Raw genomic sequence first — 144,179 nt, 5'->3', positions numbered from 1 at the left:
AGATTACTTGGTAATTCTTTAGTAAAATCATATTGTGATTGCCCAGACCTTCTTCTTTCTCAAGTCTTCTCTCCTACTCTCTCATTTTAACCCTTTGTCTCAGCTAATGGCTTTAAAATCCATCAGGAGCGAGCCCCCATATTTCTCTTACTTCTAGCCCAACATACTTCTTTATCTACATCTATACTCATCTTTTCCCTCTGGACATAGAAAGATTCCACTTCTTGTCTAAAGCTACCTCACTTGCAGTAAATGCTGACTTTATTTCTTTTTTACTTCTTAAATAACTTGTGTTGTTACAATTCCTTCCATTTTCATTAGCAAACTTCCTTTTAGTATGCGGATATCTCCTCTAGCTTAATAACAAAAATTCAGCCCTTCATTTAACTGAAGGCTGCCCTGTCTAGTTACCTATCTTATTTCCAGATAAAATGTTTTAAATATGTAGGCAGGAGACCTTACTGGCCCTGGGCCAAAGATCTAAAGTTTGACAGATAAATGTAAGAACTTGTACATCAATACTATTATCTCTAAAGCTCAAGATATATTAAAATATGAAAAGACCACCCAACACCTTGTTCTATCTGCCATTTTTAACAATTGTTTGATTTGAGCCACGTTATTCATTTCAACTATTGCATTGTAAATTCTTTGAAAACATAAACCAAAATTTTCTTCTTTCTCTTTTTCTTCTTGTTGGTCTTTGTTCTTTGTTCTTCCTAACCGCCCTCATTCATAATAGGTATTATATAAATGTTCGCTAATACATTAATTAACATCTAAATGCCTTAAAATTTTTACTTAACAGGAGAGTGTGGCTGCTGATCAGGAGAAAACAACTCTCCCAGGAGCAAGATCTGAACCCTGCTCTGGCCAAATAGGAAGCTATCAGGTAAAGATATCCTGTTCTCCTGGGTGGCAGAAAGGACTTCTGCTCATCTATGAATAAATTGAAAAGCAAATAATCTAGTTGTGACTGAACCATGATGTCACAGTGAACCACTAAAACCATGCAATGCAGTTTAATTTCTCAGTAGGTGAAAGTCTTTGTTCATAAAAATGCAGTCCAATAAATATCATGACATTGTTTTATTACCCTTTTGTTTATCATTCACCGATTGTGGCTAGAACATGGGATTAGACTTAATATATAAGCACTCAATGTACACTTACAAAGACAAAAAAATACATGAAAGAAGATGAACAAATGATACTGGCTTGGTGCCAGTGCTCTGGGAGTTGATTATCAAAGTCAACAAATCAATTTTTTATCTAAGAATATGGATCATATTCAGGTTCACAGAGAGGTGCAACAAATAATATATCTTCCAAAGTGGGAAACTTTTGTGAATGAAAGTGACTCAAAACTGAACCTAAAACTTTTCTGGGAAAATTGCCATGCAACTTGGAGCTTTTCTGCTATAAAATGTAATGAACTGGGCAGACACTAAGAACATAGGAGTCTGTTGATACTTTTCTCATCTCTGCTTGCAAATTTAAAAGTAAAATATTCAAAACAAACACATAACAAGAAGAATTAAACCCCAGCACTTATCAGCCAGTTTCTAGCATTCAGTGAACCATACAACCCCTATTACTAGCTAAGTAACTTGGAATAGACTCCTTTTCTGGTCTGCCAACACAGGCCTTGTTGGTATGGCTATTCATAATTATGGGATAGATAATCTTTCATTCAATGTGTATTTTTAAATGTCTGCTTTTTGCCAAACACTGAGCTATGTCCTAGAGATATAGTCAAATAAGACAGGATTTATGCCCTTGTAAATTTACAATGGAGCAGAATATGAGATAGACCATTCTTTAGTTTCAGAATTAAACATTAATTTATAAAAACAGATTATTATAAAAGCAAATTTTTCTTTTGTTTCTGATTATCCATGTCGTCATTTCCTTCCATCAGTGCAGAAAGTTGATCAGAGATTGAGAAAGGGAAACATTAATTAGATGTAAAGCTAGATATTATTAGATATAATTTAAATCATTAATATGTAAATGTATCAACTTATTCATCACTTAAAATATCTGTCAGGAAACACCAAATCATGTATTATAAACAGTGGAATTACTCCACCTGTCACTCAAATGCACTCAAGTCAATGAGAAAATATGCCAATTGTCTCTCAATGTTCATCAATCAATCAGTCAGTCAATCAAATGAAAAGTATTTGTGAAGTGCAATGCAGGTACAACATTGACACTGTCTTTTTTCATTGGCATCGCTGGAGATATCTGAATTTTCCAAATGGAAAATTCCTGGAACTTAACCTTTTCTTGGAATATAAGCTATCATAAAACGAAAATTACAGAAGAGCTTGAAAGGCCACACTGCTACCATAATCTCAATATTTTAAAAGTAAAATAATCGTCTTTTCAGCATTAAATTATTACATTATATGATCTACACTCAGCAGATGCTAAATCAACAATAAAGTATTTCATATGTTCTGGGTTTTTGCTGAAAGCCTGTAACCACTAATGCCTGATCTATCTTGCCTTGAAAAAGTTAATTATAAAATTAGAGCTTAAGAAGCTATGCCTCTCTGCGTAGTCATTTGACATGACAATGTCACAAACCTGTAACTGAGCTTGGGTACTTATGACTCATACTACTAATTCATAATGAATCAAGCAGGCAGGGCTATTTCTAAGTCATTTAGTCCAAAGGTTTTTTTTTTTTTTTTTTTTTTTTTTACTTCATTGCTGAATGTTCCTGAAAAATATCTCATATATATTATACATAGTTCACATTAATGAAGTTCACGGTTTTAAAATTTATGTCCCTAAGAACAATCTTGTATTAATCAATGATTAATTGTATTTGAGAGTTTGTATTTTTCTTTTACATGCATACAGTAAGTGAAAGTAATACTAGTTGCAGAAAATCGATACCCCTTCCTTAAAACCGTGGATAACAATAAAAGTTAACTTGGTTTATAAGAAGATGTATAGGCTAATTTGAGTTAGAATGTGTCAGTTATGTGCTGGAAATACGTTATTCTGGAAGGTAAGGTCAATGGATCATTATAGGAAGCTCTGGAAAACTTAACACTTGGCAATGCTACTTCATTTAAGCATTCCATTGACCTCATACGCGGAGTAAAAGCCTATGTATAGACTTACTTATACCACCAGATTTAGATGTTATTTATTCTAAGAAACTGTCATGACCATAAAGATTACATTTAAGTTCTTGTAATTATGCTACCATGTTTCCCTGACCAGTTCTAATACCAATTTTTGTTCCAAAAGACACATGAGAGCTGATTGTCCAGCGAGGTCTTATTTTCGGGGAAACAGGGTGCCAGGTGCATATGTTTATATATAATGATTAAGATCAATATCTTCTACTCTGTCTTACTATACTAGGCATTGGAGAAGGAAGATTCTATCCTACTATATACATTTGCATAGGAAAGTGGGAAAGTTCCAACACTGAAACCAGCTCTACCCTTTGTACCTTCCTATAGCTTCTTCCAAGTCATCAGTGCTGCTGCCACATGCTCTGTCCTTTCTCTGCTGACTATCAGAAGTCATGAGACTTATTTTTTTTTTCCATTATTTTTTTCATTCATTGCAGTAGGACCCTTGGCAGGGGCTGAATGTGTTGTTTGATTTTAAGAGGGTTGAGAAGTCCTGCTGCCAGAAATACCTTCAAATGCCAGAAACGCTAACATTCAGGTTACCCCTTTGGATCAAGCATTCTCTCCAGCTGTCTTCCAACCCAATGCATGCCGGTTGCTACGGTGAGGGTGAGGGGTCTGGGGAAAGCACTCATTAGTACACATTTTGACCACAACTTTTAAAGAAGAACAGATCTCTGAGTGAACAGGACACAGAACTATGATTGGATGTCCGGGCATGTAGAATACCACTTGGGGAAGGCAAGACTGCCTGAAGCACAGTGGAGATGGGCCATAGACAAGCAGGTAGAGATTGGCCATAGGCAAGCAGGAGTGTAACCTTGCAACAGGCTGTTCAGAGAATAGAACCAAACCATTCAGAAAAGTCACTGGAAAGGCAATTCCTTACTAAATAGCCTGAGAATTATGGCCAACTCACACTCCACACATCTTTGTCAAAATCACACTTTCTTAAAGGTGTAGATCTCATCTACAATGGGAGGCACCCTTTGAATGGGATCAGGTATAAATTGACTTTGGGTAGCAAATGTCAGTATCCCTAGTGTTTTTTCAGGCTTTTAAAATAGTCTTGGCTTTTCTATCACTAAAGTTAATAAATAAGTACTATAATGAAGCTGATTTGCTCTAGATTCTTATTTTATAAGTTAAGTATAAACTGTATCACGTATAGTTAAATAATGATAAAACTCAGTGCATGATCCAGGACCAAACAGGTCATAGAAATAAGGTGGCGAGGTATTATAGTCAGGCAGACCAAAGATGAAATCCAATTCTATTCTTGACTAGCTTTGTTGCATTGAACAAGTTTGCTTAGCCTCTTTGATTTCAGTTTCCTCATCTGTAAAACATGTAAAATAAGAGCTACCCATCAGGGTTAAAGATATATATGAATTTCCTAGTAGACTGCTCAGTAAAATGGTAACTTTTACTGAACAATGATTATTATTGTTGTAGCTACTACAGCTGTCACTATAGACAAAAGAGGCAACAGATGTTTGAAGAAAGTATTAGGTTCTGTGAACCTGAGCACTCTGGGACAGTTTCTTGAAAAAGACAGTGTTTGTGTTGGTATTATATATAGTTCAGTAGATTATATTAAGGGAGAAAGGATTCTGTGAATGGGAAGAGGCTTTAGTCCATTGAAGGGGAAATGATGTAAGTGCTGTACAGACAGAACTATTCCTGACATGATTTAAAGAGAGAGTGAGTATAGTGGTCCAAAAAGGAATTCATTTTAGAGAAACATAGGGAATAAAGAAAGAAAGGTTAAATTGGGAACTGATTATAGATGATCTTGCGTATCTGCCAGCCCTTGGGATTTTTTCTGTGGATGATTGATGATAGGTTGGGTTATGATTAATGGACCAATGTCAACCAGAATAGAGATGTGTGGTGATAATCTGTAGGGCTTTTCTCATCTCTGACATTTTAAATGGGTTATCGAAGACCTAGTCTACAAAATTAGTCAGAGACTCACTCTGGAGCGAGAGAATTGAGAGTCCCATCTTATTCCTCACTGAGCTGACAGCACTTAAAGTAACGGGGCACATCCACAAAAGACTGAACATAATCATTAGGAAACTAAAAACCTTTGTTATTGAAAGATGGGAAGGTCTGGGCATTGTCAAAGAAAAATCTCAAAGACATTTTTTGATACCTAAGTGAAGGTTTTCTTTTCTTTTTCTTATGATCACATAAAATGCAAGGGAATCTAGCTTTGACAATAACTGGAGTCCCAAAATAAAAAGAAAAATAGTTAAAGTATTTATTCTATAATATATAGCATAAATATTATATTTTACATTTGCTATAGCTTAGAGTATAGTATGTTATAGTGTTTCTGTATTTATTCTTTAAAAAATATTTAAAGTAAAACATTCCAGTTGGATAATGCTTCAATCATTTTGATGTAGGCCAGACATTCCTTCTTTGATAACAAGAAAAAAGAATTTTCTGGTTTGTAGCGTGACCCAAAGCTATTTGCATCTGTTTCCTAACTATGAGTTTCAAGAATGCAAGATGTTTAAAATGTAAACTTTCTGTGCTATGCAATGTGACAAGCTCTATGTTCAACCAGGAATGGGTCAAACTAACAGCAAAACATGTTTTACTTTTTTAAAATTCCATGTTAGGAAATATTCGAGTAATTATGGTGTGTTGTGTGGAAAAGGATAAACTTATTCTTTGTAGTGTAGTACCAATTTTGTGGGTAATGGTACATAAAGGCCAATTTCAACTTTACATAAGCAGTATTTTGTAGACTTGTCTGAAAATAGCTTAACCCCTTTCATGACAATGGAAATATTCAAACCAAATGGGAATAATTAGCTGTTTGTGAGGCAAGAAGGAATGATTGATTAACAGTGATTTTCACCTATCTGCATGTGACCGTGACCTGAAGGTTTTTTAGAACTACACTAACATCAGAGCCCTACCTCAGGTCAATTTCTGAAAACGAGTAGTGGTAAAGCCTGTGGGCATTGATGATTTTATTAAGCAGCAGGGTTGTGAATTACTACATTAGTCAAGATAAGTCTAGCAAATACCCATCTATAACATTCATTAGGAGAGTGTCAGGAACAATCACTGTCAGTATGGTCAATCATGAGATGGCATGCAGAGTGGAACAAGGGCAATTCATTTTATTTTATTTTTTTATTTTATTATTTTTTAAATTAGTTTCAGGTATACAAAACAATGTAATAGTTAGACATTTACACCCCTCACAAATTGATAACCCCTCTCCCCCAATCTACTACCCCTCTGACATCGTATATAACTATTACAATGCCACTGACTCTGTGTCAACTATAATTAAATATATACATAGTCATGGGATGTAGAGTACAACAGAGGACAATCCATTTTAAAGGCAAGTGAGACAAGGAAGGGGCCAATGTGAGTCCAGCTGCCCGATGATGGAGACTTCTACAATGAATATGCATTGCTTTTATAATCAGGAAAGGAAATTGTTTTAAATTAGCAATAATATGGAAAAAATAAATGAAAACTTGAAAGAATTTTTCAGCCTCATTTTTAGTCCCTCCTGTGCCCAATCTCATACCCCCAACACAAGCATATAATACATTTGTTTGGCTACAATAAATTCCTCTTGTTTCAGAAAACATTTTAAGTAGTGACTGAGCTACATCATCTCCCATGATTGAGATCAATCTCCTAGAGTGATTTTCCTTCCTTCTCTGTTGGGTGAAACTATACTTACCTCCAAAATCTTGTTCAACCATCATATCTGCTGACAATTTCACAGGATTCCTTCAAATGAATTGTTTACTCTATTTTATAATATTTTGAACATAGCCCAAGGACTGTATTTGTGACATTGCATTTTTATTATTTTTATTTATGGTCACCTCCCTAGGTTTTCTGTTATTTCCGCTGAACAGCAAGGGGGGAAAATTAAAGAAAATTCAAGTTCTCTAGGGAACTATGGAATCTCAGATGCTAATTGAGGTTATTTTTAAGTCTGAAACAATGTTTGGGAGCTCATTTGAACATATCCTATAAGTATTTGAAATCCATTTCTGAAAGCTTTTGAGAGAAGCTATGGACAGAGATCTAGACTCAGGATTTGTGGTCAGAGAGAAAATAGTAAAAGTTAATTAATTTATTCATTCAACACTCATTGCCTTTCTTATGCAAAGGCACAGCACTAACTGCTAAGGATATAATGGAAAATATATGGCTGGATGGTTCTCTCATTTTGGAGCTAATACTCTAGTGAGAGTGGGTGAGACAGTGCAAATAAATTCTTTGAGGCAGAGAGTATGCATGGAGTAAACAGTAGATGGCTAATATATGGGCATTAGGAAATGCTCATTTCAATAAGCAGGAGGAGGAATATGAATTAGATAACAATAGAGAAAGCATAGAGGAATAACAGTAAGAGGAAGAGTCATAGAAGTTAAAAATGAAAATTATTAGAAAATATAAAACATAATTTCAAAGTAGTTCTTTTAGCTTAGAGATTATTAGAAATAGACTTTTCAAAGTAGGGATCCTTCTGTGCAATTTAGATATAATTACTATTTTTCTCATAATTCCTTCCTCCAATTTCTTTACTTTTCATTTCGATAGGGACATCAAATTTTCTTTGTTCTTACCTTTGGCTCTGTGGTAATTCCCTGAACCAACCTCTGTATGTGTCGGGAAAGGCTCCCTGTTCAGCTATTAGGCTTTCATGACCTTTGCAACTTTCCTACGGGAATCTCAGTTCTTCCTACAAATGCTTTAACTTTGGAAGCACTTGGTACTTTCCTGAACAAACAACTTAAAAGAGCTACTATCTCAAACTTGACACTGAATTCACTGCTGCTAGATAGAAAAGACTGGATACATAATTTATGGATTTTAGTGCAAAATGAAAATGTTGATGCACTTGTTCCAAAATAATTCAAACTTTAAGATGGTGACAGCAAGGCATTAAACGGATATTGACCTCTGTAGAAGTGCAAAGATCACATACTATGACTAGGTGTTTTCCAAAAACTCAGTTAAAAGCAATAATTTTTATAAAGGATCAGAAGGCCATTCAGTCCACAACTCATTCCTTCAATACTAACTTATTTCCCTGGATTAAACCTGGCCAACTGAGAACCTCATGCCAAGTAGAGTAACTAGATAAAACACAGCAAGCTCAGTTAACTTTTAACTTCAGATAAACAACAAATGATATTTTTAAGTATAAGTATGTGTTAAATAACATTTGGGGCAAGCTTATTCTAAACTTATTTGTTGTTTATGTGAAATTCATATTTAACTGGAAATTCTATATTATTATTTGCTAAATTTGCCAACCTTAATTCCAAGATCACTTCATTTGACTTTTTATAAACTATACTTAATACATTGTCCTATATTAAGACAACATATAAAAAAAGACACTAGTAAATTTGATACAGTAGTTTTGTAAGATCATTGTTGAAGCTATTATGCTTTCCATTATAAAATGTTGTCTTACGGGAATCCATAAAAGAAAATAGTCTTGAGTATATTTATGTCTCACCAGTGTGTTTGTATCTTTTAGACATTATAAATGAGATATCTGATACCACCTTTCTTTTTGCATTGGCTCCTCAGAAACTTAGACAAAATTGTGTAATGTACCTTTTACAGGAATATATATATATATATCTCCAAAAAATGTATATGAGTTCAGACAATTAAGTTCACAAACTCATCCTAGAAAAAGTGCTCCACATCTCATTGCTGAATATCACTATGGTCACCTTCGAAGTACTCCCCTTGGGAAGCTATGCACTGATGCCAGCACCTAGTTCACCTTTCAAAGCAATTTCGGAACTCTTTTTCTGGAATGGCTATCAGAGCTGTCATCCTATTACCCTTGAGGTTCTGAATGTCATCAAAATGTCTCTCTTGCAATATTTCTTTTATCTTCAGGTAAAGAGAGAAGTCATTGGGGGCCAGATCAGGTGAGTAGGGAGGATGTTCCAACATAGTTATTTATTTACTGGCTAAAACCTCCCTCACAGACAGTGCCGTGTGAGCTGGTGCATTGTCGTGATGCAAGAGCCATGAATTGTTGGTGAAAGTGCAGGTCCTCGAATTTTTTCATGCAGCCTTTTCAGCACTTCCAAATAGTAAACTTGGTTATCTGTTTGTCCAATTGGTACAAATTCATAATGAATAATCCCTCTGATATCAAAAGAGGTTAGCAACATTATTGCAACATGTTCTTGAACTTAATTGCCAACCCCATACACTTTTTAAGAAAGGAAAAAACTGTATTAAAATTGTAATACTCAATACATACTGATAAAAAGATGAATACAGTCATGTGTATTCATTTTTGGCATCCCTGGTATATATATATATCTATTTGGGCAACTTTATTCCTGATTTGATCTTATCTCCTCTATGCTCATTAATCCTGCTCAATATTCTGATTTTTAAAAATTTTATTTTATCATATATATGTGTATATATATATATCATATATTTTATCATATATATGGATATATTTTTGGATATATATATATATATATGATATATATCCATATATATGATAAAATATATGATATACATATATACACATATATATGATAAAATAAAATTTTATATCCATGTATCCATACATATATCCATATATATGATAAAATAAATTTATATATATTTGTATTTATATATATTATATATGTATTATGTATACATATATATGTATTATATATGTATATATATGTGTGTGTATATATATATATATATATATATATATATATATATATATATATATATGAAAGCAGCCTGTTTTTGGGAACAGCAGGTAGTGATTAACAAATTACACTATTAAACAAATAAAGAGACTTCCTGAAAGATTTACATGTTATTGGTAACATTAAATTTCTTACTAATTCTAATATTCCATTAACCTTTAATAATTTAACAGATGTCAGATATAAGTAAATAAAACTGTTGTTGATTTATCAAATTAGAATTTAAGAAAAATACTGATTACAATACCTCAGATGAACTTTATAAAAGCATTCACCAAAAGCAATTTCAAAGAATTAGAAAGTCACGCTGAACAATATTGTGTAATGGAAAGTATTAGCTTGAAGCCTGAATATCTAAATAAACTCAATATCTAAGTAAACTCATCAAAAGTACCCTTTAAGTACCCTTTAATAATAAATAACAAAGATTTATTATTAATTTTATTAGTAAAGGTTAAAGTCCATAAGGGTATCAACTATATTATGAAATTAATAGAAAGATACTCAATAATACAACTTTCTTGTTGATCATGTAGAATTGCCTAAACCTAAAAACATGGTGTTATTTATTTTGTAAAGTAAAACTAGCTGTTTATTCAAATGATTTATTTTCTTGCCCCAACAAGTCTGGCACAAATCATTAGGTTTTTAATGGAGCTTTTCGTTTAATTGACTTTCTATCCCCGCCAAATGTTATAAGTTATCCATACAAATTGACTCATTTACAACATATATTCACTGAATATATGCCAGCCAGATTTCTGTCACCGTTATTAATATATTATTTTTGTTAATTTCATCACTAAAGACTGTTACGATCTGAAAAGATTATGGTTGCAACCCTTCAAGTGTAAGATTAAATCTCTCCTATATTTTTACAATGAACAAATGGAACTTGAAATTAAAAACACAACACTATTTACATTAGCACCCCCAAAATGAAATAGGTACAAATCTAACAAAACATATGTAAGATCTATATAAGGAAAATTACAAAACTCTGGTAAATAAAACCAAAGAAGAAATAAATAAGTGGAGAAGTAGTTCATGATTGTGGATAGGAAGACCCAGTATGGTCAAGATGTCAGTTCTCAATTTGATCTGCTGTCAATGAAATCCCTGTCAAAATCCTAGTAAGTTATTTTATGGATATCAACAAATTGATTCTAAAGGTTATACGCAGAAGCAAAAGACCTAGAATAGCCAACATAGTATTGGAAGAGATGACAAAGAATAAATCTCCTATTCAAATGTACTAAAATAGAAAGAAAGATGGATTTCTGCATCTGCATCTCTTAATGTTAAGAGAACCTAAATGTTATATCTTTAATTATATGAATGACCACAATCTTTACCTAATAATATTTATTATAGTTACATGTTCTAGAAGCATCTATGTTTTAGAAGAGATTCTTTACACACAACAAGTGGGACTTTTTAAAAATGCCAATTCTTTAGACATTGTAATTCATTTGATCTGGGGGTGATGCCTAGGAACCTATATTTCAATAAGTACAAATCACTCAGCTTCTAGTCATTCTCCCAGTGAATTTCAGATCCACTTTGAGAAACAGAGTTCTACTAACATGAACTGTGTTTATAAAACACTTTCAGTACGGAAGTCAATATGCTTCTCTGTTTGTCAACTATATTTATAATATTCTTAAAGGTAATATTAATGAAGACATAATATTTCCAGTTTTATGTAATATTTGACTTCTTTAATTATTCTATGGCAATTTGTTTTTGTTTTTGTTTCTCTCCTACCTAACCAGGAAATGGACCATATTCATAATTTTGGGTGACAGACCTTTATAATTCAAATAAAATCCAGAAAGATAGATTGACTACTTGAGGATAAAGTAATTGAATGAGAATTTTTCACTCTTGTTGAGATGAAAGACCTGATTATTTTGATGCTAAAGGTGACTTTCTACTGTACCTGGAATTCATCAGATATATTTGACGACCCTTCCATCTCCATGGGGTAAAATTTAAAGGAAATGATCGATAACAATCCAAGTGAAAGCTCTGAACTGGGCCCAGAGAATGGCCTGTGTGTGAAGGCAAATAAGGTCCTGTGGGAAGAAAAAAAGTATTACCACAAAATAGCTTCCCAAAAGATCTGGAGTGGGACAATCAAAAGAACTACTACTCAAAGTGTTGTTAAAAGGCTGCTGGTGTAATGAGCTGAATGGTGCCTAACAGTCACTCCTAATTCCCACTTAAGGTGAACTCTATACAGATCAAATCTTGAATTTGTTATAAAGAATAATACAGCAAATCTTTCTGGACTCCATCTGAGTGCTTGGTCACCTAAGAGTGTTTTATTTGGATCATACAATTTGTCCATATATGTTGAGGAGTTAGTAAAGGGATAATAATCAGAAATATTGTCAGAAATATTTAGCTTTTTAATATAAGGTCACATAACAAAGATAGTAGTGGTAAATTGAATAATATTAAATACCTCTATGATAATACTATTTGGGGTAATAATTTTAAATTATTAATAATTTCTAATTAAGGATCTGCTATTTTATTTAACATTAAGTATACTATATTAAATCCAATTACATTTATATTAAGCATTTATGATTCCAGGCTAGAAGAGCATGTAATATGAGTCAAAAGTCCTAGATTCTAAACTAAATTCTGTACTCTTTGGCAGGTACTTAACATTTGAGATTTTTCCTCACGTGTGAAAGATATTATCTCTTTGCTGATTTTGCAGATATATTACAGATATGATACAAGATCATTTATGTGAAATGTTCTGTGAACTATAAAGAGCTCTACAAATGTTATTTCTATTATTATAATGAGCAATATAAATTATATTAAAATGTAGAATATTTTCGTACATATTGAAAACAGCTAGTTATTCCAAGAAAGGTTTGTTTATTTTTTAATATGAAAAAGAAAAAAGTTACCTTCTGATAAAAACCTAGAGGAGGTCAAACTCTTAATTATGGTTTTATTTGTTGGATTAACAGTTTACTTAGTAAGCAAATGCTTCATATACTGATTAGGTAACCTCTGAAAATAAGGGTCTAGTATCCTTAATCTAAAAACTCAGAATTTTGTTCTTTTTCTGGGCATACAAAATTAAAGACATTTTTGGAAAAGCAAGTTCTATTCCCATCTATTTCCCAATATAACTTTTACATTATTTTAAAATTATATTATTTGTTGTTTTTAAATAAGTTCCTAAGTTTTCCTACACACATTCCATTTCTAATATACTTTTGACCATTTCTGCTGGTTAAAAACTATAAATTTAATTAGTGTTATTTATTAAAAGACATGGTGTCAGCATGGGTGTCAATCACAGAGAATATCAACTATAGTCCACTATTTGTTTTCCAATTCTTACTTGATAATGAAATTCCTAATTTTTATTTGGGTCTTGGTCACCTGAAATACAGGCTACTTCTCTCAGGTTCTCTTCTAACTATGCGTCACCACGTAACTAAGTGCGGCCCTATGGATATAAGTAAGAATAATATGTGCAACTTTGGGGAAATGTACTTCCCTTCCACTTACTTTAATCTATCCTCCTGAATCTGGAAATAAAGATAGGGTCTGAGATTGTACATCACGTGGCATCGTACCAGCCTACAACTTCTTTTATGCATGTAAGAAACTTCCTTCTTCTTTAACACACTCTTCCTTTTGGAGACCTCGACAAGCACTAGTATTTCCTTCTCTGAACTGCAAAGTATTTACTTTTAATTTCATTTTTTAAAATTATAATGGTCAGTACTCATTTACCATTGGATCTCAGAGCTGAGATTATGCCTTGTTCATAAGTGCAACTACTTAGCCCAAGTTTTACCTATAAAAGTTGCTCAAGAGATATTTATCAAATGAGTTGGGGAAGTACAAGTAAGTTTTACAAAGGGACCCCTTGTATAGGAAAATATTTACAAACTATTCACAAGACGGATGTTGACAGATCATACACAAAATATATGAAACTTCTACAAAAGTAGCATTCATTAGGACAGACTCCATGAGAGATGCTGTTTACCTCGTTTGCACACTCTAGTGACCTGAATCTTGACTCAAGTCCGCAGATAAGATACATCCATTTTTCATACCCAAGTCTTTAACTTAGAACCTTAAAAACATCACAAAATGTTTCAGCGAAAATGAGCAGAACATGAGCAATTCCCTGGGACCACCCTGAGAACACTCATGAATATCCTGAAGAGACGTAAAAGGTGGAATTGAGATCCTGCTCTCATAACGGTGGGGGCTACAATATTTTGAAAGTAATACTGATGTGCCTTTATTCACTTCTACTGGTTAATAAGAAGAGGCTTGCATCCAGTAAATTCTGCTGAACATCGATTGGTTATGTCATCAATCTCTAGTACTTCTTTATAAACATCTTGCGAAAAAAGTCTCACCTAAAGTAATAGTCATATCCAGTTCCATTCTCCTTTCAGATGTGACATGTAATTCTTGTTCTACGCCACTTGGTCTTTTCAAGATATGTCAGTTCTTTCTTTTCAGACCTTTATGTCTACTTTTTAATGGACTTATTCATATTACCAGTGTTCATTAGCATGTTTCTTCTGAAGTCTTTCCATTTCCCAAAGTGATCTGACAGATAGTGGGCACAACTGTGTATGCTACAGATCTTTAGGTCTCTATCTTTGAGAAGAGGGCTCTCGGGTTGCATTCCTCAATGTAGGATAAGAAGGTTGCCATGTGGAAAGCGAGTTCAATCTCCTTTAACTTGCATGATTCACTTCCTCATAGAAACGATACCCGAAAAAAAGTGTGCCATGATACAAGACCAGGAAACAACAGACACTTTTAAGACTATTTGAACATAGTAATTTATTGAGAATTTAATAAATAACAAGTTCATGTAGTAACCCATTAAAAACATAAGCTTGGTTTTACTTTTCATTGCTGTGGACCCATAAGGAGGAAAGAGCTATTCTCCTCTACCTTCTCAAGAGTAAAGCCAATTCTCATTGTTAATGTTTAGATGCTCCTTTTTCACATGAAGATGTCAGGGAAAAAAGAAAATAAATAGTCTTTTTATGTTTCAGGGAAGAAGTTGCAAGTGGGGATTAAAACCATGATGATAGCTCTGTATAAATTTTAGAGCAAGTCAAGTATCCAGAAGGAGAGTTATGGCAACTTCGTATTTAGAATTGAAGTGTGTATGTGGGAAAGGACACAAGAAGAGGGGACACCCACCCAGGGGCAGGGAATTGTGCCAGGATTAAACATTGTGTAGGGGGTGGTACTGGGGCCTGAAAAAGTTTTAGCCCTGGGGATGGACTAAGAGCCAGCATGGTTTAAAGGCCTAAGCAAGGGGCCCCCATGGCAGAGCTTGGACCTGGATAAAAGTCACAAGTGGAGCTATCCAACTAAGTGCAATCCACTGGTTTGGGCAGGAAGCTGGCAAACATCTCACATTGAACAGAGACAACAGACCAGAGCTCACAATGATATTCTGCATCCATTAGAAACTGCAGTTGCTGTGAAATCTTTGCACCTCTTTTTTAAACCAAATAGGCACATGGGCCTTTATGGCTGTTTGCACAAACTCAGAGATGGAGAAAGCTGGAAAATGTTGATATACTTGTAGGTAGCTCCAGCAGCATTAAACTTGATTTGAGCAGTCCAAAAAAATGTGACATTTATTATTATAATTACTATTATTTTATTATTATTATTATTATTATTGCAAGAGTACTTAACATGAAATCTATGCACTTAACAAATTTTAAGTGTGATACAATATTATTAATTATAGACCAAATGCTGTATAGCAGGTCTTTAGTACATTTTTTTCCACTTTTTAGTGTTATTAGGTTGCAATAAAATATTATTGAAAGTAAAATAACATTTTACATTCATCAGATTGGAAAGAATAATATTCGTTATTGATGATGGTGAGGAAAAAATTGTATTTTTATACACTTATAAAAGTGATTTTAGGTAGAAATAATTTTATTGCAGGTTTTATATTTTGGGCTTCATTTGCATATCTGTTTCCATTTTGTGAAATTTACATAATTAACTGACATTTTCTGATGAGATTATTCATTATGAATTCTTTAAAAAATATTTTTTATTTATTTTGACAAATGTGAAAGATCTCTAGAACTTAGTCATCTTACATAACTGAAATTTTATATCTGTTGACTAGCAACTCCCCATTTCCCCTCCACTCAGCCATTTTTATCCACTATTCTACTTTCTTCTTCTATGCATTTGAGTATTTCATATATCTCATATATGTGGAATCATGCAGTAGTTGTCCTGTCACTGGCTAATTTTATTTAGTATGATGTCCTCAAGTTTTATCCATGTTGTTGCATATGGCAGTATTTCTTTCCTTTTTACAGCTAAATAATGCTTCATTGTACATTTATACCACATTTTCTTTATTCATTCATCTGTTTATGGACAAAATTGTTTCCACGTCTTGGCTATTGTAAATAATGCTACAATAAATATGAGAGTGAAAGTATCCTTTCAAGATTCTGATTTCAATTCTTTTGGATAGATACTCAGAAATGGGATTACTGGAAACTATACTGTACAGGCTGTACCATTTTCCATTCCCAACTACAGCATACAAGGGTTCCAATTTCTTCACATCCTCACCAACAATTATCTTTTGCTTTTTTGATAATAACCATCCTAAAAAATGTGAGATGATTTCTCATTGAGGATTTGATTTGTATTTCCCTGTTAATTAGTGATGTTGAGTATCTTTTCATAACCTGCTGGCCATTTATATATTTTCTTTAAATAAATGTCTGTTCAGGTCCTTTGCCCATTTATTAACTTTTTTTTTTTTTTATTGCTATTGAGTTGAAGGTATTATTTATATTTTATTTATATTTTTTGGATCTTAACCCTTTATATAATTAATGTACAAGATAATATACCAGTCATATTGCTTGCAAATATTTTCTCCTGTTTTGTAGGTTTTTATCACTCTTATTTTCTTTGCCGTGTAAAGCTTTTGAGTTTGATGTAGTCCCACTTGTCTATTTTGCTTTTGTTTTCTGTGATTTTTTGTGTTATAGCCAATAATCATTGTCAAGACCAAAGTCATCAAGTTTTTTCCAAACGATTTCTTCCAGGAGTTTTACAGTGTCAGATATTATAAGTCTTTAATCCATTTTGAGTTGCCTTTTGTGTATGAGTCTAATTTGATTCTTTTTCATGTGGCTATTCAGTTTTCCCAGCACCATTTTATGAAGAGGCTATCTTTTCTCCATTGTGTATTCTTATAACCTTTGTCAAAGATTGGTAGACGGTATATGCGTAGTTCTATTTGTGAACTCTCTACTCTTTTGGTTTACATGTCTGTCTTTATATCAGTCCAATGGCTCTTTTACTTACTGTAGTTTTGTAATATATTTTGAAATGAGGATGTGTGAGACCTCCAAGTTTGTTCTTCTTTCACATTATTGTTTTGGCTCTTTGGGAGTAATTCTGGTTCCATATATATTTTAGAATTTTTTTTTTCTATTTCTGTCAAAAATGCAATTGGATTTGGATAGGAATTGCACTGAACCTGTAAATTGTTTTTGGTAGTATGGACACTTTAATAATATCATCTTCTAATTCATGAACACAGCTTTGCTTTCCATTTTTTTTGTATTTCCTTTCATTTATTCATCAGTGTTTTATAGTTTTAAGTGTCCAAGTCTTTTGACTCCTTGGTAAGAATATTTCTAAATTCTTTATTCTTTTGATGCTATTGTAGATGAGATTTTTTTAAATTTCCTTTTCAGATAATTCATTGTTAGTATATAGAAACACAGCTGATTTGTGGATGCTGATTCTCTATCTTGCAACTTTACTGAATTCACTTATTAGTTCTAATTCTTTGGAGAAGTGTCTATGGGATTTTCAATATATAAGATTATGTCATCTAAAAACAGAGATAATTTCACTTCTTCCTTTCTGATTTGGATGCCTTGTATATTTTGCCTTGCCTAATTGTTCCAGCAAACTGAATTCAACAGCACATTGAAAGGTATCATACATCATGATCAAATGGCATTTATCTCCAATATGCAAGGACAGTTCAACCTGTAAAAATCAATGTCACACAGAACATGAACAGAATGATGGATAAAAACCAGATAATCAACTGAATAGATGCACAAAAAAAACATTTGACAAAGTTCAATACCCTTCCATAAAAAAAAAACAAAAAAAACTTTTAACAAACTAAAAATAGAAAGAAATCACCTTACCATAATAAAGGCTACATAAGCAAAGCCCACAAGTAATATCATACTAAATGGTGAAAAACTGAAAGCATTTTCTCTAAAATCAGGAAGAAGGCAAAGATACTCGCTTTCACCATTCCTATTCAACATAGTACTAGAAGTCCTAGCCAGAATAATTAGACAAGAAAAATAAATAAAATTGATACCACTTTTGTACCTTGAGCATGATATGATGGAGGAAATGACACCTACTACACTAAAAATATAGCCATATCAAAAATAATTCAAAATATATCTTTTAATTATTTTGCCCAATGATGAGTGGGTTAAACTTTTATTTTAAAGCTTGGGTCCTAGTGAATTTGATGTATATGCAAAATATCAATACAGATAACAATTATAATATGGAAATTTTGGCTATTCAGTTGGGCAATGAATTTATACCTGTTGTATTTATGAAATTGATTGGAATAGGGTCCCAGAGATTTTTTATATGTATGTTAGAAATATATTATTTAAGGTCAGATTGCATCAAGACTATTTTTATGACAATGCAGTAACTTATAATTCCCTTGTGTGAAAACATTTGGAGTGATTCGCAACACAATGGATAGGTAGAATGTATATGTGCCTCACTAAATAAATGTTTTAACTATTTATTTGCCAACTTTTATTAGTCTGGAAAGTTTTGTTATATTCTTTCACTTATTAGTCCTAATGTAATATAGTTATATTTCTCCCTTTACTCCATCAAAAATACTGCAAAAGATTCTCCTCATTAAAAATATATATATTTATATATATATATGTATTTGTATATATGATCACACACATATATATGTATGAGTATATGTACATACCTATATGTGTGTGTGTCTGTGTATATATATATGTATATATATACACACACACATATATATACATATACATACATATATACATATATACATACATATATATATATATTTGCGTCACATGTCTATGAAGTTAGACATCACTGGCTTCATCAGAAATTTGGCCCAGGAGCAACTTTTATGCAGTAGCCAAAATCTCTTAAATTAATTACCAGAGTATTTAGAAGGAGTTTCAATTGCTGTAAATAATCCATGCATTGTCTGTTCTAACAGTTCTCCACAATTTTACCAAAACTAATGTGACTAATGACACAATTATTAAAAGCTCCTTTCTCCTTATGATATGCTTAGGTCTGAGATCAATAATCCTAGAAACATTACACAGATAAGTAAGCCTTTCCACATCAGGTAAAACACAGGCTCGGCTCTCTTGAACATTTTTTATGTTTTAAGGTTTGTGATATTATTGATTCTATTGATAAAGCCTAGTAGTATAAAGTAGACATTAAAATTCTAATAAGCAGATAGAGGACAGCAAACAGCTCTGATAGTCTGCTGCCACTAGTGTAATATGGCTTTTTCAAAATGAATTAATCCTCTCTGCCTTTTTCTCCTTGTAAAATTGAGATAGTAATACTAATGTTTATAGACTGTGCTTTGTGAATGCCAATGAAAGATGTTATTAGATGTACAGCATATTTTAAAGATATAATCTAATTAATCATCACTTCAACTTCTTGATTTAAGTGTCTCTATTTCTTTGTGAGTGTGGAATCTAAGAAATTATGAGGTTAAGTGATGTGCTGAGAGTAATATTGTAAATCTGGGACAGTGATAGAGATATAGACTAATGATTATAAAACTTACTGGTGTAAATCTGAATAGAGTCAAAGAAATCCCCTGGCTATTTGTTTTACATAGAGTTTTATGACTGGCTTACTAAGTTTTAAAAGGAATAGCACTCTAATGTGATAAGCAAGAATATTATAAAACAATTTCTTCTAAAATTCTTATATTTGATATTCACTATTTTTATATCTGTGCCCAGATCTGTGAAAATTCTAGAGATAGAATGAGACAGTGATCTGAGAATATAATTAAAATGAAAATGTTACAGCTACTAATTTGAGCAGTGATTATAACATCTAACTTTAATTCTTTTTGGTAAAAATATTATAAATTCTTAATTAAAACATTTGTTTCCATCCTTTTCATTTTCTGAACTCCCTGAGAGTCCAAAACTCCTTTTCAAACTTTATTCTGTACATGTTTTGAAATACCTCTTTTAGGTGTTACATTAGTTTTCTATTGCTGCTGTAACAAATTACTGTAAACTTAGTGGTTTGAAAGAACACAGATTTGTTGCCTTATGGTACCAGAGCTCAGGAGTCCAAGATGGTTCTCAATGGCCTAAAATCAAGATGTTGACAAATCTGTCTTCCCTCCAAAGGCTCTAGGGGACAGTCTATTTTCTTGGCTTTTCCAGGTTTTAGAAGCCACCCATTTTCCTTGGTTCATGGTCTACTTCCATCTTCAAGTCTAGCAATGTCTAGTTTAGTCTTCTAACATTGCCTTCTATTTGTGTTTCCCTCTTTTGACTCCTTAAGCCTATAATAACCCTTGTGATTACATTCCCACTGCCACAATAATTTAGGATAATTTCTCTATCTCCAGGTCAGATGACTGGTACCCTTAAATCCTTCTTCTACTTTAATATTCCTTTGCCATGTAAGGTAACATATTCCCAGGCTCTGGAAATTAAGATGCAGGTCACTTTGGAGGGCAATTATTCTGCCTAGGACAGAGGATAAGGAATAAAGGCTCTCCAATGAATAGTAGATATAGGAAAATGTTGCCATAAATTAACCTTGTTAATCTCAAAAATTTTAATTTCTTTTAGTATATCTAAACATCATCTTAATTACTGACAATTTTTCTTTAAAAAATCAGAGCTTTTTAATTTTAAATTTTTTCTTATCATTAATGAAGATGAAGATATTTTGGGCTGATAATTATTTGAAAACATACAATAAATTAAATCATGTAATTATATGTCACCAGTACCAATATCAGCCGGTCAGGACAGTACATTTAATTTGTAAATCTGCATGGTAAGAAGAATAAAAGTTCAATTCCAGAGAAATGCTCTTGGGTATTTTGAAAGAGAAAACACAGCCCTAAAATAGCGGTGAGTAGTTCCTTTCTTATAAACTTTTATTTGAAAGTAATCACACACAGTTTATGCTCCTCCAGTACTTTGTTCTTCTAGTTTTCTAACTAATAAATCTCTGTATTCAAGTTAGAGGGAAACTTTATTACAGGCAATTATGGTATCATTTTAATTTTAAATATAATTCATATCATATGGTTATCCAAAAATATTGATTGAAATAAATATATTTCCAACGGAATTTGCCCTCCTCCCCTTTTAAAAATAAGGGTTCTTTCCAAATTTCCTCATTGCTGAGAACACCACTATTCTCCTAGTTACTCAGTGTTATCATTTACGCTTTTATTTTTTTAATCCAGATATCAAATTCTATTACTCTTCTTTTGAAATGGTAATCTCACAGTTGCCTACTATAAACCCCAGTCAATCCATACCAGGATTACTATAAGAACATATTTTAAGGGCTATTCTACATTGATTTTTTTTTTTTTAATTTGAAGACTAAGGAGAAAAAGTCAGTTCACACTTATTGAACAATTTACTGTATCCTAGACAGCTTTCTAAATTCTTTAAACTGTAAAACTCAGTTAGTTCTCACCTTAACACTATTAGTTAAGTACTATTTTAACCTTGTTTCCCAGATGAAAAAACTGAGACATAGGGAAGTTAAATAATTTGTCCAGGGTTGGGCAGATAGAAGTAGTAATGTCAAGATTCAAAATCAAATAGTCTGGGCTGAGAATTGCCACTAACCTGCTCACCGTGCTGCCTGGAAATTATGTGAGGCAGAGGAACTCCATTTGTGCCTTGGGGGGTTTGTATGACCCACCATTCTATTTCTAATATGTTCTCACTCTGACAGATTCCAGAGGGAATTGGAGGGCATACGTGATAGAGACCAGGAACCACTGGGTGTGAGGGCCTCCATTGCCAGAGGAAAGAGGATGAACAAGTTTTACACATCCTTGGACAGAAACAGGCAGAGTCCTGTTTTTTTAGTTCTGCCTTGTCATTCTTCTTTCAGCCTAACTAGACAATGCAGCCAGGTGCTCCGATAGCACATCTTGCATCATAATATTCTCCTACCCAAAACCTACAGTGCTTTACAGGAGCAAGTCCAAACTGCTCCACCTGGCACTGAAGGTTCTTTTCATTCAGCTCCCTTGTTACCTATCTAATCTTCCACTTCTTCCAAGCACTAGTTTCCTAATTCCCAAACCTGAGTCATCCTTGAATCCTCTCTTTCTCTAATATCTTACAGCCTATCAATCAGCAAATCCCACTGACACTAACTTTAAAATATATCCCAAATCTAATCATGTCTCAATACTGTCGCTGCCATCACCCTATACCATGTACCTATTGTAGCTTGTTTGGACCATTGACACAGCTGCCCAACTGCTCCAGCTTCTTCTGCCCTTACCTTTCTACAGAATCTTCCAAACACTGCAATCAAAACATTGCTTTACTATAAATTGCTCCTCTGCTAAAATCCCTCTAGTATCTCTCTGTATCACACTGAATAGACATGCAAAGGCCTTACCAGAGTGTGCAAGGCCTTGTGTAATCTACTGCCAGCAATCTCTCTGACTTTATCTCTTTCCGCTCTCGCATTTGATCACTTTGTACTAGACACATTGATACATAGTATTGTTAGTAGAAGTGTATTTAGGGGTAATTTATGAAAATACAGGATCACTACTTGGGGTATTAAGATAAAATAAGATAGAAACCTTTGGTTTTATATAAAAAATATTTGTTGACAACAATTATGAGAGTTGAAGTTGTAGTTTTTGAAGAAATACAGTTTGTTTTAAATACACTTCTGTATTTGAAAAGAAAATAACAACAACAAAAACAAGGATTAAAGGTCACCCTTAAATTATTTTATGAGTTTTGAAAAATTTCATGTTAGCTATGTATAATGCACCACTAATAAAGAACCTAATACCAGAGATGTTAACAAATTTACATTTTTAAAGGAGAAAATCTTATTAAAACAAAAATCTGATCCTGACTTATTTTTTAGTATGATTATTCAATTTGAATTTTGGTGCTATCTAGTAAAAAGTGAGCCTGAGGCATAGCTTCTCCTATCCCCTTCTTGAAGTAAAATCACTGTTAAAATTAATAAAAGCAAATTTTACTTTATCTTCTATTTAAATACATAATTCAAAAAAGTATCCATAATGATGTATTTTTGAGCATTTAAAAATAAATTCCATTTTAATGCTGAACAAGTTAGTATAAAATTTAATAAATGTCTTCCTACAAACTTCTCTTATTAATTGGCCTGGTTCTTGCAACTGACCAATGGATCTAATTTGAAATCTACAAAATGAGACTACAAAGCATTATATGATATAATGGGATATATTTTTTTAATTGTGATAAAATATACGTAATGTGATTTTTACCATTTAAGTGTATAATTCAGTGGAATTAAGTTCATTTGCATTGCAACCTATACCACTATCCATTTCCAAAAAAATTTAATCATCCTAAACCAAAACTTGTCCCCTAAACAATAGCTCCCCATTCCCCTCTTTCCACAGCCACTGACAAAGCACTATGCTACTTTTCGTCTCTATGAATTTATTCTAGGTATTGCATGGAAGCAGAATCATACAAATTTGTCCTTTGGTGGTGGTGTATTTCACTTAGCACAATGTTTTTAAGGTTCATCCATGTTGTATCATGTATCAGAATTTCATTCCTTTTAATGATGAATAATATTCCATATATTCCATATATGTATTTATATACATATATATTCACATATATGTATATATGTATATATACATTAGTTTCAGTTGTACAAAACAACATAATGATTAAACATTTCAACAAAGTGATAACTCCAACAAGTCTGCTACCCATCTGACACTGTACATAGCTATTATAATACTGTTCACTATATTTCCTGAGCTGTACTTTATATTCCGTGGCCATACATATATATATATATATATATATATACACACACACATATATATATACATATATATGTATATATGTATATATATACACACACACATATGTATATATGTATACATATATATGCTAAAGTTTACATTAAATATTATTTTATATTAGTTTCAGGTGTACAGCACAGTAATTAGGCATTTATATAATCTATGAAATGATCCCCCTGATAAATCCAGTACACATCTGACTGCCTACATAGTCTTTACAACATAAGAGTGGTTACCAGAGGCAGGCTAGAGGCTAAGATTGTTAGAGAGGAGATATTAAAAACCTAGTGACCAGAGTACATTGGAAATATAATTTCTGTGGATACTGCACTCACCAAGAATTAGAGAGCTCTCCAGGTGCTGGAATCATCAAGGAATTAGAGAGAGTGACTAAGAAATCATAGATGATCTCAACAAGAGACAATAGGTGGCCAAGATACTCACGCACTGCTTGAATTGAAGTATCTTAGCTTTGGGAATGCACTGGAAGCTTGAGATAATCCTATGTTTGATATAGTATTTTACCCATTTTTTTTCAAGTGCTCACATTGTAGAACATCAGTCTGATGGGGGGAGCACATAGAAATAAATGATGATGCAGAGAAAACACGTCCCAGCAATCTGTGGAACATTAGCAACAAGAAGTGATGATAGTGGTGAATTGCTGAAACGCAAATATACAAGTCATCCTGAATTCAGTTCAAAACTGGATCCACCTTTCTCTGATTTTCTAAAAGAAAATCTAGTAAGTCCTACATAAAAGTATACGACGTGCTGTGGAAGATACAGTGATATATCAGATTCAAATCCCGTCTTTATTGAATTATATTATGGTATGTCATGTCATAGGCGAGATTTCCCATGGTTAATTTTTTTCCTGACATTTTATTTTGACAGCCACATGAGTTCTGTTCAGCTAGGGGTAAAGTTGTTCTTTCATGTTATATCAAATTGTCTGAGTCTGGAAGTATTTGTTTAAAATTCAAAGCCAGAGCTTCAGCTCGGAAAACTATCAGGGGAAAACAAAATTGGATACTGAAGACAGAGTGCACTAAGTGTCATCTCTCTGAACATGTTCACAGGATTTTCTATGAGAACTTATAGTATCAGTGGGATATCAATTTTTTGTGTGTTTTTGTTTTTTTTTTTTGGAAGAAATATTAATATATGTCAAAATGACTCATAATGCCCCCTGATGGTTGGTATTTACCTTTTAATAACTATCATACCCTGCTGGCGAATAACCAACACCAAAAAGGAATTTTCCTTCTTCCTGGGATTATTACTCACCTTTTTGTTGAAAGTTTAATATAATGTCCAATAGTTTATTTAAAGAAATTCAATATTTATTAATTTTTAATTTATAAAAATAACTTGAATGATTTTTCCACTGAACATGTAACAATATATGTTAACATTAATTCATCATATTTAAATCGGGGATAATAATAGCAGATATCTTATGAGGTAATAGTGAAGATCAAACGATATATGTAAAGGTACAAAAATGTTCAATAAATGGTAATGAACATTATTATTACCATTGCCATACAGATTATTACAACTACACAGCTACACAGCTATTTTATTTTGAAACATATAACTGCAAATAAACAGAACCCAACTAGCAGTAGGGCAGAGACACAATGAAGCTTAATTGAATCTGCAGAGAAAGAGGAGTGACATAAGGGCTGGAATGGCATTGAGCTTCAGGAAACAATGGGATTAGGCCCAGGAGAACCATCAAAGTTCTCTCTCCATCTCTCTTGTTTACCTCTGCACATCTGCATCAGTTTGTTTCATCCTGACATAATGGCATTCTCTGCTTTTCATCTTTAGGGTAGAATCACATTGCCACAATCCCCAAGTTTACTTGTTGTAGTTCCAGCCATATGCCATGACTAAGTAGCTCACTTGCAAGACCATTTCTAAATAGGACAGAAAATGTGAGCAGTCCAACTTGGTTCACTAATCTCCTCCTGAGCTTGTTGGGAGCAAAGAGTTGATACAATTTAAAAACTGCTACCATCTCACTCTCCTCATGCTTGGGGCAGTGTCCAGAGGAAGGAGGATTAGTGTTAGCGTTGCACAGAAGACATACTATGTCCTACTCTTGTTTCTCAATACATATTTGTCTTTCTACATATCCAAAGATAGCATATCCATGATTCAACTCACTGATACATAACAACAAACATACTCAACTATTCCATAGATGGAGGAAACCTAACATAAAACTCATTACTTCACCTAGAGGTATGCCATAGAGCATATTTCGGGACTTGTGAAGGAGAGAAACAATTCAAAATAACTTAAAACTAAAAGGAAAATTTGCTAAATCATAAATTGGGAAGTCCAAATGTATTTCTAGATTTAGGCTCAACTACATTCCAGAGTTCAATTTTCTAATATGTGTATCTCTACTTCCACTGCTTTCCTCTGTATGTGACCCTAATATTCTTTGTTTCAGAGGGACTTTCTTCATGTGTCTGGGGGAGATGCATCACTATTACGTTCATGGTATACTGTCCCAGTTTTCTGTGCACTATCCAAATATACACTCCAGAGGGGGACTCCTGTGATTGATCTTGTTTTGGTCATGGGATTATTTATTCTATTTTAAAAATATGGAGTTCTAGCTATGGCCAGGCCTTTGTAATGTGATTATTCCTGAGGCTGGGCATATAGATGGAAGACAGGGATTTGCTCTGTGATTGACATCCCCTGTGAAAACTCATGAGTGGGGAAAGAATGGTTCCACAAAGGTAGAGATGCTGATAAAACATTTCCCAAGCAATTCCTGTATTATAACTATGGCTGCCTATCATCCATGTTGTGACCAATTATTAAATGTCTTCACCTAACATGCTATGATAGTTGCAAATGTCACTAAATATATACTCAGTCCCTCTTCACAGGGCAACAAATCAATATCATCTGCAGATGACACTTCTACTGATGCGTACTCTCCATTGATCAACTCTAGATATGTGGGTCTCCATGATGCATTTAACCACCCTAACACTTACGATCTACAATGGGGATGGGCGGGGGGGGGAAAGATAACGATAATAATCCTACTGTTTTTACAAAGGGAGAGAAGAAGAAATAACAGCTATCATTAGCTTTAGCATAAATCATATTCATAGGAAGAGATAGTAAGGAACTCCTCCTTGACCGCGTTTGGGTAAATTCAAGGTCACAGATCTGCCTCCCTTTGCTCTGACTGCTAGGAGGATTGCCAGGGTCCATTCTTCTCATTGGCTATGTCTGAAAGGAGTATATGGAAGGATTCCCTCTGCAGGACTGTAATTGCTTAACCCACCCACTTTCTGTGGATATGGTTATAATGACACGAGTATTGAATTAATGGTTCAGCAATAATAGATCCCTGTTTTCCAGGCTTGAGGATTCTCTGGCAATTAAATTTCCTAAAATCCCCATGCTTCAAATTGTTAATTTACTTCTGAAATCTCTACAGAATAATAAGCATCAGTAGAAATCTTGGATTAAGAGCACTGAACTTTAAACTCACTGGTGTTTCTTCCAATAATTTTCCTTAGTGCTCTGCAGATCTCCCGAAGCCTCTGCTAAATGGCAGCACTGAACCTCAGCTGGTAGTGATAAAGGTAAGCCCACTCTGCCTTGTCTTGCTGCATTCCAGTAGATTCTGCTTTACACTACCTACTAAACAGAGTGTTTTCTCTGTCTGTCTGGGAACAAACATTAGGAGCTGCTCTGAAGATGAGCCTATGACTTAAGCCACTCCTAGTTACCAATCTTATTGTTTCACCTACCTGCTTTTGCTTGTTCTAACTTTTTATTTGGGGGGACAACTAATTTGTTTTATAATTAACAAAGCACTGAGTTGATGGCTGTCAGCCATCTCAGATTCCTGTGCTGGGCTTTATTAACAAATCTAAACGTTGTTCCCTTTCTGTTCACAATAACTGGCTTAAGAATCTAAGCTTATGCCATTCTTGCAGAATCTTACTGGAGGCTACTAAAAGTGACCAATATTTTCTAACATTCTCATCTCTTTACTAGGTCCCCAAAAGTTCCACCTCAGGAAGGCAGGGATTGTGAGTTCTAGGGTACATCAGAGACTACACTTTCCAACTTCTTACACAAAGCCAGAGATCATTGCTGTGCACAGTGACATCTGGACTCAGACAATTTCCCATGTCAGGGCTTTGTTACCTATAGTATTACTTTTCAAGATACTAGTTGATATATGAGGACTCTCTGGAGGGCAAGGGACAAAATCCAACTTAAATCAGATTAAGTTTAAAATGGGAACTGGGTTGATGGTTTTATATTTGGCTGTATCCACCCTAGTAAATCATCTTAATAAAATTTCTTCCTTACCCCCACCCACTGTTTATGGCTTATTTTCCTTCATAAATTGGCTTAATTTCCTTCTCCTTCAGCATTCCTCTATGCAGTTAGGAAAGAAGGAGGCCAAAGCTCCAAACTCCATCATCTAAGATTAGTAATCTCAGCAGAAAGATGGCTTTTAAATTCTCTAATAGCATTTTGATACAAGGATGAAATTTTTAACTTTACAGGATAATCCTTTATGCCATTTAGGGATGCATACGTATATAAAGAAAAAAGTATCAGGACAGCATGAGAATGATAAACACTAAATTGGGAGAGTGATGACCTCTGTGACGTCACAGGGGAATGAGCTGGGATGGGGTACATAGGAACTCCAGCTATGCTAGTGATATTATTTCTTGTTATATATTTTTGTACATGTTAGTATGGCCATGATGTTTTATAACTTTAAAAAAGAAAAATAATTTTATTCACGTGGAGATTTTGATTCAAGAGGCCTTACCTGATAGGCCTTATTTGAATAACTTAAGTAGCCCGTTCCCTCACTTTTTTTTTCTTTTTTCAGTAAAACGTAGAAGATTAGGTTAAGTGCTTACCACTGTGGCTGCGGGTAAAAACAGGAGATACTGTGGTTCTTGGTACCATTAGATCCAAAAGGAACAGGGAAAATATAGTTTTGTTTTGTTTTGTTTTGTTTTTAAGAGGTGCTAGTTGGACAACAACTGAGGGACATTCTAATGGGTTAATTCTCCTTCATGAAACTCATTCCTTCTCTAGTTCATTTTCAATCTGTCTGGGTATAGATTCTCACCATTTTATATACTATCATCTGAAATTATACACACCTAGTAGACAATGGTGGGGGGGGAATGAGAGGAATCTTTAATAAAATAAGTCTTAATCTTTTCCTTGTGCCATGTCATTCAAGGCCAACCCTTAGAGGAGGATTGAGGAAGGTTTCTTTCTGTGTGGGTGTGTGCATGCACACACACGTAGGTATGCAAACACCACTTACTTCATACTGGTGCTTGAATTTGGATCTGAGGCTGACCCAAGTGGATTACACTCCCCACACTATTTGTTACCGTGGGTGACTGTTCCTCAGAGTTTCACACTGCCCTGAAACCTCCTGGATTGTCTTTTGATTTTATTGTGGGGGGACTCAATTTGTTAAAACAACAACAACAACAAAACCACTTCCACAAGACACTGCCTGTCAGGTTGTTCTCCAAACCCTGTTTTACCAGGAAAGCTCTCTTCCGGTGGTTATCAGCTGTCACCAGTGCTCAACCATCTGCATTTTTCTCTGCTGATTGATCCCAGCCACAGACCATGATGGGTAACAATGGGATAAGGAAGGAGCCTTTCTTCCCATGACCACATGCTGCTCCTTCCTCCTGACAATGCAGTGAGGAAGTGAAATGTGGAGATTATCACAGTTGGGAACAAATATTTGAAGACTGATTTAAAGACATAGGAGGGGATTGGTGGAATTTGATATATAAAGAACCAACATTTGAATTCTGCAGTTTGCTTTTTTTTTAAGTCTGTGCATCAATCTTATCCATAGTATCTGGTAAATCTACTCACTGCAGTTCATGTAATGTATGACTAGTTTCTTTTTTGTCTAGACCTCAATATTTTAAATCAGTGACCTAGTTTTTCTTTATATGCTTGAAGCTCAATGCAGGACTGAAGAATATCCTGGGCTAAAACTAAAAATTTCAAAGTACTCGTACAAACAACATACTCCCATGTATGCTGTTATTTGCCACTATTTACACTAATGTTTCATCATTACCACATAATTCATCATTAGGTAAGCACCCAGCCTAAGTCTCAAGAGCCAACAGATAATAGCTTAATCAAGTACTTCATGGTATAGACTACCGGTTTCTTCCTGTGGAGTGGGAAAACCCTCCCTGGACATGACCCTTTCCTGACTTGGGCCATTCCACATCCTCTTGGGGGCTGTTATTTTCAGCCTTTCACCTGATTCTAAAAAAAGTTCATTTGTTACAATTCTTTAGATCACAAGAAACTGGAACTAGCTTGTATTTACAAATGTAAGAACGGGACGATGGATGCCTATCTCCAGAACCCCAGGACAGGATTGCACGTAAATCCACACAGAATCTAGATTTAGGAAATGAAAAGCTATTAGGATTCAGATTCATCTTTTTGTGTCTACTTCACACTGTGTCTTTGTGTCCTTGTCCTCTTTGCAGAACAGTTTTCTTTGCTTTTTTGTCTACATGATTGAATATGGCTACTTCCCAGATTCTAGACACATGTGGACATTGTCTTTAAATTCCAAGAGAAAACCTAATTGGCTTAATTTAAGACAGATGCCTTCCCCTGGTCCATAGGTTATGCTATGTTAAACACTAATTTTGGGGGGTTATTTTGAAACATCAGATGATCTCTTTAGAACATAGTTACCCAAAGTGAACGATCAGCATGGAATTCCAAGACGTAGAGAATAAGACTGTGTTTCCGTCTTAATTCATTTTAGAGATTGTCTTGGCTTTGATGTTTGAAATAGGTGTGGAATGTTTGCAGTAATGATAAGCATAGTAATATTGGACTTTTGTACAATAATTGTAGGGTTTCGAAGCTAGCCAACATCTCTTTGAGGTTGGTCAGTATTACTATAATTACACCAGATTTAGGGATATGGATATGGAGACACAGGACTTTAAAATGACATGCTAAGGTCAAATGCAGGATTTGAATGCAAATTAACTGGCTCAACAACATGTGCTCAGTAAATTTAGGTCATTGGATTGGATTTCAATCTCTATTCCATATGGATTTCTATTTTCGTCTCATCACTTCTCATTCCAGATGCTCTAATGTCCCCACTGCTTTTTGTAGTAGAATTTTTATAATTATAAAAAACAAACAAACAACAACAACAAAAAAAACAAACTGTAAATGGGATCAAATATATGGTGATGGAGGAGAACTAACTCTCGGTGGTGAAAACACAATGCAATATATAGATGATGTATTATAGAATTGCACATTTGAAACCTGTACAAGTTTTCTAACCAATGTCACCCCAGTAAATTTAATAAATTTTTTTAAAAAACTGTTTTCTTTGTATAATAACAGATAGAAATGAAATCTGACATCTACAGCAATGGTATCCTATATGTTTTGAATATTTTTTTTTGTTAAACATTTTCCCTTAATTCCCTTTTTCCAACTAATAATCATAGTGATGGTGGATTTTATTTTGTCTATAAGAAGTGTTAGAGCCTTAGGGAACATCTGCTTAAATAAAATTTAGTGTATTTAAATTGAATTCCTGTTTAATTCCCACTGGAAAAATACAGTTTGAGTTGGAATATTGAGGGTGTCAAAGGCAGAAAAGGGCACTTAAAAAGTGTGCCTGTTTGTGTTTAAATATGAATAATTTTACTCTAATGATTGAAGCAGTGGTTAAGAGATAAATTTTAATATTGGAAGTTTGTTATTCAGGAATGCAGAAGTAAGATTTTTGAAGCTCATAGTCTCTTCTATTTATCCTTTTCAACACTATATAAATTCAATTCTCAGAAGAAAAAAGGATGTGTCAGCTGCAGGAATTGTTAAGAGACAAAAGGGAGAGTATGCAAGCATTATTTGGAAGAGTTGAAGAGAGGGTGCTCTCTTTATTAATTCACTCACGTCATTCATTCCCTCCTTCGTTCTTAATATCTTTACCGAGCCCCTACTGTATTGGTGTAAAATTAACCCCTGGTCATTCGCAGAATGTAAAACGAATTTATGAGACTCTACAAGAGTATCCAAAGAAAAGATTTATTGAAAGTTAAAAAGGGAGAAAGAGAGTGCTGTTTAGAACTGGCAGAAATTTTGCCAGGGCAGTTTGAGAGGGAGAGCTGCAGAGACAGAGGAGTAAGAGAGAGATACTAGCAGAAGTTTGCCATAGCAGTCTGATGGAGACAGCTGCAGAGAGAGGGGTAAGAAAGAGGTACTGGCAAATGGAGTTGTGCCACAATAGAGTCCAATGGGGGAAAGCTGCCCAGATGAGAAGGTGTGCTGGGGTTTTATATTTTTCCATGTAGGGTGCTTGTCAGCTTACAGGGGGGCTGCCGTTTCAATTGTCTTCTCCTAGGAATTGTTCCGTTCCCATCTATGAAATGGATGTCAGCTTGCAGGGGGTTGCTGTTGTGATTGGAAACTGTTCTGTTCCCATCTATGATGGGTGATTGTTAGTGTGCAGGGGGTTGCTACTGCGAATGGGAAATGTTCTGTTCTCACCTACGATGGCTGTAAGGTGCTCGTCAGCTTGCAGGTGCAGTGCTAGCCAGGGGAGTTAGAGCCAAATGGTTAGTGTTTAAGCTTATTCCTGTTAGCCCACAAGCTCGCTCTTGTTAACTGTTTACTTGTTTCATCACCTACTATGTATTAGGGATACAGTGGTGGACAGAAAGAGATGGGTGCTTATTCTCTGGGACCTAGAGGAGTTGGGTTTTTGCATAAATAAACCTAAAATTATAATTATGAGCATTTTTAGGAAGAAAAAGCACCAAAAAGTTTATAAACTTTGAACACATCTGGCCTGAGAAGCCAGGAAGGCTTTCCTATGGAAGGAAGGGATGTATTTACCTCTGAAGAAGTCTATAGATTTTTTTCTCAAATACATAAGGATAGTTAAATCAATATTGTGAAGAGTAGAGCAATATAATCTGGATATGAAATTCTAATCAATAGGGAAATGCCACATATGTAGATCCTCACAGAGGGATATTATGCACCCATTAAAAGGATCAAAGTTTTGCCTTTTGATGCAAAGGAATTTCCATTAAGTAATATGGAGTGAGGAAAGAAATGTGCATCAATCAATCAATCAATAAATAAATAAATTTCAAAAGCACGGGAATAATTCTAGAGAGTGGTTTCCTCAAGGGAAAAAGGGGACACAGAGTGAAGATGAGCTTTCCAGACGGAAGGACTACTAACATTTGCAAATGCCCTGAGTGAGAGAAGACAGCCTGGTGAAGCAGATAAACTGAAAGGAAGTTGATGGAGCCAAAGCTCAGGAAATGGAGTAGAGGGTGCGGAACAAGTGGAGGAAGGAAGGCCAAGTGAAGTAGAGAAGTAGACAGTCTAGACCATAAAGAATAAGCCATGTTAAGGATTTTGTTGTTGTCATTCAGTAAATGATTTATACCTTTGAACTATTTGTTCTTTCATCACTTAGAGATTGTATGCTATCACTGGGCTGGTGTTGCAGAGTCATAAGTATACATTAGAATCTAAGACACTGCTCGTATGCGTGGTACGAGGGAATACTCAATACATCGTAGCTCTCTACTTCACCTACTGCCCCCTTGCAGCCTGTTTCTCCCATGAAAGGGTATAATCTGGTTGTGTAGTTCTCAACTGTCAGACTCAATGTCCCTCGATTTTTGAACAAATAAGGTGAAGAAGAAGATTAATGTCCCCTTACTGTAGCAAAACAGAATAACATTTATTGGTAAAATAATTTAACCCACACACATATTTTTAAAAAGTAGTATCTTGTCTAATTGTAATATAAATTTATAAAAATACTATTTGTTTTAGTATGTAAATATTCACAGACAACTATGCCAGAAAACATGAAGTTATCAGACGTTTGATTTACAGATGTCAAGGGAGACAGATGGGTTTTATTGGTAAGTGATGCAGTTCTGTAAGTGCTGTGAGTTATAAAATAAAGAATAATTCTTAACAAGTGTCTAAATTAAGCAAAATGTTTTATAATTGGACTCCTGGAATTTGGTGTATATTAAAACTGAGCAAAAAAAAAATCTTGTATTTTTATATAAAACAGGAAGAAGTTCTAGGCTTCGGCATTTATTAATGGATTTTTTCACCCTCATTATATCCGACAGGAACTGTTCTTATTTACACAAGACATGGGGTAATTTTCCATCGTGCAGGACACATTACAAGATATATACCATTCCAGGTCCTGGCCTACCAAATTCCAGTACAGACTGGATGCCTCAATCATTATAGCATTTTCCAAATGTCTCCTATGGGCTGGTATCACTTGTATTGAGAACCATTAATCTGATTGGAAGACAAGGCACTGGGAAGGTTATATTATACCAGCTAACTGCCCAAAGTAATATAAAAAGGGATGTTATAAGGTCACATATTTTTGGTAGAGAAGTAGTAAAGGGATTAAGGATTATGCATTTTAAGGAACCCACACTAATCAAAACTAGAATTAGACCATGCAGGAAGAGAGATGGGTCTTGAGCAATGGCTGTCCTGCAAAGAAACAGAAAAGAGCAAGGAAGCACCACAGGCTGGCAATCCACTGAACAGAGGTGAGCAAAAGCATGAAATGCAAATAGACATGATATGTTTGAGAGACAGTAATACAGAAGTGCAGATATCTGCAAATTAGACCTCCCAGAAAAGGGAGTTGAAGTTGGAAATGCACTACCATCTTTCTCTCTGTCTCTGTCTCTGTGTCTCTCTCTGTCTCTCTCTCTCCTTTTTCTTTCTCCTCTCTCTCTCTCTCTCTCTCTCTCTCTCTCTCTCTCTCTCTCTCTCTCTCTCTCTCTCTCTCTCTCTCTCTCTCTCTCATTGTCTCTTTTTCTGTTAATTACAAAAGTACAAGTTATATCCGAGACCTCACTGATCTCTGTGAAATCCAGTCCAGGTAATGACTGAGTTTGAGGACACCTAGAATGATCACTATTAATGTATTTCTACCTAATTCGTACAACATAGAAAAACAATGGCTGTCTATAATTGTGTTAATAATGTTGGTGATAATGACTATCCCATACTGCCATGATAAAAGTATCTCTAAATATGGGTACTCATATTCATCCACAAAAATGATACATAGCTCATAACTTTTCAGAAGTTAGGTAAAGTATTTAAAAAGATGTTTAAACTGGATAATTTTCATATGTCTTAGCAAATACTGGTAACAAAAGACTAATGGATATATTTAAAATGGAATAATGACATTAATCAGTACTTTAATTCAAATATTTTATTAGCATCACTTCACATTTTGTTCCTCCACCTAACTGCATGATTATGCATTTTACCAATTAATACTGGCAAGATTTTTGTATTTATGTGTGTTATAAAAAATGTAAGCAACATAGTATTTTCATGTATTTGATCTGCAGAGGAGAAAGAGAAGAGGAAATGCATTCACGAGAGAGTAAAATCTAAGGAGCATAGCTACTTAAAAATAAAGGACCATGGTTTTTCTGTGGTTTTTATCATTTTATTTTCTTACCTTATTCCCTAAAATAATTTGTTACAATTATCTAATATTTTACAGATACTTACAGATTAAAAAGATGTATTACATCTTTTTACAGTATTCCACCATAATTTTGAAAGCATGGAGGAAGCACAAAGTATAATGTTTCTCATCCTTTTAAAGAAATTTAGTGATGTAAAAGGAAACCCAGGAAAACAATTAATCTACATATCTATCTAATTTGATTTAATTTACATTTGTTTCCACACCTCTTTTTATAAATACTTGTAATATCTTTTCAGACTTTAAACTGAATTTAAAATTTTCCATCTTTGCACATGTAGACTAGGATTCAGATAAGTGATTCCTAGTTATCTACTATAATTTACTAATCTTTCCATCCTCTGCCCCAATCAATGCTTGGCACAATGTCTTTCCTATACAAAACTCTCAATCAATATGTGTTGAGGTAATGACACTTACATAATACTTTATGTAACAATTTAAATGTGGCAGATATATGAAATGATTATGAAGTTCATTTCAATAATTTTCACAATAGTCTTACATGAAATGCCATAAGACTATTAAACTGATGATTCATCCACCAGTAGATTTTGCCAACACAAACAGGAATTTTCCTTCTTAACTTCCCTCAAAGTACTTGGGAAAAATGTTTTTGTTAAGCACATCTAGTATATATTTGTGTGTGTGTGTGTGTGTGTGGGGGGGTGTGTATGTATGTTTTTGTTGTTGTTAGGTATGACATTCTTTCTGTATCAAGGGTTTTGTCTGCCTGGAAGCTGTTGCTTTGAAGTGCATTAAAATATGACAATTTCAAAGCTCTTGAAAGGACTAGGAGTTTTATCTACAAATAATGACTGTGATATGAACACTCAATGAAATAGCTCATCAGATTTTTAAAGAATTTTTGAAGGAATACATGTTTGTTAAAAGCAGTATACACAAGTAGAAAAAAAATATGTCCAAGAATATGTCCTTCTTTAAAATAACTGCAATAAACTGCAGTATACACAAGTAGAAAAGCAGTATACACAAGTAGAAAAAAAATATGTCCAAGAATATGTCCTTTAAAATAACTCCCAATAAACTGCAGTTGCTTCCTGTCTTCTATGATATATGCACCTTTTATTTTTATCTGTATTTTCATGCATATGTATATTTCTCTCTGTATCATTTTATTTCATATATATTTTATGTTCTCAATTAAATTATAAGTACTTTTAGGGCAGGAAAAAAATACCTGATACTGCTTTTGAATCCCCCGGGGTACGTGCATTCAGTATGGGAGGTAAATCGAGATCTGTTGGATGTAATTTAAGTTGTCCACTATTTTGTTCTTGGACATCAGACTAAATTTTGTAGAATGAGATACAATGAAGATTGAGTTGTGTTTTATCAGTCAGTAGGTATTATCTTGGGAGAGTCTTAATCATGAGTACAATCTCACTTATCTAGTTAGTTATGTGTTAAGTATTAATTGTAAAATTCTAATTTTTATTCCTGTTTTTAATATAACCTGTCTGTTTTTAGAAAATAGAGTTGAGAATTTATTAGACTCAGTTTTCAAGTGGAAAGGTTGTCTCCCTGCCCACACGATCTGGACCTTGTTTCTTATCCACAATTCTTTCTGTCCTGTCCTGTTTCCTCTCCACATTCTGAGTGCCTATATACAGAGGTCCATAATATCTTAAAAATAACCTTTCACATGACCCATTTCCTGCCTCTTCCCACTTTTCACATATAGGACTATTTTACTCTTTCCTTCCCTTCATTGAGAACTTTTAATGGCTTGAAACTCCAGTTGTTTCTTAACTTCCACATCCAATCTGACCCCAAATCATACTGATTTTCAATCTCATTGGCTCTCAAATTGGTCCCCTCCTTTCCATTTTCACTACTCCCACCCTTGTCACCATTTTCATAACACAGCTGGGCCTAACTGCTCTTCCTGATTTTTTAGAATTTATACTGAAGGTCCCAACTGTTAGTTGAGTGATTATATCACCATCAGAAGATACAAGTTCATGCTCTATAGCTTGCAGTCACGGCTTTTCACAATCTGACCTCTGGTTTATTAATAGAGGCCACTTATTGTCGTCTTACTACATATATATATCAGGTGTTGTGAAAAGGGTTTTACATAAACTATTTCTAATTCTTAATTCTCATAACAACCTTAGATAGTAAATGATACTGACCACATTTTGTAGATGAGGAAATGATTCTAAACTTTATTCCTAAACTTACCTTCCATGCCATAAACTTACAGCCATGCCACGCCCATGGCCAAATCTGGCAATGGATTTGTATGGTCTTGGACCTTTCCCATGTCTAGCCTTTTTTCTGCTCTTTTAGCATCTAGTCATGTCAAGTTTACACATCAGTCAGGATCCAATTCAAATGCCAACAGTTCTGTGAAGTTCTGTCAGCATTCCCCAATTATCTAAGCAGTTAATAATTTCTTCCTCTTACCTCTTAAAGTATTTAAGCCTTTTCCACTTAAAGTTCTTTAAACTGGTTTGCACTATTAGCTCTCTTTCCTTGTTATATATCCTTTTTCTCACCTGGCTTGTATGTTCCTTAAGGGGTTAGGCCAATTCTGTATATTCTTCTATGCTACTAAGAATGGAAAGCCCTTAGCATAGTGCTTTTGATGAATTTTCTCTCTTCATTTACATTTTCTTTATTTGTTTTGAATAATTAACACTCTAGTAGATATCCTTTGAGATTTCACTTAATTTTTTACGAATGAATATCACAATAAAATTAGAGTTCCCATGAGCCCATTTTCATTTGAGTCGAAATATTCTTGCTTTTTTTTAAATAAGTGTATATTTATGAATGCAGTCTCAAAATGTTCATAAATATTGCTCCTTTAAGAAATGTCCAGAATTATTTTTGAACTATAAAAAGACCAGCAAATGAAGTACCACACAGAGAACATGAATTGAGTCAGACAACTGCATGTCAAAAATGAAGACCAAAATTGCAAAAATAATAAAAGGTGAGACATGGAAATTAGCAGGAAAAGAGGGAAAAAAAAGTCAAGTATGTAAAGCAAAAAAATTCTCTATATGCTGTCGAAGAAAAGAAACTATAGACCACGCATGACACAATGTGGAAGCTTAACTTTTGTACAGTCTTGGAACTTGCTTTTGCTGTTTGCTTTTGGCCTTTGATCTGTTTTGTCAATTTGAATATGTAAATTTCATTCTCCTGTCTCCTCATCAGTCAAGACCTAACTCAAATCCTAACAGTTTAGCATTTTCGCCAGTGTTTTATTCAGAGCGAAACAGCCATAAAAGTCATTTTTAAGGTCAATTCCATTTTATGATAATTTACATATCAGGCCGGAAGCTTAAAATACTCCTATTATTACCCTAAGTTTCATTCTTGCCTTACTACCGTGTTTCCCCCAAAATAAGACCTGATCTTATTTTAATGTAATATTGGGTTTAATATAATGTAATCTAATATAATATGATATAATATATAGGGTATAATATAATATAATATAATACAATACATACCGGGTCTTATATTAATTTTTGCTCCAAAAGACGCATTACAGCTGATGATCTGGCTAGGTCTTATTTTCAGGAAACAGAGTGGGCTGCATTTTTAACATTTGCTGCAAAAGACTGTATCTTGAGGACTACATGGTTATACAATTATTAGAAACACTAACAATAGATTTACTGATGGACACAAGGAAACAAAAATGATTTTTACTAATTGTTCGAATTATTTTATATTAAAAACAAACTATAAACTCTAATTCTATAACATTGCTCCATAATGTTGCTCCACAGCATCCCACCCAGAGTGACCTTCTTATCACGCCGGTATCCCTATTTGGAACAGTGTCTTTTCATTTCAAGTCAGTAACCAGGACAGTCCAAAGTCTGCACGAAATCTTTGAGGATAGTTCAAATTCTTCTTTCATATAAAAAGGTAAATGCACGAGCACTTTTTCCCCCACCTTTCGCCTTCCTGGTATTTTCCAAGCCTAGAAACACTGGCAGTTGGAGAGAGGTCGGTCTACATTGCTGGCTGCTGATTGAAATGATTCAGCTGTAGGCTGAATCTGCCCCACTTTCTTGAGCGTGGTACCAACCCTCGCCCTCACCCTGCGCCCCCTGGGCCTCCCTTCCGTGCATTCCAGAACCGAGGAAGGGCGGGGAATGGTGGCACAGCCTCGCTCCGCAGAGGTCCACCCTCTTCCCAGGTGAGCGCCAGCGTCTTCCCAGGTCTCTGGCTCGCCCAGGCCAGATGTGGGGACTTGTACTTGCTGGGAAGTCTCGAGGGCGGACAGGAAAGAAAAGCTTTCTACTTTGCCGGTACAGGACTGAGTTCTGAGTTCAGACAGGTTCCGAGACACTTTCTCGCTGCACGGGATTTGGTGTGACATGGCTTTGGACTTGTTGCTACTAGTCCTCACCCCCGCCCTCCCGCAGCTCTGCACTTAGCCCCAGGGGGGCGCGGTGCGGGCTGGAACTGGCTTCCCTCCACCGACCTGACGCTCGCCAGGTAACTCCTCTCCCCTGCCTCGTGCTCTCAGCTTCCTGGGAAGCAAACCTTCCTCTGCCTGCGCGGCCGTTTGCGGCTCAGAGTGCTCCTTGGACGTGAGTGAGGTCCCTGGCTCCCCTCTAGGTCTCGGCGGGCGGGAGATTGGCGGGTGCGAGAGTGGGGTGCGGCGGGGTCCCGGGACGGCGCCCACCTTGGGCCGGCCTGGCAGAGGGGAGGGAGTGGGGACCTCCTCTGGCGAGCGCGCCCGAGATCGGAAATTCACCAGGGTGCAGAGTTGGGTTTCCTCTGCCCTGTCTACTTTTCTTTCATTACCGTGTACGTGAGAGTGCGTTGGGAAGTTTGAAAAGTTAAGTTTCAGGCGGGGTGGGTATCATGTTTCCCCAGGGACGGGCGCCGCCCACCGTGGACGTTGTGTTGGTGTCCTCTTTCTTCCTGGAGTCCGCGGAGAAGTCGGGGAAAGGAAGCGGTAGAGAGGGGTGGGAAGGAGCCTTGTGGGAGGTAGTAAAGGGTGGAAGTGGAAGGGCCTGTGTATGTATGGAGGTGGGGTGGGAAATACCGGGGAAAGGTGAGAGCTCAGGCTGCGGAGGGGCGCGGGTGTTCTTTACATCTCCTTTGAGGAGCTGGAGTGGAAGAGGAAGAAAAAGTTTTCCTTGATAAAATCTCTCTCTCTCGTCCTCCTTTTATTTGTATCCAATCCCGCTTCTGCCCCCAGATTAGTGGAGACACTCTTTTCAAACTTGAGTTGACCTGAACCTGGGTGCTTGTCTTTGATTAGCTTGCCAGGTGATTCTGGTATATACTTGAAATGATTTTGAGCACCACTGCTCTTGGTTATGGTGGTCTTAAAAGGGGAGTGTGACTAGAGGAGATTGCCCCTGGAAGGGTACTTGGGGACTGGAGGCCTATTCTTTGTCACTTGTTGGGAGAATTATTACCTATGTAAGGAAGGTGAGGGGGCAGGTAATGTGCCTGTGGTAGTCGTTGAAATCATGGGTATGTGAAGAGACAATTGTGCTTTATAGGGTGGAGTCTAGAAGTTATGGGAACACAGGATAGCATGCAACTTATGCACAGAGTGATGAGGTTATAGGTTATAGGGTTTCTGACCAGGGAGTGGAGATGAGAACTAAGGAGGCTAGAACGCTAAGAACAACCATGTTGGTGGCAAGCAGTCAAGCTTAAACTATGATGTCCAACAGCTCATTCCAAATTCCCTCTTGCTAGACATTTTGCCAGATTACTGGCAGGCACCGAATCGCTTTCCCTTTGTCATCCCCAACAAATGCAAGAGCCCCAGGGAAATCCGTGACTGAGCCTAAATCAGTCCTGACAAGCAATAGGACAATGATGAAAGGGATGTACAGAAGAGAAAGCTGGGCTTTTTGAAAATAAGAATGAGAATGGTGTGAAACAGGATGAAAGGGGGTAGGGTGGGTCTTTGTTTTGTTTGTTTTCTCCCTGTCTTCCTACAGTTCCCAGAATGATGGAAGTCCCCACACCTTGCAGTTCGAAATTCCACCCCCCCCTTGCTTTTGGCTTAGCACACAGGTGGTGTATCCACCTATTAAGGGTGCTGACTGCACCCTGCAGTGCCTGCCCAAGGGGCTGGGTGGATCCTGACCTTACAACTGGCACATTCTAGACTGCAGATGCTCAGAATTTATTGTGGGAAGCATCATCAACTGAACAGTTGCTGAAAGGGATTGCATAGAGGCAGACAAACCACACCTCTGGTGCTGACTCAGTGATGTCTCCTCTGATTGCTCTCTGGAGATTATTACTTTAACTGAGAAAAATCTTTTGGGATGGGTTAATTAATTTTATTCTTTTTACTATATCGCCTCTTGCTACCATAGCCCTTCACAGTTTATAGTGGAGATTCATACATTGAGTTTTTTCTTGACCATGACTTACTAGCCCTGCAACGACTTACCTACCTGTTTCCCATTCAGTTAAATTATACAGTAATGAGTTTCCAAGATGTAACATTGTACTTTAAGTCTGCAGAATCTTACGGTGAAAATGTGACCCCAGGAAAGCAGGCCTCTTCTATAACATAAATCTGGTTGGAGGAGACCCTTTTGAAAAGCCTCCACTTATCTTCATTTAACTAATTATTTGTAAAAGTATAAACTGGCCTTGTTTAGCTCGTTAGGTAAGTTTGCATGTCTGTCTTTCTGTCACTTGGAAAATGAGTGTTCCAGGGATGTTTCACAATTCAGAGTCTGTTAAACACAATGTTACTATTAATTTTGAAATGGGTTTTTGTTCATGTAATTATGTCTAACCTGGAAATGGAATGCGTTTTAGAACTTTATTGGGTTGGTGAATTTATCATTTGAAAATCAGATTAGTTTCCCCTCCACTCTCTCCATGGAAATACTGTTCTAAATGATGGTTATGGATTTTAAGGATACCACGTTATACAAATAACAGATTAAATTTTATACAAATAACATGTAAGCTCCATCAAGAATTAAATCCACTAAGATTTCTCTGAGAAATAGGTTGGAGCCTTTAAGCAGTGCTTCCTTCCTGTGGAGGTGGCCAGTGAACATTGGTCCTGTTTTGAGGTGTCTATCCCCCCCCACAAAGATGGAGAAGGGTTCCCACAGAGATTGGCACTGCCAGTTGTTGGAGACTGAGTACTGTGGTCTGCTGACACAGGAGCTGGGGAAATGGTAGGATCCAAGAGAAAGGGTATGTGTAGGGGTGGAGTAGGAGACGGTTGGATTGTGAAGGAGAGTTTATTAAGGAGTCAGGTGGCTAACATATGAGAGTGCAAGAGGCAGGGGTGGGGGGTGAGGGAGGCAAAAAATGTTTTCAGCAGCTATGATGCTATGAGGAAGATAAACCTAGGCTGGAGAGATGATTCAAATATAAGGAATATATTCACCCATTGTGAATATATCTGTCTGTGTTGAGAAGTGTTTGAATCACATGATCATGAATGAAATGCTATGAGGAACCTTTTCTTCTGGGGACTTCTAATTACTATCCCATTTGTATTTTGTTTTATTTTCACACAGTCCTTAGGAGTGTGGCCAGATGTCCCCTAAAGGCACAAGACATTTATCTTTTGAGCTATGTAATGTGTCAAGTAATTTGTATACTACACCAATCCTTGAGGAAAGTAAACTAGGACTACTGGCATAGGAGCAGGTGTGATCGCCATGTTACTTTTATTGGCCCATTTTAAAGTGTTTATATAAAAGCTATGCAGTCAAGATATCTAAAGGTTACAACATTGCTCTTGTACTCTATCAAATCATTAAACACACGTGTATTGGCAATTATGCACCAAGTAACGTGTTCCACTCTGGGGATACTGTTTTTGGATCTCTGGAAGCTCACTCTTAGGTACCTAATTATCAGTCTAAGTACAAACAGAAATTAACGGATCAGGTCCATATACTTAGTATTTCCTTCATGTTTTCTGACAGTCCCATCAGCTACTGTATATGTTCATTAATCATTTGGGAAACTGAACATTAGCAGACCTGAGTTAGTTGTGATTTTGGACAAATTACTTAAATTGTATTGGCCTCTCAGGTTTGTTACTGGCATTCTGAAGAGTTTGGAGTACATGATTACTAGCATGTCCCGTTCTGCTCTGAAATTTTCTGTGATTACTTCTTACCGAGGGTACCATAAAATAATGTTAACTAAGGCCTCTCTGAAGTATCTCTGGGAAGCTCATTATTTCTACTTTTATTGTTAAATTTTCATTTCAAAGAGTTTTAGTTCTCTATTTGTCATCAGCTTGCTTCTGTGATTGCATAAGCTTTACGCACTTGGGTAAGAAAAGGCAGTTTTCAAAGCAAAATAGTGGCTCTTCCACCTCAATGGCTGTAATAGAATTATTCAACATGGTCTGTTTGTGTGGGCTATCATTTATATACGTGCACAAGCAACGATGGCTTTAATTCTTAACAGCACATTTCTCCATATACTTAGTCTCATCTGACTCATTCAACATCTGTTCACTGATGTTTTAAAAAATAGTGTTTTTCTCAAATAAATTTAGCTTCTGAATTATGTGTTAGAGAAGGGCAACATAAAGCAAAGTTGTTTTTGGAGTAAGGAACTATTGACACTGTTCCCCATTGGTTTACCTTTTGCATCTCAACCTGTTTTTGTTTTGTTTTTTTCATCTCTTATTGTCCCTTTATTCTTTTTGTCTGATTTTATCTTTTTTTACCTTTTTTTGTCCCTACATGTTCCTTGTCTTCTCTTTCCTTTCTTTCTTTCTCTATGCGTCTCTTCCCATTTTTCTTTGCCTTTGTCTTGCTTTCCCTTCTTAAATCATCTCTTCTCATACTTCCTCTTTTCTTCTTTTTCTATCCCTCCTTTCATTTTTCTTTTTCCTTCTCTCCCATTCCCTACTTCTACTTATTTGTCTATTTCTCCTCCTGTTTATCTGTTTGTTTATTTACATTTCTTTATTTCTATCTGTTGTCTCTATCACTATAGTTATTTACTTTGGCAAATTATATGTTTCTAAAAATCTATAAAAGTGAAGTTATATGAAAATAAAATAACAAATATATATTACAAGAGGGATTCTATTCTCTAATAGTTAAATATATTATAAATAAAATTTTCAATTTTACTTTGAATGGTAAATACAATATTTAACAATACTTTTCTAGCATTTTACACATTTAAAAATGTGTTGTTTTCCTTCACAATGGAAAATGTGTACAATGATCATCTCATTAAAACTAAAGATATACTTCTTTTGGCATGTCCCATGATTTCCATCTTCAGTTCAGTTATATTCAATTTATTACATAAGCATTTTATCACTAACATCAAGGCTTTCACTTTTCCATTTTCCAAAAACTTATAAGTTCAAGCTTCAACCAAATAGTCAAGAATGCAAGAAAGACAGTAAAAAGAAGGATAATGATGTTACTGAAACTGTTGAAACTATATTGACATGCTGATAGCCTCACTGTACAATTTGTTGAAACATTTGTTAATTGATGGATTAAAGACTGGCTTTATCATAGGAAAGGTACATTGAATGTCAATGTCTAATGCAGAAATATTCAAAGGTCAAAAGAACTATGTAGGAGACCATTTATACATATAATTGGAACTTTCTTTAAAAATAAATCTCAGTAAGAATATGATTCTAAAGACCATTAAAATTGCAGCATATGTCTGCAATTCCTGTGCTTATCAATGTCAGGCAAAAAACATCAGTCTATATACATTGACAGCAATGTAGAAAGTACTTAATTGTAAAAACATTAATTTGTGCAATACTAGGACAATTCTTATACATTCATATCTAGTGGTGTTTATTCTCTGAGAAATTAGTCACATCTGAAGCATATTCTAAGCCTTGATTCAGAGTCCTGTTATGGAGATAGGGTCTTCAAACTATTTTAAATTCCATATGTTGTTTAGAGAGATTTACTACCGTTAAGCAGGTTAAGTCTTGTAGAAGAATTAGAACAAGAAATCTTAAAGGAAAGGAGCATGAAACCTCTTCAAGGCCATTGGATTAAAAATGTGAGTCTCCAGAAAGTTGGGACAGGAGCTTTTGAGCATCCTAAGTAGACATATTCATGTATCACACATAGAATAAATCACACAGACACTTGATAAAATCATTCATTATTTGAGTTAAAGATACTATTATCTTTGATTTTAATATCACAACATAGTGGTACCATTATTTGGAGAAGACCACAAATAGTTCAAGTTATTTTGTGTACATTTCATGTGAGCAACTATTTTTTTATTTGTATAGAAGATGGTTAAAACTGAAGCAAAGAGAAGATAGTTTTAGATAATATAATTAATGACAACACCTTCAGAAGAATGCCAAGGTTTTTCCACTTAAAAATGTATGGTGTTCTAGGAATTGCTAAATACCAGCCACATTTTGTGGTGGAAAGCTAAGTTGAGAGACTAAGAGAGGAGTCCTGCCATTGAAATCAGTTAGAACTTAACAGCAAAGGAGTGGAAAGAGCAAGATTTACATACCTGTGTGTGTGCATGCACGCACACATGCACACACACACACACACACACACACACACACACACACAGTAAGTTGCGCAGAACAGAAAGTTACCAATGATAGTCATGATAACATGTGGCCATGCCATCCCCTTGTTCTTCACTGCTACACTGACACTGGCCTTAAGGACAAATGAAAGTCAAACAAAGGAGTTGCTTAGGTGCATTTTCTGGTTCAGGTCTGGTTTAGGCAACGGTGACTAGAGCTTTATAAACATCAGCTATGTCTCAGTCATTAGGCTCCCAGATTAAAAACACTGTCAGAGGAATTAAACACAATGCTGAAGAGAAGATTATTGTTCACATGCAATCCATAAAACTCACAAGTCCATCTATACAAATCCAGCAGCATTTTTACATTTAAAGATGTATTTATTTATATCCTGTTGATTAATTTTCATATGTGCAGATGGTATGTACAAAAGTGAGAGGAGCCAATGTGGAGGATTATTTTGAAAACAATAAAAGGTTTGTACTAGCGTGGGGGTGTTTTCCAGTCAATATTTTTGGGGATTTTTGGGGATTTCTGGGGGGAAATGAAAAAAAGTAGAGCTTTGTTTCAACTGTGATATAGCTATCTAAGCAGGCTTGATTAAAAGTGGATCCTGAAAGAGACTAATAAGGGATTGCTAGACATTGAGATTGTTTTTGATGTTTTCACATATATGTGACTACACAAATTAAAATTAAATATTTTCAGGCTAGATATATTATTGACATTTAATATTTTCTGGCACTTTAACTAAATAAATTTGTGTCCACTTGGACAATTTCCACACAGTATTACTGTTTTTAAACCTCTACTCTTTAACAGTCCAAGATTGCTTTTTTGCCACTAAATATTTATACTTTGACTTTTGACAGCTATTCCCAACATACCTAACTAAGCAAAATACATTTTCTTAGGACATTTTACTTGCCGTAGGTTAATGGTGAAGCACAGTGTTCTGTTAAATGTATTTGGACAGCCACTTTAATAGTTTTTACTATGTAATATTTATTATGTTTCCCTATAGCACCTGCCTCTCTGTAAATGTCAACATACCAAAGCTGACTTTTTATTGTCTTCAATAGACTCAAAAGGTGGGATAAGAGTGCATATGACACATGCTCAACATTTCACTCCATGGGGCCCCTGTTGCCTGTAGTGCTTTTTAAAAAAAATACATCAAGTCTTTGTTATAAATTATACTAAGGTTAGAAAACTGGGCTTGAAAGATCCTGAATCCTCCTTCCTATGGTAATCAGGGAACTGTGTATAGGTGTTGTGAAGTGGGGAGGAAAGGTAAGGCAAACAAGTGAGGGGATGGATGGGTGGATGGATGGATGGATGGTTGGATGGTTGGATAGATAGTTATTTCTCCTTTATGAGTACACAGTGAGGGAACAATGGAACATAGATCCCAAGACACTTAAAATGAAAGACAATAGGCCTTATTGACAAGACAGTAATGATATTCAAAATATGAAGTAACCAGCGAGACAGAGGTGCTGATAACTTAGAATATACCAACTTGATGGTCTTTGAGGAGCTTCCATTCTAATGAGAGGGATAAAGATATTTCTTTACTTGCTATAGATACAGTAGCAAGTGAAGAAATAATTTGATTCTTTTACATAATGATAAGTGCTATAAGTTAAATAAAGCCCAAAAATAGAATTAAGCATGGCAGAGAAAGTGGGTTCTATTTAAAATGGCTAGTGTGAAAGACCTCTCTAAGGAGGTGACGTATGAGTGAGATAGGAATGAAGGAACATTCCAGGCAGATGGAACAACGAGTGCAAAGACCCTGAAATGGGAATTAACTTGGCATGTTAAATATAAAGAAAGAAACCTGTTAGATATTCAGAGAAGGTGTCCAGAAACCATTTGAATATATGATTCTGGGGTCTAGGAGAGCAGTCAAGTCTGGAGATTTGCAACTCATCTGTGCATATGATATTTCCTGCTGTAAAACTTTATGAAAATTATCCTGGGGAAGAATATTGACAAAGAAGCATGAAGCTAGGAGTTGACCTTAAACAAAAAGCTAAATATTTCTCCAGTAAAATGGTTTTATTTGGGTACAATAGAGAATTGCAATTCAAGCCATACAGGCTAATGGTGAACCCAGAGCAAGTCCAGAGAAACAAAGGAGTGGAATATTCTTTTATGGACTTGGGAGAAACTGTTGTAAATATAGAGTCCATTGGAGAAAACTGAAAGTTCAAATTTTGAAAACAGTGAATTTTCATTGGCTAAGTTATGGCAGTCTCCTATTGTCTGTTACTGGGCTGTTACTGGGTGGGGAATCTTTTCTTCTTCCTCCTGAGATAGTAAAGTCTAAAGTCGTGTCACTGCCTGTCAGATGCTAGGGGCCAATAGGGTGCATTAACTGACACATGTGTGAGCTTTCTCTTTTAGCCTCTCAAATCCATTTTGAAAGAGATTTCTGTTTATTAATTTTTATAAATAATAATAGAGATGAGTAAATCTGCCAAGTCCAACCAGGACAACAGGAAAATAAGTAGCTTTATGGGATTTCAAGGAAATTCTTAGGCTTCTGTCCTAGAACCCAGCATTGAGGAATTTTCAGAAATGATTTTCAGATACCGATGGCAATAACAATAATCACTATTAAAAAATAATTTCCTCTAGCACTGTAGTTTTCTCAAAAAAAAAAAAGGATCCTGATCCTGCTGCAAGTTTTGCCTTCCTTTAGAGTAAAAGATATACATATTTCTTGAAACCAGAATTTGAGTTTGGATTTGGACGACTTATTGGATAAATTTAAGCCTCACACTGCTCTATTTTATCAAGTTGTAAAATAATGGACTTTTAAACTTATCAGGGTTACATTTAATGATATACCAAATATTTACACTTGTCATTCATTTATACACCCAATTATTTTTTCCGGCTGAAATAAGTTCCTATAATAACAGAACTAAAACCGAAAACACAGGAGAAATGAGTCATGCTTTACAGCGAATTTGTATCCCTTTTATGTTGAAAAACACAAGACTTAGAACTTTATTTCACTAACATTAAATGCACAGAAACTATTTTCAGAATGACTTTAACATAGTTAAACATTTCAAAATACAAATTTTAGGGAGAATCCTCACACTCTACTTGATAATATTTATTCTGACAAAGTGCTCATTTTGAATTAGTATTTATATTTTTTGATAGCGATCTATAGATTTATCTAATCATGTTTACGTTACTCAGTGGGATTCTAATTATTCTTTTAAAAGCCCTTCATATGAGTAAATATTTTATATTATCAAAAATCTAACCTCCATTTAACATAAACAAATATATTTGAAAAATTCTGCATAGATATTACCGTTTTTTAAAAAATTGACACTTCAAAATTTTTTGGCCTATCATACTTTAATCAGCTCTCATTCTGTTACATTGAGTTATTAAGGCAGTATCTTATTATTTATTTAACAATTATGAGCAGTAATATTTTGTGTTAATAGACAACCTCTGCTGTCACGGAGCTTATAGTCTAGGGAAGAAGATAGAGAATAATGCATTTAGACAATGCATGAGAACAGGTAATGAGCAGAAATGCTGGGGGACTCCTTGCAGAGGCTCTGGTCCTAGCCCCTGATAGTTAGGGATGACAATGTGTATCAGTGAGCAACTTACTGAGACCTCATTAAGTGCCTATAGTTCTTTTCATTTTTTTGATGGTCCCTGTGCCCATATAACTTTAATTTCTGGATATTCTGTACTTGCTCATGTGTTGCTCTGTAAGAATTATTAAACTATTTTATAGGCAAAGTTTTTATTACCGTGAATGAAAAAAAGGAAGACATTCTAAAGTAAACAAACAAAACAACTATTAGGGTACTTTTAAAAGTTGTCTTTTTCTTTAGTGCAAAACAATACATATTCATTGGTAAACATTTGGTAAATACAGAAAAGAGCCATAGAACCACCACTAAAAGACAAACATTCTCATTTTTATGTTTTTTTTTTTTGTGCTTTTGGATGAATTTTCTTTAATTATAATTGTTCTTATGTAGTAAGTTGGTGCAAAAGTAATTGCAGTTTAAAGGTTTAAAAATAATTGCAAAAACCAGAATTACTTTTGCACCAACCTAATAGTTTGGTAGCCTGCTTGTTATCCACATAGCATCATGACATAAGCATTTTCCCTGGCTATTAAAAGTACTAGAGGCAGCTTGTGACTTTCTTGGTTTTTTATTTGTTTGTTTTGCATTTGAAAATGGGTGTGTGTAATGGTGTTTGTTTAACTTCAAAAAAATGAAACTGAACTGTGAAGGTTGACTCAGAAGAAACTGGGAAGAAGGATAAGTAGGCAGTTCCTTGTCACACTAGAGTAAGATACACTTTCCTAGCCACCTCTCTACTTCCAAGCAAAGTTAGCAAGTTGTGGGTATCACAAACCTTTTCAGAAAGTGAAATAAATACCTTAGAATTTTAAAGCAAAGGATGCTCCCAACTCAACTTGTTACATATTATAGGACTCCATCGAAAATATGTCCTCTGCTTGAATACGTACAGAAAGAGTATATTTACTAAGAGAGTAAGTGAAAAATAAAGTCTAATTAATAAATGAAACTCCTTCCTATTTTACTACCTAACTGTTTTTTTAGCAGTGTTTATGGCTGATATAGAGTTGAGGGCTTTTATTTTACTTAATCCCTATAGAAATCCTTTGCAGTAAGTAAAAAATAGTTATTTTATCCATTTTCCAGTGAGGAACATCCTTTAGAGCCCTAAAATTACATGGCTGTGGTCTCACAACCAAGAAGTCAAATTGGCTTCGTCTCACCACCAAGCAGAGCAGAAGTCAGATCTTAGGCCATCTTACCCACTCTGTGACGGTGTCAACCTGTGATTTGTCATTCGGCCCTACTTTCCCACTTTATGTAATTGAAGACTACTCTTAGGTGTCTCTCTTAGTGTTCTCTGTGTATTAAACACTAAATTTTCAATTGTTCTTTGTGACATAATCTGCCTCAAACTCTGCTCAATCCTGTACTTGTATAATTAATTTTTAATGTAAATTCAAACCTTTACATTTATTAAATTTAACCTTTTTATGTTGATTTATTATTTCACCCCATCTAAAACCATTTTGAATATTCTGGCATCTCATATATATGCTGTTGTTTAGTTCTGCAAACTGTATCAATGTTTTTCTATTTGTTTATCCAAGTGATTTTTACACATATTTATGGGGACCAGGATAAGATGGAGCACTTTGGCACAGTTCAAGATACAGTCCCATTCTGATCACCTCATCCCATTCATTTGAGGTTCTGAAGTGTTAATATCAAGATGGAATCCAATTCAGGAGTAGTTTCAGTATTGGTAAAATTTCCCTTGCATTTTAAGCTATGTATAGTGCATTCCTCTGCAATTTGACTATTGCGTGTATGTCTGAATAAAGGGTCTATCGTTTTTTCTTTGACTTTCTCTACAGGAATTACTCAGTACTTCCAAATGATACTGAATGATTATGTTTTGAAGTCACTAACATATATTGCGGGCCTTTCCATTCTTATATCTGAACGATACTTTATACTGTGGATGGCAAATATATTGAATAACAGCTAGTATAAACAAACTCTAGAATTATTTCTGTGTGCAAGTGATATCCTCCACCCATGCCACAATGAAAAGAAATTAAGGAAATTAAATGTTAAGGTATTGTGCAAATGGAATTTTCATTTGGGATTTATACAATTAATTGTAATATTTAGGTTTGTCCTTTTCTTAAGTTTGTTGAGATGGGTAATTCTCTTGGTGATCTACTTTTGGAGATGTTTGTACCCAGCACTCAGTGACCGAGTGTGCTATATGTTCATGTATCCCTTACCTTGTCAAAAATTATGCTTTGGAAGGCTGTAATGTGCCATTGGGCCAAATAACACTTATATAACGAAGAAGCCAGCTTAGAATTTCTAAATAAGTTTGTATGCAAATTAGGTATCAAATTATACTTGACAGTGTGTGTATTATAATGAATTTTTAATTTAATAGTAGCTTCTTTAATGTTTTAATTCTAATCTTAAATTTCTGATAATTAAATTCAAAGTCAAACACAATCTTGGCTGCTAAAAATTTGAAGCAAGAGGAGACATGATTTTCAACTGTTGTGGACCACAGATTTTGATTTTATGAGACAGATATTCTCAAACAATCTGTAAAACATTTTCTCATATTCTGTAGGTAGACATTTTGCTATACATCATAAAGTCAATTAGCCCCCAAAAAGATTGATTTGAGATATTTTTTGGTCAGTTTTTGAGAGATTAAAATGTTCCTTAATAAAATTTGCTCAACATTGAAGTTATGTCAGTACTTGAAATAATTTCTGGTTGGAAAATTAATTTTATTTATTATGTTTCTTTTTTAAAATATTAAGGTTTAAAAATAAAAAAAACAAATTTTATGTGTATTTGTATTAGCTTCCCAGTGCTGCTCTCACAAAATAAAATAACAAAATTAGAAACAAAAAATGAAACGGAATTTATTCTCTCAGAGTTTTGGAAGCCACTACGCAGTCCTACATCAAAGTCATCAGGACCATGTTCTTTTTGAGGACTCTAGAGCAGAATCTGTTCCATGCCTTTCTTCTTAGCTTTGGTGTAGCCAACAATCCCTGGTGTTCCAATCTTTGCCTCGCCAATTACTTGGAGTTGTTCCTGAGTAGTCTGTATCAACTTTCTCCTTAGCAGCACACCAGTCATACTGTATTGGGTCCCACCTTAATTGAGTAGGCCCTCATCTTAACTTGATTACATTTCCAGAGAAGACGCTATTTCCGAATAAGATCACATTTACTGGTACTGAGGGTTTGTATTTGGACTTATCTTGTTGGAGGACACAGTTCAACCCAGAACAATCTTCAGTAGTTGAATAGAAACAGCCTAAAACGGAAGTTGGAAAGGAGACCTCCGAGTTGTTAGCATGTGTATATTTCTTTCAAAGTCTTGACTTTGGATCATCTGCTTGCACATTAAATACAGTAATTATAACCTCAGACTATTTGTGATGTAAGAATGTTGTAATTTCTCTTTGAAGCATCTTTCCATTGACTTATTCTTTCAGAAGTCTTTTTACTGAATCTTCTCAGATCAGAAACCTTTGACAAATTGACACTAGGTTTGCCTATTTGGTTAATATTGCAGTTGGTGAAATAGTAAGTGACATTGCTAATGGTATGACATTACCTTTTTTACATTTTAAAAACTCTTGTGATCAAACCTTTTTTGTAACGTTATAGCAATTATACTGTAATAGGTTGTTAAAATGAAAAATAGTAATGATAATAATGATGTTAATATTAAAAGCTGAATACTTTAAATGCATTACCTCATTTGTTCGTTAGAATGACTCAGTGAGGGGAAGGCTGCTGTTGTCCTTTCTACACGTGACCAAATCCAGGCTTCTGGACACAGGTTTCTTTTCCAAGAGCTTCACAGTGACTGGGAAACCTGGCTTTGAACCTGGCAGTCTGACCCTATAAACAAGCTCTCACCCACCTCGATTCTATATATTATTTTGTTTTTGTTTCCTATTCAAGGCACACAGAATTGCTCATCAGTATGATTTTTTAATTAAACTGTTTGATTTTGAGATCATTGTCGATTCACAGGCAGTTGAGAGAAATAATTCCAAGGGATTCCATGTAGCCTTTAACTCAGTTTCCCCCAGTGGTGATGTCTTGCAAAATTATATTATATCTCAACCAGTACATTGACCTTAAATCTTGACAGCATCCTGTCAAGATTCAGGACGTCTCCATCACCTCCCAAATCACTCCTGTTGCCCTTTTAGAGCCACATCTACCTTCCTCCTCCACACGCCTCCCTTACGATGACTCCATGAGGTGAACCCTGCCAACCACTAATCTGATCTCTGTTTCTATAATTTTGTCATTTCGAGAATGTTATATAAATGGAATCATGCAGCATGTAATCTTTGGGGAATTTTTTCCCCCACTCAGCATAATTCTTTGAAGATTCATCTAGATAATAGCCTGTATCAATAGTTTGTTCATGTTAGTGCTGAGAGGCATTCCATAGAATGAGTGTACCAGTTTGTTTAATATTCAGCTGTTAAGGGCATTTGAGTTGTTTCCAGTGTGGGGCTATTGGGAATAAAGCCGCTGTGAATATTCATGTACAAGTTTTTGTGTGAAGGTTAGTTTTCATTTCTGTAGGATACACCCCAAGAGTGCAATTGCTGCATCATATGTCATTTGCATATTTAGCTTTATAAAGGAAACTGCCAAACTGTTTTTGAAATCCAATTTTTATACCTTGTTTTGTATCCTTTGTATTTACAGATTTATGATTTGGCAGTAATACTTTCCACAAATGACACTAAAGAGTCAATATCAAATGTGTTTTGTAATTGTTTTGAGGTATGGATGCAATTCTATATTTTATAGGGATTTTTTTTTCTGGAATGAAGTCACTAAACCAGTAGATGAGCCCAGTATTCTGCTCAGCTTTTACATCACAGCGAGATATTATTTTTCTCTACTCGTTAACTCTACTGTGTATGTTGATAACTTTCTAGGGGTTTTTAGTGGTTATTATTAAATAATGTGCTTTTATATGTTTAAGCATACCTGATTAATTTTATCCTCACATTAAGCCCTTCAAATGTTCAGTGACTAACCTCTTGGGAGTCCAGTACTAAGTCTGTACCTAAGTACAGGTGCTATTTTATTGCAGTACCCATTTATGTAGGTGCCATTCCCTTGCTGTTCTCCCTTAAAATTTGTTTGTAGATGGTTCCTTCACAAGTATCCCTTGTACACAGCTCTTGTTTACATAAATGCATATCTCTAGACAGTGGTTAGAGTATTGCCTCTCCAGCAGGACAATATCAAGTGTATTTATCTTTTAACACTTGTGCATAATATCTCAAAGTCCATGCTCAAAGTATATTGCATTTTTTTTGGATGTGTTTATCAGCATTGCATCTGGCCGTCATTGCCATTTGATTAGTCCTATAGTGTTTCACTTTTTTCTCATCTTTGTTTTTTGCCTTCATAATTAACTTTTCACCTATGTCTTCGTGGTTTTGCTTTCATACGTTCTTTTTTATCTCTGTGGTTTCTCAATTTACCCATAGTTTAAGAATGAATTTTGGCAGCTGCAAAGTGTGTATTTGACAGATAAAGCTCAGAAACGAATACAGTTTTTAAAACTACTTTATGCATTTTAACTTCCAAAGGTAATACATGTTTGACATAGAAATTCAACAGTTAAATTTTTAAAAAGTAAGAAATAAGTGCTAAGAAAAAAAAAACTTAAAATTTGTCTGTACAACCAGCAGTTACCTACCATTTTTAACAATTACAAATAATAAATGTGATTTTCATGTGACCGCTGGATGCTTGTTCCACAGGCACTGGAATTATCAAATGAAAATCACACCTTACAAAATTTTAGGGAAGTATATTTGAATCAAATGGATTGATTCTGTTAAACAAATGAAAACCTTTTTTCTTTGTTATAAATGAATATTTTATCCAAAAGTGACCTTTAATGAATATGGACAAGGTCATTAATTAGTAGTATGATATCATGCATATGAAGTGAGCAAATTGATGAAGATTTCTCAACCTTGGCACTACTGACATTTTAGGCCAGATGATTCCTCAATGTGGGCAGCTGTCCCAGGCATGGAAGCATGTTTAACAGCATCCCTGGTCTCTACATACTGTGTCAGTAGCATGAGTAGGTTCTGTTTTTATTCTTGTATCAGATTTAATCATTAGGCTTTCTATACTTTTAGACAGTCTTGGTAAAAATTCTGAGCCTAGGGTTCGGAGGCAGGATTGTCTCCACTAATATACCCTGCTTCCCCGAAAGTAAGACCTAGCTGGACAATCAGCTGTAATGCGTCTTTTGGAGCAAAAAATAATATAAGACCCAGTCTTGTATTATATTACATAAAACCTGGCCTTATAGTAAAATAAGACTGGGTCTTATATTAATTTTTGCTCCAAAAAACGCATTAGAGCTGATTTTCCGGGTAGGTCTTATTTTCAGGGAAACATGGTTGTAAAGTGGACCCTTTATTTTCCTTGCTTCTCGGCTCCGCCTTAGTATGTATGATGGATATTTTCTGATCCCTTCCTGCCCAGAAAATCTTGTGGCCTTCTTGTTGATTCCTTCACAACTTCTCGGTATATAATTAGTGATTCCTATTATATATTTTGAGCTAAAGAATAAATAAAGGTAATCCAAATCAGATTTGAATTTTGTATGCCTGAGTATGAAAAGGCTGAGTTAAGTGGAAAATTTAAAATTAGGGCAAGGTGACTGACAAAGATGTCTTTAGTGAAATTAGCCCTTTCATGCTTGTAGCACAGCATAGAGTTGTACTTTGTTTAAATTCATACAATGGATATCGTGACTTCAAAAGACTGGGAAGTCCCTTAGTTGACTGAGATAAAATCCAATCCAGTATCTCACACAGTGAGGGATTGAATGAATAACATTTTGTGGTCATTATGAGGGATGAGGTGTGAGCTTGAAAAGGCAGATTTTGATTCCTCAGAGAAATCCCTGAATTATCTTTGATGTTTTAAATTTCTTCATCACCTATACACTGTCAAACTACCAAATATCAAAAGAGTTCTTGCTTTGAACCATCCCTCAAATACTTTTGTCATTTCTTCACTGGGTATCTGAATGCTGAAAGACTTTCCTGGTTACTTGTCTCTCTTCCATTCCCCTGAAAATTCCAAGCTAATTGTTTTAAATACAGTTTTGCTGAATCACACAAGTCTCCTGTATCTCTCCACACCTGGCTCCATCGTGTCTATTCAACATTATCTCTTACTCCTACTAAAAGGAATGTGCTTTCTAGCAGACCAAGTTTTTTCACTAAGTTATGAATGCACAAGCTCATACCTGTTCTGTGCTTTTGCTCGTTTTTCACTCTTGTGTGGGATGAAAATACTCATTTTGTCACCTGGACATATTCTTACTCACTCTCCCAGATTCAGCTAAAGCCCACCTCCTGAAGAGGGCTATCTGTAACTGGTTTATTTCATATTGATTTCTACTTGCTTTTATCTGAAAGCATTGATGACAGGCCATACTCATTTTGGCTCTTAGCAATATATGGCTTTGTTCAAACTGATAACAAGCAGTTTTTTCATGTACACTTTGCCTCTTCTTCAGCTAATTAACAAATTCCCAGAAAGCGAGTGTTTTGTGCCTTTTATATTTCATCAGTATGTGATTATATGCATAACAAGTACTCAGTAAAAGCCTTGTGTTAATGGCTAGCCAGGTACTGATTGTATTCTGTTTTAAAATATGTTAAAGCCAAAATCAAAAAGGCTTGTGGAAACTGATACCACCATGTATGTAGTTTCAGACTGAAGTTAAGAAGAATGAACTTTGTGGATATCAGAGAAGGAAGGTGTATTTCCTTAGGTGAGAAACTGAAAGTAGAGGCATCTTGGAAATGGAAAATCAACTAGCAGTCTGTAAAAGGAAATATATTTGTGGTAGATATTTGAATTATGATGCAATTAATATCACTTTGGATATGAAATGTATATCATATTGAGCTACAGGTACTAGAAGTGAGTAAATATAAAAATAATAGCTAACATGGATTATAAAGCATTTGATTAGTAAATTCTAACTGATCTTGATTTCCTTCTTTTCAAACACCCAGATACCTCTTGTTGCTGCACAAATGGACATTTGAAAGTGCTGTTGTCAAACACTTGCAAGAATGGAGACCTCGTCAATGCTGTCCTCATTAAATGATGAGTGTAAATCAGACAATTACATTGAGCCTCACTACAAGGAATGGTATCGGATAGCCATTGATATTCTGATTGAACATGGGTTAGAAGCATACCAAGAATTTCTTGCCAACGAACGAGTATCAGACTTTCTAGCTGAGGAAGAAATTGATTATATTTTGAAAAATGTCCAGAATATTGCACAAAGTGTAGCACATGGTACTGATGATTCCTGCGATGATACCTCATCTTCAGGGACTTACTGGCCCATTGAGTCTGATGTGGAAGCTCCAAATCTTGACTTAGGCTGGCCGTATGTGATGCCTGGACTCCTAGGGGGTACCCACATAGACCTCCTCTTTCATCCACCCAAAGCACACCTACTTACAATTAAGGAAACTATTCGGAAGATGATAAAAGATTCAAGAAAGGTAATAATATTTCTATTTCTAAATGAAAAAATTGAAACATATGGAAAAACACCAGGATAGTATAACATATATGTATAATAAAATAATCTCTACATGTATGAACCATGCTTATTGTTTTCAGGAAGTGTACATATGGATACATAGCACGGTTGTACTTTCCATGTCTTGCTTTTCTGAGAGAATGGTGTTAAGTCCCTGTTAAAGGTGGAGCTTTCCTTCTCTTCATAATGTACATACACCCAAGAGACATTATGCCCACAAAGGCTAAGGTGTGTGGACTGGGAATGAAAGGATTTGATGCATTCATAAGTTCAAAGCACTTAAATGTTCCTTAATTTCTAATATGTTGTTGGCAAATCTCGTGAAATTTTCTTTGTTCTCAATAGGAGTGAGCCTTAAATCTTGCTCTGGACATAGTTTATGCTATTCAATAAACCGTAGATGTACTTATTTATTTCCTGAATTGTGTGGAAACAGTATAAAATCAGGCAAGATGTAAAATTCTGAAGGAAGGTCCTAGGAGGTACTTAGCATTTCAGGGCCTCGGTGCTTTTTATTAAATATTTATATTGGCTTATAAATCTCAGAAATTCTATTTTAGAGCTCATATTAAATTGTAGAAATTTTCTTTCAATCAATTAAATACAAATTATTGAGAGTTTTCTATGTACGCAGAACCATGATAGGCAATTTGGAAACTAACAAAATTTCCTAAGCTGTTTCTTGAGCTCAACCTAGAGTTTGAAAATATTTGGACAAAAAGTTATGATTTTTAACTGTAAAGTGTCTAGTTCTTAGTTACAGATACTGTACAATATAGAGATTTAGATCTAAAAGGGACCTTAGGATGCATGCATACAAGGAGTTGCTGTCTTTCATGTCAACAAGACACAGAAATGCTAGAAAAAAGCATGCATTTATGAAGTACAGAAATACGAGACTCTTGAAATCCACAATGACATGGTAACCGATTGCAAGACAAGCAACTAAAAGCTTCGCAATCATGTTAGGGAAACACAGTGTTCTGAAGCTAATGTCAAATGTAGGCTTTGCAAAAGTAAAGTGATTATCTTTTCCCAAACCTTTCGAGCTCAAAAACCTGACTTTTTTTAGCCACACTAGCTCCTTGAGCAGAATTACGTTAAAGAAAGCACTAATCTATTCCACTTGTTATAAATTAACTATAGAATCGGGCACACGACAGGTGTCCACACTTTTATTGAATGAATTGAACTGTCAGTGCAATTTTCTGACTTAAAACATGAGTATTTTTAATACTGTATTATCCTGTGCTCTGTGAACATATTATACAATTGTATTTTGTAAAACAAGAAACCGAAAGGCAAGAATATGCTTGTGTCCTTGTAAAGGTAAAACAACAAATATCAAGTACCAACACTTGCTAATTTCTGGTTGGGGGCACAATATGTTTTTGAACCATGATGTTGTTATGTGAAAATTGAAAAATAAATTAGTGAAGATTAATGTTATTATTATGGTAAACTTAGTACTTAGGAATTCATCAGCCTACATCATGGCTTGTTTCCTTTGGAAGACTGCATTTCTGTGATGCAAAATGAAAATCAGGAGATACCCTGACATCTTAGGCTAGCATTCACTGGAAACTGAACATTAGTCATAACTGTTCAATGTGTTTTCCTTTTTAAGGTGACAGCTATTTATGTGGAGAGAATATAAAAGTAACATCTTCTGCCTGGGCATTGTCTGCTGGGAGCTCTCAATTGCATTAACAAGCTGAGGAACTTGAAGTTCATACTGTAAAAGAGTAGTGTTGGGTTACGCTTCTCTGTCACAAAATCAAAGTGACATAAAATAAGAAAGATAATTTTTTACCTAGCCTATTAGTTATGAGGATCAACTTTCTGTTTTTGAATTATTTTAGAGGACAAATTCTCTTTATTAGTAACTCTCAGTGAATTGTTATGGTATTATAAAGAGGAATACCTTTTTCTTATAAAATGTTTGAATAATGTGTTTTTTAATGGACAAAAGAAAGTTTCTTACGTCCAAATTTCTCAGGGAGATTCTTTTGGTAATCAACACTATGAAACTCTATGAAGATATGAGGCAAAACAAGTAGGACTAGGAACCAGCAAAGTAGAACCCAGAAAGCCATCTTAGAGAAAAATTTAAATCGATTTTCACTGTTATGTTTGCAACTGAGATAAGGTACTTATGAAAATAAATGCCACATTATTGGAAAAATCTAAAAATAATAAAAAGAACACAAAAGCAATTTTCTTAGAGGTCCAGACATTTGAAGTCTGATTATAACTACCAAATTAAACTAGTCTCTTGAGAAAGATAATAAAAGTGGTACTATATCTTATCTGTTTACTGGAAATATTTTGTTTTTGAATTTCACTAATTTATATGTGTTTGACTTGCTGACCTTAAAAAAATGGTCAGATAATTCTCCAACAAAAATGGGTTTATTCAGGAACAACAAAGAATTGTAATTCTGCATGGTCTAATAGCAAACAGGCATAAGTTCAGAGAACAAAAGAGAGGTTTATTCTTTTATAGAGGAAAGGGGGGCACTCAGAGGGGATGTTGTAAACAGAATCCATTGTAGGAGATTGAGAATTTGAAGTGTAGTGGCTTTTCATTGGCTGAGTTGTAACAGTCTTTCATTGGGTTAATGGTTCCTGGGCAAGGAGAAGATCTTCCTTCTTCCTGCTGGAGTAGTAGTACAAAAACATCTTTCTGTTGGAGTGGAAAGTAAGTCTCTTCCTGTTTGGGAACTGACAATGAGAGCTCCTCCTACACAAATCCCAACTCCAAAATCCCAACTCCCAAATCCCAACTCCAATTTAAATGAGGTTCTGTTTATTAATCTTCAGTTTCTATTTTAAGTAATACAATCATTCTGCTTTTATAAGCAGAATATAACCTTTATAATATTTTAGAAATCCATAGATTTGTTTTTATTGATTCATTTTATTTTTGCCAGTTGTCACTTGGAAGTTGTTTAGAGGTTTTTTGTTTGTTTTTTTTTTTTTTTTTCGTTTTCTTTTGCTTTCTTTTTTTTTTTTTTTTCTTTTGCTTGTTTTCTTATTTTGTTATTTGAGAATTTTCCTTTGGGAAAATCTAATTGCAGTTAACATCTTACTTGTGCGTAAAAGGGCCACATTTTTATTTACCAGCTCCTTTTCTAACCCCTTTCTATTTTCACCATGTGGTTGACGTAATTACATTTGGGTCAACTTTACAAAGTCTGATAGCATCTAGCAAGACTTTTCTCAGGTAATTATTTGTCTCTCAGGAGGTGTTCCCAAGATGATATATGCATGTATTCTTAATTACTGTGAATACCTCTTCAGAAAGTATCCTCTCTAATTACTTAAAAGAAAAGTCATCTTTCATTAAAGTAATTTTTCTTCTAGCCACTCAGTGATAGATATCCATAAATTATAACTTCTGATAGTCTTGAATATGTAAATGTTTAACCAGAATGCCATTTGCCTCTCTGTTTCCTAATTCTAGGCTAGCTGCTTCTATGAGATGTGAATCTTACTCTTGTGAAATATGGAATCAGGAAGACACATAAGCAAAAGTCTAGTGAGAATTAGGGCAGAGTAATTTCTGAGGTGCTCTGTACTGCATTTCCTGAGTTCAGGTCTTGGTTTCTCCCTGAGTCACTGTTCCTAGGTGTGTCTGTTATGGCTGAGGGAGTTATTAGTAATACAGAGAAACATTAACTATCAAGTGGCCCTGTGGCTGCAGCTGGGAAGGTAAACAGATGATGGGGGTGTTTCCTGAGATTTGACTAGTATTATAAAAGTAGTACTAGACCACAGGCCTGATCCCAAGGGCTCTACCAATAACTAGGTATGGATTCTACAAGTCATTGCCTCTCCCCAGGTATCTTCATTTATTTAGTGAAAGGTATGAAGCAAAGCCTTTTAGTGTTTTTTAAGTCTAATGTTCCTATCTAAATCTAATACCGCTTAGCAACTCAAGATTATTTTAATATGTTATACTTCTTGCTGAATTAGCCATTATATGAATAAATTTTATTGTGTCATAATGTGTCACTTCCATCTGCATTACTTTGCAACCATATCCTATTCAGGTAAATGGTATTTATGTATTTATCACTGCCTTTATTAGATTTGGCTCATCTCTATCCAAATGATCTTAGTTTTTGTTAAGAATTTCCTTTTCCCTCCCTCCCTATTCCAACTCTCACTGTGAAAGTATCATTCTTTAAATTTGAATCAAAATTAGTTTCTTCCAGTAAATACCTTTTGTTTAGTCAGATTTAATGACATGATTACTCTGTGATAATTATTGGAACATCTCTCACGTCTTCTCTGAAAATAATACATTATATATATATATATATAATATTATATATATAATATATAATATATGAGAGAGAGAGAGCGAGAGAGAGAGAGAGAGAGAGAGAGAGAGAGAGAGATACCTTGTTAAAACTGTACTGACTATTGCTGTGTCTCTATGGGAATACTCTTTCTACGTCAAACTCCTGGTGCTATACAGAGATAAGGCATTCCATGTTCTGCTCGGTTCATTTACACATTGCCTTCCTCCTCTACTACCAACAAGCATTATGGTATATCGATACCATAATGGTATTGATATCAAGGAGAGAGGAAGGAAGGTACCATGTCGGGACTCTAACCTTATTGCAAGATAAGAGTCTGGGATTTCCTTGATTGACTTCATGACTTTTATGGGAACAAGCTGTAGTCTCTTTCTCTCTCTTTTTTTTTTTTTTTAATTGCCCAAGATCAAATGATGCTCTTTCTAAAAGAGGCTTCATGGACTGGTATGAAGGCTCCAAATTTTGGGTTGGATCCAGCTCAAACTGCTGTTTGTATTAGACATTACACTATAATCTCTGAGCTTCATTTTTTCCATCTGTAAAATGGAGATGCAAATACTCCATAGGATCTTTGTGAGAATGGAATGAAATAGCTGACACCTACCACATATGTAAAACCCGATGTATGGTGTTGAGATGACAACTCCTCCTTTTTCACCTTTTCCTCTTCCTTCTCTTATTCCTCCTCCTTTATTTTGTGAGGAAAAAATACAGCAGTCTATATTTTTGCCTCACTATGATTTGGCATTTGTTCTTTAAAAGCAAGAGCAATGTCTAAGCTCAGTATCTAACAAGACAGTATTTTACTAGGAATGCCATCTGGGATTATTAGCTTTTCAAGAAATGACTGTTCCTGAAAATGCTTTAACACATTTTGAAGTAATGTAATGATTATGTACACTACGTTAGTTGTAGAGCAACATAGCATTTTCCCAGTGTTATTCCTTAGAAGGTTCAAATGGGAAAATATTGATTCAACATAAGTATATTTGAAAATAAGACCTACTGTGAAGCTAGCTTAGGGATAGGTATTTTACATTTAGAATGTGCAGAAAATGTGCTTCTCATTTTACAGATGAAAAGGTATCCTCTTTTATGGAAAGCAGTTAAGTATTGAAGAAAAAATTCTAAACCATATTTTCTTACCTAAAATTCTGAAGATCTAAAAAAAATGACAGTGCTCTGATAAAAAGCTAAGGGAAGGAGAGCATATCCTATACATCAAAAGAGAAAAATTTTCCATTTTCATCTAGAGTTTTAAAACTTATAATTTTATTAGACTTTTAAATAAAGACATTATACAAGGGTTTCATATTTATAAAAACCCAAAGTTTTGCAAAATTTTAAAGTTCATATTATTATAGACTTACCATTTGATGTCAAAATTTGGTTTAAATATCTCTGAGTTTATGAAGTGCTAAATATTTCTGATATAATTCAAAAAGTGATAATTAATATTATTTAAGGCCTAAAGTAATTAGTCTTCTTGGCTTATAAAACTCTGCTTTCTTGATGGTGCTACTTTATCTTTTGTTGATGCAAAAAAGATAAAATACGAAAAAAATAAAAATACAATTTTTAAACGAGATCTTCAATTTGGTTGCACACTAAAGTCATTCGTAATTTATGAGAGTCAGATGTTTTACCAGACAGTGTGTTATCTGATAAAATCTAAAGATCACCCATGATTTTTATTTTTGACAGAATTTCATTTGAAGATTGGCAACTTGGGAAAGAGTTTATCTTCAAAATGAAAAAAAAAAAGAATTATTCTGGCTTGATAATATTAACTTATACCTCTTTCTATTAATTGTTGGGAAAAAATTAAAATTTGAGTTATTTCAGAGTGCATATGATTTATCTGATTAAGGAAAATGTTTTTAAAAGTATTTTCTCTGCTCAGTTTTTACCCTTTGGTTCTCTTTAATTATTTTTCCCCAAAATAGACTGTGAGAAACAATTCTTATAGGGAGTGAGTACATTTTGTAGGTACAATCTTCCTATTAAACTTTGAGGGATTGTTATGGACTCTAGGGAAAAAATGTATTCTCAGGTCTCTGAAGTAGAGTTCTTATTTTTTAATGATTATTTCAGTTTACTCATTATCCTTCCTGTCACAGGATTAAAATAAAACCCAATCACTTATTTATTTATTGAAATATGTGATATTTTTTGGACAACACATCTTTAGTAGTTTGTTGCATGGCAAAACTGACTGTTATTATAAAACTTTATGTGCATAAAATACTGCGTTTTCCAAATGTCTAAGTAACACCTGAATTCCCTATGTATAGAGTTTAGCAGTCTTACAAACTCGGATGCCTTTAGGGCTAAGCCGGAAAAATAATCCTGCAGAGGAGAAGGGGGCAAGAAGTATTCTAATAGGGAATGAAAGGAATGTGGAAGAAGAGAAGATAACTTGACTGTGTAGGAATTTTTGTTTAAAATGTTATAAATAAAATATAGCTTACAGCTGAATGTGATGATAAGCTTAGGGCTCATGTACGCATTGAGGCATCTTATCAAAAGTTAACTTTCATAAGAATAAGGGGACATAGCTTTCCTTTACTTATCTATCTTCCTAATGAGATGTAAAACGTAATGGAGGATAGCTATAGGAGCCTTTCTGAGGGGCTGAGGGCTGCAACACCAGGCTGACATTCTGTATTTAAAGGAGTCTGCTTGCTCTTCTATGGTTGCCACAAATTTATCATGCGGTGTATATGCTTTTACATCAATTATTCATGTGTTTTAACTAGTACCCTTCAAATTATTTTGAAAACTTTGATAGGACCTTATCATCAGGACTAGAACTGGCTTCTGACTTTGAGTAATGGACTTATAGAATCTAGTTACAAGTAACATTTATTGAGCACTTAGGTGTCGTACCCTGTGTGAGGCACTTGACGTGCACTACCTTAAATTGACCTTCACTACCGCCCTGTGAAATATGTCCTTTTATCATTCGTATTTTACAGATGATGATCTGCTTTCTTGTGATAGGTATGACTCTAGTCCATGGTAATAATCCACAATAATTATAATTGGAAAATAATAATGACTACATATTCCTAAATGGAGTATTAGTGAACCTAGTTGAGAGGGTCTAAGACCGAGACCAGTTGGTGATGTGGAAGTATTGGTTTCTCACTGAGCCAGGTACAAGACCATTATGGGGTTGCTATTAGAAGTCAGAAGTAACATACCTGGAACTAACAGAAAGTTATACGAGGTCTGAAAATTAAGTTTGCAAACTCATCCTAGAAAAAGTGCTACCTACCTCATTGCTGAATATGACTGTGGTCACCTTTGAAGTACTCCCCTTAGGAAGCTATGGCCTCATACCAGCACCTAGTCCACCCTTCAAAGCAATTTTGGAACTCTTTTTCTGGAATGGCCATCAGAGCTGTCACCATATTACCCTTGAGTTCCTGAATGTCATCAAAATGTCTTCCATTCAGTATTTCCCTTATCTTCCGGTAAAGAGAGAAGTCGTTGGGGGCCAGATCAGGGGAGTAGGGAGGGTGTTCCAACACTGTTATTTGTCTACTCGTTATAAATTCCCTCAGAGACAGTGCCCTGTGAGCTGGTGTGTTGTTGTGATGCAAAAGCTATGAATGGTTGGCAAAGAGTTCAGGTCATCTAACTTTTTCACACAGCCTTTTCAGCACTTCCAAATAATACACTTGGTTAACTGTTTGTCTAGTTGGTGCAAATTCCTAGTGAATAATCCCTCTGATATCAAAAAAGGTTAGCAACATCATTGCACCAAGTTCACGAACTTAATTGTCAGTCCTCCTAATAAGTAGATGAGGTGCAGTGCCCTGAATGCACTGAGAAGAAATGGGTTCTCTGAGTTCAAATATAGCGAAAAGTAAGGCCGTCCGACAATGAAGTTGTCTTTTGGTCTCTGCTGGGTTCATCTTTGAGGGGCTTCAGTCAGTCTTTGACTAGTCTTACACGTGGAAAGCATGGCAGGCAAAAATCTTTCATTCAGCAAATATTTATTTAATGCCTACTGTGTGTCAGGTACTATTCTAAATTCTGGGGATATACAAGAGAATAAAATACCAAGGAAACCCTAACTTTGAATGGAGTTTACATACAAATGGGGAGAGAGATAATAACCATAACGATGATTGCTATAGAGAAAAAACAAATCATAAATATGGTTGGGTAAGGAGGATTGAGGGTTGTGGTGGGGGTTAGTTTGCAAATTTAAATAGGGTTCTCATGTAGGCCTCATTAAGAAAGTGACATTGGAGTCAAGATTGGAGGAAAGAGGGAATGAGCCATGGATCTTTTTTTGTGGACAGAGCAGGCTAGACATATGGTAAGCTTTAGGGCAGGAGCATGGCTTCTTGTTTGTTAGAGGAACAATAAGGATGATAGCTGCTGAACCCAAGAAAGCAAAGGGGAGGTGAGTCAGTGAATTCAGATAGGTAACGTGGATGCCAGACCACAGAGATCTTTATGGGACATTATAAGGACTTTGGCTTATGCTCTGTGTAAAACGGGGAGTCATTGAAGAATTTTGAGCCAAAGAGAGACATAACCAATTTCAAATATGCTGTATTTTAGGAGGGTACATCTATTTGTAGTATTGGAAATTGACTGTAGGATCTAAAGAATAAGTCTATCAGAGGCTATTAAAATGATTCAAATGTGAGATGATGGTGTCTTACATGGTTAGGATGGTAGCTGTGATGTTTAGCTTTTGGATATATTTTGAAGGCAGTAAAATGTGAGATGAAATAAGCTGAAGAATATAAGATTACTCCAAAAATTTTGGCCTGAGCAATTGGAATTATGGCATTATCATTTGAATTTGGCATTAGAGTCATCAGAGGGTTGGAATTAGGAAGCAGACACAAAGGCCAAATTGCAGAGGCTTTAAGTTATCATTTTCACCACAGCCATGAAGTGGTTGACCAATAATTCCAGCCACCAAGACCTGCAGACATGTCTAAGTAGAAATTAGGGTTCACATTAGAATCTAAATATGGAGTGACTGGACTTTGATATCAGTCCTCATTCTGAGGGTGTAGATGAGGGAGGACATTAGAAGTAACTTGGATAAGATTCAAATACAGAGAAGTGGGTAATTACAGAGTGTGTGATAAGAAGTAGACTGACTGGATGCTGACCCAGGGCCTGATAAAACAGATTATATAACCTCCTGAGAAGTAGAACCTCCCAAAGGCAATCATTAAGCAACTCCCATATGCTCAGTCAGAAGAGTGAAAAACAGAATAAGAAACTGAGAAGATATTACTTTTTTTGTAGGTCGTTTTAGGTGAATAAATTTTTAGGAGTAGGGAATGTAGGGTGGGGAGCTTGGCTACATTTTCAAACAGGGAATGTGGGGGGAGTAGAGTTGCATGGAAGAAAGGAAGGTAGGAGTTGTTGAGAGAGGTAGGTTGAGATCAAATTGTGAAGGTCCTTCAATCCAGCTTTGTGGATATGGACAGTGGGAAGTCCTGAAATGTTTTTGAGTAAGTCAGTGATGCCATCAAACCTGACCTTGGACATATTAACATTTTGTTGGTTAGTTAAAATATAGAGGAGAATATAAAACAGGTTGTAACATGTTGGGATAACACTCACCAACAAGCAAACAATAGCATGAAGCTGACCAAAATTCAATATAAAGTACAATGTCATCTTGAAGAGAATATACCATCAATTTCCTGCTAGAATGGAAAAAAAAAATAACTACATATTTAATTCTGTATCTTAAGGAAGTTGACTTTTGGGGTATTAAAGCTATATTTTAAATGTTTTTATTTGATTTTAAGTCAATAAAATTTATTTCTGTACAAAAAGTTTCAACTATATACACATAGTTTAATTCTACATATAGTTATTGAATCCCTATTAGATCATCCAAATGGAAGAGGAAACACTTCAAGTGGTTTTATAGTCTAATATTTGGGGGATGTGCTAAAAGATTCATGAGAGATATCAGGACACAATGATGTAGGCCTCTGAACATTTATGTGAGTGACCTACATATTATGAAGGGTCTGGATTTTCCCCCCACCATTTTATTCTTTAGGCATCAGAATATTATGGAGATAGTTCCTGAAGTTTCAAAGTAGAAACATTTTGATATAGATAAAATACCTTCAAAATATTTATTGGCAAACACAATGGTGTTTGTTTACTAGTTCAACTTACTCGATGAACAAATGTATTATAAGAGTTTATTTTTCTTATCAGAGCACATATATTCCTTATATAAAATATGGAAAAAACACAGGAAATGGTTAAGAAAATAAAATTAGGAATTTTCTACTTTGTAATATAAATAGATGGATAGAGAACTGCATATGCATATGTGTGTGCAGGCATTTTAACACCTTATATCGATCTCTGAAATAGAATGTTCATATGTAACGTACTGAGATCATACTTGAGACTAGGTATAAAAATTTGTTTCCTGCTTTTTTTACTTAGGATTTTCCCCATAATAAAATATTTGATTTCTGGTACTGATAATGGCATAAGAAAAGAGACAACAGTGGGAGCTGCCTGCCCTGGGTGCAGGTAGTAAGGAAGCTCATTGTCTCTAGGGCATTTAAAAATAATGCTAAGATTGGCTAAAAGTCAGTCTGCTTTTTATTACACCATGTTCTGGTAAATAATATCAGTGATACTATGCTCCTCCTCACGAGGGCAGACCCTGTTGCTTGCAGGACAGACCTCTACCCCTCCTCCCACACCTTGGTACACCAGTGCTGATATAATGAGAGTTTCATGGTAATCTTCCTCTAGAAATGAAGAGAGCCTCATAACTGTTTTTGTGTAACCATTAGCCACTCAATAATTAACTGACTCAAAGCTTTCGAAGCAGAAAATCAGTAAGTGTACATTTTCTTTCACAACCCAAATCTTTCCTTTGGGCTGGATTAATCTCTTGTTAATAATCACATTTTGATTTCCCCCCCAAGAATTCAAACAAATATTTTAAACAAGTAAATAAATGTGAAAGGCAAAAACATTGCCACTTGGATAAATATCAATCCAATATTGATACTGGAAAATCCGTAATCATGAAAAAAATCATTGTCTGAGTCCTAGAAGTCATATTAAAGTTTACAGAAATTCTGGAGCAGGTAGTAAATAGCAATCAATCAGTCAGACAATCAATCTAAGGTTTGTGACTATGTAGTCTTTTTACCAATGGGCAGTTAGAAGTTGAGAAAGTCCAAAAGTCCACAATCACCCAACTGATTAGTAACTATCAAGTCAAATAGTTTTCAGCCATCTTGAATTCCATTCGAAGACTCTTTTACATCATGCAACTTCTCTACTGGGAAGGAGAACTAAATTTATTAATGATGTTAATAATATCTAACATTTATTGAGTGGCACGTGCCAGGCAATATTCAGAGCTCTTTATGTATATTAACATTTATGTTCACAACTTCTCTGTTGCCTCCTTTCAGTGGTGAAGACCAAAGAGATTAAATAATTTATACTAGGTTTAGAAGTAGGAAATGGCAACATTGGTATTTTGAACCCATACAGTGGGCCCAAACAGAGCACATAATGATCAGTATTACCTTTGAAAGGCCACTCCATGCTGGTAGCATGCAAACAAACTGAATTCTCACAGCACTTTTGTGTGGGTATTGTTACATTCGATTTGCGATTATCCATCAGATAGAGTTCGACTCAATATGCATGACATATATATGTTTCTTCATGTTGAAAGAGGCTCTGCATGCATTCTTACCTTTGTTTTGTCTCTTCTTTCCATCTCCCTTCTGTCACCTTATATTTTATTCTCTGGGCCTTCTGTGGCAGCTTAGCACTTCCTAAATTTGTACATGATCATTCCCCTCTGTGGAACATCCTTTCTCCTATTCTTCTCCTCCCATTCATCTTTTAAAATCTATGTTAAATTTTACTCATTTCATTGAGCTCTGATCAATTCCCTTTCCAGACTTTGATGAGTCGCCCCCTACGCCACTGCCACCTTATGCCATGGTGCTTTGATTTTGGTCACATGTTTGGTATTGTTTGATTGAATGATGGATATTTAGTTATGAGATGTTGCAAAGGTTATCTTCTTTAGAGAGGGTTTACTTTTGTTTCTTTCCTTGGGTTTGACAGTTAAAGTAAGGGTAAATAACCTTATTTCAGACAGGAATTGAGATTATTATGAAGCTGAGATATAGTCTTTCAGATAAGTGATCTATAAATTTTTACTTAATCCTAGAGGAACTCTTCTGGGATTTCCTTTAAACACTGGAGGTCTTTACAGGAGCCTCTCTTTCTTGGAAGAATCTGAGCTCCAATTTTTAACCTTCCCAGTATGATTGTCAAAAACTTTCTTAAGCTTTTTATCTCCATATCAACTTCCTTCTGTTTGATTTCTCCTTCTTTTACTCAGTGACAATTTAGGATTTGTCAACTGCCTTAAAGTCAGTAACTGTGTAGAATCTTGAGTATACTTTATTGTGATTCCATTTTCTCTATGAGTTGGAGTCTTTAAGTCCTTTTGCCTCTGTGGCACTGGACTCCAGTTTCTGTTTTTTTCATCCCTCTGAGATTGCTGAAAAGTACTTTACCACAGTTGACTGTTTGGCCTTAGTTCCTTGTTCTGTGAATTGGCAAATGTGAGAAGAAAAAAAAAAGTGAAAAATTGGCAGGAAAACTTTAGCTTACCTCATTATTTCTGTTTTATCTATGATCTTGGCCCCACCAATCCTACCTGCCTTTATTTTTTGTTTTCCAGCCCTTATCATTGTTTCCAGTAGGAGAATTGGTCTAATACAAGCTATCATAGTCTTGTATTAGAGGAGTCCCTTTCATTTTATTTCGGATGAATTAGTAGGATTAAATATCAGAAAATCATGTAAATTTAAGAAAAAATATGCATATCTTAGACATATATTAAAGGAGTTTAAAATAAAAAGAAATAAGCTGTCACTAGCAGTTTCTCATTAATGTGTACATCCACACTGTCTCATTTTTTAAGGGTGAGACCAAAGAAATTGAGAACCCAAACAATTATTTAAAAATAACACTTTAGGAAATGTGACCGAAGGAATGCATTCATCTGTTACATATATGAAATTCTCCCCTCAATCCCAGAAGTCAAAAAAGTTCTTTTTTTTTTCCTGTTAACTGTGTACTAGTATATTCAACTCATGTATCCATATCTGTAAGAAAAAAAGAGTGATACTGTGTTTCCCCGAAAATAAGACCTAGCCGGACCATCAGCTCTAATGCGTCTTTTAGAGAAAAAAAATTAATATAAAACCCAGTATCATATCATGTGATGTTATGTTATGCTATGCTATGTTATGTTATGTTATGTTATGTTATATAAGACCCAATCTTATAGTAAAATAAGACCGGGTATTATATTAATTTTTGCTCTAAAAGATGCATTAGAGCTGATTGTTTGGCTAGGTCTTTCTTATTTTCGGGGAAAGATGGTAAGAACAGTTTTTTTAAATTACACTGTTTATCATGGGGCTGAACATTTAAAACCTGATAAAATATCTTTATTCTCCTTAAACACTAAGGGTTGCTTCTCTGGATAAATCCCTGATGCTTCCTAACTGTGGACTTTCCAGATGATGTCCTTTAAAATTCCAGCTTTTCTGCCTCAAAAGCTTAATTTCAGCTACATCTTTTGATGTTTTCTTCAGAGGAAAAAAAAAATCTCTAATCTTAACTCCCCACCCCCTCAATTCTTTCACCTTGAGTTTTATACCATTAATTGGTATTTATGTTTATTTCCCTTCTGCTTTCTAAGATGACACACCTCTAGAGTGAGTTGTTTGCTTCCATCCTTTTATCATCTCTTTCTAGCTTTCTTTATCTCTTACTTTTTAACCATCATACTTCTGTAAGTAATTTCTGTCAAGTGTCTCTGCTTTATTTCTCTTTCCTCTGAAAACTGCTGTGTGGATTTCTCTGCCATTCCTCTCCTAAACTAGTGCCTCATAGGACACTGTGGTCCTCATGGTCAAGACATGCCAGCGACCTTCTAGTAATAACCCAGTTCCTTTCACGTCTCTGTAAGTAGTGTCCACCTTTAATTCTCTTACCATTGGTTTCTATGATAGTTCTCTTTCTTCATTCCTTTCCTGTACTTCTGACTATTGTTTCTTAATGTCCTTTGGTAACTCTCTTTCCTTCGCCTGTAAGTGAATATTTAAAAGATTTCTATCCTTGGGTCTCTTTCTGCATGTTATTCCTTAGTGCTGTTTTCTATTTCCACACCTTCAGCTCCTCCTGCTGTTTACAACTCTGTTTGTCTTCTGAATGTCAACGTTTAATTCTAGCTGACAGTCCTACATCTGGACTTGTATGACCCACTGGGCTTTCAAATGCAGTCTGTCCAAAATAGTAACTACAAGTTAATGCAGCTTACAGAACTTTTCTCCTGTCTTCTGTCTCTGTAAAGGTGTCATTGCTTCCTTAGACACCACCAAGGCCATAATACCTCGGAATCACCTATGATTCATCCCTCTCTCATCTTATACCTCCTGTTTTGTCATCAGGCAGTGAAGTTTGGACTTCTGCCACATCTACCTCTTCCTAATTCTCTCTGCACTGCCGCCGCCCATGTTCTGCTGTCTACTTTTCAGGTTAATTGCAACAGACCCTTGAACTAACTCATCTTGCTGCATAATACTTCTGCTTTCTCTGGTACTCAGGCACTTGCTGGAGTGATCAGTAACCATGGCATTCTTTTCTGATTATAAACCTCTGTATCTGTGCATTCTACAAGGGCCACAGAAGCACTGACCTCTTCCAGCATCTGTCTTTCGGCTGCTATTTTCTACCTTGAAATCTTTGCTTTTGCCCTGGCCTTTTCCAGAAATACTCTTCTCCACCTCTACCTACTGATATTGCACCAAAGTTTAATGTTACATGTGCTACTTTTAAAATATGTCTACAACTCTTCAACAGTCCTCCCTCCAAAAGGGGGAGCTGAATTTCCTTCCCTTTGAGTGTGGTCTGGACACAGTGACTCCCTTTTCATGAATAGAACATGACAGAGTGATGTTGTGCCCAGATTGTAACAGACACCTTGCTTCCCTCTTTCTTTCTTTTCTTTACTTGTTCTGGGGGGAAGCCAGCTGATGTTTCATGTGGTCACTCAGCAGTTTATATAGAAGCTCATGGAGCGAGGAACTAAGATCTCCTACCAGCCGATAAGTGAGAGAACCATCTTGGAAACAGATATTCTTCGGAGCCAACTTTAGGTGACTGCAGCCTTGACTCTGAGCCTATCCACCCAGCTAAGCCACTCTCAAATTTGTCACCCATCTAAACTATGATATAATATATATACATACAAATACATGCACATATATATTTAAGCCACTAAGTTTGGGCATAATTTGCTCTGCAGCGATAGATAATACAGGAAGCCTGATCTTTACTAGTGAGATGAGATTACTCCTGAGAATTCTCTTGACCTCTGCCACTGACATGTTCTTTGACAGAGTTTATTTGTATTGTAGTTATTAATTCATTTTATAATGTGGTGTATTAGGGCAAAGTTTTGCAAGTCTAAACTGTTTAATAAACCATGTAAATACAACAGAGCTTAAAATCCTAACCAAATTTCTAATATCAGTTCAGTAACTTAACACTTAAATCTTGGGAGAGTTCTTGATATGAATGTTTACCATCACCTGATGGGTCTAAAAAGACATTCTCAGCATCTTAAGTTTTACGTTTCCAATTATGATATGTGTGTCCAACAGACATGGAGCAATTTAAATATTATAATCCTACTAAATCAAGTTCAGAGCCAATTTCTAAATTAAATCTAAGACCGAATACCTGAACAAAGTGATATAGCTGGAAAGTTACTCTGTTTATAAAAAACTTCTAAAGTTGAGCACCAAGGATTCTCCTTTAACACTTGTTCAGAGAAATATAACAGTAATCTCCAAAGAATATAGTGCAAATGTGTATATGCGTGAGGCCTCAATATTTACTACTATAGGCATTTTACTTCTCTCTCCATTTTGGAAGTGATCTGACATTCTTATTACTTTAAGTGTTAGAAACATTAAAATATAATTGGTTTCTTGTCACCTTATTTTAACCTGAATCAGTATGTTTTGTGGTGGTCAGAGAACAGTACTCTTTAATTAATTCCATGAAGGAAACTGTTCTTTTCCATTTGAATGTTTATATTTGTCTATAGATGGTTAATATAAGGGTGAAGGAAAAGAGCTCTTTCTAGGCTCATATTTAACAGCATGTCTTTTGCACTTCAGTCACATAAATGCCATAGTATACATAGCCACTGGTCTTCAGTGACTGCAGTGTTTGTTGATTTGGTGTCTTTCCCAAATGTTCCATACATAAATTCAGGAAGCAGTGTATCTACCAAGAATTTACAAACTCCAAGTCCTAGAGGCATTTTCTTTTCTAATAAAATAGTGGTCAGATGCTATATGCAGTCTATTTGGATTCTGATAAATATCTTGATATTTTTGGGATGACAGTCTCATAGGTAAATTGGGGAAATATAATCTACTGTCTGTAACTTTGTATGTGTGTGGTGTCTACCAATAAAAAAAAAGCATATGCCAAAAACATACAAATACAATCTAGTTTATACAGGTGTCTTACATTTGAGAGAACATACTTGAAGCGATTTTAGTTAAAAATATGTGTCATCTTAGAGATCCTAAGAGACAGAACTCTACAGGGGTTTGTTCGCAACCATCTGGTATTTGAAATAACATTTTTGTTTTGGACTAGAATAGAATACACAGCCTATTCCTTAAGTTTTCAGTAGATGATGTATTGCAAAGGGTAACAGGCCCTTGGAATTTAGGAGTCTAATGAAGATTGGCTTTGTTTGGCCAGAAAAGTATCAGAACTATGCAGGGACAAATCTGACATAATACCTTTCAGAAAGAAACTTCAGGATATACCGACGTATGTGGCAGCTTCGGGCAGTCATTATGAGATGAGTTCTGGATCCAGACTGCCTGACTTTGAATCTCACTCAGCTCAATTGCTTAACTTTCACTGTGTGCTAAGTATGATGCTACGAGGCTAAAAGATCATTTTATTTGATCCTTGAAAATGCTCAGGGGTATATTTTACTTTACCATTTTTCAGATAAAAGAACTGAAATTTCAAGAAGTAATTGCACGAAGGTTAACAAGTCACATGTGGTAGATCCAAGACTAAAACCTAAGTCTATGATTTTTTGCCAGAATGTTTACAAATACTTTATTATTGTGAACTCTGAAACTCAGACAGGATGTGGGAAAACAACAATAATAAGATCCCAAATCTGGATTGGTGAGAATGAGTATTACAAGGCGATATTGAAGTAATGATCTCTGTTGAGCTGGAGAGATCACATTTTGATTAGACTGGAACAGATATGTTCTTGGGAAGATAAAGGGATAGATTTAATACCATGTCAAGGTCCCCTCAGTCTATCATTTTAGTCTTGCATAAAATTATATTATGCTTTGTTGTACTTTCTTGAGACTTCTACATTTCTTTTTAAAATACATGTGCATCTTTTTTCATCCTTAGGTAGATGTGCCAGTTTGAGGTTCTGACTTTTACTTTCACAAGCAGTGTGTGTTCAAACACAGTTGCTGCATCAGAGAGTTTTAACACATACTCACTTATCAAGGCATCATATATTCTGGAAATAAACGTGAAGTTCATGTTCATAGTTTTTACTTCGTATGTGTTATTTTTGTTGTTCTGAAACAAATAACCAATAACATGGCATACATTAAAATCATTTGTTAAAATACGTTATCAATTGCTTAAACTAAAAGTGTATGCCTAGCATTCCAGATCTGGCTGCTTGTTTATAGCATCTATCTAGATTAATGCAGAGAACTAAGAAATAAATAAATCAGCCCTAGAATATCCAAAATGGACAAGACGAAAAACTACAGCTTTTTGGTGAAACAGGCCTTTGGGTTCAATCCCAGAGCCAATTTAGCCTTATTTTATACACAATTCAAATAAGCTCCCCAGTTTTTCCCAAAGCAGATCAGAAGTATTATGTTACGCTATAAGGAGACACACTGACAAGAAAAGTGTTAGCTTGACATCCTGAAAACACCTGAAAAACAGTAATAAGCATACAGAAGTGTATCATAAGCATGGCAGTTAAGGCCCTAGAAAATAGTGATTGCTACTGCCAACAACTTTTAAAATTTTTATTGTCTTAGAGTATTGTCTTAATAAACACCAGATTTAAATTATATTCGATATGCTGTGCTTGAGAAGTCAGGGAAGATTATTCTACATTTAAGAATGTTTTTCATTTAAAATTGATAGAATAAAAACAAAAATATTTTGGTGCTTAAAGTCACATTTCTTCAAATAACAGGAAAACTTGAGTGGTTTGGGTTTACGTTACACTAGCCAAAATCCTTAGAAGGACTTTCTTTAATAAAAATCGATTATATTTGTTAAAAAATTAAGCATAATTGACTATTACAGTCAAGTCTAGTTTCTTAGAGGTCACGTGGAAACAATAGGAATGTAAAATAGTATGCAAATGATTTGACACCATCCTAACTGTTAGTATTTAGCTAGAAGTTGTTTCTGTAGTTCCCTTACTTGAGTCTTTTTGTTGTTGCTTTTGTGATTCTTTTCCCGTTCGACACTACTACAGTCCTTCCCATATCCTGCGTCTGAAATCTTTGAGGTTACATACTACCTTCAACAGACTTGGGAGACCTTTACCAGCTAATACTGCTGTACGTGGCATGGCAGGAACCCGCCCTGTGACCGAATGGTAAACAACAACTGCATCTGGATAGTAGGGAAACCACAGATGGGAAGCAGCTATGGGTACCATGATGAATCTGAAATAATATTTATAATCTTCATGCTGATAATGACAGCCTTGATTGCCTTGTTATGTAGTCTGAGTAGTTTAAATGTTGTAAATAGGAAAGCCTTTAAATGAGTTTAAAATGTCTGACATGTACTTACATATTGTTTTTTTTGACAAATAGCATATGGGGAGTAGGGCTAAGAAAATGTTCTCAGAACTTCTGATAGAAATCCTAATGACAATGTCCATCTGAGAAATTCTGCAGATGTCTGGGAAAAGACAAAAGAACACAGACACCCAACTCTTCCATTAGCTGTCGCATTCAGATCAAAGGGTTCAAGCTTTGGTTTGGTGGAATTTTATTCTGGGACTTCTTAGTCACTGTTTTTGTTTGTGGTTTTTGTTTTTGTTTTTTTGTGGACTGGTAGGATAATGTGACAGCAAAAAAGACATGTAACTAACACTAAGATATCTAACAGAAGAAGAATTAAATATACGCCACGCCAGTTCATAGCCAGCAGTGTTTTCGGCAAGCAGGTATGGAGTAGACATTTATAAAATAGAAACAGTTCCTATTCTATTCTGCTAATGAGCCACCTTAAGGTTTAAGGAATTTCAGTGTTATAACTATAGCATAATCAAGTAAAGTTATTATTTTGGCCAAAGAGAAGACCCAAGTAAGGAAAATATCTAAATTATTATAACATTTTTGCCTATCATTATTAGAGTCAGCGAGAGGGAAGTTGCCCTTTACCTGTCTTTGAGTTCTAGTGGCTGGGCTACTAATAAAATAGTCACAAGGCAGAATAAGCGGAGAAAAGCCCAAGTTTTATTACATGTGCAAAGGAGGGTTAAAAGAATAATTTTCTGTGAGAGAAGTGGAGCAGGCCATTTATTTATTTGTCCTTACATTAGGAAACAATAAATTTGTGAAGATTTGAAAGACAAGTGTGAGATTTAGGGTATTTAGTAAGGAATTTTAAGTAGAAGTAGGTTTAGGAAAGGAAATTAGTAAGAATAACAAGGGTTTGTTTACAGAGACTTTTGGGCTCTAGATTTTTTATCTTTGGCCATAAGACTATCTCTTCCTTGTCTGACTGCTCCTTCAACCTTTACGAGCAGGGAGGGTACTTTTCACATGACATTTCCTGCATTTAGAGAGATGCTGGAGAGTCCAGAGTTCCTCAGGCTCCTGCTGCTTCTCAAGTGATTTTAATTTGAAATAATCAATATGGCATTGTGGGATATTTGGGACCCCAACATCAGGTATTCCAAAAATCACAATATCACCTATATACCTTGGTTATATATAACTAGCCCATTTTTTTCTTGCCTTCCTTTACTCAGGTTGGCCTTTCTTAGAGCGACTAATGTTATTTTTTTCCTCCTGCTTTGGATATTTAAAATTTTTTGTTTAAGTAGGATTTCCAAGGGTCGCACATACATATGGTGTAGCTCTATGTATCCCTTGGGCATTAATGCCTGCGATACACAAGAGCTTATGGCATACTAGAACCTGCCTATTGCTGCTATCTGATGTGTTCCTAGCTCACAAAAGAATTCCCTATGTGCCCCAAAGCAGTGCAGGATTGACAGGATTCCTGGGGAAACTAGCTCTGTTGGGTATGAAGCAGACTCAGTGCTCTCTTCTCTTTGCAGAGACTCAGACTCCAAAATGGCTGGTGTTTGTAGGTTCATTTGCTACTTGGTGAGAATTGGGACAAAGGGCTACCTAGCCTACCACAATCACTTGTCTTCTGGACATTTCCACTGGAGTGTTTCATATATTCCAAGCTTAGTACTACTTCCCAACCTGAGCTCCTTACCTGTACCCTCCCTTCCAAATCGGGTATTGCATTTATATTTTTTGATTGGTATAGTGGTATCACCATTTCATCATGTGTTCAAAGCCCTAACCTTGAAATCAATTTTTTTAACTCCTTCCTCTCCCACATACTTTCCCCTACCCCCATGCAAATTTTTATCAAGCTGTTTTGATTCTATCACCAACACATGCCAAGTTGGCTCTATCTGCTCTGTCCCCAGTGCTATCTACTCTGCTTCAGGCTGGCATAGGTCTCTTGCCTGGACTCTTTTGGGAACCTCTTAACTTATCTCTCTGTTCTCCTGCAGGGTTCCTTTTCTGTTGATTTCTTTGTAACCTTCAAGTTTTAATTAACAGGTATTCTTTACTAAGCATTTCCCCAAACTTTCCAAGTTGGTTTAGTATTGCCTTCCATGTTCCTAGCACAACTTTTGTAACATTTGTGCTGTGATTTAAATCTTTGTTTATGCCCCTTGTCTGTAACTAGACTTTGAAGTTCTTGAGAGAGGAATGTTATCTTATACACATTGAAATTCCTAGCACATCGTAAACGCCTAGCATATTTTTAAAATAAAAATGAGAAATACAAAAGGTGAGTTCTGATGAGTCATGAAACCCAAATTAGTTGTATAAATTGATAAAGTAGAAATTAGGAAGGTTTAACTATTATATTTTAAGCAGATATTACATACAACATTTGTGTGAGTGAGAAAATAGGTGTAAGATTTTCCCAAACATTTCTCTTTTAAGCATTTTAAAAATCACAAGCAAGGAGAATTTTGCACTGATATTTCAGGATATAGTAGGAAATGCATCAACTCTATGCCTGTTCAAAATACTCATTTTATGTTTTGTCATACTTAACAAGCTCCATACTCTCTTTACTTGATTCTGTCAGTGTTCTGTTCCAACGCTACTGGAAATTGCCAGTTTGAATGCTGTTTAAATATTCTTACATTTTAGTGACTGAAAAATAAGTTGAGCTCCTGGAGCCAAATAACCTAGAGTATGATTCTTAAGCATAATGAAATTAAGTGATTCAGGTGAAAACAAACAAAAACCTGATATATGAAACAGGTTAAAATAGTTAATCTCATTACATACATATATATATATATATATATATATACACATATGTATATATATATACACACACACATATACACACATATACATATGTATATATGTATATAAGTCTATGTATACATATATGTACATATATACATATATATATTATATATAGTTTACAGATGATTACAAAATGCAGTATCACATTTAATATAGACTAAGATTTTGTAAAAATGCACAACAGGTATGCAAAATATAATTATGTACGTAAAGTTATTAATGTAATATAGCATACTTAAACGTGGGGCTTTCAGCTTTTAGTATCTTCATATAAATATCATGCACAACTTGGAAGCAAGAACAAAGAACTTATCTATCTTTAGATCATTGCCTTTCAATGGGTAATGTGATGGAAAGACAGCGTGGCACCCGCAGTCTCATCCCCCACCAGGCAGCATATCTGAATCTCGGGGAACTTAGCAAACTGCTCCTTCTCCCTGGTCCCAACAAGACACACCATGTATAAAGAAAGCTTTTGCTTGACTGGAGTGTGATATTCTTATAGAATATTGAGGCAGAAAAATGAGAGTAGTATTGAAGAAAGAAGTTGGAAGTTGATATGATTTCTGTTTCATATTTCAGAAATAGCAAAAATATGCCTTTATATTTTTACATACTCAAAATGAAGCATTTGTAAACTAATAATTTTGGTGCCACAGATTCTGTCTTTGCTGTTAATCAAGTAAATGTTTATGACTGAGGGGAGAAAAAGGGACAGGTCAATGACAATATTGATATAAATAAATATCAATATTATATATATATATGACATATATATATATATATATGACAAGTATACACAGCAAATAAAATGCTTGATTTATGAAGGCTGAATTGACTCTGTGCTTGCAGCTCAATGGTGGCATGCCTCAGATAAGTTCCTTTAACAAGAAAGTGAAAGATGCAGGAAAATTGGGGAAGAAATGAGAGATGCCATAACTGATGAGCATGATGGACACCCCATGCAACTTAGTAAGAATGGCTGGGAAATGTGGGTCCAGGACCCACATGTAACTACATTATCCACACATGTAACTTCTAAGTAATATCAGGCACTGATATACTCAACATTCAAAACAACTCTAATAGTGTATTCAGACATGAAAGGGCAATCATAGGTCAAAATTTAAACTTTTTAAATAGAGCATGACGTCTTGGACATTAGCCAACTTTGCTGAGTTGCTGGCAACAAAAGCTGTTATTGACACATATGTGGAAAGAACTGTGAATCTGTTTATATACCTAGCCAAACCAGGATTCTGAATAGTCTAAAAACAAGAAGCCTGAAGTTTAACTATGACAAATGTTCCTGAATACAATTTATATGGATCCTGCTTTTTACGCTATTACCCTTGAGTTCTGTTGCCCTCCTCTTGATACATTTAGTGTGTCTTCCTAGTCTGGAAAGACCACTGGGATGGAGGGATTGGATAAACACCTAGGTCAATACACCTAGAATCTCAGTAAGCAAAATTGTATCAGGTTTACAATGTTGCTCACAATAATAACAATAATAATAATAATAATAAATTTTGTATTGTTACCTTGAAACAAATGTGATCAAAGCCTGTTGTAGTAAGGCAAAGATATGATAATCTTATTCCCTGAAACCATTATGTTAAAGAATTTCCTGTCATATAAAAGAATATATAACATCACACACTCACTGAAAGAAGCTTTTTAAAATGCTGTGGTAACCCAGCATTGCAACGCTATAGAAAATTAATAAAATAATTTATGTAGGTCCTCATAGAAATAGCATTGCTTCCTTGATTCATTCCTTTAATATCATAAAACAAATAAAAGGAAGAGTAGTTGCTGGCTGAAGTTAATGCTGTTGAGATATTGAGTTCTACCTTGGAATGTCTTTGAAGAGAAGTCAATGCTTTACATACAGATCATTTGTATTAAGTGATTACATGAAATAAGTGATTTCAAGTAATTAAGCACTTTGACAGGTTGATGTTTTTAATGACTGGTGTGTCATTTGTGTGGGAAGTAACTAATTCCACAGACTATATTTCCTTCCCTGAGTCCGTGCCCTGCCTTCTTTTCAAGTTTTCAGATGTCAGCTGGTCTTCCCATTCATGGGTTTTTCTTATTTGGAGAGGATAAAACTCACTTATTTTCATTCATGCTACGTGAATTTGCCACCCTTTGCCTGAATCACTTTCAGGACATGGAATTTCTTCTTCTCTTGGGGATACCTTAGTAGGAATTGACCAGACCTCTCATGATTTCAATCTCCAACTCTATTGTGATCATAGCCTTTCTGAGAATTCTACTCAGTTTGTCTTGGTTATTGGGAAGGCTACATATGCCCTTCCTAATCGTTATAGTTAGCTTGTGTTTGACAATTTCCAATACCTTTGTATTTGTACTAAGATAAAAGGACTATAGAATTCCAGGCAAATCTCCCTTATTTTACATGAGTCAGATTGTTCTTTTTGTTTATTTCTACTACTCTACTGGTGATGTCTAAAATCTTATATACATGTAAGCTACAGCTCACTCACAAAGAAGTCTCATTAAGACATAATTTTTCAAGGAATGGTGGTTACTGTATTTGATCTCTGTATAAACAGGATTCTTGAAAGGCTCTTAAACTTCAGCCTTTAGGATAAAACAAAATAATTTTTTTCAGAATGACTGAACTCCCAATATCTAAGGTGAAATTTATGTAGTTTAATTTTATATATATGTTAAACAAATGCATTTTGATAATAAAACTAGAACTAGTCATACTTATAATAATACTAATACAACACAAGAGTTAGATAGAAGACAATAAAAAGAACCTGAACTCATTTTGGTGTTTATAGTTGTAGATTTTATCTATGTATATATTCTCTACATTTCAATAAATGGCTTTATATCCTACACTACTGCTTTGAACTTGACTTATTTTCACCACTTTTTCCCCATTACATAGAAGTACCATAACTATAATGCCCCATTATTTATTGAACACTTAGGTTGCTTACATATGTAAGTAATTACAGTAAGTGCGGTGTTGAATATGCTGGTACATACATCTCTGCATTTGAATACTTTTTCCCCTTAGGACAGAGAATTCGTCTGGTGTGACAAAAAGGGTATGGTTTGGTCACCTATTAACTGTAAAGAACATTGCTGGATTGGCATCTAGGAAAATTATCTCAGTTTACACTACTGCTGAGATTTCATATTAGTACCTATTTTTGCTCACCACTTGCCAACATTGAGTGTTTCGGTCACTTCAATTTTTTGACACAACGATAGGTAAAATAAGAAAGTTTAATTTGCAATCCTTTCTGGTATTGTACATCTTCTCATATCTTTACTGCCTACATGTTTTGGCTCTAATAATTTTTCTACTGGGTTATTAGTCTTTATTTTCGGATTTCCTAATTCCACTAAACATTTTTATTTCTTAACTGTTCTAAAATAATCTTTGTCAAAAAGTATCTTGAATATGTTTTTACTCATTCTTCTTTCCTTTATTTTTTTTCTCCATACCTTTCCACTCATATATGCCAGGAGCACTCTATTTTATTCCATAATAATATTGCACTTTGTAATTACTCTTGTCTCTGATTTTTCTATATACTCACATTTTGTTTTTCAGGCAAGTAATAGAATCATTGTTCTGTGTGCTTACAGGTCATACATATTTAGGGTAGGTTCCAACATCACTTTCCAGCTCCTGCTCACCAAGGAATTAGCATCAACCCTTATTTAGTGTGACTAGGTGAAGAGTTCTTTGTCAGGCCAAAAACGATCCTGTGCACTCTACTACCCTACCAGTGGGGCACTGTCCTACCCCACTTGGTGAAGATACTTGCTTGTTATTTTAGGGCCCCTATAACGAATCAAAAATAGTTTAAAGTGTCTGTTTACATATTGTTTAAAGTTGTTAAGTAGTGAGTCATTGTTTTAAAAAAAATTATAAGTGAAAGACTATTTCTTCTCTTCTAGAATAATCTACAAGGCAGGTGGCCTTCTCAGCTTTTTAATAGTGTTAGGGAGAGATGATCAATAAATCAATTATCAGTAAGTCTATCTGAGCAACAAAATGTGTTTAAAACTAGTGAGTAGAATTATCTTCCTAAAGCCCTAAGGTGCCCTATTGAGTGAATTTACAGAAATCAATGTTTCTACCTAGAAGTACTATCGTCCAAAGATTAGGTATTGTTTTAACCTATATTATTGCCTCCCTACTTCTAAGATAATTTAAGATAGATATTCCTCCACCATATCCTGCCCTCCTCCACCAGGCTAAATTTATGCCTCTTGCAGCGTCTGACAGAGATGAGAGCTCAGTACACATTTTTTTTTTTTAAATAAAAACAAAACAAGACAAAACCACACATGGATATGACCCTACCTCTACCCATTCCAGTTGTCCATGTTTTTTCCATGAGTGTGCCAAAAAAATTCTGACTGTGAAGATTTTAGACTAAGAGATTCAGAGACTGAATCAGCATATGAATTAGCACTAGAAGCTGTGAGGCCAAGAAATAGTAAGAATCAGAGTCTAGCTCTGGCTACGTGAAACTCACACAAGCCAAAGTTGGCAGAATGGGAGTGGGAGGCAAAAACTAACTTACTGGAAAGGCCAAGCAGTAAGAAAAGGAAAGAAAAAAAATATATCCAGAAAAAGTGAGAAAGAGGGACTAAGAGGGAGGAGAGAAAAGAGAAGAAAGTAGAGGCGAGGAGAGGGGATTCATTACTTGGAAAAGAAGGACATTCTGGCAAGGCATGGAGATGATTCTCAGAGGCAGCAGCACTGGTGGAAGGCAGGAGTAGAGGAGGCAGGTAAGAGTAGCTGCAGGCCACCTGCGAATGACATGCTGTTTCCTTGGAGTGACTCTTCTCTGTTTCCACTCAACGTAAGAGTGAGAGGTGGAGAAAAGGACTTAGGTTAAGCAGGAAGCAGTTATCTGCTGCAAGAAAATGTAAGGCTGTGGAGCAGTTTGAAATTACTGTTCGGTCTAGTTGTGCCTCATAGCTGCTTCTCGTACTGACCAAGTGCCAGGAATCCACTCCTCAAGAAAACAGGCTCTCTCCTTTGCTCCAATATGTAACTATCAGTGTATGTGTGATAGTGCTGAAAGGACTAAATTAAGAACCCCAAACTTTGTTTCAACGGAACATTCTGTTCAGTCTCTATGGAGAATCTAAATTCCATGTAATTGGAATTTTCAAAGAACCACAACTTACAGAATGTCTGGTTCAATTTAAAAATAAACTAGGTCATTTTTACTATTAACAGCAGATAAACACCCTAGAACCTGTGACAGTGACCCCATATGGGTAACATACATATAGGCTGGTGCTTCCTTATCTTCTATATCTGATTTCATCATCTCAATTTGAATTAAGAAAAAATCAAAAGTTTGCCTAGACTTCGCATTCAATCAAGTATAGTATATAGGCAAAGAAAAACAAGTTTGTGTCTAATCCCACAGTTAATAGGTGATATTTAAAATATGGTGATTTTATATAATGTTGCTAAAAGGTGTCTGTGAGTCCTGGTAAAATATTAAGACTAAATAGTGACAGTGAAATATCCAATCACAGGTAAAGCAAGTATTATGCAATCCCTTTCATCCAACACATATTTGTGAACCTTTTTTGGTTAGATAGTCTTTACTGGTTGTATTAAAATTCATTGTTTTATGAAGTGCCCATTTCCATTTTATTTTAACGTGTTTAGACTAGCAGTACCATCAGATATAAACCTCATTAAAATTACATGGAGAAAGCCTATTTTTGAATATGTGCTCTGCATCCATTTTCAGCCTGTGCCTTTCTTTTGAACACTGGTTAACTGTTTAAAAAAAAAAAAGACAGGCTGGAAACATTCTTTAGCCTTTTTCATTGTTTCTTTAAAGCTATTATCTAGATTAGTCTTATCATATTTTAATTAAAATAAGATTATCCTAGATCATTATTCCTATCACTGTTTTAGTCAATGAAAGTGTTTAAGAATATGTTATTTTTCCTAGAGAGTATAATTTTTTTTGGTTTACTGATCTCAATTGTTTGGAAATGTTACCATAGAAAACAACCACAACAACGCCAAAGCATTGGTAAATGCAGCTAAAATATAAAAGTAAAAAAAATCAGTATGGCTAACATTTTCAAGTAATGTTAGTAGCCATTCTCATAAGCTGAGTGCTGTATCTCTTCAGTTCCTTATTCCCTTTGCTCTTATTTGATTTTTACTTTACACTTTTATACCTAATATATCTCATTAGCTTTCCTCATAAGGAGACTCTCGATGGCATCAGACCAAGAGTATAGAAAAGAAGTCTTGGTACTATTTTCATAGGGAATGTTTTATGAAGCTTTGTTTGTTTGTTCTTTTTATACAAACATAGAATTTCACAGTTTGAAACCACCTCAGAGGTCTACATAGATTTAATTTAATTTATACTTTTGCTCAATTAATGAATTTCATCTATTCTGTGTAGGAATCCAGTTTATCCCTGTAATATTGACCAAATTTCAGAGGCTGTGTTAAGATTTAAAGTAATCTGAATTTCTAATTCTAGTATATTTTTTATAATGGCTTGAAAAGAGACCTAATGCCATAAATGTTATAACGCATTTAGCTTGAGTATATCGCCATATGATTTTTATTAAAGAAACAGCATTAAACAGATGTGATATTGAACTTGTGATGAAAGAAAATCTACTTAAGGGATTAAAAAAAATACCATCACTTAGTATGTAAGGCTCTCTTTTACCAAAATTTAGAGGAAGGAAAAAAATAATTGTTGCTACCTCATTTGTTGACTAAATGAAGATCTCTGCCTTCTTGGAATTACATGAGAAAAAAAAAAAACAGCCTAGCGAATGCTTGCAAAGATGTTGTGTAAGATATTCTATTAATAGAAGCTATATTCAGTGATTTAATTGATCGTCAAATTCCTTATTCTCCTATCCCACTTTCTTCTTTCTTCCATTTCTTTTTTTCTTTTTTAATTAGAAACTAAGTAATTTCTTTCATGAGCCATCCTATTTACACTGCTGGGGTTCTGGCTCCTTAATAATAAGTAAGGTTCTTCCATTGTGAGAAATATTCCTAAAGTATAGTTCTACCACTAAGGAGAAGAACACCTTTAAATAGCCTGGAACCTATCTTATTTAAATGTTCCATGCTTTTCAGCATGTGTGAACATATGATTTATTCTGATTACTTGATTTTTCATTTTAAAATTAATTAATGAGATGGATTTTTCAAATAACCACTTTTCAGTTATATTTTTTTAGAAAAAAAGCTAACCTTAATTTTCATATGACTTATACATATTTTGGAAATCATTTATAATTGTTTCAGATATGTTCGGAATAGAGCCTTTCATACCAAGATTTTGTCCCAGTTTGGATTCAATATGGCTCTAAACAGACTACAGAAACAAAGTGAAATTGAATACTAACTTAACTCAATGACAATATCATGAAGATTGTCAGAACTTTGAGATAAGATTCAGAACATAAGGTACAGTTGTATTTCATGAGTGGAACTCTGCATCAAACTTTCTTTGCCTCTTACCATCAGTGAAGCATTAACCACACATCTGGCATCAAGTTGGATTCTACAAAAACATATGGCTACTATGTCCTGGATGGCTCTTAGGTATACACATTTTCCCCTGATTCAGACAGGGGCCTGGGGTCATATTGCATAAGTAGAGCACTGAACTAAAGGCAATTGATTCCCATCATAGTTTCATCACTTACTGTGTGATTTTATATACATGTCTTCATTTCCATGATCTTTACTGTGTTTCCCCAAAAATAAGACCTGGGCAGACTATCAGCTCTACTGCGTCTTTTGGAGCAAACATTAATATAAGACCTGGTGTTATTTTACTATAATCTAATCTAATCTAATCTAATCTAATATGTAATACAATACAATATAGTATAGTATAATACCGGGTCTTATATTAATGTTTGCTCCAAAAGACGCACTAGAGTTGACTGTCCGGCTAGGTCTTATTTTGGGGGAAACACGGTATGCTAAAAGTATAAACAAACTGCAGATGGAGCATGGATTAGAATGTAATTAATTTAGGCTCAGGGAATTGATAGTGGCTTTGTGAAAGAGGACTGCAAGTAAGCTGAGCCTTGAAAGATGAGTTGGATTTACTACAGAAAGAGATGGAGATTTTAGACAAACAGAGCTGCACAAGCACAATATGAAAGATGATAAAACATCCCTTCACGTCAATGTTCATGGAATATGTAGTAAGGAATAGAACTAAGAAGAAAAGTTATTCAGACTCTGATAGACATTAAATATCTTTATAAAGAATTTACATTTGATTCTATAAATTATATTTAACTAGTTTGTCTGAAAGATAGAATGGGAATCTGTGAAATTGGAAGCCAGAAACTTTCCCCTAAGTCCCAGACCCTGATAACAAGTAGTCTGTAAAGGTTGCCACATAGCTGTGTCATCATAGATCGCTAAAACGCAACAGACCCAAAGCCAAACTCAAACTCCCATCTCCCTATGTATGTCATTGATAACACCAATCACTCAGTCACCAAATTCAAAAATCTGGAAGTTATCCAAAGTACATTCTTCTCATATACCCCATTATCCAGTTGACTGTCACATTTTATTTTTGCCACGTAGTTCATAAGTATCTCTGAAATCTGGCCTTTTCTATATCTCTGAGGATAGTATTTTCTATTCCCACTCTTACCAGATCTATTTTTCACCCTCTCTGCCCTTCTTTGGTCTTCAGAGGAAGATGCAATAGACTGCATCACCTGGTCTTTCTTGCTGCCCTCCTTCCAAGTGTGGGGGAGGTTGCTTAATGGGAGATGCCAGCAGGACAGTGAAAACAGAAAGGAGAGAAGTTCATTTTCTATGTATTTGTTTTTGTTTTATTTTTGTTTTTCTTGCTCAGTCCCTGATTAAGTGCCAGGGTTCTATCTCCCTTGCTGGTTCCATTAACCATGCTCACACTTCTGTAAAGACTCCTTTCATAAATTTCTCCACGTTGAAAACTCTTAGGGAAATTCTTTTTCCCACCAGAACACTGAATGATATGATCCCCTTTGCCAGTTAGGTTTCTTTCTGGACTAATGTAGGAGATTTCTAGCTGGTCTTTCTGTGTCCAGACGACATTCTTCACTCTGCTTTGTAAAACTAGCTCTTCCAAACATGTGATGTTAAGATAGTTTTTATAATTGGAGAACATTTATTCTGTAAGGATAAATGCACAGTATATAACATTATGTAAATATGATGTTTAAAATATGCACATACCAAAATGAAAAAAAATGCCATTATCCTTGGTTGTGAAATTATTGCTGTTTTTCTTACCTGTTTTATTGTAATTTTTTTACAATGGGAGAAGAGAGAACAAGACAAACTCTGTGTGTGTTTTTAATGGAAAAATACTTTGTAAATTTTTTAATGTCATAAGAATGTTGCTAACCACTTGCTTATTTGTTTTTTGATTCAGATGCTAAACTAGAAAAAATATCCCCAGATTTTACTCGAGAAGTTTGAGTTTAATGTAAAAAAGGCCAATCTAGCATGAAGTCTAAAAAAAAAAAACAACAAAAAAAAAACAGATGATGTTTTAACTGGATAATTAGCCTATCTGAAGAAGTGGGGTTGGAAGTCTTTTCTGGAGGCTCAGAATTGTAATTTAATTTAAAAATAAATATGTTATTGAAAATGTTACATCTTATCAGATATTTAAGTTCACAAGAGTGTTTTGCATAACACTTTCCTACACTCCTCTCAGAAGACGAATTACTTTGGACCCCTTATCATTTAGCAGACTTACAGTTGCATTTGATCAGCTCCATAATAAAAGCTTACGGTCAGATTTCTTATTGAACTGCTTAACATTTTAATGGTTTGGATAATTTGTTTCTCTGCTATGATTATCTGAATATTTTAATGCCTATCTGATGTAATTTTTTCATTTGATCTATTTCTCAAGAAACAAACTACAGGCATAAATTGTTTCAAAAATATTTCACTTGCCCAAATTGAAACTCCAACTTGAATTTTCTTACAATGGAAATACCTTTGTAATATTATTTGTGTCCTTATATAAGAAAGATGACATAATTTGGCCTTTGGAAACACTTGGAGCTTACATGAGTTTTATAATGCCATTTTATAAACTTGGTATAGTAATCAAATTTATTGTATTCCTCCAAGAGAATTTTTATATAGTTTTTCTTCTTTTTTTATCCTCACCTCATTCTGCTTCTCTTCTTTAGTTAGACATTAATTAGTATTTTCCCTATATTTACAGTTTAACTGGTTGCTTAAGGATATATTTATATGGAACATACTTCATTTTTCATGTAACACATTTACATAGAATATAAATCATGTGATGCATAAGGACATATAACTTCCTTAATTTTACAGATAAAACATATGGTTTAACCTAATGAAAATAGTTGGACTAAATGTAGTTATTTCAGCTTTTGATAAAAGCAATCACAATTTTGATAAAATCCTCAATTTTCAGATGTAAAGTATGTAATAATCAGAAATAGACCTTCTATCCAGAACACTGAAAAGTTTCTTCTTATGATCTACTTTAGGAAAGTAAATAAATTATATTTTATAAATTCCCTGTAGAGAAAATGAAGATTTTAATGAGATTTTAATCACGATATTGAAGACTTGAAAATAAAATAGCTGTTACTAAAATATGAAATCTGTGTCATTACTGTAGCCCAACTGGAAAACATTTGTTTCGTATTTGTATTAATATGTTGTTTATCTGTATAGAATGACTATCATTAGGTATTTAAAGAAGAAACCCGAAGCATGTGGGGAAGGGATTATTCAGGAAATATTCTAAGTACGGTGACTAAAGTTTTTCAATTTGGCTTGATGGTTCAATGAAAATTAAGTTATGTCCCTTATTTCTTAGCTTTTAGAATGATTGCACCATACCGCCAAAGGAATGCAGTCTTTCAACTTTCAGGCATCAAAGTAATACACAATTTATAGGAGCTAGTAATCTGAAAATTATCCAATAAAGAAAAGAGGAGTAGTAGAAATAAATAAACAAGAGATTAAATATATGTAATTTGATTATAGGGTAAAGACATAGGAACAAGTACATTAATTACAAAATTCTACTGTAATACTTCATGACTTTCATGTAACTGGTTTATGTTTAGGTTTTTTTATTCAAATAGAAATTACTATTGAATAAATAGTACCTGTATTTTTGTCAGGCAGTATGTTTTATTTTTTTTATGTCAAGTTAATTGTTTATAGTTGACATTAAAATGACACAATTATTGCTCAAGTAAAGAATGCAGCCTCTTAAAACAAAAATAGAAAGTTTTGTTCTCTTTCACTGTATTTGTTATTTAAGTTGTTGGGGAATATTTGGTTAAGGCCAACATTGTAAATTAAGATAATAATGGCTTGAGGAATGTGAAATACTTCACTTACCTTCTCTTTAAATTGGGGCTATGAAGTTTTGGTCAAATATGGCAAAAATGTTTATTCCTCAAGCCATGTTATCACCACGACTTTTGTTAATTATAGCAACTATTTAATGACCACTTGCCATGTGTTTATAATGCTTATCCTTTACTATGTGTCACTCCCTAACCACTTGATATACATCATTCCAATTTTCCCAAGAATCTTGGCTTAGGACTTATTTACTTGATTTTATAGATGAGAAATTTGAGGCTCAGAAAGGTTAATTTTCCTTTCTTAGTTCACCCGAGAAATTGGCAAATCCAAGATTCTTATAGATATGTAGGGACAGATATTTGTGGAAGTGACTTAGAAAGAATAAGTACAAAAATAAAAGGAAAAATTAGCAAGAATGACTTATGACTTAAAAAGATAAAAATATTTTAAAAAACGAGAAGAAAAAGGAATAAGATGGATGGAATGAAAGTCTACATAGTTTCTTGAATACTTGTTATGGAAGTTTTCCAACATATATAAAAGAAGAGAGAATAATGTAATGAATTCTTATGTACCCACCACCCTCTTTTAATAATTGTGGTTAATTTTGATTCCTCCAATCCACTTGTGGTTAATTTTGTTTCCTCCATTTCACCACTGCTGCTGAATTAAGTTAAAGAAAATCTCATGCATCAGATGTTTTCATCTATAATTGTTTCAGTATGATTCTCTAAAAAATAAGGGCTTTTTAAAAAACATAAATTATCAAACCTAAAAAATAATATTATTAAATATCTGGTCAATATTAAAATTCCCCTAATTGTTACATAAATGTCTTTTTGCGGTTGTCAAACACTGCTGGAAAATATCTCAAAAAATTGCCAAAACGTCAACTTCAAGGTTACATTCTTATAACCTCAATTGGGATCTCACTTTATACTGCAAAACTCTTTTAATTCCCCATAATTCCATACTGTGTTACTCAGAGCGCTAATCTGAATCTTTTTTATTCCCATGCAAGCCCATAATCTGAGCCCTCACTGATCACACGCCCAGTGAAAAACTTTATGTCTAACCATGAAGTGTATGCGCAGTGCATCCAGTGACAGTCTCGTAATCTGTTTCCCTTTCGTCTCTTCACCATACCATACACACCAAAATATTTCTTTCAGTCACTACCCATTCTTTTCTTCCTCATAGTCTTAGCACATTTGTATAACCTAATTCAATGGCAAACTCTTCTTCTTGTGCTCACCCAATTCCATTTTGACACCACTAAAATATTCCATCAACTGAATCACCTGTTTTCCATTTTCTGCTTTCGGTGTCAACCCAGTTTTTCCTGTCTGCTGAGAAACGCTCAAATGTCAATGGTTAAAATAAGCCTGGATGGATGGATGGATGGATGGATGGATGGATGGATGGATGGATGGATGGATGGATGGAGAGGTAGATGGATAGAAAAAACAGAGAACACAACTTTTTACACATTGCTTAACACATTGCTTTGGGCTTCCTTATATATAAAAATGAAATACTACTTTTGAATTTAAGTTTTCCTTTAATGACAAAATAATTTTCCATGTAATTTGGGTCTCTGACACCTAACGATTACTGACTAGCTCCTTTCATTGTCCTCCACTACCATTCAGCCATTGATTCTCATTCAAATTATTATTTACAACTTTACCTCTATCCCTTTATCTCTGTTAACCAAAATCCACTTTAGGATCTTACACATTTATGCTACATTAGGATTAAAACCACCTATATCCTTTACCTGATAGAAACTGGTAGATGTTCCAGTTTCTAACATCCCATCTACACTAACGTATTAATTCTTAGAAGCAATTGTTCCCTTACAGTAGTTTGGTTAGAATTTCATAACAGAAAGTGTCATATTGATGTATCTAGTTCTATGAACAAATCTCTTATAAAGAGTGCTCCTTGAGGACAAGTACCATGTAGCCACTGCATTTCAACAAAAAGGTATCAAATACCTAATATAGTTCAGTTATACCTACCCTGGAATCTAAGTATACTCAAGTATACTAAGTATACTCAAAAGAGTAAATATACTCAAGTTATGTAGAGTTATTATGGAAATATCTAACCAACCCAATATTAGAAAACATTTATTATGAAAGATCAAATATATTTTAATCTAACATAAAGGTTTTGCCCAGAACTAAAGTTTTCACAAAAATATTTTCATAAAATGATTTAAAAAAAAATATGCACTTATTTCCTTCCCAATGGCTTCCTTCCAAATTTAAAATAATTAAAAATATATATGTAATTAATGCCATTATAATAATTAGTGAAAATTATAATTAGTGAAAATTAAATAGCCAAAGAAAAATTTTAAAATACAATAACAATCTAGCTTTTGTTGTATTTTAACTTTTTTTCATAATTCTGAGTAGCTTTGCTTGGTTAATTAAATTAATGATATAAAATAATACTTACTGTAATACTGTTCTCCCTAATGTTTTCTTTTTAATATTGACAGTGAAAATAACCAAATGCACATAGAATTTTAGTGCAAAATTGAAAGATTACTAGAAAGCCAGCTATTAAGAAATTAAGTATGAAGTGTTTATTACTTTTAATTAATGGCTTTTGGTCTCAAGTAAATCTTCTATTTTAGTAAGTTGCCTTATGCATGAACCCCATCCTTCTCTCCAACCCTGGATAAAAATTATAGCCATAAACAAATTTATCTCAGTTTTTACTCTGAATTGTGATCCCAAATCTCATTTATGTAACATTAAGTCAAATATGACAAAATTTTAAAATATTGTTGTGAGTGTAAATATTCATTATATTCTTTTAACTTTTCTGTATGTTTAACAATTTTAATAACAAAAGTTAAGAATTAAGTAAAAAAATCATACATATTACATTTTGGTATATCATTAAATTCTTTCCTAGAGAGATATAACTACTACATACCTAACCTATACTACTGTATACACATGAGCTTGGACAACTAATTTCGTGAACTCATCCTAGAAAAAGTGCTACATACCTCAATGCTAAATATCACTATGGTCACCTTCAAAGTACTCCCCTTGGGAAGCTATGCACCAAGGCCAGTGCCTAGTCCACCCTTCAAAGCAATTTTGGAACTCTTTTTCTGGAATGGCCATCAGAGCTGTTGTTGTATTACCCTTGATGTCCTGAATGTCATCAAAATGTCTTCCTTTCAATATTTCCTTTATCATTGGGTAAAGAAAGAAGTCATTGGGGGGTCCAGATCAGGTGAATAGCGAGGGTGTTCCAATACAGTTATTTGTTTACTGGCTCAAAATTCTCTCACAGACAGTGCCGTGTGAGACGGTGCATTGTTGTGATGCAAGAACCACGAATTGCTGGCGAAAGGTTGTCTAACTTTCACTCAGCCTTTTCAGCACTTCCAAATAGTAAACTTGGTTAACTGTTTGTCCAGTTGGTACAAATTCATAATGAATAATTCCTCTGATATAAAAAAGAAGTTAGCAACATCCTTGCAATAAGTTCACGAACTTAATTGTCAGACCTCATATATACCTTGAAGTATTAGTGAACTAAATAGCATGTACTTCGTCTTTGAAAAATTATGAACACTTCATAGTTTCCTAGTAAAGTCTATTATTTACTTTTCAGCAAATACATAAATTTAACTTCCTTTCATTTTTACGAATGTTGCCAAAATTTGACTAAAATGTGGCTCTGATTCTTCTGTAACAGCAGAATAGACTAACATTTCTAGTGCTATGATAACAGCACAAATCTTTATTTTAAAGAGAATTCCTTTGACACATCAAAGGTTGGGTTTTACACAAAGTTAGGGGTACGGTAACTGCTTGCTGGCTGAGCAGAGTTGGCTTTTGTACTCCCTGCTTCTCTGTCAGTATAACTCCCCACAGAGCTCCTTCTTAGGCTCTGTAAGGTGAACTCCCTCCGTGATCACATAAGCTGGAAGCCTGAGCTTGGTTTTTCCACTGCAAACTAACTACTCTGTCTAGATCCCCTGACACTTTAGCTTTGGGGGTCCATATTAGGAACCTTTGCCAGGCCAAGTGTCAGGAGAAATCCTTTTTGGTAAGTGCTAGAGAAATAAGAACATGCAACAGGATTGAATTGTGAAATCAGTAAAAGGACTATGGCTCTTCTTTGCAATTTCTTTTAGGCCTGTTCCTCTTTCTTTCTTTCCTTCTAATTCCTTGAAGTATTAGAGTAAAAGTAATTGAAAAATCAAAGATGCCTTCTTATACAGAGTGAATACGAGATTTTTGCATAAATATGACAAAGATAAAGACAATTTTATGATTGTCATAGCTGATTGGGCTACTATAATAAAAAATACTATCGACTGAGTGGCATAAACAGCAAGCATTTATTTCTCATAGTTCTGGAATCCAAGATCCAGATGCTGGCAGACTCAGTGTCTGGTGGGGACCCGCTTCCATAGACAGCTGTCTTCTCACTCTGGTGACTTGGTGAAAGGGGTAAGAACTCTCTGAGGTCTCTCTTATAAGGACACGAATCCCATTCATGAGGGTTCCACCCTCATCACTTAATGCCCTCCCAAAGTCCATACCTCCAAATGCAGTCACCTTGAGGGTGAGGATTTCAACATATTGATTTTGGGAAGACACGCACATACAGTACATAAAGTGGTGTATAAGTACTTTCAATCATATAATACAAAGCAGAAAATGTGGGAAATAATTTATGCAGTTTTCCTTCAGAGTTGTCAAACAGCCCTATTAGTTCTAGAAATTTATATTGTAGCCATAATACGGACCAAACATTTCCCTTTACATCTCCTGTTGACTTTTATTACAATATCCACGTTTGTTTCATTCTCTCCAAGTCGTGTTTGGTGTGATTTTTTATAAGCTAAGTACAAGGTATGTTTTAATCCAATTGTTGGATAATTGGGAGTGAATGGATAGTTAATGTCACAGAATTTCAGAATTTGGTACCTGCAAGGTTTTCTCTGGTTTATTCCTTATATAAGAGAGGTCACTGAGACTCAGAATCATTTCAGTGACTTCCCCAAGATTACTTAATTTATGGCGGACAAAATCAGTTGATATATCAATACAGCTATTAGTCTGTACTAATAGATACTTAAATATCTGCAAAAATTAAGGTATTCATAATGGAAATCTGTAACTTACTAAATAATACTATAATAGACATTATATATTATATATAAAATTTCACACAAATAGATACTTTTACTTAAGCTGCAGAAGGATAAGGGCCAAAAGCACTTATTTGTAATATCAGCCTCTCTTTTTTCTGAAATCCATTTAGCACATTGCTTTTGAGAGGCTTTACAGACTCAGAAATACATGAATGATTATTTCCCTTGATTTCTATTACTCAATTCTTAATGTTCTCTAGTTGTGTTGAATTTTATTATAAATACATTTATTATAGAGCTCCATTGATTTTTTTTTGCTTTTTAATTTGAACTCCTTATTAGCTTTCCATCTGTTGGAAAAAAATAAATCCTCCTGTATCTATTCAGGCAATTATCAAGGAAGTCTGAATTCTTTCAAATGGTGCTCAGTATTATGAAGCATAAAAGGTATAATATTCAATTTTTCAATTTCGAGGGTGATAATGACCATTCTTTGACTACAGAACATTAACCCAAAGTATACTTACATTTCATTGACTATGTAGGTCAGAGAAAAGCATATTGCTAATAGCTTTCTATTCTAATAGGTTACAAAGGAATAAACAATATAAGGTTCAAAATTAAAATACTGAAGATAGTAAAGCGTATTTCTAAGGAAATGCAAGTATTCAATATCAACGTTGTGATGAACATTTTCTATCAAATCTATCATTAATTTTCACTTCTTTGCATCTTGCTTATCACTGGTTTCTACCTTGCATTTTTTTGGTATTTCAGAATATTCATAAATATGATCATTACAATAAAAATAGTAAAAAGGGCTTTAGATTCTTTATCATTCAATATGACTTAATAGAATTTAGATATTTCAATATGAATATTGCTATCACACATTTTCCCAAGGTACTATTTTGACCAGATCTTTTCTTTTTCAGTGTTTATGTTGCTTTTTAGATCAAATCTAAATATGTGTCACAGTTTCAAGATCCTTCATAATCTGTGTATATCCTAACTAAACTTATCCCATATTTATAAGTGTAATTATCTTTGTGTTTAACTTTCGGTTAGTTCAGTAAACATGTATAAAAATAGTACTATCATTTTCATTTCTTATCTTTGTCTCTGTGTCTTTACAATCCTAGTGTTTCAGCTTGGATGGCTAAAAATAATCTTGACTCATTATTTAAGGTTATTCCATGAGCCCTGTTAGTCTATTTCATTCTAGTGTGCACCCACCCTCTAACAGTATATTACTTAACAACTGATAATGTACTCTCCTGAATGGCCTTAAATTGTGTCATAAATATGAACTTATCATAAATTCTTTGTCAGTCTTTATATTATTTTAATTTAATGTGATCTCCACTGTCTCAGTCACTTCAAGGAAATTTACTACTGTGAGAAACATAAGAAACTGCTAAAAGATAAGAAGTTTCACTCAGGACTTGAAAACAACTCAGAATATTTTTCTTAAAATATTTAAGTCTCATTTTGCTGATGAATGTATTTATTTATTTACTTTTTCAACTTATAAAATGAGTAATACAGTAATCAATAAAGAAGCAAAAGAAGAATTTAAATAGTATATAATGTCATGGAAGTTTATTGAATACCATTTAATATGACTGGTTTCTGTATTGACTTATAAAATCAATTGGTGTACTTTTTGAAAAGCCTTATCCTAATAAGGTATATAATTTTTCTTTGATTAGATAGTGTCACTGTGGTTATTTCTAAAGCACAGTGTGATTTAGATAACTGGGAATATAATACCTTCAGGTCAAGGTTGGCATGCCTCATTCCTAATTATTATTCCTTATCAGGAATGTAACCCGCCATTTTTTTTTAAAAAAAGAGAGGGCTACATTTGATTTTGCCTTTCTTGGCATAATTGAAATTTTCTGTAGACTTGTATTATTTTTCAACATATCAAGGGATGGTGCAGGGCACCAGAGTCCTGATAAGCTACCAGACCCAATTAACATCAGATAAGCTCATTAAAGATGCATAATCTAGTCTCCTGGATCCCAATCCAGTGTCTGTTATCTGTCATACAAAAGAGACTATCGCTTATTCTACCCTTGGTGTGCTAGAATCATTAGTTTTTGCAAACAAAAACCTTTATTTATCCCGGTAACTTGTTTTGTTCATTTCCAATGTTTCAAGTAATTTGTTACATGAAACTACCTGGCAAATGAAAAATAAATTCTTTAGCTGTGCTGATAATGCCTTAAAGAACACCATATTTCTTTATTTTAAAATGTCTCTTTATTTTAAAAATTCCTTTCCAGTTAAAAAAAAAATGGTGCAGACATATATTTCTAAAAGTTGTTCTGTAAAATAATGTTGTAACATGGACATTTTCTTTTCTTCTCTCAGTGTGCACACCATTCATTAATGCAGAGTAAACTTATTAATTAATAACTGTGGATGTGATTTGAAGGTGTTTCACATATTTGATGGTATAAAGAATATTCACAAGACATGAGGTTATTACCACTAACTCTCCCTTCTTGTGGCACCTCATACCATTTATAAATAAGAAAAGGATCATGCAAGGACTCTAGAATGATTGAAATTGTTCTTCCTAGAGAAAATCTAATTCAATATGTTTCACAGGTAGTTTGAAGAATGTCTTCAACTTGTGTACTTTGTGCATGGTCCAGTATTTTGTTTTAATATCTTATTAGAGTCAATAAAATGATTTAATGTGTTACCTATTACTTTGCTCACCTTCTGACATATTTACAGTATATCCGTTACATTAGCCTGGCTGTTGTAGCCATGTGTTTATTCCCAGATCATTCCATTTCCTCTCATTTTTTGACAATTTTTGTTCTCTATCATTCTTTTTAACATTCCTGTTTAAATTCCTGGTAATTTCACTATACATGTAAGAGATTCTTCTAAAGACCCGTCCTTTGCCCTCTCTCCTCCAATGATTTTGTCCTACATATACTGTATTTCCCCAAAAATAAGACTGGGTCTTATATTAAGTTTTGCTCCAAAAGACACATTAGGGCGTATGTTCAGGGGATGTCATCCTGAAAAATCATGCTAGGGCTTATTTTCCGGTTAGGTCTTATTTTCAGGGAAACGCAGTATAAGCCACTGACACCCAATCATATTCTTCATAGCATCATCGCCTATAACTGCAGGTCTTACAAAACCTATTTCACGTAGTATCCCCATCTGACTACCACTCGTACTTATATTTCTGCCTTATTCCCTCTGGTACCTCGATTCCCTCTGGATTCCCTCTGGTATCCAGTATTCCTTTAATTATTTATTTTTTTTAACTTTGTACTATGGAAGTTTTCAGAAGTATGGAGAATAGTAAATAGAATCCTCATATACTATTAGCCAACTTCAGCAATTATCAATTCACTGCCGATTTTATCTATTATAATGTGAAGGTAACATATTTTATCTGTAATAGTAATATGTATATTTAAAATATTACATTATCTTATATTTTTATTGTTACAATCAACATAATAATTAAAAACAATTCCTTAATTTTTAACTGTCCTTTAACCCCAGCAAGACCTCAGATTCATGGATCCCACCCTCATTTTGTGGTCTCTCTTACTCATGACATCCTCTTTTCTCTCTTTATCTCCATTTACATAACCCTCAGTTCCGCTTCCTTCTCTCACTTTGTTATATTAGGCCAGAACTACATCCATGGTTAAATGGAAGTTTTTGCCTGCTCCATTTGGCTGAACAAAGTTGGAGAATAACTCACAACCACATTGACTCATCTCCTTTTAAATCTATGACCTGATGCATCCTTATTACTACCCAGCGATCATACTATATTTCTGTAGTCTATTTCCTTTCCTACCATCCTAGATGACTGCTTCATACCCCTTTCCTCATACCTAACATGTCTTCTGTAATCCACCTTCTTCTCGCTTAAAGACGTTGCTTCCCAGTTCACTGAGGAAAATTGAAGCATTCAGAAAAGAACTTCTGTAGCCCCACTACCATATCTGTATTCCACCAGCATCTGCACATGTATACTTGGCCTTCTGGCTCGATATTATAGATGATCTTTTACTTGTCTTTATTCTCTGTGCTCTAATTACTGTACTTTTGCACTAGATCCTATCTTTTATTGCCTACTCAAAGACACTGCTCCAGAAATTCTCTCCTCCCCCACCCCGCCACCCACCATCTCTGGCATTGTTAATTTTCATTGTTTGCAGGAACATTTCATTAGCATACAGACGTGCTATTATTTTTCTTACCTTAACAAGAAAACAAAAAGTACAACTTCTCTTGACCCAGTGTTACCCACAGCTACCTTTCCATGTCCCTGCTTCTTATTGTAGCCAGATTACTCAAAAAGAGTTGCCTATTCCTGCTGTTCCCAGTATCTATTCCCCATTCCCTTTTAAACCTCTTTTAATAAAGAGTTTTGCTCTTACCACTCCACTAAAACTAAACTTGTGGAACTCATCGATAACCTGTATATTAAGAAATCCAATGAATTTATACAATAATCCTCATGTTTCTTGACCGAGCAGCAGTATTTGATGCTCTTGAGCACACCTTCCTTCTTGGTATACTATCTTAACTTGATTTCCAAGATGCCACCTTCTGTTAGTTTCCTCATTCTCCTTTGCTGGTACCTCCTCTTGTCCCTGGGCTCAGTTCTTGATCTTCTTTTCTATTTATCCAGTCTCCTTTGATGACTTGAATTTAATTGTCATTTCTACACCTGCACACTCAATTGATATCTCTGTCTTAGACCTGTCTATTCAGCTTTCAACTTGGATATCTAGGCACCTCGAATGTTAATTAATTTGTTTTTTTTTTTTTTTTTGTATTTAGTTCAGCTTTGCTCTCTTCACTATCTCAGTTGAGGACAACTTGGTTCTTTAGGTAGGTGAGACTAAAAATGTTAGAGTCCATCCTTTTTCCTTTTTTTTCTCTCACACTCCATGTTCAATTCATCCAGAAGTCCTTTTGGCTGAAAAATATCTAGTATCTGATCACTTTTTTACATCATTGATGATGGTTAGGACCAGGACCTCACCTCCCACTTGAATTGCTCCAGTAGTTCTAACTGGCATTAATATATATATATATATATATATATATATATATATATATATATATATATATATATATATAAATTTCTCTGTAAAGCATTAAAAAAGAAATCCAAGGATGAGATGGCTGAGATCTCAACTCAACTATCTCCAAATACATTGTTGTTCATTCCCTGACCTTTCCATGTGATATTTCTTGGTTGTTTTCTAGATCGGTGTCATTCTCTTTATGAGCTTCTGTAGTGCAAGCTTTTTTGTAGGGTCAGATATCTTCAGAGCCAAATCCAGGGATCCACATGTTCTGCTGGCACTCTAGATGCAACTCCAAGGTGCTGGAATTGCAATGCCAAGCAAGCTGGCACTCTGCTGTCACCACACTCTCAATAAAATCCTCAGCTGTCTGCAGCATCTCCTCCACCTCTTCATCCAATTGCTCATTAGGATCCACTTCTCTTACTAAGTCTTATAATTTCTTCTTGGTCAATAACTGAATGTTTTCAGGGCTACGACACCCTCCTCACCCAAGAGTGCCTGGTATCTTTACCATTGTTGTGCTATTGGCCATGGAGTCTTGTGGAAGGGTGCTGGCTGGTTCTGATTTTATGGATGAGAAATTGTAGAGGTTGATTAGGACTGAGGGGCCAAACTGGTTCTTCATAATCTGCTGAGGTTTGGATTTCAGCTCATAGAGCTTATCAAGATCCTGTTTCTTTTTGGAGGTATGAGGACCAAGGCCAATCAAAGGCAGCAATGTCTATCTCCCCATGATATTCAGAGACTGCCCCAGTAAAGCGATCATCTCATCAGCCAGTCCTACCATATAGTTATTTGGTTATTTTCAACATACTTTTTATCTTCTATTTTAGAAAACACAAATATTTGTGTATACATTTATAGGTATTATCTATTTAAATTTCTATTTTATATAATTTTTACTGAAAGCAAGTGATTTCTAGATCTTTTGGGTATCTTGGGTATCTAAAATTGTTTGATGTTCTTATCTTTTTAACAGGTCATTGCTTTAGTGATGGATATGTTTACAGATGTGGACATTTTTAAAGAAATAGTGGAGGCATCAACTCGAGGGGTATCTGTATACATTTTGCTCGATGAATACAACTTTAATCATTTCCTAAATATGACTGAAAAACAAGGTTGTCAACTTCAACGTCTGAGGGTAAGAATCCCATGTTTTTTTCTCAGCATTTTGTGAATTGTTTTTATCTCAGTTGAATTTAAGTAATGTTAAGCTATTATTATTCCAAAAGTTAAGTAGAAAATATATATATATATATATATATATATATATATAATTTTTTTAAGGTAATATAATGATTGATCACAAAAGGGTCTTCTTGCACTTTTCAGAACGTGACTGAAACACACATCTTCATGATAGATATGGTGCTTTTCTTGATTTTGGAGCACTTAAGCTTCTGAGTTTACTTTGCTGCCAGTCATAATTAATGCTTCTATTTTGTATGCATAACCTTGAAACCATTGACTCAAGTGATTCTTTCACTCAGCAGATGTTACTTATCACAACCATTTGGCATAGTGTTTTCAGTTACATTTGACTTTTTAAAAGGAGGGTGCATTATAATTTTAGTTATTTTGACATCATGCAACTGTAATCTGAGAAGATCTCTTGCAGTAGGACCCTAAGTTATTTATGAAACCATCCTGAGTAAATGTAAAGGAATATCTCCTATTTATGTTATGTTGAAAATGCATATTTTAAGTGACTATTTTTCTAGAGTATTAATTTTTGGGGTAATGTTTTAAAATTTGTTTTTCACTTTATTTTTGTTTTAAAGTGTTTAAAAAATCATTACAAGTATACTTTTTTTTGGTGCTATATCTTTCTACTGACATTTTTTTCTTTTAAAATATACTCTCTTTCTAGCCTTAATTTTTACTTTATATTTACATATAATTCTAGAATATTCGAGTGCGGACAGTAAAAGGCCAAGATTATCTTTCAAAAACAGGAGCAAAATTTCATGGAAAATTGGAACAGAAATTTTTGTTAATTGACTGCCAGAAAGTTATGTATGGTTCTTACAGGTAAGATTATTGTGTTTACCTCCAACATTATCAATCATTTATAGAATTTATTAGTTTCAAATTTCAATGCAATCTATTTTGTCATATTTTATTCAGGTATAATTGACATATAACATATTAATTTCAGGTATACAGCATGATGATTTGATATTTGTATATATTATGAAATGATTAACATCCATCACCATACATAGTTATAAAATGTTTTCCCTTGTGATGAGGACTTTTGAGATATACTTTCTTAGCAACTTTTAACTATGCAATGCAGTATTATTAACAATAGTCACTATACTGTATATTACATCCCCAGGACTTATTAATTTATAACTGTAATTTTGTGCCTTTTGACCCCGTTTCACTCATTTCAACCACCCTGTACCCCCTGGCAACCACCAGTCTGCTGTTCTGTGTATTTACAAACTTGTTTCATTTTTTTGTATTTTTTTTTTTTAGATTTCAAATATAAGTGAAAACATATAATATTTGTTTGTCTTTATGACTTATTTCACTTAGCGTAAAACCTCAAGGGCCATCCATCTTTTTGCAAAGGGCAAAATTTCTTTATTTTTAATGGCTGAATAGTATTCCTGTGTGTGTGTGTATGTGTGTGCGCATGTGTGTGTGTGTGTGTGTATCACATCTTCTTTATCTATTCATCTACTGGTGGACACTTACATTGTCTCCATATCTTGGCTTTTATAAATACATGTGAACATGGGGGCTCATATATTTTTTTCAAGTTAGTGTTCAGTTTCTTCTGATAAGTAACCAGAAGTAGAATTGCTGGGTCATATGGTAACTTCTATTTTTAATTTTTTGAGGAACCTCCATACTGTTTTCCATAGTGGCTGCACTAATTTGTATTCCCACCATTAGTTCACTTGTGTTCCCTTTCTCCACACCCTTGCCAACACTTGATGTTTCTTATCTTTTTTTATAATATCTTAGTTTATGTTTACCTGCACCATTATCAATCATTTACAGAACTTACTAATTTCACAGTTTAAAGTAACCTGTTTAATTTCTTAAAAATAAACAAAAAAGAACTTTTGCATGGAAGCTTAGAGACTTGGGTTTCAATTCTGTCCGTGCCTTTAAAAAGCATTAAGATGTTAGGCAAATCATATAACTTCCTTGGGCTTCAAGTTCTTCATCCCCAAAATGAGAGGGCTGACTAATATCTCAGATTCCCTTCAGCTCTATAATACAAAAAGAGTTTTTGCTTCTTATGAAAACAGTATGTAGTGTGAACATAATAACAATTTATGAAAATTGAAGCTATTTATCATTTTGAAGAACGTGTCAACCAAATTTTTCTTATTTTATTATTATTAAGTATCTGATAATTATGTGGTCACTGTAGTACTACCAAGAAACGAGTTTAACAGTCTAGCTATTAAAAATGCCATGGTAAACACCAGGCAAGGTTACTCAGCCCCAGATTCTACTCCCTGGCATCTTTTGAGGCTTCCACTGGTCATGTATCTACTCTGTTCTAGCTTAGCTCTTTCATATATTTCATCCCCAAGCCTTATAACTTATCTGCAAAGCAGTTGTTTTCATCTACATTTTATAAATGCTGACACTGAAGTTCTAGAAGGTTAAGTGACTTGTCTAAGACTCCACAAGTAAGGTCCAGAGGCAGTTCAGGACTGATTGGCAGCCCAGTCCAGGTCTGGCTGGCTCCAGAGTATGAGGTGTGATCAAAAAATATGGTGAATGTTTAAAAAAAAAAAAAAAAAAAAATATGGTGAATGTTTAAATTTTTAAAAAGTTATTACAGTAAAATATACATTGTCATTAATCCCCCTCAAAATATTCCCTCTCACTTTGAAAATACTTATCCCATCATTCTTGCTACTTTCTGAAGCAGTTCTGGAAGTCCTCTTTCATGACTGTCTTTAGTTGTGCTGTTGTGGCTGCCCCGATGTTCTGAATCATTTTGACTTTGGGGAAGAGCCAGAAGTCGCAGGGTGCCATATTCGGTGAATAAAGCGGATGAGGACACACTGTAATATTTTTATTTGACAGAAATTGCCATACCAGAAGCGATGTGTGACCCAGAGCGTTGTCACGATGGAAGATGATTTATGGCACACTTTAAAAACACCTTCTCTCAACCATAGCTTACCGGAATGACTGCACCAAACAAGTGGAAACTTGTCACACACTAAGTTTCGATGCACCGCTTCCCATATTGAAAATCCCAGCCTTTCTGTTGGATGGCACTCGGCAGCAGCTTCACCATATTTTGTGATCACAATGGAAAGCCTCTGTGTCATACATCGCTTCTAGTATTGCAATTTCTGCCAAATAAAAACATTACTGTGTGTCTTCATCAACTTTATTCACCAGATATGGCACCATGTGACTTCTGGCTGTTCCCCAAAGTCAAAATGACCACGAAAGGTAAGCATTTTGAAATAGTTCAGGGCATGGAGGCAGCCACACAGCGCAACTAAAGACACTCATAAAAGACTTCCAGGACTGCTTCAGAAAGTGGCAGGAACAATGGGATAAGTGTGTTCGAAACAAGGGGGAGTATTTTGAGAGAGATGAATGGCAATGCATCTTTTACTGTAATATATATTTTTTTTAATTTAAACATTCATCATACTGTTTGATCACACCTCATATAAATGCTGCTGGAATACTCTCTTATAAATTGCAGTCATCAGCCCTGAATGGGATACACGTGAGGCTAGATCAACAGGCAGATGAAAATACCAATAAACACATGTGTGCTGCTAGGTCACCAGGGCAAAGTGGACTCATTAACGCAGACTGTGGGAAGAAGCCAGGAGAGTTGTGGATGTAAACAGGACAGTATGAGGGGAAACCTGCCTCAGGTCCACAAGAAGGAGGCAACATGTTAATTAAAGTGGAAAGCTGTGGACAAGTTACTTAATTTAGTGGCACTTTAGTTTGCTTCTCTGTAAGACAAGGGTAATCATAGAATTACATCATGTCATTGTTATGAGACTTACAGTTAATGCATCCAAAGTCCCTAATGTTCACTATTATTTTAGGCCTTGTTTTAAGTGTTATTTTGCTAACTTTCCCTTTAAGCTACAGGGTACTTTTTTTGAAAATGTAGTTTGGAGTTCTAAAGGAAAACTTGTTAAGAACAGAAATTACAACTAGTACTTGAAATTAATGAGTTCTTTTAAAGACTCATTAGATGTGTACATATTTGTTCAGATCTACTTGATTTTAGATGGATTTTAATTGAAATATTAATTAAAATTGGGAGTTCCCTTGACTTATACAGAATGGTATTTATTAGTTAACCTCATCATATGAATGCTTTCTGTTTTTATTATTTAACTTGACTGTCAACAATAAATTTACCTCAATTTTGTTTCGTAGTTTGAGCTAGAGTTATTTAAGTCCCATTTTTAATCCTATTTTTTAACTCATTTTTGTTTCCAACTCATGGTTTTTCTCCCAAGTTTGCTCAAGAACATTTTCTATCAGCATGGGATTGTATTAAGTCCCAAAATTCATAATTTTAGGTGATTTATGGTTTAACTGGGGATGGAACTCTATGTGGAATCATTATCCTCTGAATTTGGAAGGTGTTGCCCTATATTCAAAATTGCTGTTAAGAAGTCTCAAACAATTATTATTCCCATTCGTTTCACATAATTTTTTTCTCTTTTTCTTTCTGTAAGCATCTAGGATTTCCCTTTTATTCCATGCTATTCTCATATTTATTATAATGTTTCTAGGTCTAGGCCTCTTTTCTTTTGTTGTTGTGCACAATCCAAATATCTGTGTCTTTCAATTCTGAGAAGTTTTCTTATTTATTCTTTGATAAATTTTTCTCAATTATCTCTAGTGTCTCTCCCTAGAATTCTTACTAACTAGATTTCTGCTTCCATTGTATTTTTTTCCCCTCCACTTTTCCAGCCAGGGATTAGGGGGCAGGAGGGCATTTTACTGACTGGGGAATTTTCTCAATTATATCTTCCAACCTTTCTATTATATCTTTTTATATTTTGCTATCAAATATTTTGAGTATCTGCTAATTGTACCATTTTCATAGCATCCTGTTCATATTTTACAGATGTATTGCTTTCTCTCTTTATTTCTTTGAGGATATTAGTGTGTGTGTGTGTGTGTGTGTGTTTATACATATTCTTATATGTGCAATTTCTCTGCTTCCTTCCAGGTGCATTTTTTGTGTTTGTTTTGGTTACTGTTTTGCATATAGATTTTACAAATTATAAGCTATGTTCTAAACTTACTTCATATGTCTGCCTATCTTTTGCTATATGTTGATAGTTAAGAATGAGGGACTATAAACCTTATTGGAAATCGTGTGGGGAAATGCTTAGCAACAGTTGAGATCACAAAGGAGTGATTAGTTGGGATCCTGGACATTTTACATGAAGATACCTAAATGTCAGTATCAATAGCTCTTTTATCTCTGGGAATGGTCAGTGTTTCTAGAGAATAATCTTTAAATTGAATATATCCAATTGAATGTCTTTTCATTGCCTGAAATTATACTACAATAATATTTTTTGAATTAGCCAGAGTATGGAACCTTTTCCATTTGCCACACATTCACCAGTACCATTATCTTCTTAGATTCCTAAACACAAAACCTATAGGTTATTTCTGTTTCATAACCTATACACATCTTTTATGGCAAGTAGGTATTCTGATTCTTCTTGCTACTGTCTCAACATTTTTACTCATTATTCCAATTTCTACGCTAGTTTAGTCTCTTATTACCTTATTCCAACTACTTTATTCATAATAGTAAATGCAGTCCCTCATCTTTCAAGTCTGTACTACAAATAGCTACTAAAAGAAAAGCAGCTTTATTTATGGTGACCAAGACATGAAAATAACCAAAATGTCCTTCGATAGATGAATGGATAAAGAAGTTGTGGTATATATACACAATGGAATACTATTCAGTGGTAAGAACAGATGAATTAGGACCATTTGTGACAACATGGATGGATCTTGAGATTATAATGCTAAGCTAAATAAGTCATACATACAGAAAAAGCAGAGAACCACATGATTTCACTGATATGCAGTACATAAACCAAAAACAACGAAAGAACAAGACAAACAAATGAGAAACAAAAACTCATGGACGCAGACAATAGTTTAGTGGTTGCCAGAGGGTAAAGGGAGAGGGGGGTGGTAGATGAGGGTAAAGGGGATCAAATATATGATGATGGAAGGAGAACTGACTCTGGGTGGTGAACACACAATGTGATTTATAGATAATGTAATACAGAATTGTACAACTGAAATCTATGTAACTTTACTAACAATTGTCACCCCAATAAAGTTAATTAAAAAAAAATTCCTCGGACATCTCCTTTTATTATAATTTATCCAAATTTGGAAACAAATTCTACACAATCAAACTCTGCTGTGCTTTCAGGGTTTTCCCCACTAGTTCATCCATGTCTTATATAGCTTTTTATTTCAGTTAAATATAATTTGTTTTCTGTGTTCAACCACTGCGTGGCCATTATTACTTCCTTCCTTTTTCTATGTTTCTTCATCAACACAAATTGTTCTCCCACACCTTTCATGTCTGAACTTCTGGTTATCTAGTCTCTGTCAAAATATTGCTAAACTCCCACTTTCTTCAGGAATTTTCTCATATTAGATCCCTGACTATTCTTCATTCACTTACTTGCTGTTTCTAATATATTTTGTATACATATTTTCAGTTGGATTGAAAATGTCTTTAATGATTTACTTTCATATGATTTCTTTTAAGTCAGCCTGGTGTCCCACACATCTTAAAAAAAGAGCACCCAGTAGATGTTCTACTCAGACCATCCATTCAATAAGCATTTCGATAAAATTAAGCATATCAGGATAATTCTTCAGTTTCACACTGCTGTTTATGCTATTGCGTATATTTTAAATTATTACTATGCACCTTCTTTTCATCTTTTCATCTGCCTTTGTTATTGTCTCCGTGATATAAACTGTAAACTCCTTCATTGTGGAGAATGTCTTCATCTCCTTTTCTTTTGTATTAACCTCTGTTGTATCAGGTACATTATTTGATGCATAGCAAATTATCAATCCATTCCTTTTTCAGCTCTGTGACTATATATGTTAATTATTTATATTTTCAAACATCAAATTTAAAATGTGACATGAAGTTTCAAATAACTGTCACTTCTAAAACTAGCAAAGAGACTGGAACTTCCACAAAGTACTATAAAGTTGTTACAAATTTCATTTCCTAGAAATTGTACCTGTTTTAAAAGACCTAAATTAGCATTCTGACTGGCGTGGTTTGTGAGGATTAAGTTTATCAATCGTTTGTACACCGAATGAAGTGAAGTATGCCATTTAATGACTGAGGCCAGACAACTGCCGGCATCCTAAATTACACTCATTGAGTAAGTCACAGAGATAAAATACACGTATTAGCACAGAACTGGCTTACATTATAACACATTAGAACTATGAGAAGTTGTATATAGACATAGAACTATGTATTCATAGTATATTGTATAACTAGTATATGTATAACTAGTATTCATAGTAATTGTACAACACATAGAACTATGAGAGATTATGCTGTCCATGAGCTCATTTTGGACATGAGGAAACTGAGGCCCAAGTTTATATGGCTGGAGAATTCAGCAGAAGTCAGTTCTCTCTACTTTTCCTGTGACACTAGCTTGCCTGGACCCTGCACAGATGCTATATATGAAATTTAATACAATTTTTACTCTATAATGTCTTAGTAGGAAGAGATGCAAAGTGTAGAGCAGACTTTTCTTTGGACTTGTGGTATGTAGTGCAAGAACTATGGGTGGATTCAAATTCTGGACTTGAGTTGCTTTATTATTTAAAATATGGTTATGAGCTTGGGAAGCCATATGTATTACAAGCATGTAATGACTGGAGATGTGTTATGGTAGCCAAGGAAAGCAGAAATTGCTATTGTCAACATTAAATGACATAGTTTTCTTAGTAGAGTTATATATTGTCATTCATATTTTAACTTAGCGAACATAAAATGTTCCCTATTGATTTTTTTCAGCTACATGTGGTCCTTTGAAAAAACTCACCTCAGCATGGTTCAAGTAATCACAGGACAACTTGTGGAATCCTTTGATGAAGAATTTAGAACTCTCTATGCCAGATCATGTGTGCCCAGTACATTCGTTCAGGAAGAATCAGCAAGGGTGAAGCCTGGCAAAGCTCTCTGGGACAATGCCACTTACCAGCGCTCAGTTTCTTCATTAGCTTCTGTTTCCAGCCAAATCAACCTTCTTGGTAGACAAGACAAAATTCATAAACTAGATTCTAGTTACTTCAAAAACAGAGGGATGTATACTCGAAATGAACATGACAAATATAACATAAGAAATCATGGATACAAACCTCCTTTTGTTCCAAATTTTAATGGTCCAAATACAATCGGTCAGTATCAATCCAGTCAGACAAATGAAAATTGGAAGAGGCATAGTTATGCTGGGGAACAGCCAGAAACAGCACCATACCTGCTGCTGAACAGGGCTGTACATCGCACCATCAATCCTCCTGGTAACTGGAAAAAACCTTCAGATAGTCTCAGTATGACATCCTCATCACGGGGAGGCTGTGCAAGCCACCATAACACACCTGTCCAGAGTTTTGCCAATCGGCTTGCTCAGAGGAAAACAACACATCTCGCAGAAAGGAATTCAAATGTGCGTAGGTCTTTTAACGGGACAGATAACCATGTTCGCTTTTTGCAACAACGAATGCCAACCCTTGAAAATACCACAAAGTCATTCTTGCGTAACTGGAGAATTGAATCTTACTTAAACGACCATTCAGAAGCTGCACCTGAATCAAATGGATCAGCTCTAGGGGACAGGTTTGAGGGCTATGGTAGTTCTGAGAATTTAAAAGCCAATGCCCTTTATACACATTCCCGGCTTCGCTCCTCTTTTGTGTTTAAACCAACTTTACCTGAGCAGCAGGAAGTTAACAGTTGTACAACTGGCTCTTCAAATTCAACTATCATTGGTTCCCAGGGAAGTGACACACCTAAAGACGTCCCAGATACCCCTACAAGTGAAGAGCATTCCACAGACAAACCATTGCCAGGTTCAACCCCACCACAGTCAGAGACACCACAAATTCATACCTTACAGGTTCCCGAAAACCACTCAGCTGCCTTAAAGAAAACTACAAATGACCATATAGAGTCCAACAACTATTTATATACAAACTTGTGTGTAAACAAGCAGACAGAAAATCTAAAGAATCAACAAAATGAGAATGTGCTGAAAAGGCGAAGTTTCCCAATCTTTGACCACTCAAAAGCCAATTTAGATAATAGAAATAGTAAGCATTATGTATATAGTACACTTACCAGGAACCGAATTAGACAGCCAGAAAAACCCAAAGAAAATTCACTGAAAAGTTCTAGAAGCATGCACAACGTGACCAATAGCGTGGAAGAGGAAGAAGAGGTCAAGAGAGACCCTCCGAGCAGCACAACTACCAAGTCAATTTCCATTGCTGCTTTGCTTGATGTGAACAAGGAGGAACCTAACAGAGAGCTCACTTCAAAGAAGGATGTTAAGGGTTCTCCAAGCTTTTTGAAAAAGGGATCTCAGAAGTTAAGGTCATTACTTAGCCTTTCCCCAGAAAAGAAAGAAAATCTATCCAAGAATAAAGCATCTGCCTTTTACAGAATGTGTAGTAGTTCTGACACTTTAGTTTCTGAGACTGAAGAGAATCAAAACCCCAAAAAATCAGAACCAAAAGTTGATTCATCTCCTAGAAGAAAGCGTACTTCCTCATCAAATTCTCAAGGCAGCATCCACAAGAGTAAGGAAGATGTAACTGTTAGCTCATTTCAAGGGATAAATTCTTCACCTGAGGAAAGTAATAAAAGAATACCTTCTCCAGGTCCAGTAGAAAGCAAGTTCTTGGAAAGGGCAGGAGATGCTTCTGCGCCAAGATTTAACACCGAACAGATTCAATACCGAGATTCAAAGGAGATCAATGCAGTTGTTGCTCGGGAAAGAAAACTAGCTTCTTCTCCAAGGCCAAAGCCCAATGAGCTTCTAAGATCTCAGTCAACTGACCGGCGCATTTACAGTCGTTTTGAGCCATTTTATAAGATTGAGAACTCTATGCAGCCAATAAGCAGCATGCCAAATGCCAGTATACACCGCCCCGAAATAAAATCCACAACTGTGGGCAATAGTTATGGTAGGTCCAGCCCAATACTTAATTACAACCCTAATGTTTATCATTCATATCAGCCAAATGAAAATAAGTTTCGAGGATTTATGCAGAAATTTGGAAACTTCATACACAAAAATAAGTGAAATAGTGAAATACTGCAATTGCAAATAGATGTTAAAATACAAAATGAATGTGGCTATAAACATTTGTCCAAAGAACATTGTGGACAGTTTTTATAACATGACAGATTTCTGTAGGGGCAGAATTTGAGGTATGATATATATGTTTAACAACATACTATGTACAGTAAAGTTATTCTGTGTGAGAAAGTTAATTGTGCTTAATTATACTACAGATGGAATGTCTCTATAAAGACATGATTTTTGAAGGGTAATGGTAAAAAAGAAAATGTAGTTGTTTTCTCCAGACTGAAGATCTTCTTAAGTCTTAAGTAGAAACTTTAGTGGAGTATGGATTTTAACCATTTATTCTAAAGCCTTTCCTTTTACAAAAAAGGATCCTAATACTATCAGTGGCTCTTCATAATACATCATTATGGGATTTTCATATCTTCAAATTATGAGAAAATAAAGCCTTTTTGGTTTTAATTGCCTTTAAATTCTACAAGTTAACTTGCTATATTTTATTAATGTTTTATTAATTTTCCTGGGGAGTATATACAACTGGTTGGGGAACAACAGTACAATTCAAACTACATGGCTCGGCATATTTTTTTATTTTGCCTGAGAGTGTTTGCAAAGTCAGTCTCATGTAATATAAGTACATCATAGGACTTTGTTTTCCTTATCCTTTGAAACCATCCAGGATATGCTTCTTTCCACTCTTTCAGGGAACCTGTACTTCACCTACCTGTCAGCTGCTGACCTTTAATAGTCATTTCTTCCTTTTCAAACTTAAAGCAAGCCAGCAGAAATTTAGAAAACCTGACTTATTCCTCTCCTTTTTCTACTATAAAAACTATTAGAAATGTAAAGGTCTGCCTAAACTTTTATCTTAGATTAGTATGACAGTGCTTAGGTGTTTTGCTTGCAAAAGTGTTTGCTCTGTTTTATGCTGTGCCTAATACGGTGTGAAAGGACACACTTTCATAAGAGTGCTGTGATGAAAATGAGAAGTGGTACCTGGTCTGCTCTTCTAGGACTGCAGGGACTGATTGTATGCTTTAAGTCTTTTTATATTTTAATTTTATTATGATACTCAGAACATAAGGTATCCTTTGCCTTTCTTAGTGTAATGAAATAAAGCTTCATATCCATTACAGAAACTTTAACTTGATTTTACTTCATCCACAAAGAACAAAATTCAAGAAACAGTGCATCATTTTAGAAGTGAAAGTGTTCCCACAGCACTTTAAATATATTATTTAACAGCTTCTAATTTGCTGTATGGGGCAGTATTTTGTTGTTTGAAAAATTCAAGATAACAGTCAAATATTAACATCTATGTTATTAAATAATTAAAATGACATTAAAATATCTATGTCACCTAAATAGTTGTCCATAGTATTGTAAACCCATGATAAAAATCATGATGGGCGAAAACATGATAGAAAGGAAAAGAAGACTTAACATTTATTGAGCACTTACTCTAAATTAGGTCGTGAGCCTGAACCTAAGGTCACAACAACGTTATGTGAGTACCATTGCCCTCATTATTTTAAAGATGATGATTGAGGTGATAATTGGGACATTGAGATTCAGAGAGGTAATATGACAAGTCATATTACTAATAAGTAGTGATACTAAAGTGTCTATAACATTATGTCATATCACATTACCTCACAAATGTGTTCAATTCCTGCCTCACCCAAACGGTTGGGAATTAAATAGAGGCTATAATTCCTGACTGAACAGCAATCAACCAGAAAGGGTTTAGTTGAATTCTACTAGACGATCAAAACACACAGGGCTTAAATTAATTGTAGTGGGTGAGATTAGGGAATTAAATGGAGATTGATTTCTGAATGTAACCTAGCAGGCCAGTTGTTATTGCTAGGCATCCATTTTGATCCCTTTCCAGCTAACCTGTGGCAATGAGAGGAAGGAAGGGAAAAGGAACCATGAGTGAGTTGGTTCACCTGCTTCTTGCTAGAGAAAGAAGTCCACTAGGGTAGGAAGCTAGGCAGGGAATGGAACTCAGTGTTAAATACATTATCTTGTTAAATATTCACAGTAACCCTGTGAAGTAAATACCTTCTTTCTGCAAATAAGAAAACTAAGCCTAAGAGAAGCTACCTAACTATCCAAAATTTACACAGCTCTGAATTGGTAGAACTGGGGCTTAAACACAAAAGCCTGTATTTTTAATACTCTACCACATTATACTTTTCTGGCTTATTCCTCTATGCTTGAGGAATCTTCTTTGAAAGTAGTCACTCTCTTTTGCTCTCTCTCTTTACAAATTGCAGAAATATAACAGTAACTACAGCAATAGCATTTTATAAACAAATCTATAATATAATGTTTAGTTTCACATTCATAAAAGTAGGTTTTAAAACTCATTGTAACCCAGGGAATCCCCAAGTAGTACAACATGGGATTTTATTGTTTTGGTGAGCTGACCTAATAGATTGAAAGTTTTGCACAATTCCTAATAAATTAATAGCATAAAAATAAAAAAGAGGGAACAGAGTCATTTTTTCACAAGAAATGTAGCCAAGTATATTTATAAAAAATTTGAATTAAAAGAAAAACACCTTTAAAATTTGTATTTCCTTATAATCAGATAAGGAATTCAGTTGTAATAAGAAAACTTTCTAATTCGGGGGTGTCCAAATTGCGACCCACAGGCCAACTGTGGCCCATGATCCATTGTTAATTGGCCCACAGCAAATTCCAAAAATATATTTAGTTTACTTAAATAAGCCAGGTGAGGCAATATGTACTTCACCTCGAGTGAGTGGCCCGGCTGTTTGTGTATTTTACCGTACATGGCCCTTGTTGAAACACATTGAAAAAAGTTTGGACACCCCTTTTCTAATTATTAGTGGGTTAATTTTTTAGAGTCATCTGGAAATTCTTTATAGATTAATAACAGTTCATTGAAAAACATTAGAGTTGGGTGAGAGACAGTGAGTGAAAGAGATTTTTAATTTTCCTCTTAGAAAAATTTACTTCTGTAATTCTACACCCTAGTCTTTTACCCATTTACTAAAGTCAGAACACACAGTAAACCAAACCAGATTGACTTTCATGTATTACCCATTCTTTGTGTTAGATGGGCCTCTTTCAGAGATAAGGGGATAATGGGCTAATTGTCACTAGGCAGCTCTGAAATTGAAAGTCCTGAATATTTAGAGCAATGTAACTTTAAAGCTGAAATTACATAAAGACTAGAGTTTAAATTATGTTTAATTACAAGCGAAAGCTTGTTGCCTTTTTATACAGCAACTGCCATCATTTCTGGAAACTTAGATAGCTTTTAAATAGCTCCTGATTTGAAATTGGTGAAACTGGGAAGTACAGGATGCTTTATTGCATCCACTTAGGGTGGATAGTTAGGCTTTTGCACAACAGATGTATTCATTCTCCTCTGCCTTTTTTCCTTGATTACTTTCCTTCTATCTTTTTTTCCTCCAGAAATATCTGTGTGTCAGAATCTGTCCAAGTGACTTTCCAAAGTTTCTGTGGCTGACAAACTCCTCAAGGTTAAGACTCAGCAAGCACATGATACGTCAAATAATGTACTCAGTTTAAGTTTTAAACAGACACTCGAAACTTCATGGATGTATTCATTTCAAGCAATATACTTTCTTTTGCTCCCAAATTAATATTGGTGGAAAGATAATGTCAAGTGAACACACTTTCATATTAAAGTTTGGTAAGGTAAGTTTTACTCACTGTATAGTAAGTACATTCATTTGTAAGCAGAAACTTTAAAAAAAAAAAGAAGGGTGTGATTTCATAGTTCTGACAGATGACTTCAGAATAGTTTAAGTGCTTGTACCTTGAACATGTTGATATCCCTCTATTATAACGATGGGATTAGCCACAATCCTGACATGGTGTATGAAGGTATGGGTACATGTTGGTAATCTCATTTGTGGAAGCAAATACCTTATTTAATCAAGATGACATCTAGTATGATCTAGGTAAGCAGGAAGATGGTTGAACTTTGACTCCATTCAACTTTAACTTTGCTCAAGATTATCCAGTTATTCAACTATTATTCCACAGATATTTGTCTTTAGTGAATATCTGTTGATTCTTAGTGTGCCTATGGCTAAAGGATGTAAAGTAGAATCATTGTTTCATGTTAACTATGTGTGATGCTGTATTTTTTTTTAAGTTTATCGAAATATTCAGTTTGGTTCTAGAATATTTAAAATAAAAAGGGTGAAATGATAAACTAAAAAGTCAATTTTTATATACATACAATGTTAGCAAAAATACATTATTCCAAATTAACTTTTGTTTTAGATCTAATAAATGAATATTAAATAATTTTGTACAAACATCAATATATATTGTAAGTTGTTTATTTTTTATCTTCATAGCCTGGATTTTTCCATATAAGCTCATGCTTTCACTTAGTTATTAGGAATTTAGATTTTTACACATTTTTAATTATTTCTCCATAAATATTGAAACCATTGTTTAAACACTTTTAGATCTATATTTGATATACACTGACAATATTCTTCCCTTAACAGTACATAGACACTCATTATCTTTATTTCTATTTCCGCTAGAACATAGTAGTTATTTCAAATAACTTGTGACTTTGAAAAATAGAGAATCTATTTCATTAAAAAAATTGGTAGCTAACTTTTGTATAACTTTGTGGCATTTAGTTTGAGTAAACTATTCTAAGGGAACATTTGTATTATATCAATTAATGACATTAAATAACTTAGAGTCTGAAAGTGATTTAAATCTCAAAATGCATTTTCCTTGGAAAAACACTATTTCTCTTATATCACAGATTAAGATGCAGTTGAAATACTGTGTTGAAAATTAAATAGTGTTTTTGTAAAGGCAAACATGATTTTTAAGTAGGTAGGTGTAATTTTAACTAAGTATAATTTTATTTTTCATTTATCTTAAATTGCTGATATTTAAGAAAAAGCTATTTCAATGGGATAATAAGGGGAACAGATAAGGTTTTACTTACGTGGCCATCCTAAAGGAAACTTTTGAATAGGCTCAGTTTATGTAAGGAGTCAAATAACATCCTGAAGTAATTGGACTAGATATAGATGGAAAGACATTAAAAGGAATATAGTTTGTATAATCCTTATTTGCTATTTGAGAAAACTAACTACTTTCAAAACTTACTGTCGATGTTCACTTTGATCACCTGGCTGAGGTAGTGTTTGTCAGGTTTACTCACTGTAAAGTTACTCTATTTTTCTTTCCATATTGTACTTTTTAAAAATAAGTACTTCAGGAGTGTGATTGTAAGTTTCCTTATTGCTGTTGAAGTATCATTTCTTCTAGGCCCTGTCAGCTGACAGAGCAAGGAAATGTATGGCTATATTCTGACCTCTGGGTATACATATATATGTGTAAATATTTTCATATTTCACCACCTGCATCTATCTTAAGCTAAATATGATTTGTGTCTCCAACTTATGTCTATGTCATACTTATGTCTCCAACTCTACTCAATTACCAAATGGATCATTCTAGCCTTCTCCCCTTGCTTGTCTAAAACCTCCCAACATCAGTTAGAAAATCTAGCTCTCATCATCCTTTATTCATTTACTTAAATGGTCAGTTCCAGTATACATATACAGTGGTTTCAGAAATTGTTATGAGGTGTGATCAAAAACCAAGGTGAATGCTTAAATTAAAAAAAAAATTATTACAGTAAAAGACACATTGCCATTAATCAAAGTATTCCCCCTTGCTTCAAACACACTTACCTCTCATTCTTGCCACTTTCTGAAACAGTTCTGGAAGTTCTCTTTTGCGAGTGTCTTTAGTTGTACTGTCATGGCTGCCTCAATGTCCTGAATCGATTCAAAACATTTCCTTTCATGGTCATTTTGACTTTGGGGAAGAGCCGGAAGTCACACAGTGCCAGATCCGGTGAATAAGTTGGATGAATACACACCATAATGTTTTTATTTGACAGAAATTTCCATGCCAGAAGTGATGTAGGATGAAGTTAAAGACACAGACTCCAGTTTTCAACAATAGCCTTTCTGCTAATGTTGAAAAGTTACGGAAATGATTGCAGACTCTTTGCTGGGTAACAATTAGGCAAATGAACAACTTTTGGTGTGGGCAGTAATTGGCAGAATTAACAATGTGGGCCAGAGCAGGAAAAAACAGATGTCAAGAGGTAGCCAAGAAACTAAATTTCTCTAGGGACTTGTAGAACATATATGGTAGGAAATTAGTGGATGTGACATTCCACTAGAACAGATTTAGATGGAAACTTGCTGTTCCCTTATTCTTACTGAGCTAGAATAGCCTAGGGAAATAACTCATGTCTGTAACATATCCACAACAAAACACAAAATGTTTGTGACAAAATTCACAAAATAAATTTGACAGAATGGACTCCACTATTTCAATTTTTTTGGAAAGAGGTAAATGGGGCAGAGGACCCAATAACCCCTAAAATAAAACAGAAGTAAGAAACTAATCAATGATTTACTTTAGAAAACAATTATCAGGGCATATCCTGATACTAGCACATTTTGTCTCAAATTTTTTTTTTCTAACTAGCTATAGGAATAAAGATTGTTAATGATTCTTACATTTCTCAATCATTAAACAGATTTGATTAGATTGAACAGACCATATTTTAGAAAGTTCTTTTGTGTTTGTGTATTTTTTATTCAAACTACCAAAATTTTATTTCCATTAACTACTAAGGCTAAATAAGTTAGATACTCATTAAATTAAAGTAAGTATTCTAGTGAACGAGCATCTACCATAAAGCTTAGAATAAGATGTGTTTCCATAAACGAGGAGTCTAAAATACTTGAAGTTTGAGTTCTTATTTCTCTCCCCCCAAGCAGAATATAATATTGCTGTTTTAAAGACAGAAAATTCTGTTACATGTTTTGCTAATTCAAGTAGGAAAACATATTAAGCTTTGCATTTTTTAATTGTTTTATTTGATTCTAAACTAAACAATATTTGTTATCAAGTGCTTTCACAGTGCTTGGCACAGGGATGGGACTGTGTATAAGAGCTAATTTAATTTTACTTCCAGAGGAAAAATGTGAGAGATGTATTTTGCATTCTAATCAAAATAAGGTGAAAGACATTGTTTTAAAATCAAATTAGATAAAAATAGATGGAAGAGCAGAGGGCAAATGAAAAGCTGAATGTTACGTCTCTCTTCTGTTAAACCACTTTTTGAAGCTAAACTTCTTTGCGTTTGACTTCATATTAAATAAAAATGATAATATTTTGTACTTTATAGGAGTAAGTGAATATTAAAGACATCTACCTTGTCATTTGCATCCCTTTGAAAGAAAGGCACAGGTAAATATTAGCATAATTGGGTTATCATCCCCCTAGCATTACTTGGAATGGTTTTCACTCAGCTAAAGTATGTAATAACATCTTAATTCTAAGTAGTGTTCACCAGGGAACTCAAAGTTTGACAAAGAACTTGCTTTCCAGGTGCTGGGAATTAAAACTAAGTATGTGAGGGTAAAATATATTTTAAATGTTATCTACCTTAAATGTTTTTGTGTGAGTCCTGAGAAATATAAAAGCAGAGGTGAGAGATTGGCTACCTAGAAGAGAACTGTCAGATCTCTTAATGTTTAGTGAACCTGGGAAGTTAGTTTTAAGTTACTTTTATCTCCTATGAGCGGATCCCAAGAATATCTGGGCTTCTGAAAAAAAGTCTGCCACAAGAGCAACACAACTCAGTTTGGTTAACAGTGAAAGGTGTGTTTGAAGTGTGGCGACCAGGCTTAATTCTTGTACACAATAAATTACAGGTTTTAGATTAGTTACAAACTTTTCTACATCAGGCGCCATATTGACATGCAAATTCATGGAATTTTTTTTTTCATGGTGTTGCTCAATATGTAATCATCAAAAACTATTTATAGGTCCATTTTTCCAAATACTTAACAAGTTATTTTCTACACCTGGATATTGTCTTGTATCTCCCTCTGTCAGAGGAATAAAGAGATAGGACGAGTTGGAATTTGGTTCAATATGCATAATATTAAATTACCTACCAACATCAGTCTTCCACATTATGGAGTAAGGGGCCTCAAGGAGTATAAGATACATTTGTGGAAATTATGTAAATATATATGAACAATTATAGAATGCCAGAGACTATAACACAATGTATAAGTTTACATATTCATCTGTATCAAGCCTTTTCTTTCATGAAAGTAGTACTGAAGATGGATGTTTATTAAACCATCCCAAAACTGTTTTTTGTCACTTTTTAGATGTCTAGATGCCTTGTTAATAACTTAGCGGTACTCAGTTGCTCATTACTGAATAAATTTATTTGATCAGTTAAAATAGTTTTGAGGCCTGAAATAGTGTCATTACATATGTAGGAGGTGACAGTAAAAAAGACGATTCAATGGGCTGCATAGTATTCAACTTTATCATTAGGCTGAGTGCTGCAATATAAACAGTCTTTTTTTTTTTTTTTTTGTATAAATAGCACCATCTCAGGAGGGCTAGCTTGTGCCATAGAAAATAAGATTGAAACTGACCTTGGTAAATACAAAAGTATTTAAAAACACAGAATGGCATTCAATTTCTTAAAAGTCAGAAAATCAGGCTGTATAAATGTAAACTAAAGAGTGACTTTGGTTGCCTGGACGGTCTATAAAACTGGACATTTCTTTGTGGTTGCAAAGCTAAAGAATAATCAGAATGTAATGCTTGAAAGATCAATAAAACAAAAGTACAGACATTGATGCTCAGAGTGGAACATAGGGAAGACTGTATCATTCGGAGGACTCTTTTTATACTGAGGTCAAGTAGGCACTTAACACACTACAACTCAATTTTGAAAACATACCATTGATATGTATTCTATTTAAATTAAATTTAAATAAGCAATGAATTATAAGATATACTTGTATACATCCTACTATTTGGAACTAGGTTAAAAAAATTAAAATAAGAATGGAAGGTCATCAAGATTGGTGATTCTGTGCTTTGTTAAGTATGGAGAGAATATACTAAGGAATCATAGGCTTGGCAGAGTTATTTTTATATAAAGCATTACGAATGGACAAATGCTAGCTTGTTGAAGTCCAGTTAATAAATTCAAACTTTATTAGCATTAATTATAATTTTAAAATGTCTACGCCAGATGTCAAGACATACATAATAGGGACACCTACACAATACATCAACACTATTAGTGTAAATAGCTAGTATTTATTGAGAGCTTATAATGTGCAGGGTATTTTAAATGCATTGTTTCAATTGATACTCACAGAAATTTTATGGGCTAAGTTCTACTTAGCTTACTTCTCGCTGAAGTTCCCATTCTCCTTATCTACTTTCTTCTTAAAAAGGAAATTTTCCTCTCCACTTCATGCTTATCTAGTCTTCATCTTTGCAAAATTATCTCCATTTACCCAATAAGGAAACTGAAGCTTACAGAACTTTCTTCATGGTCTCAAAGGATGAGGTACTAGTAAATGGTAGAATCTGAATTTGAATCAAGACAATTGGATTTCAAAGTCTGTAAAAGAAGAAATATTATGTTTAGAGCTGACTCGTTTTTTCATTGGATTGATTGACTATTCAAAACACATTGCCTTCCCCTTAGTGTCTTAACCCCAAAGTCTGTTTGGACCAGATTTATCATCACAAATTAGAATAATCATATTTATCTATTCACTTCAGCAAAATTAATTTGAGGCATGTAGATACAAAATATGGTTCCTAGAACAGTGCTCTGCATATATTAAATGTTTAACAAGTATTAGAAATAGGGAAAAAAAGAGAGGAACATGCTTGGATACTGTGATTGTACCTAGAAGAAAATAATGCTGAAAAATATGTTCAGATTGTACACTCTCTCTAAAGCTCTTAATATTAAATCTTGTACCTTCCTTGCCTTGGGAATTTTAAGTTCTTTTCAGGTCTAATCATTTTACTTCTCGCTGAAGTTTCCATTCTCCTTACCTAGTTTCTTCTTAAAAAGGAAATTTTTCTCTCCACTTCATGCTTATCTAGTCTTCGTCTTGCAAAAGATCAAAGTAAATCAGACATTAATAGTGGACATGTTCTTATTAGTTAAACACAAAAAAACTGTGGGACACATAATAGTTCCCCTGTATCTGTCAAACAAAAGCACATCTCTTATAATGTGCATTTCCACAATTAAATGTTTCATTCAATTTAAGTCAATGATTTTTCATGAGTCTCCTATAGCAGAAGATGGAAATACCTTTTGAAGATTCAGTGTCTGCCTTCAGAGTTTACAATATGTTGAACCTGGCAGAATGAGTCAAACAAATAAACAGAAATAATAAAACACCGAAAGTGCAACAAAAGGCATACAGACAATGTAGTAAGATGACTGGGAAGAGGGAAGAAACATAACCAGGTGAGATTCACATGCTTTACTTACTATAGGAAAATAATTTTGAAGGCAGCTTTGTCCAGAAAATGAGTCAAAGACACTAAAAGCAAAATGACAGTTTTGGAATGTGTTATTTGCTTTAATTTTCTTATTTAAAACTGATTTTAGAGCAGTTTTAGGTTTATAACAGAATTGAGAGGAAGGTACAGAGATTTTTCTTTTACCGCCTTCACCACCCCCACCCAACTCCCCCGCCCCTGTCCACACACACACACATGCATATTCTCATTACCAGAATGATAGGCTTTCTTTTTGGTTCTTTCTTAGGATTTCCATCACCCTATTTAATTCACCCATGTATTCTTGTATACTGTGTACTTTATCCACTAGACCCCTTACCATATTAATCAGAGTTGTATTGTATGCTCGATCTGATAATTCCAACATCCCTGCCACATCTAGTTATGATGTTTGCTCAGTTTTTTTTTTTTTTTTTTTTACCTTTTGGTATGCATTGTATTATTATTATTACTATTATTATTATTATTATTATTATTATTGATAAGGGACATGAAGTACTGTGTAAAATGAACTGCTGTAGATAAGCCTTTCGTGATGTGGTGTTGAGGAGTGGAGGGCAGAGAAAGCATTTTCTAGTTCTATGATGAGGTCTCAGGCTTTAGGTTAGCCTACGCCTCTGGACTGTGAATTTCCCAAGTGTTTCACAGTTGTTGTTTTTTGTCGCGTCCCCACCCCATCCTATCACACGTCAGACAGTATGGCTAGAGTGGGCTGGATTGGGGTATTTCTCTTACCCCAATTTTTTAGGACCTAATGATATCCCAGCAGGTTAAGCACTAGTTAACTAGTTTCTCCAGAGGCCAGGCCTTATAAATAGAACAGCGTACTCTACAGTACTTTAAAATGGTCCCTTTTCCACTCTGCCTGTAGGAATATGGCTGAGTTCCTTTAGGTAAATCTCATTACGTGGGGTCCCCCATCTGACTGGGTCCCCCTGGAGTTTTTAACTGTCAAGAATTGTTCACTCTGAAACTCCAGCAATTCTTCAATTTCTGGTAAGGTTTTCCTACTCCAACACTTGTTCCCACAGCAATTTCTGCTTGTGATCTCTGCTTTGGTAAGCCATGAATCCTTCTGTTCATCTGTGTGTTTCTCCAGTCTTCAGTGCAATGGTTTTCCCCAGGGTCTTCCTTTGTCTTGTGGACTCAAGACAGTTATTAATTTTTCAGATCGCATGGCTTTTTAGCTGTTGTTAGGATAGAGTGATAACTTGTAACCGCCTTACAAATGAAGACGGAAATAGGAAATCCAAATTTAATTTTTAGCAAGTATTTTACCCTTTATAATTATCTAATACTTATGTCCATTCTTTTTTTTTACCTAGAGTTTGTTTTTTCTTTAAACCTTATCTCTTTTACTTCTCCACTTAAGGTAAACAGTAGTCCTATAAAAACAGTGCTCTTTCAATATGTGCTCTTTAACTTTAGAGCTAAATCACAAAAACAGATATCCTAAGATCCAACATAGCAATAATTGAAGGATGAAGCCTTCCGGAATGGACACATGACACAAATGCAGATTGAGTATCAGTCCAAAGATCCTAATAGCATTGGCAAAGATGATGGCATCTGGTATCGTTATCACTGTTAATTCATTAGTCAATGTAGCATCACAATACTAGTCAATGTAGCAAGTCACGATAGTTTGTCATTTGCCTCATTCTATGTGGAGATGCACTTGTCTATGCATTTCTGCAAATATTTCAAAACCATTTCCCTTAATCCTTCATGCCTGTGGTTGAATGCTCTAATATACAAAACAGCATCCTTGAAAACTAGCATTGTGTGCCATTATGGTGGAAAAGAGAAAAAAAACAAGACTGTAGAATTATTTTAAATCATTAGATCTAAAATTTAACAGTTGTTATGGTACAAATAAAATATTAAAATGTACTTAAAAGTTGATCTTAAAATGAATATTGCATACGAAAATGTTGCTCTGAGATGAGTATGATGATGCAAATTTTTTTCATTTATTTAATGGATTGAATCCTTTGCAACTGTTTCTGCCTTCTGAATCCAGGAAGGGATTATTTTTTTCTCTTTACTGGCAATTAACTGAATGTATAATTTGAATAATCATTTGTAATTATTTCTTGGACATAGTCGCATACCTTTCATCCAATTCCAAAAGCCTAGCATATGTGCTGTGCTTTTGAAGTTAGAAGTAGAAATGTTTCTAATATGGGGGTTGGTGATCATTCTACTTGAAATAGGACCAGAACTTCACAGCACTATGCAGATGTCAGCAAAGCAAAATGCTCTCCTAAATTCAGCAGCACACCATTTTCAGAATTGGTAGCAGTCACCTTCTGCCAAACCTATCTGCAATGGTCAAGATAGAAAATATGACTACATTGTCATTAAAATGTGATTTCCTTTCTGTGTGAGATTCACTGAATTCCATTAACAACCAGAATTATAGCAACAGTGTAGAGTTGTTAAGGTATGATGTCGTGGGTCAGTCAGAGCCAGATTTTATCCTAGTTTCGCCACCTGTTTTTAGGGTAGGCTGGGGTGAGCTACTGAATTCTCTGATCTTTAGCTACATTATCTGTAAATGAATTCAAAAAAGCTTTTTCTCTACAAGGTCAGATAGTAAATATTTTTTGATTTTTCCGGCTATAGCATGTCTGTTGAAACTACTCCACTCTGCTTCACAGAGCAAAATCATCCATAGACAGTATGTAAACAAATGGATGTGACTATGTTCCAATAAAACTTCATTTATTCATACGCAATTTGAATTTCATATAATCTCCACATGTTGAACAATATTATTCTTCCTTTGAGTATGTTTCAACCATATTAAAAAATTAGAAAACATCCTTAGTTCATAGGTCACACAAAAACAGGTGGTAGCCCAGATCCATGGGCCACAGTTTGACAAAACCTGATCTATTAAATAATTGTAGTATCTTCCTTATGGAGTTCTGATGAAGAATAAGACAGATAATGAAGGTAAAGTTCTTGGCATTACTTTAATCTTTACAATTTTTATTGTGGTTTTTATAGACTAGTCACCCTGGCAGTTAATATCTATTTTTCAACCATGTTGTTATTCAGAATAGTTTTGTACACCGACCTATTTGCGAAGTGGTTTAAGAGACCGTGTTAGACCCTCCTGCTTGCTGAGAACTTGGCAGCATGAGCCAGCATGAAATAGAAGCACAAATACACCAGATGAAATGGAATGACTTAGCTTTGTAGCGAGCCCCTCGGCGCCACAGGATTTGGGTAATTCTAGGTTGCAGACAGTCCAGCAACAATGCTGAAGGAAATACAGTTAGTGGGTTGAAAAAGTAGCGGGGTTCATTCACATTAAGAAGTGTTCAAGTCAATAAGCCATCAATACAAAGTAGTCTCATATGAATACATTCAGAATTAGTCAAGTGAGCAGAGATTTATAGCAAGGATGCAATCCAGTGTGGTCATGTGAAATGCTAAATTCAAAAATGCATTATTAGACAAAGAGGACAGAGATAGATATTGGACGTGACTTGATGTATATTTAGTTCCAGTTCAAAAAGACACCCTACCTGCCAAGTTTACAGCAGTAAAACTCATTCCGCTGGTGAAGAATATTGATCTTGATTAATGCAGGAGAGATGGTGGAGATTTAACATTAAACATGTATAAGCCAACCAGTGCACTGTCATTTGCACATGTAATATCTTATGTTATCTCTACTCAATGGTCAACAGTATATATTACTCCCATTTTAGAGAAATAGTAAGTGGTAGAGTCCAACATGGTCTAGCTGGATCCAAAACCTATTCCCTTTTATAGTATTGAGAAGAGATTAATTTTTTTCTTCCAAATACCCCTGTTGGCTCTCTCCCTCTTAAAGTTTTGATAACCTAGCAGAAAGTTGACTAGCCAACTAAGCTGGTTCAAACGAAGAACCCAAGGTCTCTAGATAAACACAGTACTGACATTCAGACTCACCTGATTTTTTCATTTTCTAACAAGCAATTTAGCTGCTTAGGAAGTTTTGATTGTTGCATAATTCATGAGATTTCACATGGACTCCTACTTTTCTATAAATGTGTAAAGTATTACAGTCAGAGGTAACTTTGTCTAGAAGATAACGAAGGATGGCTTAGAGCCCTCTCCATAGTGGATGTGTTGAGGTGCTGGGAGCATGGCATGCTTCCCAGCTTGGGAAATACCCTCTATTCTATGGACAGGCCAATAGGCTGCCAGATTAACCTCCAATAGTTAGATCTGTGCCTGGTAGATCTCATCAGGCATCTGGACCCCATCTATGACTTAAAGAAAAATAAATTGATTCAGAATCTACACCATTGCTCCCTGCTCAGAAATTACCATGGCAGCCTTCATGGCTGCACCATGCATGCACACCAATGGCCTGGTGAGACCTGGCATGGGGAGGGGTCATGGTATAGGAAGGATGTAGTGAAGCTAGACCCTCAATTTTTATTGCAGTTATCTAATGTCTTGTGTCCAGGCAAGAAGCACTTTCTGAGCAGATGTGGCATTATCAATAAAAAAATATAACACAGAAAGACACTTTTGAATCAATGTTGTTTTTTTTTAAACACACCCAATTTTCTGTCAGCTATGCTAGAGGAGTGATTGAATATTACTTTTCTACTCTCTTTTTGCAAAGTTATATTACAAAATTGTTGTCATTGAAAAAGGCAAAGTACATGCACCAAAAATTATAGGAAATAAAGTATTGGCAGGTGCACCAGGTTGATAATTGATGTTATTTTTCTCCATTTTTGTAATACTTGTGGTACTTGGGGGTTTGATTTTTTTTATTTTTAATTTGTTGAGATTTCTTTTTTCATTTCTAATAAATATGCACTTCCATATTTTCAGTCATAGCTTTATAATATAGTTCTTAAAGGAGGAGTCCCCAAATTGCATAAGCTTCAGGTACCACAAAATGTGAATCAACCTAAATCCAAAGATGAGGTCCTCTTTTGGCATGAAATGGTGCCCAGTCCATGCCTGCTTCTGTGATAAATAGAAGTCATGTCTACTGTATAGCAAATTCTTTAATTTTTATATCATAAATCTTTCTTTCTTACTCTGTGTGTTGTTTGTGGTGTGTCTCGGTCAGTTGCCCATGTATTTCATGACTTGACCATAAATGACTTGGAAATGGGTAATGTTGAACTTGCATCTGGAGAGCATTTTACTAGCTATAGCCAGAGGCAAGTTCTGCAATCTCTCAATATCTCATTAAAAAGAAAAACACAAAACTCTGTTATACAGGTTGTGTAGAGCATTAAATGAAATTATACAAAAAGGGCCTAGAAGAGTTTCTGGCTTGCAGGAAATTTTCAATAAATGTTAGCTAATATTATGTGTATCGACATTATTTTTTATTTAACTGAGCTATGAAAGGCAGGGGCTAGTTTGTTGTCTCATTCTTTGGATATTTATGTTAGTGACAAAATCTTCATCATGGGGTAAGTTAACAGATGGAACCAATAGGAGACACAATAAAAATATGCTGGTCTCAGAGGGCTAGGACTGACCTTCTGGAGTCCAGGTAACGCCAAGCCTGCAGTCCAGCCTGAAGCAGGAGTCAGAAGGCTGGTGGGAGAAAGGCTGGGACTGTGCTGAACTGGTCTTGGGGAAGGTGGCTTTAACTATGAATCGGTGGGCTCAGTTCACTGAACTGCAAACATTCCCTTCTCTGCCTGGCCAGATTTTCCCAATTTCTTTTACTCCCTTTTAACCTCAGTTTCTACTTCACAACCTAGCTGTGTTTGATGAACATGGAATGTGCTCATAGAGTGATGTGTCACTAAAGTGGCCTATCAATGAGCTTTGAAGGCAAAACCACCCTTTTCCCAAGAGAGCTCTAAATATATCTGATATAGTAGCAACTTCAAACAATGTTTAGCCCTCCTAAGTAAGTACTTTGACAAGGTTCCTCCAAACACAATCCTATATATGAATGTATGAGGTTCATTGTGTCTAAAAGCAAATCAGACTCATAACCCATATAGATTTTGTTCTGCTCAGCTCCCCTGGCTATGTAAATGGCAGGAGGAGTTGGTGCTCATTCTGCCAGGCACATCTTAGTGAATAAGACAACACATAATGACTGGCAGCCTGACAAACATCTTGTGACAATAAATGCAAGTTATGTTGAGTTCCTGGGGAAAAACTATTTTATAAATTCAAGGCAGCCTTACATCTAACATTTTTCTTGATGCTTCGTTAAAATTAAGTTTGAAATATAAAAGAAGAGTCCTGCGTTGTATACAAAGAAAGGCATATTCAATTATATTTTGTTTAAAATTATATGTCTGAATCCATAGTTAATGATAAAAACATTCTTTTCAAATGATTGAATAAAACTCTCACACTTGTATTAATGCAAAATAATCAAATATCTTAGTACTGGTGATGATGTGCAAATCATTTTTTTCTGTAATGCTTAACTAATCGTTAAAAAAAATATTTCAGTAGATTGGATTAACATATCCATCTTTTTTTAGAAGTATTATAATACATCTTCTAACAGTTGCATATTTTGCCACACAATTTTTCCAATAAATTAAAAAATGTCTGGAGACAGTTTTTATATTTTTAATTGCAAAGATGAATGTACACATACAAAAAGCCACCAAACAAATCACATAAAACCAAATCAGTATTCCATTACTGAAGAACACTGAAAACATTTTACTCATTGGGTAATTGTATATTCATTTTTACAAAGAAGCATTTCAATTTCCAAAGACAGAGATAATTGTTTCTTTGAAATATAGAACAACTGAAATTATAATACACTGTTTGAAATGATGTTTATAAATGTTTTCAGTGTACAGTTTGCATTTGGTATTCATAATTAGGCCTCTAAGAATCAATCAGGAAAACTATCCCACCTAAGGTAATTTTCTAAATTTAATAAATCTGCAATTCTCAAACTGTGGTATGACTCCAAAGAAAGAGATCTCTGGTGATTCTTATAGAACTAAGTTTTGGGAAACATTTACACTAACTATGGTAACTGCCAAATTTGAGCAATTACCCATAGTTATTTCCTTTTTTCTCTCATATTTTATTTTCTGTTTTACTGAGATTTAATTGACAAATCAAATAGTAAGATATTTAAAGTGCACAACGTGGTGATTTCATATATATCGAAAGGATATATAGTAAAAGGATTCCCCATCCCATTAGTTAATACATTTATCACATCACATATTTGCCCTTTTTGTGTGTGAGAGAACATGGAAGGTCTACTGTCTTTCACCTCCTTGGTGAAATTTATTCCTAAGTATTTCATCCTTTTTGATGCTATTGCCAATGGCATTGTTTTCTTAATTTCTCTTCCTGATAGTTTGTTGTGGGTGTATGGAAACACAGCTGATTTGTGTATAGCATTGATTTCAGGTTGATTAGAAACCGGGGCCTCAGGCAGCAACTGGGGAAGTTTGTTGTTAAGCTGCTTTCAGTGAGAAACTGGGAGATGGGTGTTTTTACTTGTTTTCTCTGCTGGGCCCAAGTATATGGGAGAGGATGGATGGAAAGGTGGGCAGGTCATCTGGGGGCCCATCCATCAAGTGGCAGCCATAAAAGCTAGGGTGCTAAATATGTGTACATGCTCCTTCCAGGTGATTTGGTTTTATCATAGGAGCAGGCTGGAGGGAGAAGAGGGTGAGGTGTCTGTCCACTAGCTTCCCTGGTGACTGGGGAGGATGACAGCCAGCCCCTATATTCCTGCTAAATGAGAAACTTGGCTCTCAGGCAGCAGTTTTTAAAGTATGCAGATAAACCCCTATCAGGAAAAGACTGGGAGATTTTACCTGCTCTCTCGAGTCCAGGAGGATAGCTGTGGAGAGTTCTTGGTGCCTCCGGTAAGTACAGCTTCCTTGTTTGCTATAGTCTTGTGCAATTTGGGAATAGGCCCTGTTGGCTATTGGAGCAAGGCAATCTGGGGACCTGTCCCTTAGGCGGCAGCCAGAAAACCCAGGGTGCAATTGTATGTACAGGCTCCTTCCAGGGAGATACTAGCAACTTGGAGAAGGCAGGGGAGGTGTTTCTTGGCTTCCCTGGTCTGGGGAGGATCATACCTGTCCCCAAATAGCTGCTAAATTAGAAGCCTGACCTCCAGGAGCAGCTTTTAAAGTATGCAGATAACTGTATTTTCAGGAAGGACCAGTAGGTAGGCAACCAGGAGGTATGTGGTTTTGCCTGCGGCCTGAGCTCTGAATTCTTGGAGGGGGTGGGGAAGGGGAATTTGTAGGGAGAGTGCATGTGCTCCTGTTGAGAGCTGCTTCTTTATTTGCTATGTTCTTGTGGTCTCCCGGACACAAGCCTCGTTGGCTTTCAGAGCTACGCGTTTTGGGAGCTCCCTTCAGTGGGAGTCTTAAAAGTTGGGGTACTAGGTGTTGGAATCCAAACTCTTCTCCTCAAGGGGAATCTGGGAGTTGGGAGTTCCCTCCCAATTGTATAGTGCTGAGGTGGAGTGGGGTTTTTGGCAAGAATAAGTCAGCCTTTTCTATCTGTTTGGATGTGGGTGTTTTCTGATTTGTTGGATGTGTAGGAGTTACTCGGCTAGCTTCTGGATTTCTTTCAGAGGGAATTGCTCTGTGTGGAGCTGTACATTCAGAGTGTCTGTGAGTGGAGGGGAGCTCGGGAGCCTCCTACCATGTTTCCCCGAAAATAAGACCTAGTCAGACAATCAGCTCTAATGTGTCTTTTGGAGCAAACATTAATATAAGACCCGGTATTATATTATATATATATATATATATATATATATGTATATATATATATATATATATATATATAATTATATCATATTATATGAAAGACCCAGTCTTATTTTACTATAAGACCGGGTATTATATTAACGTTTGCTCCAAAGACGCATTAGAGCTGATTGTCAGGCTAGGTCTTACTTTCAGGAAAATACAGTATCTGGGCATCTTCGTCCACTCACCCTGTGTCATACTTTGTTTCACAATAAAATATATCTACTTTTTCTGAAGAGATTAACATCCACATTAAATCACTTATTTTATTGGCATTGTTCTAGTCGTGCTGGAAAAGAATTACAAAGCAGGCACGATCTTCTAGAAATAGATACATAAAAATTATTTCAACAAATATGTTAAAAGCCTTCTGTTTCACATAAAATGTGTTTCACAACACTTGGCACTTTCCTGTATTCATTGTTTATAAACTTTTTCTTTAAAAAACAAAACATACTTATGAAAGAATAAAAGGAAGTAAAAATGATTTTGATAAGGATAATTATATATTGACCATGAGTATTGAGCTGCATGAAATACATAGGCAAAATGTTTGTTTTGAACCTCTTCTGCCATGGTTAAAAGTGAACATCCTGTTAAAACAGTTACTCCAAGTTTAGTTCTACGATGGTCGCATCCCATGGTCAGCTCAGCAAAGCATATATTCTCTTGGTGTTGAAACATGCTGCTCTCAGGAGTCTGCGACTGACCTTCTGGAGCCCAGATAATGCCTCCAAACCTGCAGTCCAGCCTGGGGCAGGAGTCAGAGGGCTGCTGGGAGAAAGGCTGGGACCGTGCTGAACTCGTCTTGGGGGCAGGTGGCTTTAACCATGAATCAGTGGGCTCAGTTCACTGAACTGCAAACATCCTCTTCTCTGCCTGGCCAGATTTTCCCAATTTCTGTTGGTGGTGACCGAGCTGGGAGTGCAGTTTCCATGCTCTCGCCCTCATGTGGAAAGGTGCTCACTCGGGTAATAAATGGCCATCACCTGTGATTGGGTGGCCATCAGCTGTGGCTAGTTGACCATCAGCTGTAACCAGTGAGTCATTGGCCACTAATATAACTACTATGGCTACACTAGTAGAAAATGGGGGTTAGCAAGAAGATGGAGGCTGAGCTAGCAAGAGTGGATTGCAGTTAACACGGCGGATTGCAGCTAGCAAGTGAGGTTGGTTGGTAGAGAGAAGTGGACAGCGGGTTGCGAATCGTGTGGCTTCTGCTTTCTGTGTCTCCAACCCAGCCGCCAGCGAGAATATAGTGGTATTCTCCATATGGCTCCGTGGGTGTTCCTTTTTAGCCTCACCATCTCCTGCGTTCTTATGTTGGGAGTGGGACCAGAAACCCCGCATGACACCCTGCTTGACACTGTTACTCCCTTTTAACCTCAATTTCTCTCCACAACCCATTTCCCTGCTAGGCTCAGCCCTGAGCTAACTGACCTTCGATACTGCCCAAGCACCATGTCCTACCCGCTATATATAAATCACTTCTAGGGGCAACAAATCAAGGCAGGTCAATCAGATACCCAGTGAAGCCATTGCCTAGACTTAGGGAAGTTTCTGTGTTGGGATTTGATTTGCTGGCCTGCAGTTGCCAAATAAGGCCCGGGAGAACGGACCCGGTTAAGCCTCAGCCCCCTTAGCCTTTTGCATGCTGCAATTTTATTCTTGAGCACCTGCTAAACTAAGGTCAGCTGTCAGACTTATATTACAGATAATCAAGCCTTAACCTTTATTTCTTACTAAGATTCCAACGTCGTGAGTCATATTCACCTGAGTTAAACGCGTGGCCCATACTGATGACAGATTATCAGAGTGGCCATCTTCACTGGCCCTCCCATCTTCACTCATTCTGAAAAACCTATGGGAAAACAAAACAAAAACAAATTGATCTCAAAACTCTTTCTGATCCTGACAAAGCCTAGCAGCTCTTCTTAACTGCTATAGCAAATTACTACCAATACATCAGAAGAGGAAACACTCTTGAATCTTAACAATCTATTTTCCACATGAAGTACGTTTTATACAAAGAACTCTTTAAGGAACGTATAGACCCTTCTTATCAGGTCTTGAAAATAGGAATTTGAGAAGATGAACAAGTATAAGAGGATAGACTTTTAATAAAAGTGATGTCATTTAAGGCAATTCAATGATTAAAAACCCTCAGTATGAATCAGAACATTAATCCTCTTTTAAAATCTGTCAAAAATTAAGGATGATTCCCTTCTCTGAGCTTCAGCTTTGTATGATTCTTTTAAGAACATAAAAAGGAGAAAATGTCAGGAAAATCAGAGATAGACAATGGTCATAAGGGATCTCCTGTCCTTTAATTCCCTATTAAATATGATGTTAGATAACACGAATCTATCATAGCAGTGCTCCCAACTTTGGCCTGAGTTGGGATTTATTTGTCCAATAAATTCTAAACCTAGGGCTCCTGGTGTTCTTGTAACCTTTGGGGATGGGAACACAGAAAAGTACTTGGACCTTGTAGCTTTTGGAAGGTGTGACCTGTGGGGTCAGTAGGATCTCTTTCTAAAGTGTGAATTTATCCTGACTTCTTCCATTATTTTCATTTGGCAGATTTTGTGTATTTTCAATTATAACTTCCTCAATTTATATCACTGAAGAACAAGTTACTTTCTAGTTTCTAAAAGACATATAATAAATCAAGCAAAAATAACCTATTTTTTTTAAAAGAGAGAGATTATAAGAGTAGAACTGTCAACATAATTATTTCTATTGTTTTATATATTGCCTATGTTTTGAAAAGGGACATTAAGATATTAAGAGACTTTTTATTAGTTTAAAAACAAGACTCACAGTTTGTAATTCCTTTGAATTCTCTAAGAAGGGGACATCATTAAAAGAGGTCTCTGGGCTTACAGAGGTTTTATGAGGATCTCCCATATCAAATGTATTCCTAACTAGTTCTTTATCTTTTCAGGTTCCCTTTCTGCTCACTTTGCTCTTACTCTGCTTCCTCCTAACCTTAATACATTCCTAAGCTTGTACAGCTTTCCATGTTGCATAGTTCATGGTGAAGTTTAGGTACCAAGTCCAGGCAAATAACCTATTATTGAGGAGTGCCAGATTTTGCTCAACCTCAAATGGTGGGCAGTGTGGTCACCTGGAGAGAGCTAGTGGTGAATCAAAAAAGGAAAATAAATCTGTGGCTGAATTGTGCTTGATGGCCACTAGATTGCTACCAATGACAGTAGTTGGAATAGTAATGTATTTAGAATTTGTAAGCATTCATTTGAATTTTGGTTCTCCCAAATATTAGCTGTTAGACTTTAGGAACAAATCCCTTATTTTCCCTAATTTCAGGGACACAATTTTATTTGGCAAAACTCTTTGCAATTGCTCTCTGTTAGATTTTTTCTTGTGTTTGTGTGTGTGTGTGTGTGTGTGTGTGTGTGTGTGTGTGTGTGTGTGAGAGAGAGAGAGAGAGAGAGAGAGAGAGAGAGAGAGAGAGAGAGAAAACACATCATGAACCATGAAGCCATATAAAGATAAAATTACCATTTAGTCAAAAACATATCAGATGTATAATACACATAAATTACTACAATTAATGACACTATCATAAAACACCAAAACATGTAGACAATATGGTTCTTGTTCTCAGGGAGTTAACCTGCTTGAAGAAATAAAACTATACAGAAATAATCTACAAAAATGCAAGAAAACATAATTATTTTAAATATAACTGTTGTGCTGTATTTATCCATGGGGGTAGAAAACAAATTTATTTATTTTCATATTTATTTTCATATTTATTCACATTTATTTTCATATTCAAATAACAAGAGCTCCCAAAAGAAATACTTCTGGCTCTAGAGTTAGGTTCAGTTCTTACAGAACAGCTATTTTGTTCATATTCCCAGCATCCTATGCTGAAGCACCCGCTCATGCTAAGTAAATGATTTGGCAGAAGGGATTCCAGCATCTGTCACATACTGCACAGAACTAGCCTCACCAAAAAGCTGTTTGCTAAGCCAAAAAGCTGTTTGCCAAGACAAAACATACATAGTGATTTACTTGCTTTATTTTGAGGTAATACCTGGAGAGCGCATTCTGGTGAAACTTTCAAAATTTAGGATTTGATATCTCTACTTCAAGAAAGAGAAACTGCCAACAACTTTTGAATAGATTTTCTTTTAGATAAAAATAAAATGAAATTCCGCATTCTTATTTATCCCAATAAGGATTAAGTACTGAGAAATTCAAGATAGGGGAAGAACGTATACCAGAAAACCAATCTTGAAGGAAGTTGAGGCTCTCCGTCAACAGATGCCTAGCTGGTTTGCTAAGAAACCATTTAGGCACCTTGACAGATTCGCGTCTGCAAGTCATGTGTTTGGAAGTCTGCAGCATTTCTCTGAATTCAGTATCATAGAGACGAAGACATACATGGAACAGGGAAGAAAACCAAAAACAAAACAATGTCTTTGAGAGAAATGCAACACTAATGTTTGCCTTACAACTTTAGTAATCGCCTGCCTATACATTTCCGTGACCATCTATTTGAAATACCAGTTTTGCTTGAATGATACTTAGATCTAAATTTTGTTGATAGAGCTCTTCATTTCACTCAGAATAACAACAAGGCATGGTATTCTAATAGAATGTGGGCTTGAATATAATAACAGCATTTACATTTGCATATAGGAAATTTCAAATATCAGCCCTCCGTTTATACGATGCACAGATTTCACAGAGGAGGGACACAGCCTGTAATTTGGGATTGACTTTGAATAGACTTCACTCTGTCAAAGCCACTCATTCTGCTGTAGTGAGCCTGAATGGGCAGGGCCAAAGAAATTACTGTCCCTGAAAGAAATGGCATTTTCTCCCAGTGTGATGCCCCAGAGTCACACTGAGATAATGGGTTAAGACTGATTCTGCGAGAGAGTTGCCTCTGGAATTAGTTCCTGCAAGTCTGCCTGCACATGCAACACCATGCGTCCCATACATCTTATACGTGGGGATAAGCAAAATAGATTGCTATGCAATTTAATATATAGATCTAAATAATATATGATGACATTGAATGCAAAGTATCTTTAAAATAAAAAACCTCCCCTGAATATAATTCATAATGCATACCAGAACACTATTCTTTATATGAGCTGCAAAAGGAATAGGGACTAGGAATGGAGAGAGGAGCAAAAATATTAATAGTCAACTGTTTCCAGGTTTCTCCCCACTGTCTTCATCATTAAATAAGGAATATTTATGTTGAGATTTTAATCTATAATCCTTTTGGTGAATAAGTAATGATTAGCATGTTTTGATTACTTAATTGGTACCTTATTTAATGCATCTTACTGCGAATTACCAAGACCACCTAAATTGCTATATTTATTATGTATTTGTCCTTCTTATATTTTTGAATGCAGACTGGGGGGGGAAGCAAGGAAACTGGCTCTAGCTTTATGCTATAATGTTCTGCTTTGAAACTGTTATTACTGCTTCCAAGAACAGTTTATCTAAGCAAAATGCCACAGTATTAAATTAAGGAAGCAATTTAAAGGGTCACTAGGCATATTATCCAACATAACACTTCTGCCCCTTCTCAATGATCCTGAATCTGTTCTGCCATAGTTGTCCCCAGTGAGCCAGGGTGGTGAGGGCTGCTCTGTTCTGCTTCTCCTGCATTAAGTGAGGTAGTTTGTCACTTTTCCTATATGATATGATAAGAGAGGTGGTGAAAATATCTTCTAGTTTATCTCTAGTGTCTGGCCTCATAAGCCACTACTGGGCATTAACCCTGCCCTAAATGAAGCCCTTTCCTATAAAGAAATTTTCGACTAATGGAAGAGAAGCTTCTAAGCAATGACATACTAATTCAGCACATTTTGATAATTGAGAGGGTTAAGAGAGAAATTTAGAGTTCAGAGATAATCTGTTTGAGGACAGAAGGGCATCATAACTTGACAAGTCGACTATTGTGAGTGGAATTGTGTCTCCTCCCAAAAAAACTTGTTAAAGTCCTAACCCCAGGTAACGCAGCATGCGACCTTGTTTGGAAATGGAGTCTTTATGGAGATAATCAAGTCAAAATGGAATCATTAGAGTGAGCTTTAATCCAATATGACTGTTGTCCTTACAAGGAGACATTTAAGACAGAGACAGACATGCAAAGAAGGAGGAAGATGTGAAGACCTTGGGAGAATGCCATGTGAAGATGGGTGCAGAGATTGGAGTTGTATTCTCATAAGCCAGAGGACACTAAGGATTGATAGGTACCACCAAAAGCTAGGAAGAGGCAAGGAAGGATTGTACCCTTCAGCCTTCAGGGGGGAATTACAGCCCTGCTGACACCTTGATTTAGACATCTAGCCTCCAGAACTGTGATACAATAAACTTCTATTATTTTTAAGCCACCCAGTTATTGGTACTTTGTTATAGCAGTCTTAGAAAACTAATACAAAACAAATACAAAGGGGAGAAGTGATCAGACATGAAATAAAAGATAAAGATTCACAGAAATAAAACATTTTCAGGTGATTAATTTTTAAAATAGCCTTTCTTACTATCCATTAGGGTATTATTTCCTTACCATGGATGCTGTAGAAAGTATTAAAAAAACAAAAATAAATTTATCAGTTATAAAATCTTTGATAGTTCCACAAATTTCCTTTTAGTTTCTGGTTTATTCACATGTATATTTTTTAAGTTGAAAAGAAATCATATACATCATTATGCTGCCCTTGTAAAACTTATTGTAAGCATGTCCCCATAAAATGTCTTCATAAACATCAATTTTAATGCCTATCATAATAATCTATAATGTGATTGAACTATAATGCACTTAAATGCTATCATTAGACACATTTTGCTTCCATTCTAAATTTTGTATAAAACAATATCCTCATTTAAATGTATTTTAAAGGTCTAGTTACATATTTATTATAGAACAAATCGGTAAAACTTTTATGACATTTGATATGTATTGGCAAATAGGTCAAGTCCAATAATCCTTAGCAATATGTAATTATGTTTATTTTAAAACACACATGCTAGCATTAAATATTCTTATTAAAATTCGCTTTTTAAATAAATTTTGCATATTCAAAACAGTTTCTCAGTTTTCAAATTTATATTTATTTACTATTGAGGTTGTATTTTTATTTTTATTTGTTCATTTTTGTCATTTAAATTCCCAGTTAGTACATTTTTCTAATTATCTATTTGGGCCTTAACATTTTTCTTACAGATTTGTATGTTGTTGTTTTTTGTCATGTTTATTCTGAGTATCTCCTTTGTATGCTTCCTTTAATATTATTCAAATATTCATTTGTTTCTGTGTTATATTTTTTGAAAGTCAAATCTAAAGCTGTAATTTTATTTGTAATTTCTTCAGACTGTTTTAAACTTAGTTGTCTCACGATTATCTGAAGATGATTGACTAATGACATACTCTAAACAACAACCCCTTATCAAAATGCTCAATAGCATCTTTTTAATGTAGACGGAATTGACATATTTTAGTTTCTGGTATGCAATGTAATGATTTGGTGTTTCTATATACTTCAAAACGATCATTACAGTAAGTCTAGTTAATGTCCATTACCATGTATAGTTACAATTTCTTTTCTTGTGATGGAGACTTTAAGATTTATTCTCTTAACAACTTTCAAATACACAATACAGTATTATTAACTATGTCTTCATAATTTACATTACATCTCTATGACCTTTATTTTATAACTGGAAGTTTATACTTTTTATCCCCTTCTCCCCTTCCCCTCCATTCCCCACCTCTGGTAACCCTCAATTTATTTTCTATATCCCTGAGCTCATTTTTGTTGACGTTGTTTAGACAGTGAGATCATACAGTATTTGCCTTTCTCTGTCTGACTTATTTCACTTAGCATAATGCAGTCAAGTTCCATCCATGGAACAAATGGCAGGATTTTATTCTTTTTGTATGGCTGAATAATATGTAATAATAATTTGATAACATACAAAATAATTATATATATACATATATATGTGTGTGTATATATATATATATATATATATATGTATATATATCACATTTTCTTTATCCATTCATTCATTGATAGATGCTTATGTTGCTTCCATATCTTAGCTTTTGTAAATACTGTTGCAGTGAACACACGGGTGCATACATCTTTTCAAGTTAGTATTTTCATTTTCTTTGGATAAATACCCTGAAGTAGATCACGTAGTAGTTCAATTTATAAATTCTTAAGGAAATTCCGTACTGTTTTCCATAGTAGATGCAACAATTTACATTCCTATCAACAGCGCACATGGATTCCCTTTTCTCCACATCCTTGCCAAGACTGATTCTTCCTTTCTTTCTTGTCTTTTTTCTCTTCTCTTCTCCTCTCTTCTCTTCTCTTCTCTTCTCTTCTCTTCTCTTCTCTTCTCTTCTCTTCTCTTCTCTTCTCTTCTCTTCTCTTCTCTTCTCTTCTCTTCTCTTCCCTTCCCTTCCCTTCCCTTCCTTTCCCTTCCCTTCCCTTCCCTTCCCTTCTCTTCTCTTCTCTCTTCTTTTTTTGTAATAGCCTTTCTAACAGGTGTGATGTGACATCTCATTTTGGTTTTGATTTGCATTTCTCTGATTAATGGTGTTTAGCACTTTTTGATGTACTTGTCCATCTGTATGTCTTCTTTGAAAAACATCAGATCTTTTGCCTATTTTTCAATCAGATATTTTTTTTTGCTATTTAGTTGTATGAATTATATATTTTGGATATTAACCTCTTATCAGATATATGATTCACAAATATTTTATCCCATTTGGTAGGTTGCCTTTTCATTTGTTGATGGTTTCCTTTGCTGTGCAGAAGCTTTTTAATCTGATACAGTCCCACTTCTAAGAGTGTATTAAAACAACAACAACAACAACAGAATGAGAAATAGAAAAATAACATTCTATTAGTGGACCAGAAGTGAATCACTGTAAGGTGACAGACCATGAAATAAAATTAAAAGAGGAAGTCACAGATCAAAAGCAATATATGAAAAAACTTGTGATGTGGGAGTATATATCCTGGGCAGGGGAGTGAGTGAAGGGGGAAAAGGTGCTCTTCCAAACTTGGATATGATACATCAATGTTACATAAGAGGGACCATGAGTTCACAAACGGAGCCTGTGTGGGGCTGCCCCAGGAGACAGGCCATCCCCTAGCTAAAGGCCAAGTAAAGGTTTTGTGGTCAGGCAGAAGCAGTAAGATTTGGCATGTGGGTCAGGCAGTCATGACAATGCTCTGTAGCTGGATACACCCAGGAGGAAATACGAAACTCAGTAACTGGAAAATTAACTCCTGATTAAGACCTTATTACATCATCCTGCCCCTTGCCACTTTGCCCAGTAAAATGAGCACACAGCAAAAAAACTCTAGTCATGATGAAAGACAATCCTGTATAAAAAAGGTATGAATCTCAAGGAATAGAACTAACACCTAATGGAATGGTTTGATTAGAATAAGAAGAAAAATGCTTTTAAAATACATAAAATTATTATCTTCAAAGTGATGAAGAAGAAATTTAATCCAACAAAAAGTACCGATACGAAATCTTGGATATATAAAATTTATTAAATAAAGTTCAACAGATAGAATGGATATCAAAATAGACTCATATGAAGAATGAATTAGTGAAGCTCAAATTAATTTTTTTTTCCAAATTCAGCCATAAAGGACTGACAGATGGAATGTATGGAAACAGAAGTTAGGAAACAAGAAGAATAGATCTAGAATTTCCAACATATGTCTAAAGGTACAAACAGAATATTCAAAATGGAAACAAGGAAATAATAAATACTGGTAGAATTGAAGAAAAATATGCATTAATCTTGTTAACTGAGTGTTAAACAAATTTGAAAAAAAAATGAAACAAGGCACAAAACTTCACACCTAGACATACTGTGGTAAAATTTCAGAAGAGTACTGGAAATTGCAGTAAAATGTATATGAGCTTCAAGATGGAGAAATGAGTGACTCTAAAGAACAAAGAATCCATGAAAATGGGACATTTCTCTGAGTCTCATGTAGGTAGCACAATAGTGGATCATGTTTTAAAAGAATTTATTCTGTCAATCTGTCTTTTGAGTGTATAATTTAATGTACTTATATTTAAAGTAACTAAGGATAGATAAGGATTTACTCATGCCATCTTATTAAATATTTTCTGACTGTTGTGTACTTCCTTTGTTCCTTCTCCTTTCTAACGTTGTGATTTGATGACATTGTGGTGGTGGTATGTTTTGATTTTTTTCTCTTGATATTTTGTATATCTAATATGGGTGTTTCCTTTGTGGTTCCCATAAAGCCTATATAAAATATCTTGTAGTTTTAAGATCCTGTTTTAAACTTATAACTTAACTTTGATCTCATACAAGAACCTTGTACTTTTCCTCCCCACCCCACACATTTTAAGATATGTTACAATTTATGTATTTTTTAAATTGTCCAATAACAGTTATTGTAGTTATAGTGTATTTTTATTCATTTTTTAAAGCACTTAATTTTTTTTTTTTTTTCAATTCACGATTTTTTGTTATTATTTATTTATTTTTTTAATTGATTGGGGTGACAATTGTTAGTAAAATTACATAGATTTCAGGTGTACAATTCTGTATTACATCACCTATAAATCCCATTGAGTGTTCACCACCCAGAGTCAGTTCTCCTTCCATCACCATATATTTGATCCCCCTTACCCTCATCTCCCTCCCCCCAACCCCCTAACCCTCTGGTAACCACTAAACTGTTGTCTGTGTCTATGAGTTTTTCTTTCTCATTTGTTTGTCTTGTTCTTTTGTTGCAGTGTGGAGGTTCCTCAAAAAATTACAAATAGAATTACCATATGACCCAGCAATCCCTCTCCCGGGCATCCACCCAAAAAATCTGAAAATATTTATACATAAAGACACATGTGCTCCAATGTTCACTGCAGCTTTGTTTATGGAGGCCAAGACATGGAAACAACCAAAATGTCCCTCGATGGATGAATGGACAAAGAAGCTGTGGTACACATACACAACGGAATACCATTCAGTGATAAGAAAAGATATTATAGGAACATTCGTGACAATATGGATGGATCCCGAGAGCATGATGCCAAGCGAAATAAGTCAGACAGAAAAAGCAGAGAACCGCATGATTTCACTGATCTGTGGTATGTAAACCAAAAACATCAATTCACTCTTTGATGCATCGTCTGACTGTCAGCCTGGGAACATATCACTGTGTAGTGGACTTGGCCAATGCTTTTTTCTATGCTTGTCACATAGATTGTGACGCAAGACCCTGGAGAGGTGGAGTGTGGGGACCGAGCCCCAGAGGGTA

General features: G+C 34.9%; 1 protein-coding gene and 1 pseudogene across 4 annotated transcripts; one reads left to right on the top strand and one right to left on the bottom strand.

Moving 5' to 3' along the window:
* Window positions 1-39,756: 39,756 nt before the first annotated feature.
* FAM83B (family with sequence similarity 83 member B) lies at window positions 39,757-117,982 on the top strand. Of its 3 annotated transcripts, none has more exons than XM_081044856.1 (5): window positions 39,757-39,961; window positions 57,986-58,489; window positions 103,264-103,428; window positions 104,194-104,318; window positions 111,364-117,982. In XM_081044856.1, exons 2-5 carry the CDS (start codon window positions 58,046-58,048, stop codon window positions 113,651-113,653), a joined length of 3,024 nt encoding a protein of 1,007 aa, XP_080900982.1. In that variant the 5' UTR covers window positions 39,757-39,961; window positions 57,986-58,045; the 3' UTR covers window positions 113,654-117,982. The 3 variants fall into 3 exon arrangements, with proteins under 3 accessions (XP_080900982.1, XP_080900981.1, XP_080900980.1); XM_081044855.1 differs by lacking the exon at window positions 39,757-39,961 and adding an exon at window positions 40,004-40,263; XM_081044854.1 differs by lacking the exon at window positions 39,757-39,961 and adding an exon at window positions 40,211-40,358.
* On the bottom strand, window positions 102,418-102,990 carry LOC308490904 (transcription initiation factor TFIID subunit 12-like; annotated as a pseudogene). The gene has a single exon. The product of its transcript is annotated as a transcription initiation factor TFIID subunit 12-like (transcript).
* Window positions 117,983-144,179: the final 26,197 nt, after the last annotated feature.

The sequence above is a fragment of the Rhinolophus hipposideros genome (genome assembly GCF_964194185.1).
Source record: "Rhinolophus hipposideros genome assembly, chromosome: 3".
Classification (NCBI taxonomy): Eukaryota; Metazoa; Chordata; class Mammalia; order Chiroptera; family Rhinolophidae; genus Rhinolophus; species Rhinolophus hipposideros.
This window is presented reverse-complemented; position numbering and strand designations above follow the sequence as displayed.

What these genes read in the sequence shown, in the direction of transcription:
- FAM83B (XM_081044856.1), top strand. Translation starts at nt 58,046, where the DNA reads ATGGAGACCTCGTCAATGCTGTCCTCATTAAATGATGAGTGTAAATCA. An exon ending in GTCAACTTCAACGTCTGAGG is followed by an intron (nt 103,429 to 104,193) that starts GTAAGAATCCCA and finishes ATATAATTCTAG; the next exon opens with AATATTCGAGTGCGGACAGT. An exon ending in GTTATGTATGGTTCTTACAG is followed by an intron (nt 104,319 to 111,363) that starts GTAAGATTATTG and finishes GATTTTTTTCAG; the next exon opens with CTACATGTGGTCCTTTGAAA.